At 45.0% G+C, this 105,744-nt stretch overlaps 2 protein-coding genes across 3 annotated transcripts; both read right to left on the reverse strand.

The window, feature by feature from the left end:
* Positions 1-7,355: 7,355 nt before the first annotated feature.
* Positions 7,356-34,612, reverse strand: LOC146182116 (uncharacterized). The gene is made up of 10 exons (XM_084577127.1): positions 34,350-34,612; positions 29,682-29,733; positions 23,650-23,708; positions 22,547-22,629; positions 21,092-21,165; positions 18,258-18,328; positions 17,358-17,464; positions 16,217-16,281; positions 13,517-13,611; positions 7,356-7,595 (listed from the first exon to the last, which is right to left on the reverse strand). Exons 1-10 carry the CDS (start codon positions 34,405-34,407, stop codon positions 7,432-7,434), a joined length of 828 nt encoding a protein of 275 aa, XP_084433253.1. The 5' UTR covers positions 34,408-34,612; the 3' UTR covers positions 7,356-7,431.
* A 1,570-nt stretch (positions 34,613-36,182) lies between these two features.
* On the reverse strand, positions 36,183-87,647 carry g (adaptor-related protein complex 3, delta 1 subunit-like garnet). 2 transcript variants are annotated; one of them, XM_084577130.1, is made up of 34 exons: positions 87,421-87,647; positions 86,487-86,582; positions 85,177-85,257; positions 84,673-84,753; positions 84,500-84,607; positions 83,375-83,504; positions 83,108-83,247; positions 77,766-77,839; positions 75,408-75,457; positions 72,585-72,613; positions 71,999-72,047; positions 65,319-65,464; positions 62,860-63,008; positions 60,943-61,069; positions 59,240-59,343; positions 58,545-58,776; positions 58,218-58,363; positions 56,542-56,637; positions 56,106-56,166; positions 55,429-55,497; positions 54,413-54,497; positions 53,228-53,341; positions 52,222-52,414; positions 51,490-51,613; positions 50,582-50,746; positions 50,132-50,263; positions 47,383-47,604; positions 45,714-45,761; positions 45,195-45,332; positions 42,253-42,393; positions 41,255-41,340; positions 39,328-39,452; positions 38,565-38,647; positions 36,183-37,759 (listed from the first exon to the last, which is right to left on the reverse strand). In XM_084577130.1, exons 1-34 carry the CDS (start codon positions 87,514-87,516, stop codon positions 37,649-37,651), a joined length of 3,831 nt encoding a protein of 1,276 aa, XP_084433256.1. In that variant the 5' UTR covers positions 87,517-87,647; the 3' UTR covers positions 36,183-37,648. The 2 variants fall into 2 exon arrangements, with proteins under 2 accessions (XP_084433256.1, XP_084433255.1); XM_084577129.1 differs by having other exon boundaries at positions 72,585-72,634.
* Positions 87,648-105,744: the final 18,097 nt, after the last annotated feature.

Raw genomic sequence — 105,744 nt, forward strand, 5'->3', positions numbered from 1 at the left:
GCTTGATGGAGGCTAGCGTTCCATGCCCTATCGGCAAATTTTCTCGCGAGCCCGGGCAGCATATTGCCAAACCATATCCCGTAGGCGCACTGGAGCAGACGACGCTCTCAACGAGCTAAACGGCGATTATTGCTGAAAGGTCTCTCTGAAAGCAACCTAAAGGTAACATACACTCACTGTTAAGGGCTATTGTTGCTGAAAGATGTCTCTAAACGCAACCTGAAGGTAACATGCACTCACTGAAGGCAGGAAATAATAAGGGTGAAGGTAATTGTTTACTGTAAACGTCCACATACCGATTGTTAAGGAAATGTGTCAGTGAACGCAACCGAAAGGTAACATACACTCACTGAAGGCAGGAAATAAATACGGTGAAGGGAAATAAGAAAATTACAACACAGGAGTCGAACAGATGTTTCAGTGGCATCAGTGCATAGGTGGATGGTGCCAATCCAGTGCGCCAGAAGAGCTTTTTTTTTTTTCTTTATTTCCTGGCTTTGGTTCATACCATTTCACAAGAACACAACACGAATAACACAAAACAAAGTACATATTGGAAGGTCATCATCAGCCAATGTCAGGCTGGCTTCGTCTCAGTACATTAAAACTCCCGCAACGACAGCAAAGGCTCTACCCTTGAGAGCCATTCGGGAGGTTCAGCAGCCACTTTCTGTATGGCAATAAACCAATTCACACTTTCTCGAAAGTATATTCTAGCGGGTCGAGCGTCCCTGTCGCAGTGATAGCCCGCCATTCTGGAGCGCCATATAGGGTGGAGGCCCATGAGCATGATTAAATCATACGGAACGCCATCTTCATTATCAATGCTTAAATACTGGATGCCTTGGGAGTCTAGTGGAAATTCTTTCTTTATCGTACGTTGCAAAACATCCCAGAAATAAACCCCTTCCCAACAATGCAAAAAAACATGGTCTATTGTTTCCGGCTGCTTGCAGATTAAACAGTGCGCCCCCCACGGTAAAAAAAAATCCCTTTCCTCCAAAAACTTCTTTACTGATAATGTTCCGGTGTGTAATTTAAAGAAAAATGTCTTAGCTCCTGGCGACACCTGCATTTTCTTTACTCTCTTCAAGACATCTCTGCCCGGACCTCCACTGTATAAGGTTCTGTACAAGGGTTGTGGCAAAACAATGTCACATAAATCGCGATACAGCTTTTTTCGTTTTACAGTGGACAAATATTCATTAGAAAAACGCACTGAAAGAAATCTTACACTAGCGACGACCTCCCTGTAATAACCAAAAATCCCACCCGTAGCTTCTTCGGTGGAGACAACAAACTCCGGCAGTAGGCGCCGTAGCCTAACTTGGCAGACGGTGCGTAAGAAAGGGTCCGAAGCATCCCGAAAAAACAAAAACCGGTTGACCACCTGCCGTAAAAACAGGTATCCGAGTCCCAAACCGCCGTCTTTTACCCGACGGAACAAATTCGTCCTGCTGCAGCGTTCCCATTTACCTGCCCAAACAAAAACGGCGAAAATCCTGTGTAACTTCTGTACGTTTACGCGCGAACAACTCAAAACTTGCATTGCGAACCAAAGTTTGCTGATAAAAAAAATATTGCATACAGTAGCTCTGGCAAAAATCGACATGTTGGCGCCTTTCCACTTCTCGGCTCTCTCCCGTAGTTCGGTCATTTGCCCTTTCCAATAATGCTCGCTTTCGCGGTAGGCATCCAGCTCGACGCCCAAGTACTTGGTCGGTATGTCTGTCCACGTAACATTGGCAAAGCGATCTGGTTTCGACGGCCACTGTCCATGCCAGAGCCCAAGGCACTTGGCCCAGTTCACCCCGCTCCCGGTAACTTGAGAGAACTCACGGATACATTTGACAGCCTCGGTGATACTCTCCTGGTCAACCGTAAAAATAACGATGTCGTCTGCATACGCGAGCAGCTTCACTTCGGCTGCTTGTAACCTAAACGCACTAATGTTGACATTATTCATAAGTTTCATGCACAATGTTTCAATATAAATGCAAAACAAAAGAGGGCTGAGGGGACAGCCCTGTCGCACCGAACGCTGCAGTCGAATGGGGGCTCCCAGACTCTTATTAATAATCACTCTCGTCGTGCAGTTACGGTACGCCAGGGCCACACCCTTACATATAACTGAACCAACATTCACATGTTCTAAAAGGGAAAACAAAATTTCGTGATCGACGCAGTCGAATGCTTTTTCGAGGTCGATCTGAAGCATGGCGACCCGACCATCCCAGTCATCACAACACTCAAGGACACTTCGCGCCTTTTCAATGTTGGTCACTATTGACCTCCCTTTTATCCCACACGTTTGGTGTGGTCCTACTATATCCTTAATAACCGTTTGCAACCTTCGGGCCAAAACCTTCATAAAAATTTTATATTCAACGTTTGTAAGTGCTATGGGTCTGTAAGATGTTACCAGGCGTAATTTGTCTATTTCATCAGTTTTAGGAATGAGTACGGTGTGGGATGACCCATATGACGGAGGCAGGGCATTTACTGTGTAGGCATCGTTATAAATTGCGTTCAAAATAGGTGTGATTTCGTACTTAAATTCTTTGTAAAAACCCGCGCTGAACCCATCCGGTCCCGGGAATTTACCGGCATTTAAACTGTCAATAGCGTGCTCCACTTCTGTTTCAGTTATCTTTAGTTCTAATCTCTCTTTCACTTCATCGTCCAGACGCGGTATCGTCGCCAGAAACTTATTCTTAAAAGTGATAGCGTCTACCGTGTGGGATGCGAAGAGGGTTTGGTAATGGGCGTTGAACGCTGCTTTGATGTGGTCGTTGTCCCCAGCCAAGATACCGCCCCAATCTATTTGGTCGATGTGGTTCCGTTGAGCGTTTGCTTTTTCGAACCCCAGCGCTCGTTTTGATGGCGCCTCCCCTGCAGCTGTGTCTTCTGCCCTTGCCCTCATAACGCACCTCGATAACGATCTTCGTCTATCACTTCTAGTTTTTGCTTTGTTTTCCGTATATCTTCAATCCATTTCACCGGCGCTCGAGCTTCCTGTTTAAGCAACGTACGGAGCAGTGTCCTTAACTCCGTCTCTTTCTGTTTTTCCTCAAACCGTATACAGGTTGCCCTCTCTTTAAATGCATTATTATTAGTTCAAACAATATAATGCATTATTATTCGTTCAAACAATATATCTACAATTTGTCGCCAGATGGCGTTGCTCAGAGGAATCGCGCCAGAGCGTCGTCTGCTCGAGTGCTTCTACGGGATATGGTTTGGTAATAAGCGCCCGGGGCAAGAGGTCCTTGATCAAAGGAAGCGCTCCATATCATAGCAGCAGAGATCCTTGCGCATCATGTTTATCTTGGAGGCAAGCAAATAAATTACAAATAAAGCTTGAAGGAAACTCAGGCCGGCTCTTGCCCTGGTGGAGACAGCGATCAACCAGCGGTCACTATCTATAGCTGCGACGTCCGTAGCTGTGCATGTTCCACCCATATGCGCTTTGAGACAGTAGTGTTAAAGGTCGCGTTTTCCAGCAAATTCAGCATAGTCAGCGATATTAGCGACAAATCGTAGCAAGTGGTTAACTGACAATGGTAAGTGGTAATTGGCAGGTGACATAGGTGATTCGTTGGCGGATTGGGAGACGTTCTAGCCCAAATGGCATGGCGAAGTTAACAGGACCTACCAGGTCGGCCAGCTTCAATGAGACTGCAATGAAACCCTGCAAGAGCCTCGTATCCCGAGAAATACACGCGACCCCTAGACTACAGGCACGTTTGCGTGGCATGGTCAAAGCACGGCTTTCTATGGCGGGTGGTATTTCACATAATGTGCAGGCTTGCGGCAATATGGTAAGTATTTGTCATCCAATAATAGGGGCACAAATGAGGAATTGGTGATTAAACGAGCTGCAGAGTGCGTGTAAGCGGATGCAAATACGCAAGAGGAGCAGCAGACGGGAACTATAAACGCTGTCGCATCATACCTTTCACGGCGCCGCTTCACTTTCTCGTTATGGCATCGGGCCTTTGGACGTTTCACTATGGACACGTATGAACTGCAGGGGCGGATTTATGGGTCACTCCGACTTGTAGCAGTCCGTATGACCCACATTTTGTTTTTTTCTTTAGAGCGAAAAGCTGTTATATTATGTTTTGGCGAAGCTCGCCTGAAAGGTAATCTATGCGCTTGGTTTGAGCTGAAGGCCATAAAACCAACGAAGCAACCGATGCGCGTTTCGCCGGAATTGCTAACACATCGTCGTTGGTGGGTTCTTTGCTGGTTCCTCAGAACATAGAGGACCTTTAATGAAAATCAGATAATTTAACCTGCGCTTACATTTTGCTAGCATGCTACTCTGCGCAGAGAGGGGAATCGGGGAGGGAGGAGGAGGAGGAGGAAACAACTTTATTTAACGCATTGCATTAAGCGTTAAGAATGTCCTGGGCCAGGGTCACCAAGGCCAACTGATCTTGCAGCTGGTCAGAGGCTAACCAAGCCCGCCACGTTGGGGGAGGAGGGTGTGGAAAGTGAGGAGATTGGAGGGCGACAGGGCATGAAAAGATGCAATGCTCCAAGTTTGCATAGTGTTCTGGGCAATTTGGGCATGCAGGGGAATGTATGATTCTGTATAGAAAAGATCGGGCAGGAGTAAGCAGTGTATTTAGTTGTATGCGTCTAAGAATGCGGATTTGCGTGGTAGTGAGAGATTTATCAGGAAGAGGAAGTGTACGGAGTGTTTCTCTAATGTTGTCGTAGTGAACGTTGATTTCTTTTTTGTAGTGAAGAGTAGTGTCCCACGTTGGTGGATAAGGCCAGGGAATCCCAGGCGCCCGGTGTTGAAGTTCGCGGGCGAGGCGATGCACTACCTCATTGCCTGGGATTCCAGCGTGACCAGGAATCCACCTCAGTGTTACAGTGTGGGGACGTAGTTTGGTAAGAGCTCTGTGTAGATCATCGTGTAGTTCTTCAGGAATGCGACCCGTGTGAATGGCGCGTATAGCTTGTATTGAATCAGTGTATATGGTGTATCCTGAAGGGTTAGGGGGTGCTTGTGCGAGGTCTTGAATACTGATAACTATTGGTAGGGTCTCGAGAGTCGCTGTAGGAGGAGGATCTATGTAAGGACCGAGGGTATGCGTCACTACATCGCTACAGCTCTGAATTGAGTAAGCAGCCGCTCCGACGTTAGTTCGTGATGCATCTGTGTAGATGATCGTGGAATCTGTCGGGTGAACATGGTTGGAAACGCGAGCGGAACGTCTGCCTGTGTTAGTGTCGGGTGCAACGTTTTTTGGAATGGGGATTATTCTGAGGTTATCCGGGAGCGAAGAAGGAGGGGTAATTATAGGAAGGTCTATAGGTTTGAGTGCAACCTGCTGTAGTATCCAATGTCCTTGTTTGGTGCTAGAAAGACGTGCCATTTGCCGGTCGCGATGTTGTTGTATGAGGTCTCCCAGGGGCAAGAACAGTCCCGTAGAGTATAGGCGATCCGTGGACGTATGTACAGGGACGTTAAGGGCGGCCTTGTACAATATGTGAAGCGCAACCTCAATCTGATGTCTTTGGCGACAAGTTAGTGTAAGGTAAGGAATCGTATATAAAATTTTGCTAAGTGCTAATGCGTGGACAAGCTGCCTGACTTGACCCTCGCGTAGCCCGGCGTGCTTATTGACTATGCGGCGAACTAGATGCGTAAGCTGATTGCAAACTTTAACGGTTGTAGATACATTGGCCTGATTGGTCGACTCATGGATATGAAGTCCGAGGATCCGGCAGGATGATACACGAGGGATGGGGTGACCTGCCATTGTGAGATTGATCAGCTGGTTATGTTGTCGTTGATAGCGAGTTTTTGCAATCAGCAGCAATTCGGATTTTTCAGGTGCGGGAGATAGCCCTACTTTATCAAGGTAACTAACGACTGCATCGATACCTTGCTGTAGGGTCTCCTCTACTGCTCCAGGAGACCCAGAAGTGCACCAAAGAGTAAGGTCGTCTGCATAGAATGTGTGTTTTAGGTTTGGGATAGACGCTAAAGTACGAGATAGGGGAGCCATTGCAAGGTTAAAAAGGGTGGGTGACAGAATAGCGCCCTGAGGAGTACCACGTGTGAGGGGGAAAGGATCAGATATCGAATCGGGGAGACGGAACTTGGCCGTACGGTCGCGGAGAAATGCTGTGAGGTAGCCATACATCTTTGGACCACAGCCAGTAGAGGCAAGGATGTTTAATAGAGGATCGTGGGCAAGGTTATCAAAAGCTTTTCGCACATCAAGGGCCACTATGGCTTGGATCTGGGAAGTGGGCGGAGGGTCAAATTCGTGCATCAGGAGAAAAAATAGGTCCTGAGTAGACACACCTTTTCGGAAGCCAATTTGTTGAGGGGGAAAGAAATCTATGGATTCAAGATGAGTCTCGAGCCGATTGAGCACCATCCGCTCCATGGTTTTTCCCAGACATGATGTTAAAGAAACTGGGCGGAGGTTTTGAAGCGCAGGTTTTTTGCCTGGCTTTGGAAGTAGGGTTATAAGTGATTGTTTCCAAGATGCTGGGAGTGTGCTTTCTTCCCAATGTAAGTTTATAATGCTGAGAAAATGTTCCTTGTCCTTGTCAGATAGATTTCGAATGAGTGAGTATGTAATCTGGTCTTCACCTGGAACTGACTTCCGCTTTAGCTGTTCTAGCGCCCAGTCGAGATCCCAGAGGGTAAACGGCTGATCGAGTTCTACATTGGAAGCACCAGTGTACGGAGTATAAAGGCTGGGTAGGGGAGGAGGAATGTAGAGATCGCGGAGTTGGGCTGTTAAGGCATCCGCGCCTAGTTGAGAATAGTGCTTCTCGAGAGTGGGAACAGGTGCCGGTTGAGGCCCGAGTAGTTCTCTGAGTAAATGCCAGGTTCTTTTTTGATTTAGTGTGCCGTTAATGGTGTTACAAATTTTGTTCCATTGATTGGTGTCAAGTGTTACGCAGTGTTCTTTAACCTGTCGCGTCAATTCGGGGAGGGAAAGATTGGAAAATAATGGTAAGTAGATTAAAAGAGATGAAGGGGGAGATAAAATTCGGCCATTAAATGCGTTGTAAGGTGCATCGCGGAGTAATGGTATAAAATGAAATAATGAAATGCATAATCCAACAAATGTGCTTAGAGTTCACAGCGTGAAAAATGCCTGAGGGTAACATGCAAGGTGAATTTAGAGTTTGTCAAGAAGTCCGATCTCTTTCAAATACGTAAATAAAAAGTTAATTACGAGTCTTTGTTGCTTAGGGCAGGTTACCGGATCTAAAATGGATTGTTAAAGGGACTGGGGAGAGCTTCTCCATGCTCCATCCAGCGCAGCAAAGATGGCACCGACTTTTTACCGCTAGAAGCCAAAACACACAGATGCAGAAAACACAGAACAACCTTGTTTAATATCCAAGTTTCGCTGTCTGGTGCACCGCGGCAGTTCATCGGAGCGCTCAGGCAACCACCGTGAATGTGCAGGCGGCGTGGAAGCGCTGCGACGGCTCGAGACGCACGGGCTTGGCCACGTGACCGGGCTCGACACACAGCATGTGCAGATACTCTTCCGAGCCAAGGTCGGGAAGGTCGGCAGCCATCTTGGCCCACGGGTTCCACACCACTGGGAAAACGGACGCGGCGCATCCTCGTGTCAAACGCACGCGGGCGACGCCCGTCACACGATATATGCAGTCCACGGCAAAAAATACTTAGGTCAATCAAGCAATGATGTCGACCCGCTTAAACTGTTCTTTACCTACAACCCTAGCGAAAAAACAGTATGAGTTACAATGACCTCATACAGATTTCTCATACTAAACTCATACAAGTATCATACAATCTCATATACTTCTCATACGTTGAATAATGTTTGTACGAGAATATGTGAGATTTATACGAGTTTTGTATGAATTTAGTATGAGATATCTGTACGAGGTTATTGTGACTCATAGAGTTTTTTCGCAATGGAATAAGGCGCAGTGACTCAGTGGTTGCGGCGCTCCGAATACTGAACCCCGAGGCTTGCGGGTTCGAACCCAGCCACGGCAGCCGGTTTTCGATGGAGGCAAAATGCGGGGAGCTAGCGATGTCAATGCACGATAAAGAACCTATAGATGGTGAAAATAACCTCCCGGGATAGCTTATTGCGCTGTCCTTCACAGCCTGAGCCAAGTGACGTTGGCCTCAGCCGAATTGGGACGTTAAACGAACAAACCAAATCAAAATCAACCCGAGGACGGTTTTCGGTAGCCATGGAGTCGTGTAAAAGCAGCCAGTATTATATAGCTCTGTTTTCGCGTGCATTATTTCAAACTTGCTCAGTTTACCATCCCAATATGCAGTCAAAGCAACCAGCCCAAAAAGTTAATTTTGGCATATGTGTGGCGGCTGCGTTTCGATGGAGGCGAAACGAAGAGGCGTCCGTGTGCTGTTCGATGTCAGCGCACGTTCCCCAGGTGGTCCAAATTACTCCGTAGCCCTCCACTACGGCTCCTCTTTCTCTCTATCCACTTTCACTCCCACCTTCCTCCCTTCCCTTACGGCGCGGTTCAGGTGTCCACAGCTACAAGTGTGACAGATACTGCGCCTTTCCTTTCCTGTGAATCAATCAATCAATCAATCAATCAATCAATCAATCAATCAATCAATATGTGTGGTCAATTCGTGAGAACGACAAGGAGGACGCTTACAGAATACATCGGATTGTGTTTTCATGGCTTCCAGAGCACAGGCATAGGAAATCATAGTCCTAATAGATTGACTAGGCGGCCTGCGATTCGCTCCCGCTAAAGCTAACTGAAAGGTGGTAGCTTATAAAAACTTACTTAGACGGTGATTTATTTTTATTTGCTGCCGTTTTAACCATACCATATATCTCCGAGACACTCTCTTGTGAAGGCGTTACATCAAGGCGTCAAGAAGCATGCTCGGAAATACCAGGTACACACCGGCGGAAAAGTAATTTTATGAGAGAAAAAGGGAGATTTAATGACCGAAAAGCCGGAGATGCAAACCGGACGACACAATGATAACATGTAGCTATGACATTGCCTTGCTAAGTGACCCGGAGGATGAACTGCAAATAATGATTGATGACCTAGACAGAAAAAGTAGAAAGGTAAGCTTAAAAATCAATATGCAGAAGACTAAGGTAATGTTCAACAGCCTCAGGAAGGAACAGCAGTTTACGTTAGGTAGCGAAGCACTGGAAGTAGTAGGCGAACATATCTACTTAGGACAGGTAGTAACACCGCAGATCCGGACCATGAAAAGGAAATAACAAGAAGAATAAGATTGGGATGGAGCGCATTTGGTAAGCACTCGCAGATTATGACTAGCAGCTTACCGATATCACTCAAGAGGAAAGTATACAATAGTTGCATTTTACCTGTACTCACCTATGGGGCTGAAACGTGGAGGCTAACCAAGAGGGTTCTACTTAAGCTGAGGACAACTCAGAAGGCTATGGAACGAAAAATGGTAGGTGTAACATTAAGAGATAGGAAGCGTGCAGAGTGGGTCAGAGAAATAACTCAAGTTACTGACATTCTAGCGGAAATTAAGAAGAAGAAATGGGCATGGGCAGGAAATGTAGTACGAAGAGAGGATAACCGATGGTCGCTTAGGGTAACAAACTGGATTCCAAGGGAAGGAAAGCGTAGCAGGGGGCGGCAGAAAGTTAGGTGGGCGGATGAGGTTAAGAAGTTCGCAGGGGTCAAGTGGATGCAGCTGGCACAGAACGGAGTTAATTGGAGAAATATGGGAGATGCCTTCGACCTGCAGTGGGTATAGTCAGGCTGATGATGATGATGATGATGTTGATACATTAGGGGAAGCGGGGATGGAAGGAAAGCTCGACGAGGTACAATGTAGATGGGAGGGGTTCCGTGATCAACGAAAGGCACACAATGATCATGGCAGCGATAAAAGCAGGTATTCGGAGAAATAATCTCACGGTATGCGGGCCAAGACCGCAAGCTTGAAACGCCGCTGCACCCACGTCTCCATATCGCATTGTCGTCGTCGGACGCATATCGCGAAGTGAGTTTAGTCAAGGAACACCACTGTCTCTTGTGACACAACTCACTCCCTCTCATCGCGTAAACGTAGGAGCCGCGAGTGTAATGGGGGCGCAAAGGCCACCTATTCGAACACATATAAGAGTGGCATCCATGTTCCAAGGAAACGCTGCGAGCTGTGAAGTGTGCTGTAACGGAACCGCCGGATTCATTTAGGTCACATGCGTGGGTTTTTAACGGACGACAAACATTAGTACACGGTTGCATCTGAATTTTGCCTCCGTCGCATCGGATGTCGTTGGTGTGGCAGGGGTCGAACCTTCGATCCAGTGTTCCGGATCTTAATACTACAGGGACGAATTTACCGCCAATTCGAGAACAAAATAGTAATTTGCGGCGGGCGCTTCTCAATAAAAGTAAAGCGCAAATCGCGCCCTTATATTTAAAGCGCGTTTATGAACCTCAGCGCTGGTCCAAATGGATCCGAAGTCGAATACATTACGATGTAACGTCGTAAGGGCTAACCCTGGTTGAAGCGCATAAGTATATAGTCGGGTGCTGATAAATGAAACTCTGTCCTTGCTGTCCTTAAAAAGTTTGTTCATTGATCCGTACATGCCCGAACGTCGAAAAGAAAAAAAAGTTATGCGGGACAGAATGCATAGAATTAAGAATTATGCCTTTATTGTGAGAAATTTGTCTCAACACCGTGCTTTGAGACGTCCTGTCGGACACTAAATTCACAGCCTATTTAATTCCAACGTCACATTTCTCACAACGCCTGGTACATTTGTCAGCGCAGTTGCGCACATCTTGAGCATTTTTCTTGAACATCGATGTGGTCGCTTCGGCCGACGCACGGCCGCCACGCGCGAGGGAGACATTTCAACCACGTGTCGAAAACTGAACAGAAGCAGGTTTTCACCGCATGCCGACGGGGGCGAAACGCAAAATGCGCCCCTTTCTAGCACGACGTCAGTGAACGTTAAGGATCTCCAGGCGGTCGAAATTATTCGGGATATTTCCACTATACGGCTTCCCCCGTAGCCAGGGTCCTCACATGCTGTACTACACCATCCGTACTACACCGTAGTACCAACGACAAATAAAAGCATTACCTCAAAAGGGAACACTCAATAACTGATCACGCGTGAAAGCGATCGCATATCGCCTCTCCAAAGACACCCATAGTCTGCCTTGGTCTGACCCGCTCACGTAGACACCCTCGCACGTGTTGGCTGACAGTTCGGCACTCGACCGATGGGTGGCGCAAGTTGCAAATAGCAATTGTGCAACGAGTTGGGGGCTCATAATCCTTAACTCGGAAACCACCACCTAACCAAGAATAACAGCGACCAAGCGCCGGGAAAAAGCTTCGATTGGCGCATCTTACACTGTTTGCATGCAGTACGTGCACCAGCCATGCGTACCTCCATTACTTAAGCACACACTGCACGCTGCCAGAGCATGAACCCAACTAATAATGCCCGGTCGCCAGGAAGTAGCTGGATCTTTAATGAAGGCACTGGTAAAAAGAAGGACCAGCAGCGCGTGGAAGCCCTACACGTCAGCGACACTCAAAACCTCGAATCCGTAGCCTTATCTTTGCAGCAGCAATAACACTACAAAAGCTGCATTGCATTTAAAAAGGGAAAGAAGGAAAAGATATCCGTGCTGCAGCTTCCGCGCAATCACAATGGCACGCGCTGAAAACAACCTTGCGACGGTCCAGAGCGAAAACTTATCGCAAAGGCCGGCCGCCCAGACATTACGCAGTGCGCTGCCCACAAACGCGCAATCAGCGTCTGCGGATTCATTTGTGCATGCTTCCGCCGCGCGGTGCAACGAAGATCCGTCATCGCGGCTTCGATAAGATATCGCTATTCCAAGGAGAATGATAACTTTGAGCATGTTCGCCAACTGTAGTCGTTCAAAATTCTCGTGGCATCGACTGATGCTGTCAGCGGCTGCAGACTGTAGATAGCGCCTTCGCTATAAATTTGTGCCGCCTTGAACACATGCGCTCCAGCGCTCTGCCGTTGGCGAAGCGATAACTGGCAAGATCTTCGCGTGATCCTGTTTTGTTTTTAATCGTTGGCACCATTGTCCTTTGTATGCATAAAAAGCAACCATAAAAGGACGCAAAGTAAAAATAGGGACACTGCACACGTATCCGCGACGGCATGTGCAACTGTAAAACGCCGAGCTCCACGGGTAATGTCATGTTTGGGCCTAGTGCTTATCAAGCTTTCAGTGAGCTTTCCTCAGCGCGACTTCGTAAACGCAGCTCCTGCTCCATCCTGCGTGTGCTGCTGCCGCCACAGTGATGCTCATTAAATTTCTTTTTCAAAAGAATCTTAGTAGTATATTTCCCTTTTTTTTTGTGTGTGTGTGTGTGTGTGTGTGTGTGTGTGTGTGTGTGTGTGTGTGTGTGTGTGTGTGTGTGTGTGTGTGTGTGTGTGTGTGTGTGTGTGTGTGTGTGTGTGTGTGTGTGTGTGTGTGTGTGTGTGTGTGTGTGTGTGTGTGTGTGTGTGTGTGTGTGTGTGTGTGTGTGTGTGTGTGTGTGTGTGTGTGTGTGTGTGTGTGTGTGTGTGTGTGTGTGTGTGTGTGTGTGTGTGTGTGTGTGTGTGTGTGTGTGTGTGTGTGTGTGTGTGTGTGTGTGTGTGTGTGTGTGTGTGTGTGTGTGTGTGTGTGTGTGTGTGTGTGTGTGTGTGTGTGTGTGTGTGTGTGTGTGTGTGTGTGTGTGTGTGTGTGTGTGTGTGTGTGTGTGTGTGTGTGTGTGTGTGTGTGTGTGTGTGTGTGTGTGTGTGTGTGTGTGTGTGTGTGTGTGTGTGTGTGTGTGTGTGTGTGTGTGTGTGTGTGTGTGTGTGTGTGTGTGTGTGTGTGTGTGTGTGTGTGTGTGTGTGTGTGTGTGTGTGTGTGTGTGTGTGTGTGTGTGTGTGTGTGTGTGTGTGTGTGTGTGTGTGTGTGTGTGTGTGTGTGTGTGTGTGTGTGTGTGTGTGTGTGTGTGTGTGTGTGGAAGAACCTTCTAAAGTTTAAAAAAACAACAACTTAAGAATCGGCTTTACAATTTCCCGATTTTCCGAACAGCTAACAGCTGCAGCGAGAAATTGATCGATTGGTATAGTCTACGGGGTTTCAGTCGAGCCGGAGAGCAGGGCTCTGGCAGTTTCGACTACCATGGGTTCCTTAATGAGCAATCACCCAGCATACGGGTGCCCTGCTTTCCCCCTCCATCGAAAAGAGGATACCGCGGCCGGGAGCGAACCCGTGTTCTCGGAATCAGCAGTCTAGCGCTACTGAGCCACCGAAGCGGGTCGAGTGAAAAAAATTGGGATTTTTGTTGTTTAATCATGGAGGTTTTCGGCTACGGCATAAAACGTCACTATCCTGCCGAAGCGCAGCGCCGCAGTGAGGTCAGATTAATTACCGAAGGGTATTTTTTGGTCAAACAAAAATTCAAGAAAAGAGACGTGCCACTTTGCGTCTACTGTCTTCGGACTGCGCCACACGCGCGACTCACCGGTGTCCGGTAGGTTTTCCTTTTCAATCTTGAGCGTCTTTCCGGCGGCGGAAACTCCGGTGAGTGTGTGAACGGGTTCCGTGCTCTTGTAGATGCTGCAACGGAGATGACACAATCAACCCTGTCACCACGCGACCACTGTAGATGCTCTAACGGGGACAGCACAATCACCACAAGAGCACTGAAGAAATGAAGCTTGCTCCGCTATGCCAGTAGCGCGAGTGGGCTCCTTCACTAAAGAGAGCATGGCACGGTACTTCTTTCCGAACACTTGTTTCCGTACAGAGCACGGTGCGATGGATCCGACAGCATTGCCTCTATGTCTCAATTTGGTGAATCCATGTAAGAGACAATGCTGCTCGTGTACATCGACGCAAGCAGCCTCCGTCAGAGTACGAATATCTCGCACAGTGAGAGCTTTGTACATAGTTCGTGGAGTCGTTAGCCTCATTAACCGAACGCTATTACGAGACTTCATAGCGTCTCACGTGTCCCTTCAGAACAACAAAAACTTATTTTCATAGCAAAATCAGCGTTTACTTGGGATCACGTCATATTATGTAGTGTTCTAGAAATTTATCGGAGTCGTTTTGAAAAATTGTCCCGCCTCAACCGGAAGCTCGCTTGCGGTGAAACCGCGCACAAAGCTTCCGCATCGCTGTCCCTTTTGTTGCGCAGTAAGTTTGACAACGCGCGTTTCTGGTATGGTCAATCACCATCAAAATGTGCCACGGTTGCCTCGATACTGAGTCGCGGCGCTTTCTTCCAGCGATGCAACGTGGCGCCACCACTGCCGTTAGCAGGAAACTCTGGGTTGGCGTTTTTTGTCCTCGAATCTCGTCGCAGACGGTTCTGGTGTCGTATTATGCGCGGCGGGCCAAAGCAGGTAAGCATCACCGTGAAACATTATGTAAAAAAGAAAAAGAAAGAAAGAAATAAAAGGGAAAGGGGGGGGGGGGGGGGGCGACAACAAAGCGCAATTTTTCTCCGCCGCGAACGAGCATCAGCTTCAGGCGAGATAATTTTTTAAAACGGTTTCGATAAAGTTTCAGAACACTGTATTTCAATCCTCTTCCTAATAGAGAGAGAGTGGCTTAACTTACCAAGTTTTTCTGAAGCCATAAAACCAGGCGGTCCCTTTCTCAAAAATGGCAACGCGTTTTTTTTTTTTTTTTTTTTTTTTTTTTTTTGAAGGTGATCACTGATTCAGCCCAGCGTGACTAAAGTGGCGTAGCCACGTCATCATCACCCACTAGCACAGTAGTACATATGTATCAAATGGTTAAGACTGAGAAATGCCTTATAAAGCCCTTTTCGTAATGATGACTTCAGTGCTAAGTTCCGCACCTTTCAGATGATCGGAAGTTGGCACCCAATAACAGATTTAGCTAGTTGGTTCATCTCAAGGCAGAACAGCGCTGTGTGTGTCTCGTCTTCCTTTCTTGTCCTTGTGTAGCTTGCGCTGTTCTGTCTGAGTTGGCACCCAGCTGAAGCCTCCACTCCCCGAAGCTGATGCTGATGCCTCCATTTCCTACGCGCTGCATCAAAATGACATCGGTCTGAACTATAGTCGGATGAAAACCACAGCAAAAATGCGCCTAGAAGTAGGTCCTCCAATCTATGGCATCGAGCTATTCTGACGCCATTCGTCAATTGTCTTGTACTTGGTCGCCACTTGCGATGACATGCTAGCAGATACAAGACGCTAACAAATGCCAATTATAATGACGCCATAAGGCTGGATCAACAACACTGGCGAAGGGCATTTATTTGCCCGTTCATTCTTGAGCCACGCCCTACTATAACCGGTCTGTTTGCAATAAGTGGTATTGCAATAATGCAATACCTGCGGAAAACATTACGTGGCTATTCAGCAGAAAATAAGAAACAAAAGAAGAGAGAGGAGTGGCTAAACCTCAGCACTATAGCAACCCCGTTGCCCCGCACTGCCTCTCCCTTCACTCCCCAGCACAATAGAAAAACCTACTATACCAACGGCACGTATACAAAGGCCCGTCTTTTTCCTCTCCTGCCTAACCTTCCCTGCAGACCCACTGAAATCTATCCTAGAGCATATCTTGAATTCTAAGACTGTGGCGGCGAGGAACACAACGGGACAATGTCTTCCATTATATTTGCCCCGCCCTCGCCATCCTCCGAGAAGGATGAAACAGCTACAACAGCAACACTTCAGCAGAACAGCATGATAATTCAGATGATATAAAACATAAGATTTGTCAGGCCAACAGAGTGCCAGGCGGTGCTGCAGACGCCAGAGATCGTCTGCAAAGAAGACTGGTAACTAGCGTGGCGCCGCGTGCCTGCGCTGAAACAGGGAAATATCCCTGTTTGTTGACGCAGCGAACAGGCCGACATAATTTACACTAGAACACCGTGGTGACATTACGCCGCCAATTTTTGGCGGCGCTGCGATCGAAGGCTCTTGAAAACGGGCCGCTGCACTGGCGACGCCGTCAGGGCAGCACAGTGACCACTGCCCGCTACACTGGCCCTTCGAGTTCATTGTGCCCCTGAGAACCAGGTAGTCAGCTGAGGTGATGAGTAAATTTGCATTGACGGGGTGTTCATGTAGGGCGCATAACAGAGCTGATCAGAGTTCAATAGAAGCAGCCGTTGACCCGGCTAATAATAATGACTTGCAATGGCTTTACGACAGAGATGCCCAAACCGTATACGTACTTGTCGGTCCACTCAGTCACCGTCACGTGCTCCCTTTCCTCGCGCGACTCGAAGAACTCTCGTGTCTGCAGAAAAAGGAGCAAGAGGACAATAACGGCTCTTCTCTGTCTCCGCACGAACAAAAAAAAAAAAAAAAAAGGAAACCTGCGGAGGATTAACGTTGCTAAACCTAGCATAACGCGTGAAAGCATTAGTTTGGCGTAGTTTATCTCGTCAGATTGCATATGTAGATGACGTTGCCGCTGCCTTTTTGCCGTCACCTGTGGGAAACACTGTCGTGAGTAAGACCGCGATGTATTCTGCCAAAGTTGCCACGAGCGACATAAATATAAAGCGCCGCTTTGACCATTGCAAGCCGTGTGAACGAGTACGTGCCTCGGAGCAGCGTGTATGACTCGATATCTAGCGGTCCTGGAAGGATGGATGCTGATCTCACACTTACATCTTAATAGCGAAGCCCGAATAGGACCATCGTGTCAGAAGTTGCTCTACATTGACATCAGATATAGAGCGATTGACAGCTGCTACACTGCGCCACCCCAGAGATCGATTCTTGGGCACAGGGGGAGGGCCGTTTGTACCATAAAGCCGGCAGACCAAGTTTGAATTAGTACTGCTTTGTGAAACATTTAGGAAATTGCATACATCTAACCATTTAATGCGGGCGGTTTGTTTTATGGTTTATGGGGCTTAACATCCCAAAGCGACTTAGGCTATGAGAGATGTGGTAGTGGAAGGTTCCACATATTTTTGATCACCTGTGGTTCCGTGCACTGACATCGCGCAATTCGCAGGCAGCTTGCGATCTGCCTCCATTGAAACGCTCTCCGTATCGAACTCTGGTTCACGGCTCAATAGTCGACCTAACCACTGAGACACCGTGGCGAGGTCTACGCGGAGCCATCTGTTAGAGCGAACTGCCCCCTTGCATGATTCACAAGCCAGGCTATTTCTCCCCAGGAGAAAATATCCGAGAGATAGAGAAAAGCGTAGCGAGAACATTTCGAGTACAGGTATTTACGTCCCTCGCCTGCAGGTGTGGTCAACTATAGCTGACTGTACCGTTCTCACAAGCGCCAGTGGTTGCATCACAGTTACCTTAACTAGAAGAGACCGCAGTGTCCTGTTTGGGACCACTCACTTTATCAGTGTAGGCGACGCCATGACAGCCCGAAAGCTTGCACTGACGGACGTCCGCCATGCGCCAGAAAGGGTGTAGCAATGCCGTGAACTCGAAAGTGTCCGTGCCTGCGGATTACAACAGGCACTGCGTGTGCTTCAAGCATAAAAAAAAAATGCTCGCGCATACGAAGGTTCTCGGCACCGGACATGACAGAAATCGCGATTCCTACACCAAAACGTCGAGAGAATGTGTTTACACATTTCTGCTCCATGCACTCCTCATCGGCCTGCTTCGACACCGCGCTTGCGGTTCGGCACATTGCCCACTAACATTAGATAGTTTTAGCTTACCGTGATCCGCCACCGCGCGTTCCACTGCGCATGCTCAGATCCCCTTGACGCCGACAGATGGCGCCACATACTGGATGTCGGCACACAGACCTGCCGCGTCGGGACCAATCAGCCTGAGCGCCCCGCCCACGCGCGGTAGAGAGTCACGGTGGCGGATCGCGGATCACGGTAAGCTAAATCTTTTTAGCTTACCGTGACCCGCGATCCGCCACCGCGACTCTCTACAGCGCGTGGGGCGCTCAAGCTAATTGGTCCCGACGCGGCAGGAACACTACCGACATCCAGTATGTGGCGCCATCTAACGGCGTCAAGGGGGTCTCTGGGCATGCGCAGTAGAACGCGCGGTGGCGGATCACGGGAGCGGATCGCGGATCACGGTAAGCTAAAACTCTCTATTGTTTACTTTAACGTAAACTGGTCAGCGTTCTAAGCAAGAAAAAAGGCTTTGACAGAGGTGCAACTATCCCTTCCACCCGAAAGGTGTCCAGTTCGCCATGCAGAGTGCCCACCCACAGCGTCTTCGCAGCAAGTGCGCATGCGAGAACAAGAAATGTCCAGTCTCACGTACCGTTGTTCTCAACCGAAATCTCGAGACGAAGTCTGGCTTTTCCTAGGGCGATGCGGTACAGCACCCGGAACCTGTACCCCAGTGGACAAAGATGAAGAGGCAGATGACATATGATGCATAGACATATACTTATCAGCTGGCCCTTTTCAATAGCAGCCTCGCCAATGAATTCATAACTTGCATATTACTTAGCTTCTTGCAAGTCTGCCATGACGACTGGCTTCCCTCCCGAACTGACCTATTTTCTCAGTCTCATCCCATGACCTTCTCATTTATATTTTGCCTGATCCATGGTTTCGCTAGTGGGGATACTCATGAATCCCCTGTCCCATTACGACCATGCATAATCATCACGCGAAATTAAGCACCCGCTGTTAAGATGGTGAGAAAAGGGCACATCAGACCCCCCCCCCCCGCACGCAGCGACGCCGCCACGGCCTTCCCTCTTTCGTCCTTGGCGTAGCCAGGGGACTTCCTCCTCTCCACGGGGGGAGGGACTCACGGATCAGACCACTCCAACGAGTTTCAGGCTTTCTGCCGAAAAAACCGCCGCCGTCACCGGGCTGAATCGCCTAGCCCTCGTACGCACTGACCGCTGCGGCCCGTGAGCGCGTATTCACGCGGATGAGAGAGTAATAACTTCAGTGTCCGGAAAGGTTTAACCTAACGCGACCGGGCCGCGTATTTGGGTTTGCTCGGTACGGTGGCTCCGCAAGGGACAAAGCAACAGAAGAGACGAAGAAAACGGGCTGTTCCGACTAGCATCTACCGCCCCCGGGAGCCGAGCAGCCTAGCGATTAGCGGCGCATGCTTTTTCAAAGGGCGTCACGTTGGACGCGGCACTAGCTTGAGAGAGCCTATAATACTATTACTACTACTACTAATACTACTACTACTACTACTACTACTACTACTACTACGAAATAATAATAATAATACACAGTAATATTTTTCTGCTAATTATTATTATTAATATTATTATTATTATTATCATTAGTAGTAGTAGTAGTAGTATAGAGGAAGACGCGTTTCACTAAGTTGGCACTGAATTGTCTAGTTAACGGCCGAATTAACTGGCTAAATACTATCTTCACAGTTTTAATTAATAGTAATAATAATTGGTTCCTCCTTTGTGTCTGTGGACACCTTCATCCCTTGGTGTCCACGGACACAAGTGTGACAGATACTGCGCCTTTCCCTTCCTGTGAACCAATTAATATTATCATTAATAATTAAAACTGTGAAGATAATATTTAGCCAGTTAATTTGGCCGTTACCTACAGACAATTCAGTGCCAACTTAGTGAAAAGAGTCTTCCTCTATACTACTACTACTACTACTACTACTACTACTACTACTACTACTACTACTACTAATAATAATAATAATAATAATAATAATAATAATAATAATAATAATAATAATAATAATAATAATAATAGTAGTAGTAGTAGTAGTATAGGCTTTCTCAAGCTAGTGCCGCGTCCAACATGACACCCATTGAAAAAGCATGCGCCGCTAATCGCTAGGCTGCTCGGCTCCTGGGGGCGGTAGATGCTAGTCGGAACAGCCCGCTTTCTTCGTCTCTTCTGTCGTTTTATCCCTTGCGGAGCCACCGTACCGAGCAAACCCAAATGCGCGACCGGGCCTAGGTCTCCCACGTGGCAACGTCAAGACCTTGTATCTTCGTCGTCTCGAGAGCCTTCTGGACGGCCCAGAGTTGGTCGTTGAGGCTTATGGGGGTTGCTCTTCTGAGAACGGTTCCATGGGGGCTAGACGCACGCGCCTCCAGCCCCAGCGTGCCAGCACATTCAGAGCTGTGACCCTCCAACTGTGACCTCTCGCACCTCGGGTTGGGGTCCCAGCTCTGACTGTTGGGGTTGGCACACTGGGGCCAGAAGGTGACTTCCTCGTCTAGACCCCATTGGATCGTTCTCACAACTCCTTTTTTTGGAAAAATAAACGGCCAGCAAACGGCAAGACTTCGACTTTTAATCCTCCATGAAAACCCGTCAAGGTTCCTTTTTCGCCAAATTTTGCTCCCATTATTAGGTGAAAATTCCCCGAATGAAACATCTCTGAATGGAACGATGCACTTCGTACGAAGAATCGGTTAGTGCAGGGTTGAACGCAGGCGCTTTGACCATGTGAATGTTGTTTTAAATGGGTTGTACATCCATCTCAATCTGAAGACCGCAAGGCACGAATATAACAAACTCATAAAACAGATCCCCATTATGTGAAGACAGATGACACACTAGCGCAAGTCCATTTTCATTGGAGCCCTTCCCATTAATGTTATGCGCGAACTTGCCCAGGAATTTGCCATGTGAAAAGAGGATTTATTGCCTTGTTCTGACAGCTGTGATTGGCTGTAAATGCGCCAATGAAAGCAAGTTCGCTTTACAGGTTAATATGCAATGGTTTGTGAACAAACTTGACCATAAAGGGTATGAAGTATTTAACAAAGCACCTTGTTTCTGATGAGCGAGACATTGTAAACCACGGCCTGCCTTGAGTGTAGAGCAGAGGGCGCACCGCGAGCTATCACTATCGTCCGCAAAAGTTTGTCAGCGTTTGTCATCAAGAAAACCTATTCTGGAAAAAAATACTGCAGCTCAGCCTCGTCATATTGCTACAAATGGGTAGCACATTAGTGTTTCCTCCTACCTTGAACATATTTCGGGTCACCGAACTTCATAATTGAGCCGAGGTAACTTTTTCCCGTCCAATCGCAACCAGTATAAACGTTTGCTGCTGACAAACAGTACACGAAAAGAGGGTGTCGTTCGGTAAACGCAGAAGCGTGCTTGGACAGGTGGCCTAGAACGTACCCGTGGTTCCAGATGGAACGCGTGTAGTCGTTGTCTCGGAGGCTCAAGAGCACTGTGACGTCACCATTAGATTCCTGGCCAGGAGTGGAAAGGAGGAGAAAGAATGGGTGTCAGCAGCGTGTGTGCACTTTTACCGGGGGACGCAAAACCGCATGCAACATCACGCGTGGAGCGTGCTTAAACTGCCCATGGAGTTAGGCCTCCGTCATACGCGCTAAACGCGATATTTCGCACCCTTAACACGTAAACAATATACGCCTAGTGGGGCGGCCAAACTGCAGGCGCTGCCAGTTCAATTGGAAGGGAGTTTCGCGCGAAGATAAAAACAGCCTGTAAGCTGAAGATATCGACTCTTCGAACCTCGATGAGACCAAATTTTTCGTTTGAATTAAGTAGAGTACATAATAAGTACATTTCATAATAAGCAGTACACACAAATTAAGTGCATAAGAAGTACATAAGAAGTGCGCTTACACCGCGTAAACGACGAAAGGCGATCGCTACTTCTGCAATGCGCGGGCCGCGTGCCGCCCAAAACTGCTTCTTGCGCGTACGGTGCGGTGCGACTGGAGATCGCGGAGTCAACGACGTGTGCGAGCAGTGTAGTTCTTGAGGCCGCGGGAGCAAATCACGCGTTCGTATCATCCGTAACGAGGCGGGAGAGTGGTCGCAACATCCGGAATTCTGCACATCGTACACAATGCACTCCGGCCAGAGAATTTTTCTTATTCGTACCATCCCGAAATGCGCATAACCGGGCCCGTGTCACCGGGATCCTACTGCTTTATTTACGTTTTAACCGCTCCTCCCGAGCCGTACATTCAACGCAATGAAAGGGGACTCAAGGCCAGATTTTAGGGTGCAATATACCACAAAGCTTTTCTAACCAGACTGCTTCACTTGAAAAATTATACGGCGCGGTACAAGGATTCCGCATTTAAATTTTGTAGAGGCAAGTATGTTCAGGTGTCGATCTTTATTGGATGCTGTAGATTACACACAGGTGTAATACCAACTCAGTTTGTGTGTTTCAGATTCACCGGACTGTATTTGCTTTGCTTTTTTTTTGCGTTGCATATTTGCAATGCATCCGATCGCGTGACCAGCCTCATCGGCTCAAGTCGCATGCCAACGTTCAAGCTGCGTAGCCTTGTGAACTAACGTTTATCTGTTCCCGTACAAACAATGAAAAAAGACACGGTTACGGAATACCCCGTGGGTGCTGACCGTCGCGAACAAACAGGGTGGTAGACCTGTCCAACACGACAAGCAACAACAGAAAATGCATACGGTGCGAGTCTTCCTTTTATAGACACCGCATACGTCACACTTCCGCGCGCGCAAAAAAAAAAAAAAAAAAAAAAAAAAAAAAAAAAAGACTTCGCACAGCGCGCAAGCGACTCGCGAAATGTTTTATTCCGTGAGCTGCTCCAGAATATGGACGAGTGTGCATACCTCACGAGGCACCTGTTCTACGGTCCACTCCATGGTGTGCGCGAAGCCATGGTGTGGTCCCAGCTCCCAGGCACCGAAGTTGGCTGCGGGGTACATCAGCAAAGAACGCCGCATACATAATCCTGCGCCGGCTATAACTCTACGACAAGCGCGATCCATTGCGTGTGAGCTGTGACGGTAACTTGAAACGCGTGCGTGGCTTGTGTATACATGTGCTTATAATTTTCCATGTACTTTCCACAATTATCTCGGTGAATTTTGTACTGCGATTGGGCATGTATGCATAAAAACTACACGACAATGTCTTCTTTCTGTGCGTGCTTGCATACAAACAATCAATACCTCCCCATCCATGTTCCCTGCATTATCTTCTCTCTTCCTTCTACAGAACATAGCTCAACACGAACTTACCGGCGTGTCCACAGATGGTTCATAGTTTCCAGCAGTAGTAAACAGCCTACATCATTTGCAAGACATAATGGTAAAAGATTTGCAAGCAGAGATGAAATACAGCTCTTGTCCCGTGTCCTTCTACCTTTGTGCTTGTCTCGCAAATGCGCTATACTATTTCTTGAAGACAATATGCGCTGCTATCTGTAATTCACGAGCAACACTTTCGAATTAATTTGAGTTTAGCACATGATAGATCTTGTCCAAGCAAACCTGTGAAGATTTATCACTTATTCAGCATTAACTAATTAGCTTCCTCATCAAGTCGTCCTTGTTAACGATGCTGAACAAAATCAAACACCCTCTGTATAGTTAAATCCTGCTGATATTAGTACACGTAAACAATACTGGATAAAATCAAACACCCTCTGTATAGTTAAATCCCGCTGATATTAGTACACGTTAACGATACTGAACTAAATCAAGCACCCTCTGTAGTTAATCCCTGCTGATATTATTACACATTAACAATATTGGACAAAATCAAACCCCATTAATTCCCGCTGATATTAGTACACGTTAACGATAGCGAACAAACCGAACACCCTCTGTCGTTAATTATCGCTGATATTAGTAAATATATTTATCGGCTTGCTGATGTTTTGTCACTCTATCAACAAGATGCCGCATGATTTCTAAAGGATGGTGCTTACGGAAAACAAGAGGTATTCCTCCCCGAATGGGTGTCTTGCCATCCTTGAGAGACTTCTCGCTGAAAGAGAACATACATAACGACTGAACCAGAAGCGCTAGCAAGAACAGTGTGCAAAAACAGGCCACATGAGAAATTCAATTTAAACACAGATGCGCCCTCTGACGCAAAGGGTGACATACAAGATAACCGACCATGTCCCTTTTACACCTGAACTTTGATGCTGGCTCCGCCTAAACCAACTAGCACTGAACGTGCCGAAAACCAAGTATGTAGTGTTTAAGCCTCGAAATAAGCCCGATCATTTTAATATTCAAATTAAGTACCAATACTTGGTCCTTAAAGGCGTTTCTATATTTAAGTTCTTAGGTGTCATTTTTGAAGAAAACTTAAGTTGAGCTCCTCATATAAATAGGGTTCAAACAAATATATCTATATCTATGAAGTCAAGAATTTAGCGCAAAAATAAAGAATATGGATGAAGAAGGACATAAGACGATTGACTAGCGCTAAAGGATGGTTGGTTGGTTTGTGATGTTTAACGTCCCAAAGCGACTCAGGCTATGAGAGTCGTCGTAGTGGAGGACTCCGGGAAATTTCCACCGCCTGTGGTTCTTTAACGTGCACTGACAAGCGCTAAAGGATGACTAGCGCTAGTCAATTGTCTTATGTGTCCCTCTTCCTCCTTTTTTTTTTTTTCGCTAACTTTCTTGATTTTATGGATCACCAACTACCCGGCAGCATGCCCTCCTCAACACCATATCTAGATCTATTGGCATTTTGTACAAAGATATTTGGTTCCCAGCTATGTTAAACATCGGTTGTATTTTGCTTTAGTGCGCATTTACTTTACTACCTTTTCATATGAGGCACCGCTACCAAGATTAAATTGCACAGGCTTGAGTTACTGAAAAAAAAAAAAAAAAGAGCTCTGCGTTGCATAGAAGATATAGGTTAGTAGAACATACACACCCATTTTTCTTAGCTCAATTTACTGAAGATAAACGTATTATTTCAACTAAAGCTTGCCATTCATATCTACAATGAAGTCACCCGTGAAGAAGTTTCCTTTTATGCTTCGTACCAGTCTAGCAACAAAAGTATAGACATTTTTAAACGCCTTTTTTTACTTAATTCCTGATTTACTTATATGGAACTCGTGAAGCAGCATCGTTCCCGTTATAATTTGAAAAGCAATGTCTCTATCTTCCCCATATAGTGTTATTGTCTAGTTTTGTATAAAATGTTTCTTTATTTTTACTCGCATTTTTTATGTCATTGATTGTTACTTTTCATCTTTTTTGTTTGTTTCCAAAGACTTAGTAAGTTACAATGGCGTTTATTTTTCTCGTGGGCTGGTTTGGTTTGAATTGTGTGGTTTAACGCTCCAAAGCGACTAAGACCATGGAGGACTCCGAAATTTAGACCACCTGAGGTTCTTTAACGTGCACTGACATCGCGCAGCACACAGGCGCCTTGCTTAGGTAGGTAGGTGGAAGGCTCCATGGCGTGAGCAGCCGTGGCTTGAGCATTACTGAGGAGTGAGTACAAGGTGGCGACGTCGATTCTTGGGACTGCGGAAGCCATAAATAAGCTAGCTTCTTCGGGCCCTTGAAATGGCGAAGACAGGCCAGCAAGACGCTGGGTTTGCCGGTCATTTCACGAACGTTCGACCCTGCTTCTGCTTTTTTCTTCCTTTCTTCCTTTTTTTTTTTTTTTTTTTTTTTTTTTTTTTTTTTTTGCAGTTGTCTTGTTCTGGTAATGACAAGTGCTGTAGGAAAGAGGGAAGGAATAGGTCGCTGGGACGGAATTTGGCGGGAAGACGAAATAATGTGTGTGCTTCGCGTCTGAGAACAAGTTGTTTTGTTCACTAGCTTTACTTAGTTTTTGCATGGATGAAAACTAGAAAGTAATTTAAAAGTAGTAATTGAATTACTCAGTATAAGTAATTGTAATGTAATTTCAATACTTTTTAAGAGCAGTAATGAGTAATGTAATTTAATTACTTTTCTGCGATTTTCAGCAAAGTAATTAGTAATGTAATTTAGTTCCTTTTGAAAAGTAATTTTGCCATGTATGCTGTACACCCCCCATTGACCTACTCTCCCGCCGACGAGGGAAACCGGCCCCGCTCGGACCCAAAAAGCGCGCGGGCGTCTCGCTCTCTTCATTCTTCGTTCTCCTGCTGCCCGCTTGCTGCCCGCTTCCTGGCTGCTCTCCCGACCGGACAACGGCACGACCCTCTGACCCCCCGATCTGCCTGCTCCTGAGTGAGATAAAGATGTTTGATTCACGGCCCACTGCATGTGTGTGTGCCTTGCGTCTCCCTCGGGTAGAGGAATCCCCCACAATATTTAGATAACTAAATATGCGGAGCGCTATACATTGGTATTCCCGCCTCAAATCATAATGCCTTGATGTAAAATTGAAGACTTTTATTGGATACCTCGAAGATTGGCCCTACGTGGCCAAGTGACCCCTATGACATCATCATTGTCTCAACCAATCAGGGAACTTTGTGTCTGACGGTAGTGTGGTCTTTGTTGTGACAGGAACTCTGCTAAACCATTAAAAAGTCTGTACCAGCACGCCACAGCTAACTTCCGAAATCTGCCGGGAAGAACGACACCTGCACTTCACTTCGCCTGTATGCCTCATGGCAGGATCCGGTACATTGTATCTTCAGTTATATTTCCCAGCCTCAGAATAGCATTTCCTTGTTTCTTCCAGCTTATAAAAGCTTAATTTTTTACGTGTTGCTGTTCGAATGCGATAACAGAGGCCAGACAGAGGACAGAGGCCAGCTTCACCTACTATTATTCTAATTTGAAGGGGCACCAGCAGCAAAGACTGCAAGTTTATGTTCCACCAAGCAGATGTACCACTATAGGCGTATTTTTTTTAATATTCGCCCTTTTCTTTCCTCTTTAATGGCTGGCATGCACGCATGCCTGTACTGAACAGCACAGGTAGTCTGATTTCTCACCATACGCTAACAAAATTTAGGCTGTTTTTTGAAGGCGCTTGCTAATAACCCCAAGTACTTCTGATTCCTGTGGTTTAACGGAGCCCAAAGGCCATGGCACTGTACATGAATTAACTCTGTTTTGGCTAACAGCAATAATGGCGTCCAATTTTCACGCCAACATTTCGTTCGTGAACATACAGTCATAATGACACGAAATGTGAAGCGTTAAAAATATATCGCTTTAAATTTCATTTTTAGCCGTCCCTGATCTCTTACGTCAATTTATTTGCACCTTCTGTCCTCTGTGAGCATTTCCCGAACCCTATGCCGCTTGAGGGCTATGCAGCTACTATCATGTCCTCCTATGTTGAGCGGATAATTCACTGCAAAAACCCTCAGACGATCATCAGAGGCGAGCAACGAACTTTTTTGTGCCAGAACCCTGATTGGTCCCCCAGATCCTGACGTCACAGTCTACGTGACCTGACGCAGTTAGTCTCATATGCTCTGACCAATTGAGCCCAGGATAATTTTTGTGCGAAAGCACTACTTCACATGGTAAAACTCAACCAAAAATGCTGTGGCTAGCATATAATCCGCGCTCGGGCTAAAAAAAGAACACAGGAGCGGACCGGCCCCGCCGTGGTGTTGCAGTGGTTAGGGCGTTCGGAGTTCTGTGCCATGGATGCGGGATCGAATCCCGGCCGCGGCGGCCGCTTTTCGATGCAGGCGAAAAGTAAAGCGCCCGTGCGATGTCAGCGCACGTTAAAGATCCTCAAATGGTCGAAATTTCCGGAGTCCTCCACTACGGCGTCTCTCATAGCCTGAGTTGCTTTGGGACGTTAAACCCCATAAACCAAACAAAACCACTCGAAGCAGACCGGATTCGAGCTCAGAAATTTCTCGAGAAAACGAGTAGAGTACACAGCATCGTATCTATCACCGCAACAGATCGATAGCTTGTTAAACTGCAACATACACTCGCGCTGTGCATTACACGTCATCGTCTCTACCATTTTTCATTTGTGCGCAAAAGCTTTCGCATGTCTTGCTCGGTTTAAGTACGTAAAAATCCTACCATTTATTCTAGAACAATCGAGTTGCCTTTCTCGACGCCCTTCTTGCTATCCGTTGAGCGAAATACGAATCAAAGCGCGAACGCTGCTGGCACCTGTTCACATTCCAACAGTCTTGCTATCCTTTGAGCTAAATACGAATCAAAACGCGAACGCTGCTGGCACCTGTTCACATTCCAACAGCAGCTGTTGCGAAGCGCCGAACTACGGTGCCACCTGCACAACGCGTGAGCTGACTATATCGTCGCGGCAACCCACAACAACAGCGGTATAGCACGCTGATCTCGGCTGACTGGGTACCCAATCCTGCCTCACTCAACGAAATGTTGCAAACGCTGGGTTTGAAATATTTGTTTCGCTTATCTCGACTAAGCGAGCGTTTTGATTCCTTAAATGCTCATCGTGGGGCGCCCAGCGGCCGAAAAGGGAAAGCTTGAGCGCGACGGAGTTTGAGGTGACACGGCTTCAAATCGGGAAGAGAAGAAAAAAGACGGAACAGAATCGTGGAAGTATATAACAGGCGAGACGAATGCTGATTTAGTTAACTACATCAGTATTTATTTTTTTGCGAAGACGTTCATGCAACGCAAAAAATTAGAGTTCAACGCTGCTGAACCGAATGTGAAGCGAAAGCTTTGGATGCTGGCGATCGAACGTTGTATCCAAGGTGGTTATGGTAGAACTGCTTGGTTGCATTAAAGACGTCACGAGCGTTAACCGACGCCATTGGCTGATGGATAACCTTTGAGGGGCAACTGCAGCTTTTAAAGGGCCACTGTCCAGGGAAGGCCCTTTTAAGCAAAGGAGCCCAGTGTTTCGATCAGGTACCGGAGATAGTCTGTGCAAAACGCTACAGTGACACGCGCGCAGCAAAGCATCGAAAATACAATTCAAAGCTCACTCATGCTCTCCTTCGGGAAGCCAGCTTCCCCGTTTCCTGCGCCAGTAATGACGTACGTACCGCGAACGACGTCCATTGGTCCGTCTCGCTGACTGACGGGAGAAGGATGGGTGTCTACCGCTCGCTGCGCGCTTTTCCCTCGCCACGACCAGAATGAATCCAGCGGCGCACGCTCCCTCGGCCGTTTTTTTTTTTTTTTCTCTCGCGCTCGCGGAGTGCCACGCCCCACCTCCCGCAAACGCGGAGGAGGAAGGGGAATTTGTCTTGCGCAGGCTAGACGACCTCGGGCAGGAGAGTGAAAAACCTTTGCGAGGGAACGGAAGGAGAGAAGCATGACAGAATCGGGTGATTGCGGTGGCTGTAACTGCGTTATTAGTTACTCTTTTCAAAAACATTTTGCGGCCTTGCGTTCTAGGGGCGAAGTCTCACAGTCACCGGGGAAGAAAATATTTTCGACCGGAGGGTGGACAGTGGGCCTTTAAGCGAGTCCAACTACGGTATTTTAGCCACGCGTTTGCTTACACGACGCAAAAGATATTTTAAGACGAAAGCCTTTCTAAGTTCATGGAACGAAATCCCGTGCGCAAGATCTGTGCGCGAGATTTGTCATATTCCGACAGATGTGTTCTTGTCTAACGATTCCTCCTGCCATCTGCAACCCCACACACGCGACAGGAGCAATGTGCCGCCCGAACTAACACTCGCCGGAGAAAGTGCGACAGACGCTGCGCATTTCCTTTCCTGTAAACCAATTATATGTAGCACTGCAACGAACACAGGTCAGACTCCGGATATTTCGAAATTTCGACCACCTGGGCTTCTTTAACGTGCACCGACATCGCACAGCACACGGGCGCATTGCTATTCGCCTCCATCGAAAAGCGGCCGCCGAGGCCGGGATTCGATCCTGAATCCTTGGGAACAGTAGTCCAGCGCCGTAACCACAGCTCCACCCCGGCGGGGCCATAACGAAGTACTACACCGTTCCACAATTTCAGTAATTACGCAGACTCAATTCGTACGCGTAATAGCACGAATATGTGTGATATAAAAAAAAAATGCTGGCGTTAAGCAGCGGTTACCAGTACCTCAAGAAGAGAATCTCTTCTCCGTCTACTTTCCACGACGTCACGGTCGCTCCTGGAAACGAAAACAAAACCATACAAAACCTATCGACTAATACTAAGCCTCGCCCATAAAGCGTTTACGCATTCTGTATAAGGTTCTTCCGGCTAATCCGAAGAATCTTGAAAGCTCAAATTTCTCACAAAAATGGTATTCGGTCAACAATATTTTTATACTAAATTTGTTTAGGCACGTGCTTACCTGATCCGAACAAAAGCCAGATATTCGCATCTTCTGCGGTGACTGCGAAGCAAAGCAAACCACCGTACGTACGATGGATGGATGTCAGGAGCGTCCCCCTTTGAAACGGGGTGGTAATATGGTGATAGCCATCATAAGCTCAACCTTCCTTTTTCTTTTTTAACTTAGGTAATTTCTCAACTTTAACGACTTTCCTTTTAGTTCCGAGTTATCTTTAAATACCCGCGTTTATTTCGATTTAGTTTCCATGTATCCCTTCCATGCTGTTTATCCACCGATATTTCAAACGTTTCCTGATTACCTCTCCCGCCGACTCGTTCACTCTTCCTTTGCTGCCTGCCAGCCTCTAATCCGCGGGCGCATGACTCTCCGTCTTCCGGGGGCGGGGGCGGAGAAGAGGATCAACGTGGTGCTGAGAGGACGGCCATTTTCGATAGAAATAAAAGGTGTGCAACCACAACCGACCGACCGACCGACCGACCGACCGACACAAGCTCATCCTTTAAAAGTATGACGCAAGAGCATAAAGCATTAGCTGCCGGTGATCGAGCATTCTTCGAATTTTTGGGGAAAGGAAACCGCATCTTCGGGTGGACACCACGGAATCGTGGACACCCACACTTTAACTCGTAGTTCTTGGAGAATTTTTGGCGAAATGAACAGCACGGAATCGTGGATACCCACACTTTATTTGTCAAGGTCACTTGAAGGTCAACCGTGGCGACCGGCCATCAGCTACGTGACGACTCGAAACCTGGCGCAGTATTGCTATCGCAATAAAAGAAGGCCGCTGCCTCTTGAGTTGTCATAGAAGATTTACGGAGGGGGTGGCTGCTCCTGGTCCTACAGGGCTGGGACCGTGGTGGGTCACTGCCGCTTGCGGCGGGGGCTAGCCTACCACCATATTTTTATCTGTTGTCGGCCGTCATTGCACTCGCTACCGTTTCGGTGGTGAACGACGGCTGTTGCCGACGCGCGTCTTTCTCTCCCTTTTCTTTCTTCTCTATTTTCTCTTCTGTCCGCAAGAGGAAGCGGAGGCGAAGGTGCCCCGCCGGGGTGGTGCAGTGGTAAGACGCCCGACTACTGTGCCGGAGTACCCGGGTTCGAACCCGACCTCGGCGGCTGCGTTTCGATGGAGGCGAAACGAAGAGGCGTCGTGTGCTGTGCCGATGTCAGCGCACGTTAAAGATCCCCAGTTCCACTTTCACTCCCATCTTCCTCCCCTCCCTTACGGCGCGGTTGCGGTGTCCACAGAAATCAAGTGAGACAGTTACCTCGCCTTTCCCTTCCTATAAATAAATCAGTTAAAATAAATCAGGAAGCGGAGGTGGCTCAGCTACAGAGTCAGTAGCAGGCCCGTGCATTTTCTTTCCCTTCTTCATTCAGTCGCAACAACATAGAAGTACAGTGAACTAGAATATTCTAGTTCACTGTAATAGAAGGTTTCCTTCTCAATCCGGGTTTTCCACTTTCTATGTATGTCTACGGTCGGCTTCTTTTCCATTGAATTATTCCAGTTTTTAGCTTGTGTTCTTTACCTGTCATTTAATGTTCATTTCTCCGTCCTGCCTTCCTACAACTTAGCTTGAATAGTTTTCAGGTCCTTTTCCGCCACTGTGAGTCAATGCCCTTTCGGTATAAGTATTCAGATACTTCAGCTGCCCACCTATTGTCCATTTTCCTAAGGTGTTCTTCGTACAATTTCTTGCTCTCAGCCTCTCGTGCCCTGAAAGACGCCCGTCCCTATCTCCCAGTACTGCTTCGTTTGTATGTTTTGCCATGGGCTCCAAGTGCTAACCTTCCCACCGATCTTTGATTTAATTCTAACCCCGACTGGACTTCTGCCCTTAAAGAGACAGAAGACTGGAATTTAGGTCTCGATTTTTTTTTTTTTTCACCGCAAGATTGATGTCTAAAATGTTCGATTCCATAACGGTTTTGTTAGAAACGATGTAGAAAATTTTGCCGGGAATTTTTCAATCAATGCGTGCGCCCGTTTTTATGTAGTCCGATGCTGGAAACCATGAGCAGCGACAGCGATGACTGGTGGTCGACAAAAAAAAAAACGTACCGAAAACAAATATACTTTCACTCGCTAGACAGTAATCTGACTTTTTTTTTTTTTTGCGTAGAATAACGTCCTTTTCAGTTTCACACTCAATGCTGTTACGGAACAATAACGCACGCCCTCGTCGACAAAACATTTAGTGGGCACTGTCAGTTTTCCATTCACGAAATTGCAAACACTGTGGCGCCATCTAGTGGCAAAACCTGAAAGCATACCTCTCGCGGTGCGAAAGCAGGGTTGGCTTTTATTTAAGGACGCACTGGAGAGAGCGCAAAATATAACAAGTTATGGCAAGCATTCCTAGAAGAAAAAAGAACAATGTGCAGTTACGAAAATCAGCGATATTTTGCTGACATGTAGTCACGTGGGGGGCTACACTGAAAGTACTAGGGTTTCTCCGCTAGATAGCACCTCGGTTGATTTTATGCAATTTTCAATGGCAAATTAAAATTGTAAAGCCTATTTTCTTGGACATTGTAGTGCTCGATCTGTGCTATATGAGGCAAGATCTTTTCATCCCCACCATAATCTCATGACATATTTCGGCCAGTGTTCTGTCCCATTAAGCGCCAAACCAAGTTCGCGGAGTTAAACCCTGGTAACATTATTCTTTTCCAAATACATTTAGGTACTTTATACTTGTACCCCCATAATACCCTGTGCTTCATTATCGCGGCATCCCTTCACCCTGGTGGCGTGTTCATATTTTTCCATGTATACCTGTCCGTTTATCCATACCCCGAGGTACTTATATTCTGCTAGTTTTGGTATCTCACTCTCTTATATTTTCAGCTTTTTATGACTGAAATCGTTGAATACCATCAGACCGATTTAAGTGCGCTGAAGGTAAAGCAGACTCTCCTTCGTATTCACATATATTAACCAATGCTTGTAAACCTTCCTGGCTACTGGCTAATAAAACAATGTCGTCCTGCGTGCATTAATCCTGCAAGCATTTGTTGCACATACGTTCCACCGAGCTTAGACGAGATTAAAACCAAAGTTGCTTTATTGCACTCTTTTCAATATTCTTCATATATCAATCATGAAAAACAGCTGTGATAGCGGACATCCTTGCCTCTGTCCTTTGCAGTGCTCCTTAACCCCTCGTGCAATCTCAACTTTATTAGAGCGCCATCCATTTTCGGGGCTAGTTGCTTCGGCAAGTGAGTTGTTACACAATATATCTCTGTATATGTTTTTAGTAATTCAATTACTTCTTTACCGATGCCTTCAAATTTGAGTATGTTCCACAGAAGTTTCCTGTTTACACTGTCGTATGCACCGCTTATGTCTTGAAAGGATAAATGCAGCGGTCTGTTTTCCACCCTGGCTATTTCTATGCATTAGGCTATTACGAAAATGCTATCTAGGTGCCTACCACTCCTGAACCCGTTCTGCAGTTCGCCCAGTACATTATTACTTTCTATCCATGCCTGCATTGCCAGCCTGTACGTACCTGACGTTATCGCGATCGATATAAACGGCCCTGGTAACGCCATCTGGTTGCCTTCTAAGCTCAATGACTAATTGCAATAAAAACACACACACAAAAAAAATCAAATTTAGTGCCGTTTTGGCTAAACTAAGTCGTGATGATTATTATTCATAAAGCAGTTAATAAAGCTCTTAAACTTTTTGCAAACCAACCCAAATTACGTACTTTCTTTCGCCTGATATCTATGGCAGTGTTGCAGTAATGTTGCTACAAACAACTGGAGATGGCACCACTTGCCTCGTTACTGGGGCAGTGGTTTATGATTTGTATTAACGTTGGCTTCATCTATGGTTTCACCGTCGCCGCAGACGACGTAAATATCAAACTTCTTTCGATTGAATCAGGGCAGTACCCAAAACAAACTTGGTATAATAAGACACTACGGCCGACCAAATGCTATTTCTGTGCACATTTTGAGCTTTAAATTCAACCGTCAAGCTGAATGAAGCATTGAAGCATATGTAAACATCGGCAGGTTCAAAATCGAAAGTAGATAGCACAAGTCCGTGAAAGTCACGTCGCGGTATTCATCGTACTTTTGTTACAACGCCCCGTTGCACGGGTTACTGAGGTGATTTTCTAGCGCGTAAATTAGTTATGAAATGCCTTCATAAATAGCTTAGCCGGCTGTTCAGCAAGTAACGGCACGGTGCGATTCCTATGCACCCTAGCTGTCACGTGCGTATTCGCGATACGTTAACATGGAAGATGTATCTGCATTCATGGATGCACGCATTTATCCGCGGCAACGCACTGTACGCACAACGCATGCACACAACTTACTTGCCTACAGCGTGCGCACGAAGGCAAGCAAACGTCAGGCGTGGTCTAGCTTTCGATGCTCGATAACGCAAGCTTACGTACCGAATGGAACCAGGTTGACGGAGTCGTTGCCACGCAAAAGAGAAATTTCGCTGTACATTGCTGTCGGAAATCGGCGTCAAGTATTCCCCCACCACAGTACACAGTAACTTTGGCTCAAATGAGACACAACTTTCGAACAACCCAAGGCAGAGGAATATATGACAATGCACGGTATCTGCACTTCGTGCGATCCAGACACTTGAGTCAAGTACCGCCTTTTTTTCCGTCGTGACTTATTTCTCTTTTCGTTTTCCGAACATACGGTCACGTGACACAAATAGCCTATGTCTCGGCTTGGATTGACAGAGCAGAAAATATCTACTTTCGTTTTCGGCCTGAAATTACACACAGCCGGCCAAGCCAATGTTATGCAGCCGCAAGCAACGCTTTTAGATTCCTTTCTAAAGGGATCTAAAAATATTGGCCGCAAGTACGGTGGCAGCAGGAATGCAGGGTCATTTATTTTGTGCACCGCGGTTATCCGCGGTCTCAGCAGCCTGCTAATGTGAAAAATGCATGGTAGTGCGGTAGCGCCTCTTCATACGAATCGTACCACCGCAAAATAAAGGGCGAGCTCACTGCATCGAACCTAACGGCGCTCTCACTGCCGAGACCATAACGTTCCGGACTGCAACGGCGGGACCGTAACATACAGAACTGAGGAGTTTCTTTTGAATATCACCCAATTTTCATTATAAATGTAGATTTTGTAAAGAAATGCTACCAGTGGCTCATGCATGCCTAGCACAAGGTTACAAGGAAGCAAACACAAGCTGAAATTTAGTGTTGTTTGTTGCGAGGCTCCACCCACAATGCCTTAACAAGAAAATTGCAACCTTTGCACTGCAATGTTATGACTTGCGCGATAAAAAAAGGGCTGATTCCAATTACTGCTGGAACTGATTGACATGCAATACAGGACATAGTGGACAGTAATAACAATTGAAGCACAGAAAAGGAAAGGTGCAGTATCTTCAAGAAATGTTTGCTTTAGTTCCACCATAATATATACCTGTGCATATTCACCTTGACCCTACCTAAACAAGTCGCACCAATTCTTATACCTCTATCTCACAAACACTTTCAATTCTCATTAAACTCTATCTGCATTCAGTCGAATGCAGATCTGATGTGTCCATGACAACGCTGAAGAGCAACCGAGCACGAGCTTCCGTGGCTCAAAGCCGCATCCTGGTGAAGCGCCCAGTTTTCAAACACATTCGAAAGTGGGTGCAGACACCCTTGTAATCTATAAATAAAAGGGAATGAATGCAATAAAACCTCAAACATTAACACAAAACGCATGATAGAACACTGTTGGAACATCATGCTTCTCTATATTAATCTATTTTTGTAATTTCAGCAGCATGCTTGGCGCCACCTAATGCACACAAAGGAAACTCCTCAATGCTCATTCAAAAAGTCCCTTTAGCACAAGATGCTTCAATCCTTCGAAACCTAAATGCAGATTGAGTTCAATGATGATCGAAAGTGTTCTTGTGACAGAGGTATTAAAGCAATTGGATCCATTCCTTTTGTACTTGCCTTTCTCATAGCTGTCCATTCAAGACTCTTGAACCATGTCGTGAACGAGATGACAATCTCTTGTTACCCTTGCTGCCTTTTACTCTTCTATTTTCTCACTCTTCAAGCTTCATAGTTTTCAGTTGCATCCATCCCTTCAGCAAGTGTGCAATAAACTCACAGGTATGCTTACAAAAGGAACACTTCTATCTGGGACCGATTTGTCAAAGTAAACTATTTTGTTGCTAGCGCCTAACGTAAAGGATAAAGTTACAGGCCTCTCCAATAAAAGGGAACAGCCAGTTTGCACAAGAAAACAAATTCCTTTATTTCTCTCCTTAAGTTGAAAATGATTTCTGGATATTGCAGGGCAGGAGGAAACCTAGTTAGAAAACAAGGAAGTGTGATTGTCGCACAGGGATTTGGAAGTAATCAACGCACAGGCCTTGTTCCCTTTCACATTTGAGGGACCTGTGTGCAACCAGAGAAGCACTGAAGGGTTCCAGTGCAACCTAAATCCTTAACAAAGAGGGGGCTACCACACTACCATAAAGCATGACCATGTCTGCAAATGAAGTGTATAGTCATCTTCAAACACTGGAGATAATGAGATTGGCCTTCCAAATGAAGCGAAACAGCCGCAAATGGAATGATGCCTTTGGGCATAAGCTCAACTTCTAATTGGGTCTATTCAATATAAAATTACTACAAAATCATGAAAAAGAAATGAACAGTTCAAATTTTGCATTACGAATGGCGTGAGCTCTTCTTTTTACATCTATTCCATACAAAATTACTAAAAAATCATGAAGAAATTTCCAATTTTGCATTATGAATTTGCCATGCAGGGAGTGAGGAAGAGCCTAGGCTCCTACAAACTTTGCTTTATGAAATGGTAGCTGTATGATAGGGCAGGAACGTGACATCTCTGAGGTCCCCATTTTACTACTAGTCAGTTATTGTACAAGCATCTGAGAAGTGGACGCAAAAATATGAAGGCAAGTTTCTTTTATATAAGCAAGTCTTTCATGTTACAGGCGACCTGTGATGCTGCCGCAAAAATGGATCGGGAAGATGAAGTTCTTCGACATTTCGGTAAGAGGAGAAAGCGTTCAAAGGAATCAAAGGATTCCCCACAATAGAAGCCCTGGTTTAGAGGTGTACCACATTTAGTCCTGTTTCTTAATCCTGTACAAGGCTGGGGTACACAAAGAGGGGTAGGGAAGGATGTATGGTAGCTTTGTACGAGACTAGCACTGTCATGCTTGTTTTTCTTTTGTTCATTATCTTTTTGTGCTGGTCACTATGTGCCAAGTGTCCAAGATGGGTGCCCATATGAAAGCGCAACTGTAGTATTTGAATGCACGATGATATATCAGGCCACTAGCATTTTGCTCCCGTAAAGATACATGCATCACAGCCAAGAGTCAGGCCTTCAGCAAACGCATCAACAGCCTGAACCTATATTTATATTTCCATGGCAAAATTTCACATCTGGCACAATGTTAGAAGGTGTCAGTGTAAACAAGTGTGTATGCCACAAGGGCACATCAGAGTCCACGTTGATAAACACCAGTTAGCTCTTTATGCAAAAAGAGAGCCTTGGGTCAAACTTGTCCAAGTACTGTAGAGAAGGAAAAGCGGCTGCCCACGTCTTGACATAAATATACATTCTCGTCTTTGCCAGAGGGAAGCGCTCGTCGTGACTCAAAGCTCTGCTTCTTCGCTCGCCCGTTGAGGACTGTGGAATGAAATTTGTTTAAACTTTCTCGCTCCTACGTTGACGTTGCACTGCTCGCAGAGAGCAGAGCACGGACTTCATCCAAAAGGCTGGACAGAAGTTGAGAGTTCGTGCTCTTCCCATCCACAAGTACTCGGTTGGGATTCTGAAATAGAGACCAGAAAGCAACTTTCACTGCATCGTATCACTTTTCATTACGCTTCCACATTAAATGGAAAATGTGTGCACAAGTTATTGCTAGTTTTGTCAAATTTTGCCAATAGACTTAGGTTTGTCCTATCAGTTTTATCCTATTAGTTTTATCATAACATGGCATAACTTATATGAATAAAACGAGTTTTTTAATACAATTAATCAGTTTCAGAACGCACCTAGTGTTATATTCGGAACCAAGCTATGAATGTAATGCGCATTTCATCACTAGACACTTGAGCTGCTAGCAGAAGCTATAACTTTTGAGCCGCACAGCAGGCAGGAGCAATAGATGGTGGCTAAGAATTTGGAAAGAAGGTTGTGCAGGCCCCTGAGAGGACAAAAAAATATGACATCTACTGCTATATTGGAGATGAATTCCCCACAGATGGGGTGGGTTTGGTGGGGGTGGGTTTGGTGGTATGGATGACAGATGTATTGAGGTGAAATTTAAGCAGCAGTGGAGGTGTCTGCCTTGATGCAAAATATTCATCGCTTCAGTACTTTTGTAGACCATCATTGTTTTCTTTTTTCTCTGAGCCCTCAACACTTCACTTGCAGTTGGCTACAGCAAAGTCATAGTCACAAAACTTCAGGTACCTTGGAGCTTCAAGGTTAACAGCTGTTTAATAAGCAACAATCAAAATTATCCAGTGGCTACCTTTACCACCCTTCTTTGCAACCACGAACTGAACAACTAGGCATTTATCGATCCTGAAAGGAACTAGTCACTGCTTAAAGAAATTCACTCCACTCACCATGTGCTTGACCAGAAGGCAGAGGTGATCATCCTGGATGGACCGGCTGTACAAGGAAGCACTAAGGCCAACTTGCTCCACCACTGGAAATAGTGTGAAAGCATGTTAGTTTTCCTCACATTTCTTTCAGCCATGAACGGTCCTGCTATTATTGTAGTATGTTTTATCTGCGATTAGCACTTGGGCACAACTATACACCAGCATCACTCTAAACACACAACAACAAAATCTAGGCAGATAATATTGTCGCCGTTGAATTCCATCTAACTTGACACTGGAATGCCACTACTTCCGCTTTTGACCCTCCCAACGACCTCCAATAACCCTGTAATGCACCAACCTATATCACCTTCACCTAAATGCACCTTCTTTATTAGACTCTGGCCACAACACAACACGGGTTTAGCTTTCCTTTTGCTCTTGATCATCCGGCTAGTAAAGCAATCGCCACATCACGGCACCTTATGCCAACTCTAAATGCCGATGACGGTATACACTGACGCTGTCAGACATGCAGTTGTAGAACGAGAACACCTAAAGAGGTATTTATTTCCTCGGTGGACGTACTTGGCAAGGTTAAAGCACGAGTCATTCTTATGAATGTTAGCCAACTAGCAAATATTCGCTTTCTTTGCCCTTTCCACTATTTCTAGAACAACTCTACAGCGCCCGCCTATATTCCAGACAACTCCACACGTAGCAGCGGCAAGTAAGAAAAAAAAAAGAAAAGGAAAAACTGAAATGATGGTGCATGCATGCCCACCTGTAAAGTGACAGTGGAAGCAGATTTTGGAGAGCACATGAGAGAACTCGTATTCCACGGCGTCCAGAGTGAAGCTGCTCTTGGCTGAGAGCTCTCCACCACTCAGGAGTTCTGTGAATGTGTCCCTGCGATAAAAAGGGCAGCAGAATGACATTTCCAGATTTGTCAGGGTATGTAGTTTCGCTTGAACGTAATGGTTTGGTTATATTTACAATAGCTGGCTTAAGAATCGTGGTTCACATCTATTTGAATTTGCTTCTAGCCTTCCGAAACATTTGCATGAAAATGTTTCCCCAATAATTATCGCACCTCCTAGCTTCGCATCAATTTTCCACGAAAAAAAAAGAAAGCGCAAGCATTACGTGAGTAAATACGGTAATATGACATTCTAAGACCTTGCTGCATGCAAACTTCAGGACAAATCCACGTCTTTTTATCTGCTGCCCTTGACCTCCATCCGCCTTGAGCTTTCCTGCCCTGCCAGTGGCATAGCCCTTACTAGAAAGTACTTCGTAGACATTTAGATTCCTCATTCATTTAGATTAGTTTTAGATTCCTTGTAACCGGCCCATTTTCGGTGAGTGATATTGAAGCACAAGAAATATGAAGCCACTGTTTTTTGATGCTGACAGGAGTAGAATGTTGCTGGCATAGCTTAATTCGTTAGCGTGCACCTAGCTTCGCGTTGTCACCGTCGCATCCCACTGTGTAATTCTTGGCAGTGCGCCAAGATGCCACGCAGCGATAACATCACGGTGTGTTTACCTTTTCACGTTTGCGCTAGCGGGAAAAAAAATAAGGGGGGAGGAGGGAACATGGCAGAGTGCTAGCGCTCGTCCGATTGTGCAGGCCGCATTTTCACTCTGTCATGTCGCGTTTAGGTCTGCGGCTGTCCACTGGAACACAATTATTGCAATGCGATAGTGCAATAGGTTATATTGGAACGATGTTAAAAGCTGGCAACATGATTGCGACCGGCCTCGTGCTTTCGTTGACGACTGATGAGTGCAAGAACGAGCGCCTGTTCCAAAAGAAGTAAAAAAAAAAGGTGTTCCCGCGTAATGATTTTGTTTCTTTATTGCCGTCCGACGTCATAACATTTCATGGGCGTTGGGTGGGACCATACCGACAGAAATACTTATCCATAATTCTGAATTACCGGGGGTCGAATTAACAAGTTTTTAGTTGCAAGCTTCGGAGGTTGCTTCGAAGACAAGAGCAGGCAGGCACCGCTGTGGCTGCCAACCCCTACCCTCTGGCGTCGCTGGCCGCCATGCCAGTCATGGCGCCATTTAGGCTTTATCCACTCTTCCATGGTTTTGCCCGATTTCACCTTCTTACCCCGTTTTGGACGTGCGCAGCCTCTAACTTTGCCTCGAAACGTTTCTTCGGCCATGTGCCTGGTGCCAGGCCGCCCAGATGCAGCGGCGCATAGTTCGAATTATCCGCTGTAGAACCGCCTCAAGATTGAATTAACAGGCTTTTTTTACACAGACTTCTATGAAGCTTGGCCGGACCAAGTAATGTAGTTCGAATTATCCAAAAATTCGAATGACTGAGGTTCCAGCTTTCACTGTATTTGTAAAAGTGAAGAAATAAAACAATTACAGAAACCACTACACTGAGGAAAATTTGGGAGCTAAAGCAAATGATAAGCATAAATACAATGCAACTATGGTCGATGCATATTTCCTCACGAAGGTGGGCCAGCCATGGGATGTCAAATGCGACTATTGTGAGTGGACAATGGATAATCGCTTCAAGGGGGCGACTTTTGTGAATATGTATACTAAGCAAGGCTGCCTCCACTCCTTTTACTTTCTCTTACATTCCCTCATCCTTTCCCACTATGCCTTATGGTAAACATTATGAATAAAAAACAACAAACTCACAGTAATCCAGAAATATTGTGAAATGCCTCGCTTACCTTTTTGACATTGTTCCAATCAGATAGGATGATACTGGCAGGTGGAGCTTGAAGTCCAGCTTTTCATGCGTGGAGCCCGTTTCCGTCTGAAAAGAACAAGATTCATGTTGCAGGAAAGAGAAACATAGATGGAAAGATCCTAGTTATAAGCAGCCAAGTTCAGCTGAAGGGAAGAAAAAGCAGGAAAACATCAGTGAAGTATGGAGGTACCGTTAAACAAGATAATAATTGGAGAGGAACTGAGACAGCAGTAAGAGCTCTGTTTGTGAAGAAATAAGTTAAAAACTATGCTGCACAACGTGAGAACTCAGCTGCTATGACGTGCTTACACATGCAGTGAAAACAATGTAAGGTACTACTTTGGTTGACACAAGCTCCACCTTGTGATGCAAAAAGGTATGATGCAAGAGCGTTAATGGCTCCCATATGCCGGTCACCTTGAAGATCCTCATGCATGTACATGCCATTTGCTACCTGCTTCATCATTAATCCCTTAATTTATGCCCCGATTATCTCACATATACTCGTTTATGTACGGTCGTAAGCTACCACATTATGTGCAAGACCACTTGACACAGATATAAAGTTGTGCTTCAAGCAAGCTTTGAACATGCCTGCGTGGCCAAAGAGTATCGCGTGCCTGGCACATGGTTCAAGAGGTTTGTAGTGGGTTAGATTCCTATCTCACCTTCCCATCTCTTAGGAGCTGCCATGGTTGGCAGCTCCTGTCAATTCAGCCATGTCATGTGTGGTCTTGTAATAGTCGTGATTCATAGCTCACGCCTCGAAGAATAGGATAGATTACATACGCAGCACAGTATAACACCCATTCTTCCCTCCTTCCTCTCCACACATCAATGCAGGCTCGGGAGTCGGTGTAGTGGCCAACGACCTCCTGCCGCAAGCCTGTTTTAATGGTGGGACGGATGCCACTAGTGAACAGAGAGTAGGGAAGTGTGGGAAAGAAACAAAAAGGGAAGTTATCAAAGAGGACGTACCACAAGCATATAGGTGAGTGTTCCACGCAGCCTCTGGGACATGCTCACGCTGTCCACGGAGAAGGCAAACTGGCCCTCGTTGGCCGTCCCCGTGGGCAGCTGGAAGGGAACCCTGGCGCCATCGTGGGGGCTGGCTCCCACCTGGGAAAAGCACAGAAAAAAATAAAGAGAAAGGTATTTACATAAAATGTAAATTGGAAATTTTGAAGCAACATATTGGCTGTGATTGGTGCCATACAGGAGGGCTCTGGACTAATTAAAGGATTATAGACCCCTATTTTTGAAAAGCTGGAAAGAATATGATTGCTTTCCTGGTTATACAGAGATGCTCCCCATGCAATCCCAACCTCTCACGTTGCCGTGAAGATATTTTAATTTGGTTTTAAATAAAAACCAGGCAAATACTCCATTTTTCAACGCCCACTGACAGTGACATCTCTGTGACGAAAACATGTACATATGTAAGCACAACTGTGACGTGGAGTCAGTATTGACGACACAAGATAGCTCAGCGTGCCAGACTCGAACGCTCCGCTTGAGTACGGCCCTGCCCTGCATGGGAAAGTTGTGCGCTTTTGTTCACTAGACTCAATGGCTTTTCACACTGTCGTCGCTGGTGCAGTTACGATTAGTTCACCTGGCGCATCCCACCAATACAAAACTTTGAGGGGCCAGTGGTAACCGACGGCGAAAGCACACGGAGACAGCCAATCAAAACGACGCTCGACACTGGCTAGTCCTAGCCTTACTTTTTTCTGGCAGCCAGTACCGCTCCGCCACAAAGTTGTCGGCTGCTCTGACTTGCTCTTTTTTTCTTTTCTTTTTTTTTTTTTTGCCTTTTGTATTTGTGTGTTTTGTGCATTGCGTTTTGCCATGGGCAATGGGCCCACAGCCGGCTTCAACTTAAAGGCTGTGGAGTATGCAAGTGAGCACGGGAATCGTGCAGCCGGCAGACATTTTAGAATTGATGAAGTCCACGTGCGTTAATTGCGGAAGCAGCAAGAAAAGCTGCACGCTACGAATCAAGAGCGGCGTGCCTTAAGGGACCGAAGACTGGAAAGTTTCCTGGTGTGGAAGAAGAGGTCCTAGAATATGTCTGGGACCTGAAAAAGGAAGGCTGTGTCGTTTCGCACGATATGATCAAGACGCACGCGCAAGTCACAGCCAGGAAGCACGGCACCACGACCACAGCTTTCAAAGCGAGTAATGAGGGGACGACACCGCAACAAACTGTGCTTGAGGAGGTGCACATCACTTTGTCAGCAACTGCCTCCTTATTACGAGGAGAAGGTAGTGGACTTTCACAAGTTTGTGATAGGCCTGTAACGGGACTGAGAATTTCTCGTTTTACAAATCGGCAATGCCGGTCAGACACCCATCAGCTTCAACATGCCGATGAGCTGGACGGACAATGAAAAGAGAGCCCGCAGCGTGCTCGCCAAAATGACAGGCGCTGAGGAGAAGCGTTTCACGGTAATGCTGGCTATCATGCCAGACGGCAGGAAGTTGCCACCCTACGGTATATTTAAAAGGAAAACTGTGCCAAAGCCCAACTTCCCAGCCGCCATACACGTACGAGCCCACAGGAAAGGATGGATGCCTGCCGATCTAATGGATGAATAGGTCCGGACTGTCTGGAGATGGCGACCTGGCGCCCTGCTTCTCCCATCTCTTTTCATGCTCGACCCGTTTTCGCGGCCGCTTGGGAGAGAATGTATGCCGGAGTTGCGCATGGAGATCGCCATCATTCTGGGTGGACTACCTTTGTTGTTGCAGCCCTTGATGTTTGCGTGAATAAGTTGTTTAAATACAGTGCATGCCGCTTGTACACAAGACTAGATGGCCCAGGGAGGGCACATCCTGACGCCGTCCGTCAAGCTGGCATCTCCTAGATATTACATGCATGGCGCTCGCTGCCAGCTGACCTGATCTCAAAGAGCTTCAAAAAGACTAGAATCGCAAATGCACTAGATGGCATCGAGGATGGAAGTAGCCAGTGATCTGGATAACGGATCTAACGATTCTGACGAAGATGAGTGAAGTGTAATAAAAAAAATCTGTTTACATATAGTGCAAATGCGAAAGGTAAGTTGTCTAATGTATTTCTTTTTTTTTTTTTTGCATTATCACATTTTTTGCTCATCTCGAAAAAGTTTTTGTAAAATTTACCCCGCATAATAAACACACCCCCAATGCTGCTTGGATTTTTTGGGAAAAAAAAGGCGTTCATTATGCGAGTAAACACCGTAACCATTTCCAGGCTGCTATTTACAAACGGTTTCCTGTTAAAACCTTAAACGTGGAAGTTTGCTTTTCCAAGTATTACTGAAGGAGTAAACACCAATTTATGCCTGTACTGCATCGCACATTGCTCTATTTATTCCCTCCCAATACCGTGACTCATTAGCGTACACTTCCATTTCATTTACATAATACTGTGCTCATGGCTCTTGAGAGCTGCAGCAACCAGTTAACGGTGACGGCACATATTGTATCATTTACAAATTCCTTATCCATAACCTCCTTCTTAGTGTAACGAAAAAGGAAGGAAAGATTCTGCTAGCTGTGGCACTTGCTAATGTAGTCGAAGCTGCCGAGCTGAACCAGCTGAAATCAAAGGAAAAAAAAAAGACAGAAAGGGGAAAGAAAATTCCTGCCAAGATTTTTCACCACTCAAGTTCTTCCAGAAAAGTGAGTTTACAATATTGGAAATCAGGAAAAAGAGATGGACGCAAAAATGGAGGTAACGAGTTGAAGTTGGCCACATAGTTGGCAGAGGCGGTAACTTTACCGCAAACTCGATTCACCTGACGGCCATGATGAATATGCCTGGTGATGCTACCTCTAGGGACATGAGACGGCCTTTATGCCTAGGAAACCTGAACCGGCCATGGGTCACACTTGGCTCTTGGGTGGGCCAACGAGCCAATGCTGGAGCTTACCCCTCTCAGCATCTTGGTGTTGAGCGTGTCCAGAATGTTCAGCTCCATCTCCTTTATTTGGAATGCACTCTGGTTTGTGAAGATCACCGACACCACCACCTGGTCCCTCACCATGGGCAGGGTGCGCACTTCGTATGTCTTAAAAAGAAAGGAGAAAAACATAAAAAAACCCTTACCAAAATTACTCAACACCAGAGAAACCTGCAATGAGCCTTCCATAGGATGAATTGCTGTGCACAGAATGTGAATGTGTTGCAAACCACACAATTCCCAGCAACTTTACTCTTTAAGACTGCCTACACCATTTGTTGAACACTTTATATTTGCATCATAAAGCTTTACCGAAAGCCTGGTGAGCACTACGGTACTATGTTTTGTTCAAAACAGTGCCCCCCAAAATAAGAACTCTTTAAAAATCAAACTAATTTTAGATTCTTGGCAAACACAAAGTATTGAGAATCCACTGTACTTGATCCATTCTGGCAACAAAAGCTGAGGTAAAATCCTTGGCCTCCTTACCAGCTTGATGTTCTTGTCATCGGCGAGTGGCCGGTAGTTTGAGGCGGGCTGGAAATAACAAGACACAAACAAGTCAGGCAACTGTATTTCAGCATAGAGTCAGTTTTAAAAGATGAGTGGCAATACCCCCCCCCCCCCCCCCACCCCCTTTTTCCAATAAAAATAGATTCTATGGCTCTTTCTGAATGCATCACTGTTTGTTCAGCAACAGAAGATGCACTTATCACCAAGAAAACTAGTCTCGCGTTGCAAGGCTGGGAAATTGAGCTGCAACCATCACCCCGCTGCTACATTCAACCAAAATGGTTGCAAAACTTCCATGACTGAGCTGCGGAGGCCACAAAGCAAAAGTTACTAGGACAAATCACACATTGCCCAAATTTCCAGCCTTTCCCGCCTCGAGTCACAAACCGCTGTAGCAATGAGCAAGATATTTGGTGACCTCCTGTTTTGACAACTGACCTCCGTCGACTCTAAGCATGTTTAAATCTTCTCCTGAATTGTTTCGACAAGTTAGTTACCTCAAAAGAAGCCAAACAATATTTATAAATCATTATGCCATAACAAAAAGCATACGCTTAATTTCAGGCTACTAAACAGACTCCAATGGAGCGTGGACACACAATTAATACGGTTTGAATTATCCATAAGCTTGAATTACCGAAGTGTGAAATCAATATAATGTAAAAGCCTGTGTGAAGAAACCTTTACAGTTCCCTCTCATTCATTAAGATGTGTTGCTGTTTTATGTGAGACAAAATCAGCAGCTGTAATCCAGTTACAATATCGATAGTTACTTCATAGTAGTGTACCCAAGTTCTCCTATCTGGTACACAAAAAACTCTAGAGGGCACTTTGGACCACTAAAGTGTGATGAGGCGAAAGCCATTGTAGCACGGTAGATCGTAGCCCTCCACTACGGCACCTCTATCTTTCTCTTTTCTTTCACTCCCCCCTTCTTCCTTTACTGCGTGGTACATGTGTCCGCGGAGAATTGTGACAATGCGCCTTTTCTATCCTGTAAATCAATTTCAAACGGTGCTGATGCTTGCTGTACTAACGCCTCCTAGACATCTGGGTCTGCTTCTGTTTGCTGTGTGGTGCGGAGTTCGAGGAAGCGCCAAATGAAAGGCACGCCCGGCGGGGTCAGCTTCGTATATGCATGAATCGCCTGGTGATGTCATGACCTGTCGTGACGGTACATTGCACGCCCCTTGTCGAATACAACCAACATTTCATTGAACGCATCAAAGTTCACCGGCGCTCTATAATTCATTTACAGGAAAAAAAAGACGCAGTATTTGTCACTTGCGAAATCCCGCTATCATCCTCAGGGTAGAAAAGGGGAAGTATGAAGAGCGTTTCACGATCAAGGGCGTGGCCCAGTTGGAAAAGCGCTGGGCTGGGGATCCAAAGACTGGAGGCTCGATTCCCGGTTGCCCGATTGCCTAAATATAAGTAAGTGTATTTATCTATTAAAAATTATGACCCATATCTTCTGAATAGAGGTCACTCAAGTTTTTGACTATACTTCCTGACAGCTCGCTCTGACAGCACTAGCCATGCTGAACATGACTCGACTGACCGCAGTCACCAAAGTTCTTGTTGTGGGATCACCGGGAATGATATTTGTGGAGGTATCCCACTCCATGAAGGATGAAGCGCTCACCGGAGGCATGCTGGGAGTCATGGGCGTCTGGGCAGTGTTGAAGTTGGGCTCCTTGGACGGTGTGGTGATGCCCGGCGTCTCCTCGTACTCGCGCTTGTCCTTGGGCGTATCCTGCTGCAACAGGGTGGCTGCTGAACCCTTGGACGAGGATGACTTGGGCTTCTTCTTCTTGGTCGCCTTGCCGGACGCTTCGCCTGAGTGGTGCTTCTTGCGACTGCTCCGCTGCAGGCCGGCCAAAGAAACTCGACGTTAGCTTTCACTCCGTTCCGTGACGTAGGTCACGCAGAATGCAAAGGATCAATTTTTTTTTCATAACTGCAAAGGACAAAGAGTGCACAAGAGAGCATAGCATTATCAGAATGAATTAATACTTTGCTGTCCTCTTGAAAACCTTGGAAGTTCAGAGCAAATAGAACAGCCTGGTTTTAAACAGTAGGTGTAACGTCACGAAATATGTTTGCTATCAAACTTTAAAGGCAAAAGTGATGTGGCCTGTTTATAGACGAATGTCCAGTTTAATCTAATACGCTACATATAAGTCATCTCCTTCCTTCCTTAAATGTCACCTCTGAATTTCTGCGGTGTGCTCCTCGGAAGTTTTGCAGAAAAAACAAAAACTTAATAAAAGCGAAATTAATGGCTATTATAGTCAAAATTCGATATCACGAAGTCCTACCTGCAGCCGAAAATTTAGTTAAATTGCAATTTTGTTACGTCAAGGTTCCCATGTTCTAGCTGCCCAAATAAAGTAACAGTTTAGTGGAATACTGCTAGTAGATGGGAACTTGTAAATTGCGAATTCTGAAAATTAGCAAGAAATTCTAGCAGTAATAGCGCTTACAAGGGTACCGAATGTTTTTTTTTAATATTGGGAGGGTAATGGGTGATAGCAAGTGGACATTAACATATCGTTTTTCTTCGTGCAAGCAAAAAGCGAGCGCATTGCTCATGCCAGCGCGGCGCGGCTACCTCTGCGTGGCACTCTTTTGTTTGGGCCTCACGTAGCGTACCATATTTGCAAGCGTAATGAACTTGCCTCCCACTTTTGCTCGATAACTGAAAAAAAAAAAAAGAAAAAGAAAAGCTGCTTTGACAGGAGTGCCGGCAGTGGCTTACTCGGCTGGTCTGGCTGCTCATTGCCTTCCCTCATCATGCAGGAATTGGGGTGGGTGTCGTCCGCTGCCACAAAATTATTGGAACATCTGTAACAGCAAACGCCTTCTGAAGCGAACCATGCTAAAAGCCCGCATTGCAATTGCAGCTGACCACAGGCTTCCTTTGACACATGGGTGGAAGAATGGATGACTGTCGTGACAAAGAAGTTCCCACGCATTGAACCCTTCTCTCAAACTGACATCAATGTCAGGCCAATGCAAAATGTGATGTGTCTCGACTAAAGTTTTAGCTCTCATCAGGTTGTCATGGTGGCCACTGATACATGCATGAGATGCGTTAGGACTTAGTTAAATCGAAAGTGCGGCATAAAATTACTTCGTAAAATTGCAAAAAAAAAATATACATGGTTCTCAGTAGGGCAGAGATTAAAAAAATTGTGTTACTTCGCAAATTTCGTTACATTAAGGTCAGTTATATTGAGGTACGACTGTATTAACAGCTTCCTTGGTGCCTAAGCATAAAAAGTTTGTTGTGAAATTTAAATGAAACGACCTCTTTTTTGGCACACGTCACCGAGTCACGGGCACAAGAACTAGTTTGCACCAGCAGCCATAAAGGGTTCCATATAATATGGAGTGGCAAACAATGCCAATCCTCTTTCATCTTCACTTTTCATTCATTCTACGCTCACAAAGCCACCGCTACGCCCAAAGAATCTTCACAGAAAGGCCAATTATAGAACTAAATGCTATGGCGAGCACTGTTTATTTACAAATGCACTATGTTGAAGAACCACAAAGCAACAGGTCTGTCTGCATTTATTTGTTGCGTGACCACCGAGCTGTCCATGCTGTATGTTGCAAAAATGGTAAAAGGGCAGGATGCACAATCTTTACAGTTTTCTTTTTAATAGTTTGCAGAGCTTTTTATACAAATTTACCTCTGTCCATTTCTTCCTTTTGCCCTCTTCTTTCTTTCCCTTCTCTTCCTCGTCTATCCCGTTTCTGCCAGCCACAGCTCAGGTGGTAGTAAGTGCCGCGGCAAGCAAAATCTTTTCTTTTCTTTTGTTTCTTGAATTAAAATTAACAGCGGAAAACACAAAATTGACAGCCAGTGTTTAGCTTTAAACACAAAGCAAAACACTGCCTTCTCCCCATAGCTAGAAAGCCTAAGAAGGTTGTCCAAAATGCAACTTTCACTTTTCAGCTAAACACAAAACACTCCAAACCAGTTGTCACCACCGAAAACCAACACTTACGCCTCCCTATAAATACAAAGCTGGAAGAGCTATGAGATATCGCTGCGAGATTAAAAAAAAAAAAAAAAGAGTGATAGTAAATCGTAAACAGTAAACTGTGCAATTTAACGTCCCGAGGCAATGCATGAACTACAAGGGAGGACGCTGCAGCGGAGGACTTCGGATTAATGTAGATCACCTGGGTTTCTTAAATATGTACTGAAACTGCAGAGAACAAATGCAGCCCTCACGGCCAGCCGGGATTAAAGCGACGAACAGGGGATTAACAGTCGATTGCAAAAATACCTCAGCCACCACGGCTGGTCTCAGTCATATTCGAGCACTCTCCACTACAGCAACCTGTAGCAGCAATACAGAAAAGGCAGCCTTTCTCACCTCACTCTTGGAAGTGGGGGCCATCACTTGCTCCCCATTTGTTTCTGCCACTTCCGGAACTGTCGGTGGAGGTGCAGTCTCTCCAGTGGCAGGCTGGCTCTCCGCAGGCGACAACCAGAACTCCAGGTCATCCTGACACAACAACGATGAGAAGGCAACAGCTTCGCGGCAATGTTCTATTCCAAGAACAAACTCAAAATTGACAATGTTGAAGAGCCATTTCCATAATGCGTTTATTATACTAGTGATGTCTTCAGCAGTTTACTGTACTAGAATGATGGCATGTCCTCCTCCTCATTTCCCCTGTCCCTACCCCCTTCCACCCCTCTACAAGTCCTCACTCCGTGTGCAAGGCCCTGCTTGGGTCAAACAACATGCAAACACACACTCAAAAAAAAAGAGAGCGGAGGGGGAGGGGGGGGGGGGGGGGGCATTTCTGCACCAGCTCACCTTGACGCCTGTAGTAGCCTGGTCCCCACTGCCCACATCCTTTACTGGTGTGTGTAGGGTCTCGTGAGATTCCGCAACATCGTTGGCCTCCGCGCGACTTCGCCTATGCTCCTTGGATTTATGGTGGTGCTCTTTCTTTTTTTTCCTATGCTTTTTATCAGAGTCCTTGGGTGAAAAAGAAAAAGAGGGATGTAGAAGCAGCGTCAACTATGAACTGTCACCCTAGCTAAAAAGGGGCGACAGGAAGGAAAAGCACAGGTGACAAAACAATGAAATGACCCAACAAGATGAAATAGAAAGACTGCTGCATTTGCAACATCTGCATTAGACGAACTTCTCAAATACATATGCTGCAATGGGGTGACATTAGAAAATAGAGAAAAATTTCTAATATTGAGAGAAATTTTGCTACACGGAGGTTCGTTACACTAGGTTTAGCAGTGCTTCACAAGTCAGCACTTGCGGTATACGCACAGCATTCAGCGACCGCACGTCAACGAACTGCTCCACTTGGACCACTGCGTTTGCAATCACAAAATGCTCGCTTGATTCAAAATTATTTGAACAAATTAAGCCTAATCACAATAGTACCCTGAGCTCAAGGTAGACCAAAAATTTATTCCAATTAAGAACTGACCAGCCACGTTTTCCTAGCTAACACTTCCCATTCACAAGACCAAGAAGGCGGTTCAACAAATCAGAAGGTAAAATTACAAATTCCTAACTGAAAATCTATTTATTTATTTATTTTTTTAATACTGCAGGCCAACATACCTATGCAAGAGAATAATAAAATGGCACGAGAAAAGGCACTCTACGAGGACGCAAGCAACAAAATGAAAACATACAGCACTCGCTCATTGAAGCAAATGCTGAAAATGTATATAGTGACTGAGTAGTAGTAGTACCTTGTGTTTCCTAGATGGCTTCCCTTCTGCCTCCGGTGCCAGTTTAGCACTCTCTTGAACAGCAGCCAAGCTTTCGTGTTGGTACCTTGCCTGCGCCGGCACCCACTCCCCTTCCTGCAGAGGTCTGAAACATTACAAGGGACCATGCATGAGAAGGAGGCACCTTACGCATCGCCCAGTCTCATCATGTGATAGCAGTTGGGATTGGCTGATACGCGCACTATAGTGGGTATTAGCACTTGCCCGACAATGCTTGCCTTTGTATTACTTTAATTTCCAGAACATTTTTGGTATGTTCAAACATTTTTAGTGCAGCCATTTTCGAGGTGCAAATTGGTTAATTTGCCTAGATTTACAAGACCACATCACGTTTAACTTGAGGTGCATCCAATACACGTTTACGAAGCAACGAAAGTGGTACACTTTGCATCGCCCTCGTGCAGAGAGGTTTGGTGGTCTGTCAGCTCTACTACCCCACAAAGCATATTATCTCAGCAGCCCAGCTCTTAAAGTGTTGCACTGTTAGAGGAACAGTAGAACCTTCTAATAAACAAAAAACAACAAAAAAAAATGCACAGGCAACCGGTTTTGTCTCTGGGATTTTGTGCTGAAATAATTCTAAATCTCTCGTGAAGAAAATTCTTGTCCTCACAACCTACAGCTTAGAAGTGCCAGGTAGAGGCCTGTAAGAGTTCTATAAGCCTATAAGAGGGCCATAAGAGAGAGGCTCACTCTTCCAGGTCAATGTCCAAGGCACGATGTGGGTCGTCAGCATTACGGTCATCGTCCTCATTATCAGACAAGCGGGCACCTTCGGGCATCTCGCCCACCGATGTGTTCACCACTCCCAGTGGGCCCAGTGGCTCCTCTTCCTCCGTGTCCGAAGCGACGGCAAGCTCGGATGCTTTCTTTTGCCTTTCTTTCCCTGAGCACAGAAGCAGCAGTCACATTTCCCAGTGCCGACTCTTCACTAAACATCAACAGAAACTATTACAGTTGATACTGGATGTATCGCACCTGAAGTGAGTCACAAGATAGTAGAGGTGCGTGACTATTCGAGATATTGGATACGAATATATTTTTGTTATATGATTCGTATTCGAAAAACTGATATTCGGTATTCGGAATTCTCAAAATATATAAACATTACCAAATAGAGCGAACATCTTGAATACAATGCAGTTTAACCCAACTTCACTGCAGTGCTTAATCGCACTGACTGTGCAGTGAAACATCCCCAAATGAGACGGAACCATTTTGTGAAGAGGGACGTTTCATTTTATGAAGGGACATTCCCAACAGTGTGCGCAAAGCCAAGTACTGGACAAAGGCGGAAAAAAAATACTTAAGCATCATCTGAAATGCATACAATCATCGTGCAGGTGGTCACCAGATAAAATTACTGTGATGCAAATGGTTTTAGACAGTTATTTCAGTCTTATTTGACGATTCGAGATTTCAGTTAAACCAGACATTTTTTCTGGTTCAGTTCAGTTTTTATTCCTTAAAGGCCACCATTTCAGGAAAGGCCCCCATGTCAGGAGATACAGCTATTTCATACTTTCCAGCTTAGGACTACACTTTTGTATGGAACTTTCGAAGGGAAATTCTGACAGTTCCATATAAACAATAATTCAGTATATCCGTGTTCGACATAGGAGGGACCGACTGCAGCCGTACCTCTTCGGGCCATCTTTTGGCACACCACAATTGAGAAATTGAAAGTAAAGCCACTGACCTTTCTTGACCTTCTTCTTCTTTTTCTTCTTGTCTCCGTTGCCAGCGTCAACCCCATCAGCAACTTCTCGCTCTTTGCGGCTGGCGCTTAGATACTTGTCGGATGAAATCAGACCTGAGGAACACAGCAGGTATTATATCTCTAACACGTTGCTGCTGGTTCCTGCACTATTCCCGATGCTCATTTACTTTCCCCCTCCATCATTCGAGACTCCCAGCTAAAAGCACAATTAAGGGGTTTTCACTCAATGTGCATACAATAGAAGAAAAGCATATCCAAGATTTGCTGATCCGCTGGGACATGTTCGGCCCCAAAGTTTTGGTTAGAAGCTCTTAAACAAAACTTTTCTTTCAATCCTTTCTTTCCTGCACTTTAGAAAACAGGCTTCCAGCAAAACAATTTCGCTACTTATTGTAAAATTATTCCTTACTAACTCTATTCAGCTAGTAAAGGCTTTAGTGCCTCCCACATGGATGTCAGGACTCTACAATTCAAAAGGAATAGCCATTATACAGGACCGTCCGCTCTTAGCGGAAGCGTGCGATCGTGCGGCTGCACCCCGCGAAGCACTAGTGCCCCCGATCAGGCTATACACAGAGGGGCCTTTTCCGTTGTGAAACTGCCGCAAGGAAGCATAACTTTAAATGCAAAGATGCATTCTAGAGCTTGCATACATCTCTGTGGACCTACTTTCCTGTGTGCAGTGCTGGCGAACCACGGCAACAAACCCAAGTCCCAGGTCAAACAAACACTAACAAGGAGCCCTCATGTCTTTATATATGAAGAACAAAGAGCCCCACCAAAAAACTAAACAAAAACAGGCTAATATGGGAGCTTTAGCAAGATAAAAGAACAGAGGAATGGTGTGGCCAGCCACCAATAATCACAAGCGCCATCAGTGGCAATGCTTCTTGCAGCATATCCCCCAACACTTTGCCAGCACTTATACAATTCTTTCTTTCCTTGGAATTCCAAACCAAATGCCCACAACCCCAGATACACAATTTTCTCTCTCTCTCTCTCTCTCTTTTTTTTTTTTTTTGTGTGTGTGTGTGTGGGGGCGGGCACACAAGTTTACAAAAACGAAGCAAGTAAACTGCAAACAAGGCTTGGGCGTTCAGCGCAGATGCAGTCTCACCGTTGCAACGTAATAGTAAAAACTGTGACAATGGGCCCAGGGCTTACCAGGAATGTGGAGAGGCACAGAGAGATCGATTTCAGTCACGGGAATGTCATCCAGAGCTGCACCTTGCAGATGCCCATTGGCCGACTGGAATACACGAGTGCGAGACTGTCACACACCAGAACAAGCACATGAGATGCTGGGAGCTGTGAAATACTAAATCAATGTTACCAGCAAACAAAATATGTATGGCCAACATAGTTTGGAAGTGTTAAAAACTTGTACTAGTAGTTTGCAATACTGCACAACCTAAGACTCTCTCACCCAGTTAAAGCTGAAAGAGCACAAATACTTGAACAGTGCTGAACTATTTTTCAAGCAACTGTTTCACTAACTGAAAAGGCAGTTTTGAATTTTCCTTTGAAAAGTACAGTAAGCGGTTTGTTGACTGGTTAGGAGATGGAGTATATAATTAGGCAGAGATCAAATGATGGAGACCCTTTCAATACATTGATGCCAATGTGAAAAAATTACGAATTCATTTCAACTAATAGCTAAAGGTTAATTAAATTCCGCTGCGTTAAGGAACTGGCAAAACATAAGAAGGAAAGTGGGTTTTGCAGTCTACCATGCATGCCAAATCACAATGCTCTCTGCTACCCATATAAAACAAAACAAAAAAGAATGCATGTTTAGTTAAGCTTTGCAACTCGACTTTTGTCAAGTTCGCATAACTGTACTAAGTGCAGTTTTCTTGCTGCCCCGTAACCACCTGTATTTGTTTTGTTCAGTTCAATCACATCATAAATTCTAATAATTCTTGCTAAGCTAAAATATACAAAATCCTTGGAGAGACATAGAAGGCCTTAAATATTATATTTCTTTAATCATGTATACATATAGTATTATAAAAATAAAGGACTCTAAAGAAGAAGTTCCGATTAAGTGGACAGATCGTTGAGAAAGAGGAAGTGCTTTCGCAGGCTGGCTGTCAACAAGTTAGAACACCTTTCAGCATGCTCCCTGCATCACGTAGGAAACCAGGTAGAAGTATCCTACCAACCAAGGTAGAGCTTACCCTGCTCTTGGGCATGACCTTCAGGTAGTGAGGATTGCTGGCCTGCTCTTGCCGACGTGCTTCTCTCATCTGCATGCACAAGAGGGGAAAGAAATCGAGCCAAGCAAACCACTGCCACAAACCACAACCATGAGAAGAATTGAAGTGATATTCACGCTACCAAATACTGTAGTGCTATATCCGACATATTAGTACCATCAGCGTTCACAGAGAAAGAAAAAAAGTAATTTCAAAATCCCAGAAAGTGTGGCTGGGGTTCATAACCTGAAACGGATAGTTAAAAACTAAAATGTCCTTCCTTTTTTTGCCAAACCAATGTCTCCCTCTCTCCGAAACTCGAACCAGCAGGAAAAAAAAAAAAAACCGTTAGAGAAGTCAAACAGCTTCTTGTTTGATTTTCTTAAGTAAGAATCAAAAAACCAACAAAATTAAGTAGAATTAGCAGCGCCTCCAATACACTTCATTTCTTTTTTTTTTTTTTTTTTTTTTTTGCCATTTTACCAAGGCCGTTTTAAGATCTGTTTTTATTTACTTTGAGTGCATAACATCACAACTGAACAATGTGAATAAAACCACTAAGCACGACCATCAAAGTACGGGCTTAAAACCAAAATCCCATTAAAGGCTAGACTTACTATTGCCGCACGTATTGTATATTGTACACAAGCATAACTCACATTTTCGAGCTCTTCTTTTGAGGGCTCATACTTCTTCTCCGAGAAGTGGGCCACAGCACTCCTGCAAGCAATACGGCAGTACGCTGTAATTTTATCCCACGCACACAAGAATATCTTCACTCATCATCACACAAATATTGCTCAAGAAGTCCAGACGCTGCAGAAACTAGAAAATGAAGGCATAAAAAAAAAAATGAAATGTAACGTAAAGCTCCTAGGACTTGACCCCATTGATCAAGTAAACAGAATGGCACTTTAATCTCAAGAGAATCTTAATCTCATAACCGCAAAGTAATGCTCACTCTAATTATGTACAGCAGTTAAGTATCACTAACACAAGTTCACAATGAAAAGCCACACAACCAGTCCAGCTAAAATACCAACACAATCATTCAACACGATTTCTTTCAGCTGCAATACTCGATTAGCTTCCTACCTATCTGACTTGATGAATATTTCTGTGGTGTTTTCTTCTTCCTCCTCAGATGAAGACTCCGAAGGTGGGTCATTAATCCATTGGTCTAGGTCCAAGCTACAAAAACATAATAATAAAACGATATAAATATGCCATCCAATATTTTTAGCATTACTTTTTAGCTTTCAATAGCCAATGAACAGAAGGAAAGAAGATTATGTTAGCTCTGTTGCTATCTCGGTGTTTCATACAGTGTTGCTAGCTTTGAAGCAATTTTAAGTTCAGCAAAATAATCTGGAATAGGTACTGTTAGAAACACTGCATTTCGCAACAGATGCAAGACCTTGGATGTATGTCGCTTGACCTAGTGACAAAATCAAGTGCAGGTAGGCTTAGTAGGTATTACGGACAGCAAGCTCTAGTTAGTTTCACAGCTCCTTAGAATCCATATCTGTTCCAAGTTCAGTTAGGAATCATCCTCACAATGAAAAAATGCTGCTCTCAAAAAAAAAAAAAAAAAAAGAAACACACACAATCTAAGCATCTGTGCCTACAACAGAAATGCCGCAATCATCTGAAATCGGATTATACAAATTTTGGAGTGATTCAAATTCACTAAATTCCAAGGTCAAATGCATTAAGAATAATTTACTTAACTTTAAAGGGCCACTGTCCAGGGAAGGCCCTTTTAAGAAAAGGAGCCCAGTGTTTCGATCAGGTACCGGAGATAGTCTGTGCAAAATTCTACAGCGACACGCGCGCCGCAAAGCATCGAAAATACAATTCAAAGCTCCCTCATGCTCTCCTTTGAGAAGCCAGCTTCACCGCTTCCTGCGCTGGCCCGACGGGCCCCGATAAGGACGTACGTACCGGGAACGACGTCCATTGGTCCGTCTCGCTGACTGACGGGAGAAGGATGGGTGTCTACCGCTCGCAGCGCGCTTTTCCCTCGCCACGGCCAGACTGAATCCAGCGGCGCGCGCTCCCTCGACCGTTTTTTTTTTTTCGCGCTCGCGGAGAGCCACGCCCCACCTCCCGCCAAACGCGGAGGAGGAAGGGGAATTTGTATTGCGGAGGCTAGACGACCTCGGGCAGGAGAGTGAAAAACCTTTGCGAGGGAACGGAAGGAGAGAGGCAGGATAGAATCGGGTGATTGCGGTGGCTGTAACTGCGTTATTAGTTACTCTTTTCAAAAACATTTTGCGGCCTTGCATTCCAGGGGCGAAGTCTCACAGTCACCGGGGAAGAAAATATTTTCGACCGGAGGGTGGACAGTGGGCCTTTAAACGCTCAAAACGCTGTCCCACACCACTCAAAATAACACAAACATGCAAGCTGTGGCTGCAACATCAAGCCTCGCGTGCTGCCTGCACATCGCTGATGTCGCAATCTCTAGTTGCATCGTATTCACATGAAGCTATTATGTGGCGACTGCAACTCGTGTTGTATTTCTGCGAGTAGCGGACAGTAGCCACGTAGCTGTAAACGAATCAGCCTAAATGAATTTCCCATGCTTCTGCCATATACAGATTTTTTTCATTTTGATATAAATTTTTTTAGCAGCCCTGTGAGACTTATATTTCTGAGGTTCTGCTGTACTGCTTTGCTGCAATGTATATCGAAGGTGTGGCAAATGGTGTCCCCTGCCATGACTCCTTAACTTCCCAGTGAAAGTTGACGGTGAGCCCTGCACTCACCCATCAGGCAAGGGTACTTTCTTCTGCGCCTTGGGGGCCACTGGATTCAGCTCACCAGCGAAGAGGGCACGCAGCTCCTCGCCCACCTTCTCGCCTTTCGCGAGCATCTTGCTCACTTGCTTCACCAAATTCAGGGCACAGCAGGCCTGCAAGGAGGTTAGACCACAAAAGGTTAGAGAGAGAGAGAGGATCCTCACTCTCCTAAGAGAGAGGCAGGACACTCACTCTCTCCTGAGATAGAGGAGAGGACATTCACCCTCTTCCATCTTGTGAGATAGAGGGGAGAACATTCACTCTTCTGAGAGAGAGAAGGGGGAGGACACTCACTCTCTCCTGCACCTCCAGGTCTCCGCTCTGCACAAACAGGGGCAGCCGCTCGGCCAGCAGCTGGCTGCAGGCTTCTTCTTGGTGTGGTTCCCCGTCCTCCTCCCGGGCGGCCACGAGGCGAGCCCACAGCTTGAGGGCATTGTGCACGTACGCGCTCTGGATGTGCGGGGGCAGCTGGCTCGCCCGGGGCCGCACCAGGGCCTCCAGCGTGGACTGCGGCTCCAGCAGTAGCCTGCATATAAAGGCACAACATCTGGCACGTTGGAGCTCCCCTAAATGTCTGAAAAACAATGAGCATCTTACTGCCTGCACTGATGACAAACGAGCTTTTCGGCCCACAGTAACAAGCAAATCTGCTTTTGACATTGCGGAAGTACCTCGCATTAATAGGTAAAAAAGCTAGGTTCAGGTGTCCTGCCAACAGGGTCAGCTGGTGATAAAGTGACTATTTTCGTACAGGATTTTGTGCCCAAACCTGACAAAAACCAATCTAGTATAAAACGATTTTTTACCTATACCACCTGTTCCAGAAAACTGCATTAAATGCAAGAAGCAGTCAAACAATGCAACTTAGCTCGGTGTAGACAGCTTGGAAGCAATGCTCTGTCTGAGCACAGGCTCCAAGAAACTCCAGATTTTCTAAATGACACTATCTGCGAGGCATGTCTACGTCTGTGATGGCAGCCCGCACTCACTCTGAGTATTCTCCGCAGATCCAAGCGGCAGCATAGAGAACTTCACAGATGCTGTTTCTCTGGCCGTTGCCCACCAGCAGGTGAGTGTTGTCCAACAGGACGGCCTGCACACACATGTACAGTTCGTACATGTACATGTACAGCACAGCCCTCCACTGCATTTCATGAGGAAATGACGGAGCTAGTTCTCGAGAAATAACACCGATTGCATCACCACAAGCAGTCCCGATTTTCTCAATTCAGCTCCTGAATGAAGCACTACAAACTCCGTGGTGAGTAATGAACTGCAGAACCCCCCTATAGTAAACTCGGAAATAGTAAAGTGAGAGTGAAGTCCCAGTTCATCTTCCATAGACGAATGTACATTTTTCCCCCTTTGTAGCAAAGTCATTTTAGGTCTGGCGGCAACATACATTTCAGTAAATGACATCACTGCACGCGTGCTAACTAGGATTGCGAGGCAAATTTCCAATTTTCATTCCCGAAAAAAAGAAAAAATGAAAGAAAATGATAACCCGCAGTGTTATTTTAAATGGCTTTACCCCCAGGGCTCACCAGCTCTCAGCAGAAGCCACCTTTATGTATACTTCGAAGCTGTGAGGGAACGCATGTAGTATGTAAGAAATCAAATTAAAGCTGGCAGGCTACGAAAAAGAAGGCAGTGCAGTCCGTTCAGAAAATAAATAAGAATAAAAGTGCAGCGAGAAATAGGAAGGGGAAGAAACGGCCAAGCATTTACAGCACTGTGCAAAGCACGAGGAAGCGGTGGCAAGCTAAGGCACCGTGCGTGCGGCTTTGCCGCGATTAACTGTCATGCGCTTTTCTCACCTATTGCCTCTTAAAATGACAGAAACAGTGAAAGACAATGCCATGTTCTGGCAAGGCTTTGGTTTGGACATGAAATCGAACTTAACTGTATTTGTAGCCACGTTTCATTCATGCTAAAGAGGTACTATCACAAGATGTATGTAAACAAAGAAGTCTTATCACTGAAAAAAGAAAACTGCACTAAAGATGATAAGAGAAGGATGGAAGGTATTTCACGGCGCTTTTGTCTTTTATGAAACAACAAGACATGCTTAGTTAGTGGCTATTTAATTACCAGACAGCATCTTCAGGGTCATGTCATCATTAACAACTGGTACAGTAAAGACCCTCGTACAGTAAATTTCTTTGTTGGTCTGAGCGACTTTAAAGGGGTTCTACTGAGATGTTAAATTATCCATCCCACATTTTCACCCCCTGCAACAAAGTAAAACAATATTAAAAATCACAACAGTATTCTCCACAACCACACCCTTGATTTAGTTTCAACACTAAATTGCTACCAAATTAATTGTAGTGAATTCACAAATGCTATTCATAACATCTGAAAGTTTCTGAATCCAGCCTGTTTTAAAATGTACTGCCACTGTACAACCAGCAGATGTTGTCACTCGAGAATATTGGGAATTTAGCGATATGAAACCTGCAGCAAGGCAAAGAGTTTGATGTAAATCCCTGGTTGCACACAAGAGTACCTACTTAACTGCACTAGCCCAAAAGTGGAGAATAAGAAACATAAATGAGGAAATTAGATTGAATTTGTCTTCCTGCAAGCAGTTTCCATCAAATTCCCCCAGCAGTATTGACAGGTTCTCGGTTTGCGATACCTCAAAACAAATTCAGTCAGGTTATTGATCACTTCATGGGGTGAAACTGACCATCTGGGAGACGCTGAAGGCACGGACCGCCTGCACACGAACAGCCACGTCCAACATTTGGGATGCAATGGTCAGGCCGTGCTTGGTCCCCTCGATGCGGGTTAGCTCCACCAGCACACTCACGTACCTGCACAATGGTGGACGCCAATGTTCTCTGTGCCACAGAGACAGACTTAGCCCATGTTAACATGAAACATTGAATGAGGGCCCCACTTAAGTCAAGAGCAGCGAATGTTCTGGATGTCCACTATGGTGACACAGCGGCAGAATGAGTGGATGCCCACATTCTCTGGCCCAATAAGCCCCCCCTTATGTAATGCCTTCGGGCCTTTAAGGGATCAATAAATGAAATGAAATGAAATTTCTTGGACTGTTAGTGCATGTCAATAAAATAGACTAAATTGAAATTTCCAAGAAGTTGCAGGTTCTACTCGCAACCTCCACCCCCGTTCAAACGTTATCATGCTCGCCAATCAACTCAGTGGAAATTTTGAAACAGAATGATTGGATTTAACTCAAAAATAGGTTGTAAAATTGTTTCTAAACACACAATTAGCTACAGCCTTTCGTGCTTCCCACAGTACAGCCTCGAGTAAAAAAAAGATTAGCACACGTCACGGATCACCGGAATGACAACACTCGTCACTGCGGTTGACGGATAGGCTGACAATGAGGGTACCGGGTCGTTCCCATTCTTCAGTATTAGGGGGGTTCAGTGAAATCTATAGTTGCTGGCATAAAAGAAACAAAAAAAATAAGCCATCATTGGTGATGACGACCGAGATAAAAGGAAATGCTGCTTGCACAGTCATGTAAAGGCGGCACTTCGACGCACGGGCAGTGGTTTGCTTCATAAAGATTTCTTCCCGCTGCCCTCCCCTCTTTGCTGCGAAAATGAGAACGGTCCGATAAGCATGCCTGCGAACCACAGTGCCACGTGGTGAGATATCTCAGCTCTGTGGGCTCGTCATTTGCGCTAATATTTTTTACTTGCAACTGTACCTACCCATGATACCATATATCTACGCATAACACTCCAGATCATCATTCTGTCCTCAGATATTCTCTTTCGCAACGCTGGCTTCCCAGACCAGCTGCACAGCCAATATCTTGCAGCAGTTGTTTGTGTTAACACAAAGCCAAACAACTGGCCTTATTACATCATTGTGTGCAACAGCGCACGCAGTGAAGCTTCGCGCCAAAGGAATCATGGCAGTGAGGTTCAGATATGGTTTGGTTGGTTTGGTTTGTAAGGTGTATGCAAGGTGCATGCAACCACCAGGTAGAGACGTTATTGGTCCCTCCGCACCCACACTGATAGAGCCTTGGGCTGAACAGCTTTTCTTGATACATTATAACAGTGCAACTATGGGCCTCTCGTGCAACAGAAATGTCTAGACTACTGCCCACTGATCAGTAGTAAAAATATGCTGAGTTGTCAAAAGAAGCCACAAAGAATGTGACTAGCTTCTAAACGTAACACCTGACAGAAGCAATGCTGCAAATTTTTCATTGAAACACTTCATATATGGACAGAGAATGATAAAGCCCACTAAAAAATATCGGTGTGGCAAGCCTGGTAACATTCACTGCCATTGTACCACACCACTTCCTAGAAAATTTATATCTCTAATCAAAGAACTTACACGTGACATCAGTCAGTGCAGATGCTAACATGGCTGCCTTTGGTGCCAGGCCTACAATAATGCACTGCAAACAAGCGTCACACAATAAAAGCCTGACATGATACTGAAGCCTTTGTGATTTAAATCAACTGAGAGCTGGATACTGTTAGTGATTAGAGCCTCACTGAAAACAGGCAGAGAAAGTACCCCAGTGAAGTGCTTTTTCGAAGCGGTCTTTTTTTTTTACTATTTTTTTTTACACCTCAGTAAAAATACCACCTAACAGGCTCACCATTCAAAGTTTGTGATATACTGGTAGTTGTTCTGGGAGCAGATGTCGATGATCTTGGAGAGCAGCTCGTCCCTGTAGCTTGTTCCCTCAGCACGGTCCATGTGGACCATCAGCTTTTTCACTATCTCCATCAGGTTCTTCTTTGACACCTGCGTAGGGGTGGACAAAATGTGGGGCCTCAGCAGACCACAAACCATCAGGCTCTTTTTTACCATTAAGCTGAAGCACAAGAAGCACTTGTACTTTAAGCCACAGTTGTTTGACATCCATTAACCAATTATTACTACCAGTATCCTCTGTAGCAATGATAGCAGTCACGACAAAATAAACTCACTAGCATTCTTTTCACAAAGCTAAACAATAATAACATGTAGTACTGCAAATAAAAGGAAGTAAGTTCAAATAACTGCCTTGTGTGCACATCCGTTGCACAGTAGCCTGACATCCTGGATAGTAAAGCCAATTCAGCAGAGTCCTGATGAAATGAACCTGCTTGATATGAATTTCGTAACAACACAAATTTGTAAAATTTCCCGGCCAGAGTACACTAAGTATAATGATTAGAATTTCAGGTGTTCCAAACACTCTCCTGCAACACCACACAATATTGGCACTATGTCGGCAATACACTGACCCACAGATTGGTGCACAGTGCCAATATCGTGCCAATGATTTGTGCCTCCTGGGTAACTCCACAAGTGCTAGACACGCTGTACTAAGAGATTTGAGCGAATGCATTCCCAGTGCTACTGTATAGGAACTTAGTTTGTTTCGGACATTGGGCGCGAGGACATACCGTGGTGCCACCTCTCGCAAGCGCCCGCATGACGAAGTGGGATAACTCACATTGAACAGCTACTGTAGGATACTTTCCTAAGCAGTTCAGTTGCGCGTTAGCATTATGTTCACTTATTTATTTAATATATACCTTGGTCTGGGCCTGTATAAGCTTATTTTCAGGTATGAGACCCACTCATTCGGCAAAAAAGTACTTCACCGAATCAGAGTTATCGTAGTTGGCGAGCTTTACTGCTACGAAGACACGCACCGGCTGCAGCATTTCTGCTGTTATGAAAAAAGAAAAAAAAAAAAATCGACTGAAGCTACCACACGTCAGATGTAAGCAGTCAATGCACAGGTAATGGGATTTCTGTGCCACAGCAGAGGACAGTCAGGAGCCTGAAAGATGTTGAGCGCCTTCGCATAGCGCCGGTGGAAGCGGCACCGTTCGCTTGCTCCCTGGAACATAGTAGAGCAAGCAAGTTTGACTGCGGGGATGACTTGGATAAATTTTGTAGAAAGTGTGAAGACATGTATTCCACGCAGCGAATTCTTGAGCACCGACTACCGTCATTGGCACCCTTGGTTAGAGCGGATATTTGTTTTTCCTGCGCACACTGTTTTTTTTTTGTTTTTTTTTTACGCATATCTCGATCAGCACATCACAGCATACATGCGATGCGCTCTATCTTTCATTTAATCACAGACGCTGTCATTTGAAATTACTAAAGTACTGGAGATGCTGCGAGTGACAACTTGCACAAATCTTCTAGTTCACTTCAGTGAAACTTAATTCCGTGTCAATATGTTCATTCAGAATAAGTTGAGACCTTCTTGCCTTTGCACAATCCCTCCTTTCTTTGTGAGGGTACTGCTTTATGAAGAAGCCAGCATTTTTTTCATCCTTCCAACAATAGTATCATTAGAATTCACAAGTGACAAGTGCAAATTAAAACGCGCACGCCGTTTCTTCTGCCGCTCACCGACATTTTAGCGCCAATTCTATGGACAAAATCTCGCTTGCTGAAATGTCTGCTGCGCACATCATGAGAATGATCACTCGCTGATATGCCCATTCAAATTTTGATTAAGGAAGGTTCCGTAAGCTTATGTTTCGGGCAGCAATGGGCGCTTGCGCCAGGTTCCCTCACTTACGTCAGGGTACAGAGCAGTAACAGACCGTAGCAACAGTTTAAATAAACTTCAGCAGCCTCAGTAATGATGCAAGATCAAAAAGTGCAAGGCTGGCACTCTATACCAACCCAAACTACAGAAATAAACGCTACTATTAGCTTTTAAAACACACAAATTCAATCGAGCGTCTGCTTCAGCAGCAGCAAGAAGAGTCACGTGATCCCACTTTCTCCCCTAGGTCGACACTAGCGCCATTCGCTCCAGTGGTGGCGCTCGCGCCCAATACAAAATTCTTGGAGAGATTTATATTGCCGCGATTCTACTGTAATTATTTAGTACTTTCTGGTCAGGTAAGACTCAGGTGATAGCAGGACAAAAACTATTACGTAAAGGAGCTTCTATTGTGAAGAGGAAAAAAGATAACAGCTGCTCATTCCTTTAAGCCTTCCATGTCCCTATTCTTGCTGCTCCGTAATTCGTTCAACAGGAGCACCTTGCCCAAGTGCCCAGTTAATAATGCGAGCGGAGTCAATACGCAAACCCACCATGCCATAGAGCAAGTCCAGTGCTCTGAGCCGAATCGACTCGTCCTTGTCATCAAGGCACTGCAGCACCAAGTCTTTGTGGGCCTGTACGCTGCGAGGGTGGGTCTTCAAAATCTTGGACATGGCCAGTAGACCCAGGTACTTCACTGAACAAGAGAAAGGTACCAAGAGAGGAGGCAGGGGGGGGGGGGGGGGGGTAAGGTTCAGTTTCAGCCTGTGCTGCCCTAGGTGGATAATATACATGTCCTAGTGCATTCACTGATGGCAACACGTCCTGCCATCGGAACCAGGATGCAAATAGAGGGTTTACAAGAGTACGTCTGGCAACCGTGAGTGGCACCCTGATCCCGCGCTGGCTGCCATATTTTGTTCGCTGCATCCGTTTGCTTCGTGTCCGTCCGTCAGCGCTCGCAGTTCTGCTCGCGCTTTTCACGTTTTAATCTAGTGTGCTGTGCTTGGACCTCTGTTCGGTCTCTGGCGGTTTCTGTTAGAGACGCCTAGAAGCGTATTTTGACAGCCGAGACGTGGTGGGGCCCACCGGCTGCGCTGCCGAGCGCAGTTACAAATTGCTCTACGAGTCGTGCATGCCTTCCGCCCCCCTCGGCAATCCGCAGCATCATCCCTATCCAGGTACAGTATCCAGAGTTCTGTAATGTGGATTTTTTTTTGTCTGTGTGCCTTTGCTGTTTACTTAAATGCCTATGAGAGATCATCACGAGTTTGTTTGCTTGGTTTGCGCAATTACCGTTGCTCATCCCACTGGAAGATACTTGGTTGGGGAAATGAGCGAGGATGCATTTTATTTTATGATAAAAGGATCGTGCGTAATTTGATGTAAGTTGGACTGGCGCTTAGCATTTTCCTTCCCATGCCGTCGACGCAGTAGTTGGCATTAGGCTCGGAAATAATCGGGGGCTGCGTAAAAAAAAAAGTGCCATGGTAATTTGTGCTTCCAGTGATTGAATATTGATTGGTGTGTAATAGGCGATGACGAGTTAATAAAATCTTTGTAATTAATTTATCAATTGATGAAATAAAGAAACGAAAAAAAATTGGAAAGTAAGGGTTTAAAGGTTTCAGAATGAAAAACCAGTGCTTGGTGATGCTAAGGAAGAAAATTTAGAATGTGTAATTGATTAATTGAAATAATTGAAGAATGTGTTCAAAAGTGTCAAATTGCTCAGAATGGAAAGCCGATTGTTGCTGACGCATGCGTATTGGTGTATAAAAATATAAAACGTCAAATAAAATAAAAATAAATAAAGAAATGATAGAAACACATAACATAGAAATATAACATACATAACAACATATAACATACTACACTTGTGTGTAGTATATTTTTTTTGATGAATTCATATTTCACTGCATTGTATTCTTTTCGCCCCTCTTGCTAGGGCCCAGTTAGGGCCTGCAGTATTTGGTAAATAAAATAAATAAATAAATAAAAGAGCTAAAATATAACACGCGAAGAAAAAAACATTGTGCGTGTGTGTGTATGAGAGAGAGACACTATCGCGTTATACATTTAACGGCGGAGCTTAAGTGACCCCCTAATTTTTCTATAACGATATGATATAATATAAATCTGATTTTATGAACACAGCCAGTTGCAGAAAGCACAAACACTTCGCAGTAATGTGAGTTGACATTTCAAATTTCTTTTCGTTTCAGCCGAGTTCTTCCTCCCCCGAGTTCCTCGAAGCTTCCAATGTAAGCGCTTTCATATGAGATTACGGCTTCAAATGTTTACTTTCTGACAGAGGGAATAAACAAGAAATCGACATATTTAAAAATTCCAGTGAATTTCAGGTAGCTGTGAATTAGCAAACCATCGGGTGACTCGAAAAAACACAAAAGTGTGCACGCTTCGTTATTTTATCGGCCCCGCTGGCAGGTATAAAACCTGAGATGCGCGCTCTGGACGTGGACCGGTCGAAACGGGCTTTACGTGACCATGTTACAACACACTGGTGGGATGTCATCTTTTCCTGCTTTTCTAGACGCCGCGGGTTTGGCAGCCGCTTGCTTCTGCAGAGCGAAACACGCACCTCGGGCGCACTAGACAACAGTATTGCTCTTAGCACCAAGCACTACCATTTCGTACGACTGTAAAAAGTAGCTTCGGTAATCATGCCCGTGTCTTAAATCAAATACACAATGGTAAATGTAACCTACGTACAAAATGTTTCAAAGATCGTATTTGCACAATAGCATTCGTTACACATGCATTGCTCCTTCTCCCGTGTCCTCCATCGCAGCATAAGTTTATCCTTCAAGTTCACAAGGCTCCATAGCGCGCAAAACAATTAACCTTGCTGTTTTAGGTGATAGCACATTCTGTGAGCTAGCTCTTAGTCAGAGGGACGTGCAGTAATGCTTTACATGATGCAAGTGACCCTTGTAAAGCCAATTAGGACTGCAAACGAACGGTCGCATACACGCGTATACCTTGATTCCGTGCGCGTCTATGACGGTGCTCTGGCTGCAGAAGGGCACGCAACAACATGCTGGCATCATTTCGAATAGAGCTTGGAGCTAACAGCGACTGCTGTGATGTTAAAAAATGAAACAATCGCTTGTGATCATTCCAATGCACCTTTCGGTGCATGCACGGGTTCTACGAAGGCGCACGTTGACAGCGTACTCGATGGGAGGCGCGGGCAGACTGAGCAAAACATGGCCGTCGCGCACAGTTTGTTTCTTTCACTAGATGGCGCTAACTTTTGTAAAGCCTCTATTCTGTCACAAGCAGCAAAAAGAGGTGCAGGAATAAGAGTGCATGGAACAATGCCACTCCTACCTCGCCTCACAGTGCAAATAACTATTGCGTGGAACAATGTCACTCCTACCTCGCCTCATAGTGCAAATAACCATTGCGTGGAACAATGTCACTCCTACCTCGCCTCACAGTGCGAATAACCCATTGCGTGGAACAATTTCACTCCTACCTTGCCTCATCATCATCATCAGCTTGACTATACCCACTGCAGGGCGAAGGCCTCGCCCATATTTCTCCATTTAACCCGGTGCTGTGCTAGCTGCATCCACTTTACCCCTGCAAACTTCTTACCCTCATCCGCCCACTTAACTTTCTGCCGCCCCCTACTACGCTTTCCATCCCTTGGAATCCAGTTTGTTACCCTAAGCGGCCATCGGTTATCTTCTTTTCGCACTACATGTCCTGCCCATGCCCATTTCTTCTTAATTTCCACTAGAATGTCAGTAACATGAGTTATTTCTCTGACCCACTCTGCAGGCTTCCTATCTCTTAATGTTACCCCTACCATTTTTCGTTCCATAGCCCTCTGAGTTGTCCTCAACTTAAGTAGAACCCTTTTGGTTAGCCTCCAAATTTCAGCCTCATAGGTGAGTACAGGTAAGATGCAACTGTTGCATACTTTCCTCTTGAGTGATACCGGTAAGCTGCTAGTCATAATCTGCGAGTGCTTGCCAAATGCGCTCCATCCCAATCTTATTCTTCTTGTTATTTCCTTTTCATGGTCCGGATCTGCGGTTACCACCTGTCCTAAGTAGACATATTCGCCTACTACTTCCAGTACTTCGCTACCTAATGTAAATTGCTGTTCCTTCCCGAGGCTGTTGAACATCACCTTAGTCTTCTGCATATTGATTTTCGAGCCTACCTTTCTACTTTTCCTGTCTAGGTCATCAATCATTATTTGCAGTTCATCCCCCAGTTGCTTAGCAAGGCAATGTCATCAGCAAATCGCAGATTACTGAGGTATTCTCCATTTACCCTTATCCCTAACTGCTCCCATTCCAAGTCTCTGAATACTTCCTCTAAGCAAGCTGTGAATAGTACTGAATAGTTATTCGCCTCACAGTGTGAATACCCATTGCGTGGAACAATTTCACTCCTACCTCGCCTCACAGAGCAAATAACCATTGCGTGAAACAATGTCACTCCTATCTCGCCTCACAGTGCAAATAACCATTTCGTGGAACATTGTCACTCCTACCTCACCTCACAGTGCAAATAACCATTGCGTGGAACATTGTCACCCCTACTTCGACTCACAGTGCAAATAACCATTGGGTGGAACATTGTCACTGCTACTTTGCCTCACAGTGAAAATAACCATGGCATGCCCTAAGAAAACCCTGGTCTTACCATGTAAGCAGGACATGCCTGCTGTCATCCTACTCTTAAAAGGAGTATGCTGTTCCACGTGTGCACCTCCCACACGGGATGGAATTCTCGGCTTCTTCCGCCACAAAAATTGAAAAAAAACTGTGTGGCAACATTGGCCTCTGCCTAGTTCCATCAAAGTATGTTTACTTTCCCTCACTGCCTCGGGCAAGGAAGCCTCCCTGCATTTCTGCATCTAGAAGTACTCTGTACATACTGCTCCCAAGTGCTCTGTACATACTGTACATAGCAGGGAGGGATGCAGTAAAAGGGTTAACAACCCTTATGAGCAATTCCGAAATCATGTACCACCACGCTCAATGCGAGCTGTAACACACAAGATGTGGTAGGAGCTCAGTGATCAAATCAGTGCAAATGAAGTGCCAAAAATTTGTCCAGTTGACTGTCAAAGCAAAGAATCAAATAGTACACTGATATACACTAATGCTTGTGCAAGTCAGGCTCTCCGTGAGCAGGTCCACAGGTTTATACTATAAAGTGGCATCCTCAGCTGGTTCTCTTTGGAGGCGCTGCAAGTCATGCTGAATGCGATGGCACTTATTAAAGGGACAGGACACTGGCATTTAGGTCTCAAGTTTTTTTTCGGCAAAATGGAAAGATTGATGTCTAAAATGTTCGATTCCATAGTGGTTTTGGTAAGAATGATGTAGAAAATTTTTGCCGAGAATTTTTCGATCAGTGCGTGTGCCCGTTTTTATGTAGTCCAATGCTGGAAACCATGAGCAGCGACTGCGATGACTGGTGGTAAAAAAAAAACAAAAAAAAAAACGAAAACAATATAAATTTCATTCACCAGACAGTAATTAGACATTTTTTGCTTAGAGTAACATCCTTTTCAGTTTCACACTTAAGGCAGCTACGGCACAATAACACAAGCCTCATCAACGAAAGTTTTAGTGGGCACTATGATCGCTTCATTCATGTAATTCCAAACACTGTGGCGTCATCTAGTGGCAAAAGCTGAAAGCATGCCTCTCGTGATGCGAAAGAAGGGGTGTTTTTATTTAAGGACGCAGCGGAGAGAGCACAAAATATGACGAATTATGACAAGCACTCCTAGAAGAAAAAAGAAGAGTGTGCACTTGCGAAAATCACCTATATTTTGCTGACATATAGTCACGTGGGGTACTACACCGCAATAGGGTTTCTCCGATAGATAGCGCCTCAATTGTTCTTATGAGATTTTCAATGGCAAATTAAAATTGTAAAGTCTCTTTTCTTTGATATTGTAGTGCTCGATCTGTACTACATGAGGCAAGGTCTTTTCATCTCCATCATAATCTCATGACATAATTTGGTCAGTGTTCTGTCCCGTTAAGGACACAGTGCAGAGTGCAAAATATAATAAATTATGACAAGCACTCTTAGAAGTAAAAAGAACAGTGTGCCCTTACGAAAATCAGCTATATTTTGCCGACATGTGGTCACATGGGGTACTGCACTGAAAGTAATAAAGTTTCTCCGCTAGATAGCGCCTCAGTTGTTTTTATGATTTTCAATGGCAAATTAAAATTGTAAAGCCTCTTTTATTTTATATTTTAGTGATCGATCTGTACTATATGAGGCAAAGTCTTTACATCTCCACCATAATCTCATGACATATTTTGGCCAGTGTTCTGTCCCTTTAAGGTAATAAGAAGGGGAACATTTATTGGGCACACGGCCAAAGATAACTGCCTTAAGGGGGGACAGCGGTCTTAAAACTAACTTTGTTATTTACTGCCTAAACCTGATGAAACTTCGAAGAATTGTTAAGTTTTTTTCTGCTGATTTCGAATATGCAAGAATTTCTCTTCTATGGCAATTAGTTTAAAGGTATTAGAGAATTATGGCTATTGTCTGATCAAACCATAGGGAAAAAAATGCTCATTAGAAATTAATTTTTAATATACAGGTAGATACTATAAGTGTAAGGAATACAATGGTGGAAGCACGTTTTTTATTTTCACTTGTAAAACTTCTATATCTTATTTTGAAATCCTTACACAGTTGCCATGCCTGTGAGTGCAAATTTCAAAGGGGCTGCTAAATCTCTATTTTAATAGCTCAATTTTAAAACTGCTTCCAACATTCCACTCATTACACTTTTAAGTATTTATCTCTATATTAAAAATTAATTTCTGATGAAAATTTTTTTCCCTATTGTTTGAGCAGACAATAGCAATAACTCTCTAATACCTTTAGAACTAATTGCCCTAGAAGAGATATCTTTACATATTTGAAATCAGCAGAAAAAAAATGAACAGTTCTGTGAGGTTTCACAAAATTTGGGTAATAAGTAACAAAATGAATTTTAAAACTTATTGCTACTGAGTTATACAATTTTTGTTTTGAGACGTAATACCACAATGCTGTTCAGAATCAATGCAAAAGACAGATTTGGTTCTCACATACAAGCTAAGCGTTCCGCATAGTACCACCCGCATTACTAGTGCGGCGGCAGTATTATTTTAATTGCAGATAAAGCTGTTCTGTAAAGAAATGGCAGAAAAAAATAGCAACTTACGGTTTTGATCAGAGTCTTCGATCAATATCCTGAGCTTCTGGACGCATAGCTGCAGGGGTTTAATAAAAATGCCAAATAGGCCAAGAATCACAAACACTTAAAAGGAATACACAAAGAAGTGTGTCCACAAAGATGTAAAATTGTAAATTTTCAGGTTAGTATCCACAAGCAATAGGAGCTGTGAAGGATGCTGTAATGAAGGCCTAGGGATTTTCTTCGGGTTTTCTTAACATGCACCGATAGATAGTAACTGATTGATTCAGGTTTTACAGGCTATTATTGGGCAAATACTGCCAGCAAAAATGGTCTAAGAAGCTTGTGGTTGATGATTATGTACTCACAAACAATTGTGCGAAAGAAAATATTGCTAAGACAGAGGCCACTAATTATTTTAACAAAAAATTTTAACATGCATATTTTACATACAAATAAAACATTTTAAAAATACAAATCTTTAACGTAAATACAAAGACCCATGCAGAAAATGATAACTGGCAATGTGCGGCACCAAGTTTACCACAAGGTTGTTAGCACAGATACAAAAACATTCACATTTAGCAGAACCACCTATGAAATGTACACCTACCTGTATGGAGGCAGAGTGGTTTGGCATTCCTGAAGATATAGAAATCAAGACTGTAAGCGTGGCAAAAAGAACGAAAAAAAAAGGGGGCAGAAAAAAATTTGGGAGTAAAAAATGCAAGGAAACAAGGATGCAAAAGCAAAGCAACAATATGGCGGGGACAACCACACCCGAGACAGGAGATGGCAGCAAAGGTGACAGCGAAGGGTGATGACCCCATGGTGGTTGGGATGGCAGATGGGAGAGAGGCAGAGAGAAGAAAAAAAGGGGGAGGAGAGGACCGTTAATTAGCGAAACAACTTTACAACAAAAACAGACACGCACGCACAAAAAAGGACTTGTCTCGAACAAAGGACACAGAGGATACATACAGAAAAGATGTTTCAACGGTTCGATGCCCTCGAGGAATTCCTGGTCGAGCACGTCTTAAAATAGGGACACTTAAGGATGACAGCGTCTAGTATTTACAGTGAAAGCTGTTAAAGGTACACCTACTAGTATTGAGCCGTTATCGTAACATGGACAAGTAAATGGTAGTGGCGCCCTCTGTGAGTAGTAGTGCGAACTAACATTTTTGCATTGCAGGTGCCTGCACCTAGCATTACTCTGCATCATGGCGAATGCTGCATTCAACAATGAAAACTGCTGTTGCTGCATTTTGCGCAGCAAATACAGGTGCAGAGTAAAGTCCAGTGGCTAGACATCAGTTGACATCACTCGACAGCACAATGTACCTTCACTTCTGAAAAATTTGGAGTTATAGATGGAACACTTTTCGTCCAAGTCTCATCCAAAATCGTGATGGTAACAATGACTAACTACATGCTCTGCTCTGAGGAGTTTGCTCCGTTTTATATGTTTCGCTTCGCTTCATTTTCATAACATGACAAAACTGCAATAGAAGTTGAAAAGAACGCTACCATTACATTCAGGCCCGTAAATTTTCGCTTCCTACTGCGTGCGTCAAAGGATTTCCCCTGGCTTCGCTGCAGATTAATCAGTGGAAATGCCTTCCAATAGAATCGCCAATCTTTCATATTTCATTCTTTCCCAGTTACAAAAGTCCCACTTTCAGTTAAGTTTCTTTGGCATTAGAAAGAGGGGAAACATTCATCCAGGAGGCAGCAATTTGTCCTCATTGCCCCTTTAAGACACTGAGTTTCTAAATACTATCTAAAGGCAAAAGTGGCGCCACTCTGTAAGCAGGTTCCTTAATGAGCACTCCATCTGCCATGGGAATGCAGGAAAGGCTAGGCTTTATACCTGGCTTGGCTAGCATTGGGCCAAAAATGTGGATTGTAACTTTTATATAGTAGTTATCTGCGTTGCGATTCTTGCCCCTGTGTACACCTCAAAAGTGCGTTGTTTTCTTCATGAAGTTTAACACAAATGAAATTTGGTATTAAGCTTCCACAGCACTTATTCAAGGTTTGTCTTTAGAAGCGTCCTATTATTATGGCTCAATCCACGTATTATGATCAAAAATTGCGAAGTCAAATGTGAAATCTCCTTTTCCTCCCGTTCCTGCGCCTCTCTATGGTGAATGAAATGCAATGATTCTAGGTTTTCTTCTAGGTAATATTGAGAACCTTTTAAGGGACACAGCTGTCTCCAAAAGTACACTAGTCTATTTCAAAGACATAAGCATGTTTTACTTACATGACGTGAACAATGTACCAAATGAAGAAAAACACAACACATATTGCAATAATAAGCTACAGTAGGATAGGACTTAAACAGCAAAAGTTGCTAACTATAGGCTATGATATACGGTGTGCATATTGGTCCACTGAACAGTGAAAAAAAAAAATTCAATTTTCGATATTTGATGGTGCCAAAAAAGCTACAGACATCCGAAATTCTTGAGTTTATAATTTGTTTTGATGCTCAGCTTAATAATTAGGTAGCCAGAAAAGCTGTAAAGGTGGACCACTTTATGTGACAGAGGAACTGAGTGTGGCAGTTACTGCAGACTTGAGTTGTATCTGAATATAGCAGACACACGTGAATGAAATAGTACACCATAAATAAACTCCTCCAAATAGCGATACAGCCAGAATAACCATTTGCTATATATACTCACAGTGCTGTTCATTTACTTACAGCCATTTCACCACCAGAATTAAGCGAGCTGAAAGTTCGCTGACCAAAAAGAGCACATCTAAACACTCGGAAAACATGAATATGTTCGGTAGCACGTGGAGCTTACAGTGAGCCGTCACTCCTCCTCCCACTTTAGACACACACATGTAATCTACCTACTAGTTAAAGCATGACAAGAGCTTAGACTGCTGCTCCAAACAGTTTTGAACTAGCTCATCAAAATTAGGAGTAGATGGACTAAATACGCCCAGGCTGGAGTCACACATTTTGCAACCACTTAACAACACGTTGTCAGAAGTGATGAGCGAAATGTGTATTCTTCACTTTTCTTTTCTTTCAGTGACTCAAGCTCACGAATGCTGCTCCTTGCAGCTGGCTAAGAAAACCATAAGTGAATAGCCTCACGATGGTAGAGCGATGTTTCAGCGAAGCTTCGAACTGTCGAAAGCATACTTTGAATAGCCACATGCCACTAGTTACAAGTTCTTCCACTAGATGGTGTTGTTTGTTAAAGAGCCAATAGCTCAGTTCAGTATAATAGCCACAACGGATATGCAAAGTAGGCCATTATGCTTAGCGTAGACATCGCAGTGGTGACCAAATACACAAACGTTGGCAAGCAGGTATTGCATGCTTTACTGTGTTAAGTAGGTATCTGAAACCAGATAAACCTAATTTGATTGGTATAGTATAGTGAAGCTAAGACCCTGTGGGTACCCTTACCTGCAATTACTGTGTTGATGCACTCGTACAATAAAGACATTGCAGAGGTGCTGAAATAAATAAGCGTGAGTGAAACACAATTAAAAGTGCCAGAGAATTTCAGTAAAAATTATCAAAATGAGCAACACATAGCTACTAGCTACCTCTTGCTTAATAAATCTCTATATTTTTACATTTACGAACTGAAGGGATCATTAGTGATGCAATCCTGAAAGTCTGACTTTTATCTGACATTTTCAATGCTCGGACATTTCAGTGTTTATATTCAGCCCCCGCTATATGCTGAATTTTTCAACCTCAATCAGCATCAACTTTTAATGCACGAATAATAATACAGTAATAATTGGTTCACAGGAAAATGGAAAAAAACCGGCATAATACATATGACAACTTTTTCATGATAACGTTCATGATAACGCTATGGAGCTACTTGTGAGAAATCTCCGGTCACTCCTGATATGCCCTCAAAACTTGATGAACCCACAGCTTTGAACCAATCCTCTGACACTGAATAAATCTTCACTGCAGCAAGTGACAACCTCAAAAGCAGCCACAAGCATCAAAAGAGCTAGTGAACAAAACTTTCCATAAGAAATTAAAGAAAGAAAAAGACAAGATTACTAGCCCCCACAACAGGAAAAGGAGCTGATTTGACATCTGTCACCAAAGTTCCCATGCCAGAGTGTCCATGCTGCTTGCACAGTATTTGTTCGACTTTTCGCCCCGATTCAAGTTTGCACTCGGGCATCATAGAAAGAACACAGAAAACGGAGGACAAAGTGAAGTTGATCGATATTATTTATTGATTATACTGCTTACTGATGACAACATAGGCAATTTCAGAAAAAAAATGGTTCCTTTTTTGATCTAAAAAGAAAAAGGATGAAAATTGTGTACCAATAGTAGTATCCCTGCCCCAGATCACTTTTTTCAAGAATATTACTGAAATAATGTCAGGTGTTCTTTTTCTTTTTTTAACCCCATTTGGACAGTTATCATAGAATCCCTACTGTTTTCAATGTTATCAATGTCACCAGCTGCAAATGGCCAGAGAGAATATTCCCTCTTAAGCTTCCACATTTCCCACCAACAATACATTTTTTCCTGCCAATTGCAACAGCCACAAAATGCCAACTATCTGAACTTTACAAGAAAAAAAAATACTATACGGAGTTGTGGCTATGTCTCAAAGAATGGACCGTTGCCAACTCGCCCACATCATAGTCCAACCAAGCCGAGAGAACTGTGACCTGGAGTTGGACTGCAGGCATCTCTTGGTGAAAATAAGTCAATTTACTGGCACGAGGCAAAGAAAACACAATGTAGTTCCTCTAAACGTATTTAACCAAAAAACCATGAACTAGCAGCCACCACTACCTCACACACACTGCGGTCAATGACGCTCTGGACTGAAAACTTCTGCCACAGAAAGCACCAAAAGATAGACGACAAGACGCACAACAATCAATTGCATGAAGCAAACTTCCGAAATGGGGCAAGTCTGAGCGCATAAGGTGAATGACTCTATTTAAAAACACATTATACAAGGTCTGGTCACCGAGTTGCATTTCGATAACCAATAGGAAATAATCTTGCTTACAACGTATATATAAACGCTCTTTTATTTCATAGACATCAAATATATTCTTGTTCAGATGTTTTTAAGGCATCTGAGAAATTCCTCGTACTACCTGTACACTACATACTGCCTTGTAAAACATTTTGGCTGGTTGCTGAGCAGAGAGAACGGGCAGAAAGTGACATCAACACAGGCCCCGAGTCGTAGCTGGCCCGTCGCACTTTGCAAGACATGCCATATACAGCAAAGCAATAGTAGAAAAGTGGGGGCATACTCGATGCCTGGTCCACAAAATCTCCCAAACACTGCAAACTCCCCAAGACTCCCTCCATTTGATCTGCTTTGCAAGCCTCGAATTCTTTGTAAAATTTTCTGCCAGTCTGCGCAAATTGTGGCAGAAAGAGCCTAGACGAGACATATGTTGTCGTCACTCTACCCAATCTTGCTTCTCAACATGCATGCTGTGGCTGTTTCAAAGCTATTTGAAAGCCTAGTGCAGATGCACTCACGGCCCAGCCAGTCTAGCAAAAGCAGCGGAGTGTGCTCACTAACTACGCAAAAGAAAAGTCCGGGCAGGCTTAGCATTTTGCAGACGGGCAGCAATGGCAGTTACAAGAAACAAAGAAGCAAGAAGAAAGCAAAAAAAAGAAAGGAAAAGGTCAACCTAAAGAGGCAAGCCACTAAAAAAAGAGAAATCACTGAATGAGAGGGCGCGCGCACACGCACACACACGAACACACGCACAAAAAAAAACACGTCAGCGGCCGTGCCTTGGTTACCTGTGGATTAAGTTAGTTAGGGGCTCGATCAACTTTTTTCCCAGCCTAGGCTCAAGGGGAGTGAGGGCGCCGAACTGCAAAGGGAGACCGCACACACAAACATGGTGTGCGTATGCGCACTTTAAAAACCCGTCAGGCGTAAACAAACACCTGAAAAATTGGCTGGCCATCATAGCACAGCCTATGTAGTTCTCAAGCACTTTTCTTGTTTATTTTTTGCAAGGCAATATTGGTCAAAGAGACATGCAGATCTGCCTCAACCAATCGAGAGAATTGATGTGTTTTACACCATGTCTCATGTGCTTTAGTTCGCAGCCATGTCTCATCTCTACATCAAGAACTCTCATGGGGGACTTCACGCGCACGCTTCCTATGACAAGCAAAGGAGTGCTCAAAAGGCCTGCTTCATGTCTTGTGGCTGTCTCTCGGGTGGAAAGCAAATGCTTATAAATCAAGCACTAACCTCAAAACAAATTCAAGTGGTGACTGGAAAAGAAAAGAAATAATAAGAGCCTTTCTGAGCTACACACGAAGAAGATTAGACCAGAATCATCAAAACCAGCACAAGGTACTCTTCTTAACTTTGCAATCTTTGCTTCAAGATTGCATTCAAAAGTAGGAGTACAGAAGATAAACTTCAGGTTTTTAGGTCAATTAAGTAAGTGATGTTTACACCATGTACCTCATGACTGTATTTTTCCTTTTTGCTTACAAAACGTCTTTCCCTCTGTTCTGCAAGTGTTAAGGTACATTATGTCAAGAAACAAAATTACAACCTTAACCATCTCTCAGCCACGAAAACCTCTTAGTGAGAAATGTGGCCAAGTCTGCACTTGGGAGAAGATGCAAACCAAAGTTCGGCTCAAAACTAGCCGTGCAGCGCAGAAGCAACAGCTTGCAACAACAGCACCAGCAGCAGCATAAGTGGCATCACAGACAACACATGAAGCACCGAAGCAATGCATCGTGTTATACAGGCCCGAGATCAGCCAGCTTCAGTCCATATGACAGATGCAACCACATGCTCAAGCAAAAAGCAAAAATCCACCCACAAAGCATCCCATAGCTGCTAATGACAGCACTACGTAGTAGTTCCCAAAGGCACTGCGGCGTTAACGCATTGGGCATTACCTGCGTATTATGTTAATGAGCGGCTGACTCAATTTTCTACCCAGCCTGGGCTCAATGTAGGTCAGAACCCCAAACTGGATGGAGAGAAAGAGAGAGGGGGTAGAGGTGAACCAGGACAGACAAGAGAGAGAGAGAGAGAAAGAGAGCAGGGCACAACAATAGCCGAGACAAGACGCAGACAGACAGACGTGCAACAAACACTGGCGGAAAAGAGAAATAATAAACAGCCCGAAGGGAAGCCGTCATGACAAGTGGCGACAAGGTGAACATAGTCTGCCCACACAGCACGCACATCCACCATGCTGTATATATATGCTTGACAAAAAGCAGGCTTTTTTTTTTCTCCACAAAAATAAAAATGAAAGGAAAAAAGGTGTGAATGAGCCTTGTCATATTAAACGTTCTTCAATGTTTTCAGCAAACTTCCTTTCTTTTCCAGTCACCAATAAAAAACACAAGTAAAATGTTTTCTGTACCCAAACTATTTGCAAGTGTTAACTCTTTCATACATTTTTTTTTTCTGAATCCAAATGCTAATCAAATACTGTTGCCAGTTCATCACTCTGTCTCAACATGTTTCAACCACACATTTGTACAGCCTCAGTCTAAAGTTCTCAGGCCACGGGGCAGCTATAAGACATGTATACAGGGTAATTAAGGCATATGTAAAGCTCAACAAGTCTGCAGCGGTAAGAAGAATAGCTTCCCTCCATCTTGCAACATTTCTAACTTTGGGTATGCTCTAACTACACACCTCAACCACAAAGGCATGAATCAAACCATGTGGCTTGAAGACATTTGAATAAAGATGTACTGTTGTGATTGCAATTTTGCGTGATGTCGGAGCGGATGGAAAAACTTTGTTCTGCACCATATAACGGAAACCGCCCGCTCTATAAGCTGCTGTAAAATCTCCGTATTATCCCCCCTACTTTACTCGCATCGTATACATCGTAACTGGCGCCAGGCGGCACTTCGATACATGTTTAATGTGTGCCTTGGCCACCGCGATGGATGCAGCAAGTTGCGCGCTGCCTTTCACTGCGCCGTAACTCTGCATGCATGATGGTTATGGTGCCTGCAGTTGCGCCAGATACCGAATGCCAGGGTGGGTAATTGCTTCTGTTCGGAAAAAACCTTGCCTGGGAATGCCAATAATTCTTAAAAATGCAAATACGCTAAACATATACTTGCAAAGGAAATATGCGATTTAGTGTCTACATGGAATATAAAGCAAAAACACGTTTGCCCTCAATTCTATCCTCCTCCACATGTATACCAATATAAGGAAGCAAATATGCCTGGTTAAGTTGGACGATGAAGGCATCATTCACTCGGATGCACACAACGGGCACTGGAGGCATTAGACACCGTCATTTTGGGGAAAGTGCTGCTCATACAGCTAACGCAGTAAAACAAAGAAAACAGAATTGCCAGCCTCCCCTTCACTCAGTCTTGCGCTCTGGCAGCACGTGATGTGCTTCACCCATTGCAGTGGCTGGGGCGTACGCTAGCTTGACATCGAAGCGGCACCAGGTGCCGGTTACGATCTAGTATGACGCGCGTGAAGTAGGAGTGATGATAGACAGGCCTGCGATAGGTAATAAGAGAGGGTGGGTGCCGTCAAGCGCACAAAGCAGTTTTGTCACGTCCTCCAACGTCCCGTAATAGTGATCACGACAGTACATCCTTGGCAGTAGTAAGCATACTTCCGAAACGATGCCTCGTAATTAGTTACTCCTCAGAGCCAATTGTCCAAGGCAGCAATAATCATAAGACATAAGTTATGAAGTCGGTGAAGACACTACAGCTTACATACACTGCAAACTGGTGGTTATGGACCACAGAAGTGAGTGGAACATGCAATGTTTTGGCTTGATAAGTTAACACACCTCTTCCGGCAGTAACGGAAGCTTGTTCATTGCCAAAGCTCGGTAGGTGCTTGGTGTCATGCGCCACAGGAGCAGTGCACGCATGTTCAGTAAAAAAAAAAGTTACTGTAGCTTGTCTCATGGCTAGGACACCTATTAGTGGTCTCGGTGAACGAAGTATGTGTGTCCAATCATATCTGCTGGCATTTCAAGTGACTGCACTGCGTGACACTGGAAATATAAAATCTTCCTGCACACCTGTTTGTGTAAACTTCTGTCCCCATTTGTACATAAAATAATAAAAAAGACCTCTTTTGCTAAGGACATTTCCCTAAAATATAAACCTAAACCTGAAATAACAATTACTGAAAGTGAATCAGTCCAAGCAACAGCAAGCATTGTTACAGCCCTTTAGCATCTAAGATTTGTGCATCTGTAGGGGCCAATTCACACGAAGAAGCCGGTCTGCGGGCCGCGCATTACGTGTTGGCATGGTACTACTATATGAGGCACACTTTTAGCCCACAGACTGGTCAAGTGAAAAATGTAAAATAGCCTTTTCCAGTTGGGTTGACCAGCGTGCCGAAGAGCTATTTGTGCAAAATGTGGCAACCAGCCCACTGCTAACAATGTTTCGGCTGCTGGAAATGGATTCCTTCCTCGCAAGCCGCACAGTCCTGAGACAATAGAAGGAGACAGGTCTTTTGACTGTTTGTAGCAGAGGGGTGAATGGGAAAATTTTGACATGGCAACGTCACTAGGCCTGAGGTGCACGCAGAAAAAAGATTCCCCTTCCTGCTTCTTGATGCTGCCAATCGCTTTAAAGTGGTATAGCAACTTCGGTTCGTCCAGAGTTGTCGCAGCCTTTTTGATCCGCTGAGTCCGCTTGACATCATCGGACCACAGACCAGTTTGCGGTGACATGCGAGCACGTAATGCACATCCCATGGATCAATGGTCCCTTGTGTGAATCTGCCTTTAATAAGCTAAACAAACTACAGGGCCCCTCTATTTGGCTGCATTTTCTGCATCACTTTCTGCGGCGCTGTCAGTGCAGCTAGCACCACCTGCACTTCAACACTTGATTTTACACCGTGCTGCACGAGTTTTCCCGCACTAACTTCCCCATCAGTTCTCAAAGTGGAAGTAGAGCGAGCTGCTTGACGCGCTCTGTAGCAGATGACTTCATGTTCATGCTGCTTTTAGCAAACGGTGTTTCGCATTTTCGAAGCATTTCCCGTGTGCTGGATGACCGTAGTGGTCACACATTGCACGACGGAGCGAAATGGCGAGGTGAGTGCTTTTGGTTTTTTAATATGCGAATAATCAAAGCGTTCATTATTTGCTGCGACATTTTTCCTAGGTGGCCTAACTTCACATCAGCATTCTGCGTGTGGCTACATGAGTGGCAAGTCTGCTTCAAGGAGACCATACACAATGCAAATGTTAATCGCTAGCTTTTCAACAGCTGGGTCATGCACACCAGAGCAACTGTCCTAAAGAAAAGAAAAAAAGCTCAAAATAGAAGACCTGCAGCTTCAGTAAAGTGTGTCCTCACTGGATATCTCTGTAGCTATGGCCTTACTCTGCGAGACTTTTTCCTCAAACCTGCAACTTCTGGCGACTAACAGAATGCCAACATGCCTATAAGTTACCGAGGCACTGGTACACCGGACACAATTTTCTTACACAAAATAGCAACCCTATGTTGCAGGACGTATTTCACATGCAACTTCTTTTACAACTTTGACAAATAAGATCTCACAACATGCTAAAAACAACAAGTTTAAACTGGTGCACACGACTTCGAATTCCAGCGTGTTGGTCAGAGAGCAAAGGCAGCCACCCATCTTTATTTCACTTGACAACCTAAATGGTTCACAGTAGAGAAAAAGACTTCAGAATCGCAGGTTCCGAGTGCATTATGTTAGCACTAGCTTACGATCAGCTCAGTCTTAAAAACCAATTGAAAACAAAGTGCTTTGCCTCCAGTGGATAAAACCAAGCACTGAATGTTTCGCCTTCTTTACTACAGCTCCCTTGCTCTTTTGTTATCCACTTCCTAACTTTTACTTATCATTATAAACTAGCAATAAGGGCTCCAAATCATTTCAATTTCTTCCATATCACTCAAACATTATTTGTTGATATGATGCAGATCTGAGCTAAGTAATGCATCCTGACAAGTCTTGCTAGAATAACCCAAGATTAAGACACGATGTAGAGCTGCTCCTTCACTGCATCCTTACCTTACATTAGAACACTGCCAAGAACATTGCCACACTTTTCGTTGCCAAAACTGTGGCCACAGCCCCAATCAACCAAAGGTGGTCTGCTTACCAACTTGATGATCTTAATCAGCATCCAGTTGTTTGTAGAGCTGGTCATCAACTTGAAGAAGACTGGCGCTAATGACAGGTAGTTCTTGGGGTTCTTCCGTGCCAACTCACAGATGACATTTACAGACGCAGACTGCACGCCTGCATTTAGAAGAAAAAGTGAAACCTGATTTCTGGACTGGACAGAGATTTACTAGTCTGAAGCACTTCTTTTCTTGACTCTAGAAATTCTCTATGCCCTGACGTACAAGAGTGACGACCTCCATACCTGGGTCTGGATCTTCAAGTTTTTCCTTAAGTCTTGGGAACGCTGGCCTCAAGGCATCCGGAAACCGGAGGAATATTTTATACATGAGCAGCACAGCTTTCTTGCGCAGATAAGGCTTTGTGGACGTGAGCTGCAAATGCGGAGACAGTACTAAGCATGCGTGTGCAGTCGCTACAAATGAAGAAGAATCACACGCAGTGTCTAGCAACAACAAACCGCTGCACATTTCACTCTGCAAGGTGTTTGCACACACACAAAAATTTAGTCACATCAGTGCATATCCGAAGCCTTACAAAAGCCAGCCAAAAATATCAGCGACAAAAGTCTTCACGACATGTAAACTGTAACTGGCGATTGCAGTGCTATTCTTAGATAGTGGCTCAAGGCTATGCTCGTGGAGGTGAATAAAGTTAGGCATGAGTGTTGCAGCATGTAATAGAGGCGATCTCCGACAAACATGCACTTATGTGGCACGATGCTTTTTGTGCATCCTTAAAGACTTCTGTCCTTGACCGTACATGTGATCAGTGTGTGCTTACAAGTGAGACCACGAAGGACATATATTTTATAAATAGATGATGTGATGAGAGTGAAATAGATGAAATAGATGACAGTGATATTAAGACTGCATTGACTTCCACCCCAAATAAGCAGAAAATTTTAAATTACATGTGAGCAAAACATTTTTACCACTTGAACAGCAATCGATTGCAGCAAGAAATGGCCTACGGTGACAGCAGCAACCAGGTCAAGACACCAGCACAGCAGTGAGTGATATAAGAAAAATGCCTCTACATGTCTGGTTGCTTGCAACCAGACATCTCCCCAGGTCATCTAGCTGGCTGTTTCCCCAAAAGTGTCTACAGGTGGTCGCATGAACAAGATGAAGACACAACGAAACATACAGTTGTTCCTTCAAGTCTGGTGACATTACTCCCTGTCTGATGAAGTTGCTACCCTTCAACCAATGAATGGATCCGATGGCCTATGATACATTCTTTCCTGATGAGATTAACATATTATACTATCGCAACCATTGCTATCACAATAACTAACAAAGCGAAGTCACAACTAAGTCATTCATAGGTGAGCTCAGTTTCAGAAAAGGACCCTGTAGACACTCACCAATGTCATGACATCGTTGGCTAGGTCACGAGCCAGGTCGGCTGTCACAAAGCATGCCAGGCCGCTCATGGCAGTGCCAGAGTCGTACATGCCCTGGCTGTTTAGGTCCTGGAAGCGAACGGCAGTAAATTCTGCTGGCCACATCCTGTAAGCTCATAGCGGAAGGACCTTACCTTTCGAATCATGTTTGTAGTGAGCATAAGGACATCTGTGCCTTCGTGGAAGCTTTGAGATGCGGCCAGGTAACCAATACGCTGTGGACAACGGAAGAGAGTGTACCGCTTGCTTCACACTTTCTCAGAAAAGACTATTACTTGTCGCGTCACAAGAATACCGCGTAGCAGAAACCAAAACTTTGTTAAGCTTTCTTAAGACCATCCTTCACTGATCAACGACACATGGTACTGAAATGGAATGCAGCAATGGCTATGCACCTAAGCTGACATTAATTACCATTTTTATCCCCCTCATAAGCCTCATTGTTTCCCACCCTGTCACGTATGGAGCTTGATATTTAGCGGAGAAACCTTCTCCATAAAGTCCAACATACTGAGCACGCTACCTGAAAATTTGTGTATGCATTTACCCATTTAACAATTCAAACAAAAATTCCTTCGTGAAAAAACCTAACATTGGCAATAAATATCACAAAAATGAAGTACACAAATGTAGCTTACCTTGTATGTAAACTTTGTTGAGCTCATGACTTCAATAATGTTGAAGGCTGCCCAACTGATGTCGTAGCCTAACATTTGGAGCTGCAAAAAAAAAAAAAAAAAAAAATTCAGAGACGGAATATATAGTTACTTAAAACAATCACTACACATAATTTATCATGGAAAAGAAATTTCCAGCCACTGCCCGCAATGTAACAGGAAATCTGTTGAACATCCCTTTCGTAGCATTGAGCACTAGTCGAACAGCCACAATGTTCCAATAATCCCTCCAGCTATTTAGGAATGCAAAACTGCCATTCAGTCCCAAACAAGCAGTCCCAAAATTAACAGGCTCGACACTCCTAAACAGTAGGCTATAAATGCACATACTCTGGCGTATAAAAGAAGCTTGCAAGCCCAGTACACAGGCAGAATGGTGTTTGCACAGGTTCTATCAGAACTAGTGTGCAATTCAAATCTTAACAAGGAACCAAGACCCCTCCCCGACTTTCTCCAAAATATTTCAAACTTTGGGGCATTGCTTGCTTTATGTTTTTTGCATTAAATGTGAAGCAAAAAAGATACTTGATATTTCTATGCATAAAAGTATGTAAGGCATATAAAACCCAAGCACATTTAAAAAAGTTCCAGTTTTGCAAAAGTCCGAAAGAAGCTTACCAACATATCAGTGGATGGGATGATGTGAGAAATGGGTTTCCTTAATGTTGTAAGATGGCAAAACATGTAACTGTACGCAGGCTAGTTAAATTATAGGTCAGCAGCCACAGCAGTGACTACCAACCACAAAACAATAACAACAAAAGAACACAAGCTAGCAGCTCAAGGCCGCAATGATATTGAGGAACATGAAATTATGCACAAAACTGCATTGATAAAATTTATGTTGTAGGATATTCACTACATTGTGTGCAAACCACATCTAAGGGTTGCCCAAGTGCAAGGTTATAGTTAAAGTCTGTATCAAAAGTTCACAACCCATCCTGCCACTCATTCCAACAACTGGACTGTATACTTTTGCATCAGATGGCACATATCCCAGCATTAACAAAGAGATTACTTTCTGACATGAAAGAGTGTGAAAGTCGTTAAAAGGTATCTGCATACGAAGTACTAAATAAGGCCGCATAACAAGCTCGTGACAGCAACTTTTGCTTTCAAGCTACTGCTCGCAGTCTGCCTCCTGCGGCTGATAAGTTAAGGGGCCACTATCACGTTTACTGAAGACGTATCTAAAGCACAAAAAGACACGAAAATTTCATGCACAATCTTATCCGTCCCAGCAACAGCACACAAAGGAAAAGATTGCTCACGTAAGCTAGCTTTGCAACAGCATTCGCCTTGACAGACATATTTTCCTGTCGTAGCTCTTCCTTGATTTCGTCGATACATTGTGAAATGTACTTTGTCTGAAAAAAGAAAAAAAAAACTTGTCAGTGCTACTCCTGTTAATGAGCGCTGTAAAGACATGTAATACGACAGAGCTCAGAGAGATCAGTGACTAACATAACTTAATTAGGGTTTTGGCAGCTTATGACCGTCAACGTTCTAGTATTCGACGCAGGCGAAGATTCATTCAATAAGTAGAACGGTCGCGGTAAGCTTAGCGCAGGCTGTGGCAAGCAAAGCGATCGCCTCACTGTGACTTCGGCTGAACCGGGAAGTAACGAAACTAGTTCGCAACGCTACCTGTATAGGTATCGAGGAATTTCACAGCCCGAGCACATTAACTCCACCAAGGCAAAAACAAACACTTCAACCAAGGCGGTAAAACCAGAGCCTTGCTCTAGTTGCGCGGCTAGCACAAGCAAATTACTGGAGCATACGAATGCATTTTGACGCGACCTGACATACGGAAGGCTCCACCGATCGCTTGCAGCTCAAAAGTATGCAATGCATGCATGTCAACCATTAGAGCAGCCAGAACTTTGTATCGCTGTCAGGAGCATGAAATCCAGCAAGATCGGCTTCCATGCAGGTCGCCGCTGGGGCTGAAGTACAAAATAAAGTAGTCCAGACGCACGACGACCAATAAATCGCTGCGCTCTGGACATGACGGTCGACCTCGTCAGGCTGCATCGTGCAAGCAACTGAAAAGTGATGCCGATGCAGAGGCTATTAAAAAGACAGCCAAGAGCCGGGCAAGTTAACTTATCGCAGAAACTCTGCAACCTGACGCCCAGAAATATGGACTAGGCCTCCTCATAGCGCTGCGAAAAGGGGAGTTTTCGACGCCACTGCTCTCACCTCGTTCTCCTTGTTGTTTCTTATTCCCCGGACGAGATCCGTCAAATTCTTATCGAACATACGTTCGATGTTACCCTTGACTTTCCTTAAGGCCATTTCTTGCACTCGTTGATCGCTACATCAAGCCTCTAAAGTCGAAAAAAACAAAAAAATCCTAGCACACACAAGCGCCCGCCCGACGGACCGTCTTGCGTGGACCGACAGAAAAGTCACGTGACATTCCGGCTGTTTACTGCCGCCCCCTGACGAAGTTTAAGAGAAGTAACTTTATGAAAAAAACTGCTTGATACAGACCTGCATGCGAAACTAACGAATTGTTCATTTGTATGTTAGTTCGACGCTTTATCCCAAAATCTTGGTTGATCGTACGCAAAAACATTATGTGCACTTTCTTGCCCCGCTGGCTGTAACGCAGGCGATCCCTGAAAAATATTGTTTTTTCAAACGTGTGTCGTTCCAGCGTCGGAGAAAACCTTTGGTACGGCGAACAAACTTTGGATATAATAATATTTAAAAGTAAGTGCTTGGTCGGATAGCCGTTAATCTTTTGGCAAGTGCTAATAAATGTTACTTCGCTCTATATCTTGCAGTTTTTATTGGAAGAGACATCATTCGCATTTACAGAAGCTGAAATCGCTGTTGTGGTAGTGGTTATAAGAATTTTTTTTTTTTTTTTTTTTTTTTACGAGTGGATAATTCATGCACTTGAGGAGTTCGAGGCCATGCTATAGTAATGTGCAACCGCCATGCGTAACCTCGCATAGGATCTGTAGCAGCATACTGATATGATGTGTAATGTGGTGAAGCGCACTTTATTGAGTGATTTGAAGTACATGGCGTGCGTCATATTTTAATAATTGAATCTCTCTTTTGTCCTTATCCGTGCCATGAATGGAGCGCCTAATGTCTATTCTCTTCATTTGCTTATTTTGATCGAAAACCTGAAGTTTGGCGCTCAAACGCGTGCAGTGGTAGGCGGACTCCTCTCGTAGGCCGTAGCAGGCGCCGGCCGGGACCCTTTCCGTTCACTGCGCATGCGCGGGGATGGGCAACCCCGCCCCATAAAGACTCCACAGCGTTAAACACAAAAACGCGCAAAAAGCGCCGAGGCAGGAAATCAAAAGGTGTGCGCGGCGCCGACGCCAAGCTGTTGCTGCGGGCATCCTCGCTCTTGGTGTTCCCCGGCTTGAGGCAGTGTGCGCCGCGACACATCGTCGCCTGTGTTCCTTACAAAGGAGCACCGGTTGCAGCTGCAAAGGTAATCACTCTCTTTGTCTGACTACGACTCCGTAACTACATCTGTCTATAGTGATCTCCGGCTAGTCTAATGGGCTTTGGCGCAGAGGGAAAAGCGGGGTTGACGCCCTGTCTACCATGTGTTTGGGAACAAAGCAAGTATAAGCGCTATGCTATTAGTTGTCAATAAGAAGTGACATTTCCTTGTCAGCTTGGTATTAGCAGTAGAGCTGATGCTCAAATCATACAAAATGACCTGTCAGTTATCTATTTATCTGATGTAAACTTATGATAAGCACACTTGTAGCACTCGTTTCTTTGAATGATGTGAAAAAAATCTAATGGGGAATAAAGTAAGACAACAGCTTTCAGCAGCCATGTTTTGGGATAAATTTAGTGCAGCGAGCATACAGTCAAGGCCAAGTTCTGTGCGCAGGTGAAAATAGGAACAAAGTGCGGTATGCATATGAACAGGCCGTTCAATTTAAAACACCTTGTCGTTATGGGCGCACCGAATAAAGGTAATGATGCTGTCTGCTACGCCGTCTCGCCGCCAGGGCAGTAGACGGCGTTGGGGTCGCCGGCTGGCCGCGACGCGGTCTATTGACCGTTCTCCCAGAATGGGCAAATGAGTCACTGCGGGCAGCCGCGCAGAGTATCACGGTTTTCCCGCGGGGATTTGCACCGCGCTTGCGGGTCTCCCGCCGTTATGGTTTTGGGAAGTGCCTGTTTTTCCCCCGTTTCGAGGCTCGCTGCTTTTTGAAAGATGTGATCGCATTTAGGAGACATCTCACGAGTGCATTTCGCGTGATTTTGCATCATATAAAAACTTTGTATAAACTTCACAAGACAATATTGGTAGTTTTACATAGATAAAAAAGCCCCTATTGAACTACTGGTTTTCAAGTCGGGCCGATCATTTAGAAGCGCTCAAAACGCCGAGACAACCTTCGGCTAAGGCGCGGCACTGAAAGCTGGCTTTTCTGCAAGCAAACTGTTATTGCGGAAGAGTAAGCTTTAAACGGACATGTGCGCTGTTAAACGTGTTCAGCGGTATTTTCAATCAGTATTTTACTGCGCTCTTCTTGGCTAATAAATTCAGCGACTGACCTAATACATAAACCCATACATGCCTTCAGTGTTTGAACAGGGCGTTTTGTTGGGCATTTGCGACGATCGTAGCTGTCCACTTTGCCCGGTATTCCTTTTAGAGACATGAAATGTCTGTAAAACGTGTCTGTAAATACAGTACACGAAAATTTGCAACTATTATATGGTGCCGTGTCGAGCTCTAGCATATTTTCAAACGACTCCACACCGCACTTTTCGAACCGCGATATTTATTTCGAATTGTCAATGCGAAATCCCCCAGAGGACAACTTCCCGCTATTGCTTCATGCTTTTAAGGCGGATATTAATTGTCCCCATAATATTTTGTGATCCGTTAGGTGGTGTATCATGTTTTTATTTCGCTGCTTACCTGCCCATGGTGCTGGGGTGCTGGCTCGTTGATTTTGAAGCGAGACTGGTTTCATGTTGCCAAAACGCACATGAGCTGTATACTGGTGTGTGTGTGTGTGTGTGTGTGTGTGTGTGTGTGTGTGTGTGTGTGTGTGTGTGTGTGTGTGTGTGTGTGTGTGTGTGTGTGTGTGTGTGTGTGTGTGTGTGTGTGTGTGTGTGTGTGTGTGTGTGTGTGTGTGTGTGTGTGTGTGTGTGTGTGTGTGTGTGTGTGTGTGTGTGTGTGTGTGTGTGTGTGTGTGTGTGTGTGTGTGTGTGTGTGTGTGTGTGTGTGTGTGTGTGTGTGTGTGTGTGTGTGTGTGTGTGTGTGTGTGTGTGTGTGTGTGTGTGTGTGTGTGTGTGTGTGTGTGTGTGTGTGTGTGTGTGTGTGTGTGCGCGCTTGTGTGAGAGAGAGAGAGAGAAAGAGAGACTGACTAGAATCGTTTCCCATAGCCGGCATGTATTCGAGCCAAGGAAACAACACGGCGTCTTCTTCCTTGGACGACTCTCTGAAGGCGATCAAGGTGAGAGAACGTTTGGCTGCCTGCTAAAATATAAGTCTTTTATTTTCAGTTCTGTCTCGAAATATATTCTACGGGCGGCTGACCAGTGCCTTGTCCTGCTATTGACGTAATGCGATTAATATTGATAATGGCTGGGTTGGGGATAATAGTTATCTAATTTCATCAGCTGAGAACACCATACAATTTTTAGCATTACTCAAATGGCTAAGGCGAAACCTTTGATATGGCACTCGGCTACTGGTTGTGCCCTGCAACTTTTCTTTCACCCGCAGCACTTCATATATATGTTCCAAGAGACGGGGCAGTCGGCTGGCCTTAAAATCACAAAATGAATCCTTCGAACTAATCAGACGACCACATATACATACATGGGACGTGCAGAGAGTTTTGCGAATCGTGTTACTGAGGTATCTGTTAGCGAATCGCTCATAGTCATGGACTGTTTATTTCGCGGCTTCCTCCCTGTGAACTGTCTCAACATGTCAGTCAAGATAGTTTTTCTAACGTGGAAGCGTTAGGACCCCGTGTCGCAGAAAAGCCGATGTCGGCGTTGCGGTTGTAGCGCGAAAATCGGAAGAAAATAAAGGTGCAATAAAAGTTTTGCGGGAACCCGCGGAGTTGAATACGGTTCCTTCGCTGTGCGAGGCGAGCATGCATCCACTCCGCCACAGAATCACACTGCTTTGTTCCTAATAAAGGCGGACCAAATTTATGCATTGACTTATTACTGGCAGCTAATGTTTAGGCGCGTCATTAGAAATAAACTAAATACGGAACTAATAGTTAAGCGAGAGGCAAAGAACATTTCCGCTTTACTTACCTGCTATGCGGCGCTCACTGGAAAATTCCTTCGGTCGTATACGGCGCTGCCGCAACAGATGGCGCCAGCCGCCGCCTGATCCATACATCGTCTTAAAGGCATTGGTGTTTAAACGCTATCGCGTTGCCTACATCTTTTTTCCACAATATTCGTCAAAGATTGTGGACTATCTATACTTCTCCCGGCTACTCTGCACAGTTCTTAATAACCTTTTTGCGTCTACGCTGACAGCGACAAAGTATCTCCAGGATGTCTTTCTTTACCGTGCTACATCCTAGTGTGTTAATCGATGCAGCTTCCTCGGGCCACGAGTGCTTGAATTTATTTCAATCATTTCAGCGCTTATCTCTCAATTTGAATTCATTTGAGATGCTGGGGATGTTCGGTTGTCCTCAACGAGTATAATGTGACAATAAAGGATAAAAGGATACGTGACAAAAAGCAACAATGAATTTTTTAATATCGAATGCCATACACAAACATTGATGATAATATCAAAATATATTACAACAAGGCATCTTGCTCAAAATACATGAAATAAATTTGCAGCGCTCAAAGCACAAAAATAACGACAGGAAAAAAATAAGGGGAAAAAAGTATGTGTGGTTCTTCGGCAATGACGAGAAAGGATGAATGCTCTAATAAATCTAGAAGTAAACATGAAGTTTTCAACACAATGCCCTCAAAAAATACACAAAGCCTGTAAAATGAACCAAAATGGCAACAAGATAATTAGGCCGAGTTCAATTAATTTTTATTTCATTCCTTCTTTATTTCTCGCAACATCTCCCATTCATTCATTCATTCTTCTACCGCGTCGCAGGACTGCGAGCTGCCGGCTGATGGCTGCGTAGCGGCCGCCACTGATGGCGATGAGGAGGAGGACGACACCGCGGCCAGTGCGTCCTCCGTGGGCGACGGCCGCGTCTACCGCATCAACCTCAGCCTGCTTCCCGTGGCGCTCACCGAGCTGGTGGCTCTCATGGCGCTCGCACTGGTCGCTTACGCGCTCAGGTAGACTTCCTTGACCCCGGAATCTCTGTCTTTTACCCTTCCTTTTTTCGGCTGACAAATACAAACCTTCCATGTAAAAAATTATGAGTAAGCTATAGGCTTTGTGATTAAATCACAATGAGAGCTTTAGTTCAGCTAAGGTGAAGTGCAGTTTGTTACTCTAGGTATGCGGTGAGCTTTTCTCCTCCCTTCCCTGCTTCTGCGGCGGTAACAACTTTGGGAGCTAAAGCGAGAGGTAAAAAATGCCACAGGTATGACTTTGTGACGTCATACTGCTGCGCTGACGGCGACGTTATACCTCGTGAACTCGGCAGGTGATTGCGCTGAAGTTTGTCCCAGGAGGCCCTTCATACCCGCAAGAGGCATGCAGTCCTCGCTGTAATGAACAATAATGTTACGCGCGCATGCGCAGGACGGGCTCGGCGCCGGTGCCCCTGACGGAGCGACTGTTCCGCTGCGACGACCCAGACCTGTCGTGGCCTCAGAGCCCGCTGGCGGCAGTCGCCGAGGACTCGCTGGCTCTGGCGCTGCTCGGAGCCGGCACCCTGTACGGGGCCTGTGCCGCCCTGCCACTGGCTGCTGTAAGTGCAGTAGTTGCCGAAGGTGGGGCGTAAAATGAAGTTATCTAAACCGCAGCCGGTAGGGGTCAACGTTAATAGGAGTCAAGTTTGGCAACGGCACGGAACTTTATATGAACGAACGGGTAGATAGAGTAAGGTCGTAGTTGCACGGTGCAGCGGTGATGGCAGTATGGTAGTGATATGTTGAGCTTCAGGCAGGATTACTTTTGCATTTTATGTCGCCAATTGCCCCGCCTTTCTATTATAACAAAAATGTAAAATGTACGTACTTCCTCGCCCCGCCGGGGTGGTGCAGTATTTGGAGGAGTAGGATGGCTTATAGACACTGTGATGTCGATGCACGATCTGTATGTGATTATTTTGTTGAACAAGTGTATGAACTAAAAGAAAGTTTGAAGCAGCAAGACGCTGCGGAGGAGGGCTTGAGTCTGATGGGCGAACTTGTGGTAATGAGAGTCCATTAGATACGGTTGTCAGCCAAGGGACATGGCAACCACGATCTTTTACTGATGTATTTGTACCAATTCATGCAATAAAAAAAAAAAAGAAATAAGCCGGGGTGGTGCAGTGGTAAGACGCCCGACTACTGCCCGGAGTTCCCGGGTTCGAACCCGACCACGGCGGCTGCGTTTCGATGGAGGCGAAACGAAGTGGCGTCCGTGTGCTGTGCGATGTCAGCGCACGTTAAAGATCCCCAGGTGGTCGAAATTACTCCGTAGCCCTCCACTACGTCTCCCCTTTCTGTCTTTCCAATTTCAATCCCACCTTCATCCCTTCTCTTACGGTGCGGTTAAGGTGTCCACAGATCAAGTGTAACAGATACTGCGCCTTTCCCTTTCTGTGAACCAATTATTATTACGTACTTCCTACCACTGCCATAAATGTCCCGTGTCATTAGAACTTCAGATGCACGGCACTCGACCGTACAGTACGTACTTGAATCGGTATCGGTGCATTGCTGGTATTTAAAACATGGACGGACACGTTAACAAAAAAATAAGGAACAGCCTTAATCCTAGTGCCCCACCAAGAACGAGTTACTCATCACATAAAAGGGAACGAGATCCTTGTCTGGTATAGCGCCAGAAATAGTGGGCTTCGCCTAATATCAACAATGCCATGGGTTAAAGTACCTGTAATGCAAACAAAGTATCCTTCATACCTTGGCGCAAGCCAGGAAATGGTTCCCGTGCATCGCATGATTCAGTGAATATAAGACCAACTTGAGAGCAAATAAATCATTTTAAATTTGCGCACGTATTGCGACGTTGAAAGATGGCGTTGCGTTATGACGGCATGTATTTAAGAACTTACACACGTAATATGCCGTGCTCAGCCCGCCGCCACACTTATTCATGTTCATCTTCATCCAGAATAGTAATGACTGAATTCACATGTTGCGAAATTCGGAGTCATTTTCTTTCTTTGATGGCTCCTAATTCTAAATTTACAAAGAAGTCGTTCACAGCAAGTCATTGAAAATCATAGGAGGTCATGGTGATCTATAATTGGGAATGGGCATTAAAGTGGGCCCATTATCATTCCCCTGCCTCTTTTTAATATTTGCCATTAGGCGGTAATGGCGGACAGGGAAATTTATAGATACAGCCTCGTCTCTATAAATTCTACTCGTCTTAATTTCGTTTTGGGATAAGATGCTACAGGGCACATAAAATATATTTTAATCAAAATTTAAGCTCGTTGACTGCAGTCAGTCAAATTGGCAATCTGCCGACGATAAGACGCAAAGCAGCCTGCCACGAGAAGGCTTTGCTTGTGCGCGCATGCGCAGATCGTGCTGGGCGAGCTGGGCCAGGCGGCATTCTCCAGGCGCAGCCGCAAGATGGTTCGAGCCGGGTGTGTGGGCTGCAAGATGCATCAGCTGACGCGCAGGATGCTCCGCCACACCGGTAGGTGGCGAAAACCGATTCCCGTGACGCCTACAATTCTTTTGGTGGATGCGCGAGTAGATGTTAGGAGCGCCGTGCTTGAAATGAGGAAGTGGAGGGTGTCACTAGTTCGGTATTTTTTTTTTTTGCTTTATATTTTTCTAACCAATCTGTCCAACTGAAAGTTGCCATGCACAACTTATTCCTATTTGAAATAAAAAATACTCTTGCTTTACACCCTATACCAATTTTGAATCTTGAGATCAGCAGAACGACACACCATACTGAACTTTGGTGTCACTTATTGGTGGCGTTCTGCAGCTTCTTGAAGCGCCTTTGGCAACTTAGCAGAATGACGCCGTTGACACGACACACTGCTAAGTCGCGTTTTTTAAATCTATAAACACCGTAAAATTTGAAGCATATAGCCTACGAAAAACTTCTCTACGGCTAAGTTCAATGTGCTCTGGTCTCAGTAAAACAGTCTATCTGCTGCCGACTACGGTATATATGCGAGCACAAATTATATATTCTCATATAAAAAGAACACCGCTCTTTGCAATGGCGACAGTAAATGCGCATTCACATTTTTATCAGAACCTTAAATTGAGGCTAATTATAATTAGCCTCTATACCGTACATATAATTAATGTATGCAGTAATTACCATACATAAAATTACTATGTGCAGCCATAACCACGCAGTGGTAATCTAAAATGAGAATTGGTGACGAACGTGGCCTCACTAGAGTGATTTTCAAGAGACGAGGAAGGTAGCAAGGGTTGGCAGGGAGTCAGGTGAAGAAATCAGGCGCAAAGATAGATGAGTTTATTTCTTGGAAAGGCAGAGAGGTTGGCCTGAAAGTTGAAAATCTTGCCTGCTATACTCTGCACTGAGGAAAGAGATAAAAGCAAGAGAATCGCGATGGGTGACGATGTAGTGAGAAGGGGTGTGAAAATATATACACAGACAAAATGTGTAAGGTGGTAATTCAACTTATGATTTCTTTTGCATCCTACCGTTGAAAGTCGAGCTAGTTGGTCAGACGACATGATTCACCACGCAGCAGAATAGGCGACGACACACAGGAGAGGCACACAATACACACATACACATAAGCAGCATTGTCCTTGTTTATGTGTATGTGTGTATTGTGTGCCTCTCCTGTGTGTCGTCGCCTATTGTTGTTGTCGTTGTGGCTGTAGGAAGAAGGAAAAGAAATTGCACGGGCGTGCTACTGGCTCTGTAGCTGAGCCACCTCCGCTGCCTCGTGCAGACAGAAAAGAGAAAGTAGAGAAGAAAAAAAAGCAAGAGGAAAAGAAAGACGCGCGCCGCAACAACAGCCGTTGTCCACCACCAGCGGTGGCGTGTGCAATGACGGCCTACAACAGATAAAAAGTCGGTGCCAGGCCAGCCCCTGCCGCAAGCAGCGGTGACCCACCTGCACCAGCCCCATCAGTGCAGAGCTGCTGCGTGGTGCATCATGTCGTTCTTTTGCTTGTCGTAGATTTCCCCTGATGTCTCCTCTACACTGCACGTTTCTCGTCTCGCGTTACACGCGTTTCTACGAATGGCTTCTGATACACGTGCGCTGTTATTGCAGGCCTGTACATACTGGGCGCTCTGTGCACCAGCGTGGCGGTGGACCTACTGAAGAGGGTCGTGGGAGCGCAAAGGCCCTATTTCCTCAACGTGTGCCAGCTCAACCGCAGCTGCGAGCCGGCCCATAGGGAGACGCGCTACTACCGAAGCCATTTCTGCCGCGCTGCGCACGAGCCGGACTACGTGGCCGACCTCAGGGAAGCCAGGTGGGACACTCCATCGCTGTGTTTCCACGAGCCCATATAATTGTCATCATCATCAGCCTGACTATACCCACTGCAGGGCGAAGGCCTCTCCCATATTTCTCCACTTAACCGGGTTCTGTGCTAGCTGCATCCACTTGACCTCTGCGAACTTCTTTACCTCATCCGCCCACCTAACTTTCTGCCACCCCCTGGTATACGCTTTCCTTCCCTTGGAATCCAGTTTGTTACCCTAAGCGACCATCGGTTATCCTTTCTTCGCCCTACATGTCCTGCCCATGCCCATTTCTTCTTCTTAATTTCCACTAGAATGTCGGTAACTCGAGCTATTTCTCTGACCCACTCTGTACGCTTCCTATCTCTTAATGTTACCCCTACCATTTTTAGTTCCATAGCCCTCTGGGGATGGAACGAATTGTACCCGAATTGTGGCATATAACGAATTGTGGCATATAATTGTACTCGTTCTCAAACCAATCTTCTGTTTGGGCAGCAGTGATGTTCCCAGCTCTAACCAAAACTTACCCTAACTGTATGCAGGCGTGTAGCCAGGGGAGGGCTTATGGGGCTCTAGCCCCCCACGAAATTTTTTTGTACTGTCATACACCGCAGATCAAAACAGCTACCAGAGCCGGAAATCAATCTGGACTTTGTCTCCAGTATGTCTTTTTCACGCTCAAAAAGAGGTTTCTGCGGGAATAAAAAAAAAGCGAAAGGTGCATTTAGTTTTCTGAAATCATCCATCGGACCATACAAAGGAGACAAGCCATACTACTAGATAAGCTGATAAAGCACGCAGGGATGGAATGCGTGGGGAAATAATATTAATAAAAAAAAAAAAAACTAGGAGAGAGCGTGACGCCACGTGCGCAGCCTCCACAGGCCAAACTCGATCTTCTGACGCCGCGCTGTCTTCTCCCTCTCGGGCCTCTTGTTAGGCACTGAATCTCGGTGTTTTTATGTTGAAGTGGTCTGCTGAGAGTCCTTGTCTGTTCGTAACACTTTAGTTTGTTAGAGTGCAGATGCTGCATTATAATCAAAGTTATAAGCACACTGGAGAGAGTGCAGAGAACAATTTCATCCGCGGCCGGGTCCGTCAAGAACACTACGTATTCGAGCTAATGTTAATTGTATATGGCTGAAAAACTGCCTGTGAAGAATTTTCAGTTCTGCAATTGTTAAATTAAACGATTGATTTTCGTCTGAAACAATTCATGTGCAGGATACTCGATGGATCACGAAAGTCCCGGATGGTACTATTCTTCCGTGCAGTCTTTGCATCCCGGCGTGCAGAATTTATGGCGCAGTTGAGAGGTGACAGGTTGGCGACAGGTATCTCGATACTGAGGATCCTGAGCAGCAACGTCAGCCCCCCTCGAAAAAAATTTCTGGCTACGCCACTGACTGTATGTAACCCCACTATACTGTCACGAAAGCAAAGTCCTATCTAGGAGAGGGAACCCACGAAGGTTGACGTATACTCCCTACAGCAGGGGGTCTCAGCGTGGTACTGCTGCGCGAGCAGCTCTGAGAAAACTTCATCCCTCTCGGGCCAGGAGCAGAAAAATTGCAAAAAAAGAAAAAAAAACAAACAATATAAACAATAAATGAGGTCTATAAGGGGGAAAAAACAATATCGACAGCATAAGCAAAAATCAACTAAAACGTCTTCTTCCCAGACGACACACTCCCAATATCCGTGGAAGAGAAAAGCGTCCCGTATTCCCTTCTATCTAAACGCCGCGTGGTCTCCACTTCATGCTAACTACACGATCGTTTGAAAAATAAAATTGATTCCTAAACTTTTCCGGGTGCACCTGAGGATTGCAATTTTATAAAATTCTGCTTCTGTAATTCTCTGAAAAAGGGTCAATTTCCTGAATGGGGAATCATTGCTCAGATTCAGGATACCATACTTCAGCTTCGGTAGGGAAGTGGGACATATACTCCTACGGAAGCAGAGCACACGCACAGTCCTGCACTTGAAAAGTTTGTCAACAAGCTGTTATGTGCGGTAAATTTAGCGAAATCGTACAGATTACCAGCAGGCAGTGTAAAAATTTGCTTGCTGACAATTTTAACAAAGATTTCTATTAGCACTTCCGGAAGGCCCCCAGTCTACTATATACAAGTATTTCAGGGTACTATAAACGTGTACGGTCATTAATGTACTAATCCTCAACGAGAGATGTGTATTTTCCCTTCTGCTTACTTGTATTGCGGCCTTCCAAAGGCTCGAGTCTTTTGCGTGCTTGATTATAGTTACCGAGGCTGTGAAGGCACTTCGCATACGTATAACCACCTACTGATTTCCTCTGCAAACATTTAGCTGTTAATTCGTCATTGCCCACCGCAATGAGACCAGTGGTGATTTTTATATTTTAACGCGACAGGATCTCTAGGTCCCCTTCCACAGAGAATCCGGCGTCGGCGCTGTGAGCGATAAATCACGGCGATAGCGCTGGCAGTTGGTTGCTGGCGGCTGATATGGCCGAGCACTCGTCATCCGATGGCTTTTCTGGCTTAACGAGATCGCATGATATCAGGAAGTAGGAAGGAGCTGCCAATGGGTTGCTCATTTATAGGTGAGGAGGCGGGAAAATTTTCAGAGCAGGCAGAGATCTGCATTGAAGAAATGCGAAAGCATGTTCGTTAACTTCTCTTCACTAGAGTGTCATGACTCCGCTTATTGAGTGTCATGATTGAGCCTTTTTGAGAGTCATGACTAGACGCTAGTCATGGTCATAATCTTGATTGACTTACATAAATCTTGGAATTCATAGTCATGCACATTGGACCTTCAATCTGAATGACTCATGACAAGTGACTATGACTCATGACTAAACTATAATGACTCGTATGACATGGCATTTATACACACTTGTCATTGCATACACATTCATGACTACCAGTCTCTTAACGTGGCGTCATATCACATTTTGCTTCCATATTTTGCTTCAAAGTTTTGCTTCCGCGTTTTGCGGACATGTTTTCGTAAACATAGTGAAATAAGGCTTTCGTATTAATAAGAATCAACCTTGCAGCGCCTCTGAACGCCGAATTAGGCATGCAACTCCTAGGCCACGTAGACACGTTCCTACGGCTTGGTTAAAGCGGAGCTATATAGGTGGACTTGTAGCCTACGCTAGCGCGTCGTACCCTTAAATTTATTTTGTGTGACGATGTGCTTTTTTCCATTTCTTTAGGACCACTGTTTAGGCCCCGTCAGAAATAAATTTCTTTTTGTGGAGACAGTCCGTAGATAGCAACCGGCAGTACACGTAAACGGCGTTGAAACAATTCGGCTGTTGTAAGTACGCTATATAGTGGCAGTTTCCAAACGTACGAGTGTGTTCGCCTTGTTGTGACCCGCGATAAATGACCCTTGAAGTAACAAAGTGAACAATTGTTTTCTTCTTTCCTGTTTATCGCAGCATGTCCTTCCCCTCCTTCCACGCTGCCCTCATCACGTATGCCACCGTTTACGTCATGGTAAGTGTGCCTTCGGCAATCTCTTTCCGGTCACAATACCACGCTCAGAAAAGTAACCCGCCTACTCACAAGAAAAAGGACAGAAAAAAAATCACAGAAAAAAGCAAGCGCAGTAACCGTATCTCCTTTTTTAGCTTTACCTTTGGTGGGTGCGATATGGTATCTACAGCGTTGTCCACTACTGGCTTTACGTCATTGAGATAACTGTGCGCCGCATCCGCCTACATCCTTCAGCTGCATTGTGAGAGAGCAACAAGCTTGTGCTAACCACTCATGTGCACATGGTTTACTACCAAGACAGTCCAGCGACCATCATAATGTTATTTAAATGAATGCGCATATTTCCCATGCAACTTATCTAGGGGTGCATTTCATGGTATGGGTATAGAAGAAAAATATTATGGCGTGGTCTGGTATTATTTCGCAATTGTATACATGAAGGAGAAGCATAACGTCCCGGCAAATGCATTATTATTGTGTTCTTTATAGGGTCAAAAAAACTAGAAAGAAAAAGCTCTGTGTCGCAAGAGCGTGATAAGGTTCCGCTCGTACGGTAGTCGTATGCTGTCCTTGGCGGCTTCCTGGCAACATAAAAAGCGTCTCGTATTAAAGCACGTTTCAAACAGCCACACTTGACTGCCTCGTTTTGAGTCCGTTAGTGCTTCCATCACCGATGCCTTTTTCCAAAGCCCGAAATCAATTTTGTGGGAGAATGCGCACAGCCTTTTATGTTTTGTGCGTGTGTCTATTCCAATCCAACCTTGCGTATGTCTTTGCGTTGGTATTGTGCGCGCGCGCGCGCGCGCGCGCACGTGTGTGTGTGTGTGTGTGTGTGTGTGTGTGTGTGTGTGTGTGTGTGTGTGTGTGTGTGTGTGTGTGTGTGTGTGTGTGTGTGTGTGTGTGTGTGTGTGTGTGTGTGTGTGTGTGTGTGTGTGTGTGTGTGTGTGTGTGTGTGTGTGTGTGTGTGTGTGTGTGTGTGTGTGTGTGTGTGTGTGTGTGTGTGTGTGTGTGTGTGTGTGTGTGTGTGTGTGTGTGTGTGTGTGTGTGTGTGTGTGTTGTATTAATTTTGTTTGTAAATAGCTTTCAATGTACTCGTGCTTTGTGTTCCCATTGCCCTCGTTTTTCAGGTGCTGCTTTCAATATATGCGATCAATTCAAATTTCATTCTTCCTTCTCGACTTCTCACCTTAAATAGCAATTTTAGTTCATACCTTGGTATTTATAACTTTTCTGTTGCCTTGGTTTGTCACAAACTGCTCTGCTACAATGCGTTCCTTGTGCCGCCGTGCCGTTAAGTAACACGCTCTGTCAGAGGGTCTTTATGAATGAATGAATGAATGAATGAATGAATGAATGAATGAATGAATGAATGAATGAATGAATGAATGAATGAATGAATGAATGAATGAATGAATGAATGAATCCAATCAATCAATCAATCAATCTATCTATCACGCAGGTATATCTGCACAGCGTTGTGCGCCTCCGTTCCTCGCGGCTCCTGAAGCCCGCTCTTTGCACCTCATTAGGGCTACTGGCGCTTTTCGTGTCCGCCAGCCGCGTGACACTGAGGAGAAACCACACTGCCGACGTGCTAGCCGGAGCCGCCATGGGTGCCGCTGTAGCCACCTACGTGGTGAGTGATATGTCGTTTGCCATGCACGTATAGTGTTCCTCCGAAGTTTCCTGCCCAACAGGTTCGTCACCGAGCCGTGTAACGGTATAACGTGATCCTGCAGCACTTAATTTCCGGATAGCGAGCAACCTCTCCATATATATACTCCCACTTGTGCATCTCTGCTCTCTTGGCCATAGGGAAGAACAATTTCGCGAAAATTCGGCGATTCGGCTAGGAAGTAAGCTTTGGTTCAAGAAAATTTACGAAGAACGAACTTGTTTCGCCCAAAACATTTATTGGGCGATGAGTCGCTTGTTTCACGTGAAAGACAAACAAACGAACTTTGTGTTTCAAAAAAAAAAAAGAACAGGAGAAATTTACCGCACTTTACCGACATTTTGGATATTAAAACAGCTCTCTAATATTCAAACTCACAAGTGTACGCTTCGATATATAATGAAACTATAACAGAGTATGCTTTATGAAATCTTCAGTGTTTGACACATATGACCTCACCACTGCGCTACAAAAATTTTGCCCGCTACTACTATTACAAGTGTCGGTCTTTGGCACTGAAATCAATGCGCAGTGCACAGGCAGCCATCGAGCCTATATATATATATTGCCTCTCGTAGCAGTGTTACCCATTCGCAAGGCATTTAGCTTTCAATAAGCCACAATTTAAGGCGAGGGCATCGGATGGACCAGAGGACACAAAAAATAAAATTACAAAATGGGCCCGCTGGTCACCGTTATCACCATCATAAACGGCCTAATTACAAACACTGCACGCAAGGATCTCTCCCATATATTTCAAGTTAAAAGCTGATATGTGCCAACTATGGCTCTATTCTCTCCGCAAACGTTTTATTCTCATCTACCCATCCGACTTCTTGCCGTTTCCTGGTATTGTAACGGGTTCGCGGGTCCGTGCAATAGAAGAAGCCGTCTCAGGATCCAGGAGCTCTGGTAGTTGTTGTCTAAATAACATATGGCACATACCCACAGAGGGGGATCAGCTAATAATTAGGTCAAAGAAAGTTTTTTTAAGTATACTTTCATGTAAAAACAAAAAATGTATATGGATGTGTAGAGAAAAGGAAAGAAAAGATGAAATAAATGAAATATAAAATGAAAAGTCGTAACACACACGGGAGATTGACACTGGAATGTAGAACAAGTGATGTTGAAATACTTAGCAAGGCAAATGATTTGATTCCAGTAAACAATTTTGCATGGCGGTAAAAACAGACCTGTGACTGTGTCCAAGGATGGTGGCGCCAAATGATAACAATGATAAGATAACAAGTTATCTTTGTTTGCGGCGGGTTCTTCGTGAAAAGAAAGTAGCAAGGGTAAACCTACGGTTGAACATAGTTTGACAAAGTCAAAGGTCGTGGCTGAAAAGTCAGAGTCATGTCCACCATAGTGGACATTGGTCACAGTGGTGATGCGATGGATAAGCTACGTATACAAGACTATATCTTAGTGGAACTTAGAGCCTCTCTGTTTCTATGTTGGGCTTCTCAAGGTTATAACTGAAGGCCAAACCAAAGCATGGACTGGTGTTCGACTTTTGCGTTTAACAATGCTAAAACTGAACGCATTCAAACGTCGTACTTATTGCACATACCGACGCTGTATCGATATGTATAGCCATTGAGTGACTCTGGTACAGCCAATAACGGTGACTTACGGTTCCATCGTCTCGCAGAGCGTGTGCGCTGCTCACCGGTTCCGCGAGCGGCGCAGTTCGAGAGGCCCCGAAGCGGCCTCGGCCGTGGTGGGAGCGCGGCCACCCTCTCAACCGGGCGCCGGACCGCTCCTGTACCGTTACCTGCACATCCCGCACGTTGCCTACCGGGACCGATCGGGTAGGGACGCCTTCCAGAGGGACCTGCACAAGCGCATCTTCGAGGACCGCAAGAAGCAGCACCACGGTGACGCAGGGGCAGGACGCAACGTCGCCGCCCAACACACTGATGGATAAACCGCCACGTGGTTATAACGCATGATTATATTACAATGAAAAAGAATAGAAGCTTGAAGACGATGATGACAAAAAGTGTAGATCTAATGTGAAGTTTCGATGTTTTTCCTTAGTACTTTCCACGGTTTAATTTGTGTCGTCTGCGTCATTTTTCGTAACCGAAACCTCCCACGTTCCCCTTACTTGCGTGAGCGTGCTTATGGATATGTCTTGCACATGTCATGTCATCCTTGAAGAAACAAGGAGGAAGGAGAAGAATATCCTGCAGAGGGAATAAAAAGAGGAACGGGGTTTGGTTTAGTTTCGTCCCCAAGCGGAAAGCGACAGCAACACAATATAATTTGATGTGCCTGAGCCAGGGGTTCCAGAAGCCCGGAGTGGACGGGTCTTCGTATTGTTCTAGTCACTGTCTCCCTATTTAGTGCACTGTCATTATCAGTTTCTTAGTTCGCACTGGACGCTTTTGTTGTTTCTGGAGTATCGCCACTAAATTCTGCTCGCTGCTCGTTCAAAAGGAGATAAAAATGGTTGGTTAACGCTTATGTGGTAGTTTGGTTGTCTCAACGGTTCTGTGGTCAAAAGCTCAGGCAGCAAAGCGCCGGTGGCCGAGTACCTAAGAAAACGAAACTATGCAAAGCATCAGCGGACATCCGAGATGCTCATCCAGCTGAGATAGTGACGTCCGTTCCCGGATTGCTGCACTCGCTGAACTCGGTTTGGTAACATATTTGTGCTGGACACGTATACGGCACAGTTATTTTCATGGCCGCTGTTGAGAGCCCTCTCGATAAAAAACAAAAACAAGAAAAAAACATGCAGTATCATCGTGTTTACAAAGTCCCCTTTTGGGAGTCACCTCATTTTTAGAAGTCCGTCGAAATCCCACAAAATCACCGGCATTGTGTTCGTGTCGATATCGGGTGGGATGTTGTAATGTCCAGAAAGGAATATTTGCACTAACATCGTAAGCAGAACTAATTAATGCGTCTGCAACGACAGTGCTTGGAGGCTCTTTTTATACTATAAAACCTCCAATGGCTTCCGCCGTTAATTCTAGCTCAGTGCAAAATAGGCGTTGATATCTGTATCACTCTCGCCACCTTACCATACGGCATGGTACAAAGGGCATTTTAAGTCTTTTTTGCAACTCCGGGCAAAGCTTTCAGCAAGGTGGTCAAAAAGGAATACGTGTTGTGGCTCTGAACTAAAGCATTACGCAGTTACGGATGTGATTTTGTGACGAAGCTGCGCAGGATGTGACGAAGCTGCGCAGAATGTTGAGTTCGTCGTCTACTTGTGCGTTTTATTCTGCCTTGTAGCCAGAGTTTTGTTTAAAAGAACAGCACGCGCATCTTGATAACGATGTCACCGGAGCCTCCACAGTGGTTGCCGATATCGTGGACACTTTTTCGTCTGACTCTGTTTTCATTGATGAACCTACAGCTGCTATATGACTTGTATTTTTCGAAACGGATTCTTCATGCCTGAAATGGATGTCGTGTTATATTTTGTGTCGAAATGGCAGCATGCAGACTTCAAATAAACGAGAAAAAAAAGTGTCGTACGGGACTCTAATAGCAGATGTGTGGTTTCCTCTACAGATGTTAGCGAGCAAAGGATCCCTCACTCGGCTGATTTGTTCGAAGGCTTGAGCAAAAGCTTCCTGCCACTTATTGTACAGGAGCGAGCGATATGAGACGGGAGGAAATGAGTTCAAATGAGCTCTCACTAGAGAAAACGTACATTTCAGTTTTGTATCTAACTTGAAATGCATCACGATGGTCACCCACCGATAGCAATGGGGCCCACGAAAAGCGAGAAAGGGATTCTTTGTCGCCATTGAATCACATTCAGTTAC

The sequence above is a fragment of the Amblyomma maculatum genome, chromosome 8 (assembly GCF_055883805.1).
Source record: "Amblyomma maculatum isolate TAMU_Amacu chromosome 8, ASM5588380v1, whole genome shotgun sequence".
NCBI lineage: Eukaryota > Metazoa > Arthropoda > Arachnida > Ixodida > Ixodidae > Amblyomma > Amblyomma maculatum.

What these genes read in the sequence shown, in the direction of transcription:
- LOC146182116 (XM_084577127.1), bottom strand. Translation starts at nt 34,407, where the DNA reads ATGTACAGCGAAATTTCTCTTTTGCGTGGCAACGACTCCGTCAACCTG. An exon ending in GCGTCGCCTACACTGATAAA is followed by an intron (nt 16,282 to 17,357) that starts GTGAGTGGTCCC and finishes CTTTTTCTGCAG; the next exon opens with ACACGAGAGTTCTTCGAGTC. An exon ending in GGAAAACCTACCGGACACCG is followed by an intron (nt 7,596 to 13,516) that starts GTGAGTCGCGCG and finishes CCGTTTTCCCAG; the next exon opens with TGGTGTGGAACCCGTGGGCC.
- g (XM_084577129.1), bottom strand. Translation starts at nt 87,516, where the DNA reads ATGGCCTTAAGGAAAGTCAAGGGTAACATCGAACGTATGTTCGATAAG. An exon ending in ACTTGAAGATCCAGACCCAG is followed by an intron (nt 83,248 to 83,374) that starts GTATGGAGGTCG and finishes TTCTAAATGCAG; the next exon opens with GCGTGCAGTCTGCGTCTGTA. An exon ending in GCCTTCTGGTCAAGCACATG is followed by an intron (nt 37,760 to 38,564) that starts GTGAGTGGAGTG and finishes TCTCTATTTCAG; the next exon opens with AATCCCAACCGAGTACTTGT.